General features: G+C 43.2%; 12 protein-coding genes, 1 long non-coding RNA gene and 6 other non-coding genes across 41 annotated transcripts in view; 6 read left to right on the top strand and 13 right to left on the bottom strand.

The window, feature by feature from the left end:
• Positions 1-2,461: 2,461 nt before the first annotated feature.
• miga2 (mitoguardin 2) lies at positions 2,462-14,012 on the bottom strand. 2 transcript variants are annotated; one of them, XM_029710061.1, is made up of 15 exons: positions 13,684-14,012; positions 12,824-13,171; positions 12,365-12,575; positions 11,964-12,082; positions 9,130-9,250; positions 8,073-8,239; positions 7,640-7,757; positions 7,370-7,470; positions 7,109-7,218; positions 6,754-6,826; positions 4,951-5,037; positions 4,625-4,723; positions 4,144-4,278; positions 3,775-3,945; positions 2,462-3,365 (listed from the first exon to the last, which is right to left on the bottom strand). In XM_029710061.1, the coding sequence occupies exons 2-15, from the start codon at positions 12,917-12,919 to the stop codon at positions 3,153-3,155; spliced, it is 1,821 nt and encodes a 606-aa protein (XP_029565921.1). In that variant the 5' UTR covers positions 12,920-13,171; positions 13,684-14,012; the 3' UTR covers positions 2,462-3,152. The 2 variants fall into 2 exon arrangements, with proteins under 2 accessions (XP_029565921.1, XP_029565922.1); XM_029710062.1 differs by having other exon boundaries at positions 8,103-8,239.
• Positions 14,013-15,394: 1,382 nt separating this feature from the next.
• st6galnac4 (ST6 (alpha-N-acetyl-neuraminyl-2,3-beta-galactosyl-1,3)-N-acetylgalactosaminide alpha-2,6-sialyltransferase 4) lies at positions 15,395-18,670 on the top strand. Of its 2 annotated transcripts, XM_029710059.1 has the most exons (6): positions 15,395-15,475; positions 15,788-15,873; positions 15,979-16,122; positions 16,381-16,790; positions 16,962-17,069; positions 17,315-18,670. In XM_029710059.1, the coding sequence occupies exons 2-6, from the start codon at positions 15,856-15,858 to the stop codon at positions 17,520-17,522; spliced, it is 888 nt and encodes a 295-aa protein (XP_029565919.1). In that variant the 5' UTR covers positions 15,395-15,475; positions 15,788-15,855; the 3' UTR covers positions 17,523-18,670. The 2 variants fall into 2 exon arrangements, with proteins under 2 accessions (XP_029565919.1, XP_029565920.1); XM_029710060.1 differs by lacking the exon at positions 15,395-15,475 and having other exon boundaries at positions 16,047-16,122.
• Positions 18,671-18,735: 65 nt separating this feature from the next.
• st6galnac6 (ST6 (alpha-N-acetyl-neuraminyl-2,3-beta-galactosyl-1,3)-N-acetylgalactosaminide alpha-2,6-sialyltransferase 6) lies at positions 18,736-25,434 on the top strand. Of its 6 annotated transcripts, none has more exons than XM_029710054.1 (6): positions 18,736-18,852; positions 21,872-21,951; positions 22,376-22,582; positions 23,621-24,039; positions 24,258-24,365; positions 24,733-25,434. In XM_029710054.1, exons 2-6 carry the CDS (start codon positions 21,898-21,900, stop codon positions 24,917-24,919), a joined length of 975 nt encoding a protein of 324 aa, XP_029565914.1. In that variant the 5' UTR covers positions 18,736-18,852; positions 21,872-21,897; the 3' UTR covers positions 24,920-25,434. The 6 variants fall into 6 exon arrangements, with proteins under 6 accessions (XP_029565914.1, XP_029565918.1, XP_029565917.1 ...); XM_029710057.1 differs by lacking the exon at positions 18,736-18,852 and adding an exon at positions 19,998-20,072; XM_029710056.1 differs by lacking the exon at positions 18,736-18,852 and adding an exon at positions 20,716-20,965.
• An 801-nt stretch (positions 25,435-26,235) lies between these two features.
• spout1 (SPOUT domain containing methyltransferase 1) lies at positions 26,236-30,667 on the bottom strand. The gene is made up of 12 exons (XM_029710051.1): positions 30,579-30,667; positions 30,366-30,405; positions 29,823-29,945; positions 29,548-29,707; positions 29,353-29,442; positions 29,207-29,256; positions 28,931-29,061; positions 28,712-28,784; positions 28,467-28,565; positions 28,246-28,348; positions 27,635-27,782; positions 26,236-26,784 (listed from the first exon to the last, which is right to left on the bottom strand). Exons 1-12 carry the CDS (start codon positions 30,624-30,626, stop codon positions 26,707-26,709), a joined length of 1,143 nt encoding a protein of 380 aa, XP_029565911.1. The 5' UTR covers positions 30,627-30,667; the 3' UTR covers positions 26,236-26,706.
• A 2,522-nt stretch (positions 30,668-33,189) lies between these two features.
• On the bottom strand, positions 33,190-43,433 carry kyat1 (kynurenine aminotransferase 1). Of its 6 annotated transcripts, none has more exons than XM_029710041.1 (13): positions 43,307-43,430; positions 43,013-43,102; positions 42,277-42,335; positions 42,047-42,194; positions 37,908-38,057; positions 37,715-37,801; positions 36,473-36,598; positions 36,161-36,281; positions 35,947-36,023; positions 35,730-35,819; positions 35,285-35,471; positions 34,973-35,049; positions 33,190-34,863 (listed from the first exon to the last, which is right to left on the bottom strand). In XM_029710041.1, exons 2-13 carry the CDS (start codon positions 43,082-43,084, stop codon positions 34,717-34,719), a joined length of 1,341 nt encoding a protein of 446 aa, XP_029565901.1. In that variant the 5' UTR covers positions 43,085-43,102; positions 43,307-43,430; the 3' UTR covers positions 33,190-34,716. The 6 variants fall into 6 exon arrangements, with proteins under 6 accessions (XP_029565901.1, XP_029565898.1, XP_029565899.1 ...); XM_029710038.1 differs by having other exon boundaries at positions 43,013-43,106; positions 43,312-43,430; XM_029710039.1 differs by having other exon boundaries at positions 43,312-43,430.
• Positions 43,434-43,751: 318 nt separating this feature from the next.
• surf6 (surfeit 6) lies at positions 43,752-46,048 on the bottom strand. The gene is made up of 4 exons (XM_029710045.1): positions 45,664-46,048; positions 45,245-45,475; positions 44,990-45,072; positions 43,752-44,854 (listed from the first exon to the last, which is right to left on the bottom strand). Exons 1-4 carry the CDS (start codon positions 45,752-45,754, stop codon positions 44,153-44,155), a joined length of 1,107 nt encoding a protein of 368 aa, XP_029565905.1. The 5' UTR covers positions 45,755-46,048; the 3' UTR covers positions 43,752-44,152.
• On the top strand, positions 46,048-48,343 carry surf1 (SURF1 cytochrome c oxidase assembly factor). The gene is made up of 9 exons (XM_029710046.1): positions 46,048-46,204; positions 46,375-46,441; positions 46,570-46,697; positions 46,787-46,869; positions 46,996-47,187; positions 47,298-47,370; positions 47,457-47,619; positions 47,838-47,919; positions 48,067-48,343. The coding sequence occupies exons 1-9, from the start codon at positions 46,142-46,144 to the stop codon at positions 48,128-48,130; spliced, it is 915 nt and encodes a 304-aa protein (XP_029565906.1). The 5' UTR covers positions 46,048-46,141; the 3' UTR covers positions 48,131-48,343.
• An 824-nt stretch (positions 48,344-49,167) lies between these two features.
• rpl7a (ribosomal protein L7a) lies at positions 49,168-51,653 on the bottom strand (the record flags this gene model as incomplete). The annotated part of the gene is made up of 7 exons (XM_029710050.1): positions 49,168-49,467; positions 49,831-49,900; positions 50,134-50,264; positions 50,514-50,593; positions 50,801-50,941; positions 51,166-51,315; positions 51,530-51,653. Coding segments are annotated over 7 exons (801 nt in total), but the record flags the coding sequence as incomplete, so codon positions are not given.
• Positions 49,653-49,718, bottom strand: LOC115160313 (small nucleolar RNA SNORD24). Its single transcript, XR_003869068.1, has one exon. It is a non-coding gene; the product is annotated as a small nucleolar RNA SNORD24 (small nucleolar RNA).
• Positions 49,975-50,044, bottom strand: LOC115160304 (small nucleolar RNA SNORD36). The gene has a single exon (XR_003869060.1). It is a non-coding gene; the product is annotated as a small nucleolar RNA SNORD36 (small nucleolar RNA).
• LOC115160302 (small nucleolar RNA SNORD36) lies at positions 50,353-50,429 on the bottom strand. The gene has a single exon (XR_003869058.1). It is a non-coding gene; the product is annotated as a small nucleolar RNA SNORD36 (small nucleolar RNA).
• On the bottom strand, positions 50,670-50,741 carry LOC115160303 (small nucleolar RNA SNORD36). The gene has a single exon (XR_003869059.1). It is a non-coding gene; the product is annotated as a small nucleolar RNA SNORD36 (small nucleolar RNA).
• On the bottom strand, positions 51,399-51,467 carry LOC115160312 (small nucleolar RNA SNORD24). The gene has a single exon (XR_003869067.1). It is a non-coding gene; the product is annotated as a small nucleolar RNA SNORD24 (small nucleolar RNA).
• Positions 51,654-51,718: 65 nt separating the features above from the next.
• Positions 51,719-51,793, bottom strand: LOC115160305 (small nucleolar RNA SNORD36). The gene has a single exon (XR_003869061.1). It is a non-coding gene; the product is annotated as a small nucleolar RNA SNORD36 (small nucleolar RNA).
• Positions 51,794-52,496: 703 nt separating this feature from the next.
• Positions 52,497-62,255, top strand: med22 (mediator complex subunit 22). Of its 2 annotated transcripts, XM_029710048.1 has the most exons (5): positions 52,497-52,603; positions 54,426-54,573; positions 54,808-54,888; positions 55,191-55,399; positions 61,231-62,255. In XM_029710048.1, the coding sequence occupies exons 2-5, from the start codon at positions 54,451-54,453 to the stop codon at positions 61,430-61,432; spliced, it is 615 nt and encodes a 204-aa protein (XP_029565908.1). In that variant the 5' UTR covers positions 52,497-52,603; positions 54,426-54,450; the 3' UTR covers positions 61,433-62,255. The 2 variants fall into 2 exon arrangements, with proteins under 2 accessions (XP_029565908.1, XP_029565909.1); XM_029710049.1 differs by lacking the exon at positions 61,231-62,255 and having other exon boundaries at positions 55,191-55,697.
• On the bottom strand, positions 62,188-66,607 carry c23h9orf78 (chromosome 23 C9orf78 homolog). Its single transcript, XM_029710047.1, has 9 exons — positions 66,383-66,607; positions 66,161-66,220; positions 65,657-65,708; positions 65,467-65,537; positions 65,296-65,376; positions 63,667-63,864; positions 63,292-63,428; positions 62,931-63,041; positions 62,188-62,716 (listed from the first exon to the last, which is right to left on the bottom strand). The coding sequence occupies exons 1-9, from the start codon at positions 66,460-66,462 to the stop codon at positions 62,619-62,621; spliced, it is 888 nt and encodes a 295-aa protein (XP_029565907.1). The 5' UTR covers positions 66,463-66,607; the 3' UTR covers positions 62,188-62,618.
• A 1,279-nt stretch (positions 66,608-67,886) lies between these two features.
• Positions 67,887-96,750, top strand: usp20 (ubiquitin specific peptidase 20). Of its 10 annotated transcripts, XM_029710035.1 has the most exons (26): positions 67,887-68,320; positions 68,427-68,537; positions 69,233-69,341; positions 69,802-69,855; positions 69,960-70,022; positions 70,356-70,526; positions 70,890-70,998; positions 73,224-73,293; positions 74,396-74,509; positions 74,844-74,943; positions 75,891-76,401; positions 77,706-77,858; positions 78,024-78,136; positions 78,347-78,519; positions 80,688-80,782; positions 81,358-81,391; positions 81,507-81,552; positions 81,731-81,911; positions 82,084-82,210; positions 82,320-82,489; positions 83,358-83,439; positions 85,150-85,258; positions 85,404-85,506; positions 85,858-85,926; positions 86,194-86,372; positions 89,704-90,256. In XM_029710035.1, the coding sequence occupies exons 3-25, from the start codon at positions 69,261-69,263 to the stop codon at positions 86,355-86,357; spliced, it is 2,892 nt and encodes a 963-aa protein (XP_029565895.1). In that variant the 5' UTR covers positions 67,887-68,320; positions 68,427-68,537; positions 69,233-69,260; the 3' UTR covers positions 86,358-86,372; positions 89,704-90,256. The 10 variants fall into 10 exon arrangements, 7 of the variants coding, with proteins under 7 accessions (XP_029565895.1, XP_029565892.1, XP_029565894.1 ...); XR_003868963.1 differs by lacking the exons at positions 67,887-68,320; positions 68,427-68,537; positions 89,704-90,256 and adding exons at positions 93,933-94,025; positions 95,218-96,750 and having other exon boundaries at positions 68,546-69,341; XR_003868964.1 differs by lacking the exons at positions 67,887-68,320; positions 68,427-68,537; positions 89,704-90,256 and adding exons at positions 93,933-94,025; positions 94,808-94,891 and having other exon boundaries at positions 68,546-69,341.
• LOC115159918 (uncharacterized) lies at positions 94,754-100,178 on the bottom strand. The gene is made up of 2 exons (XR_003868965.1): positions 99,547-100,178; positions 94,754-95,649 (listed from the first exon to the last, which is right to left on the bottom strand). It is a non-coding gene; the product is annotated as an uncharacterized LOC115159918 (long non-coding RNA).
• Positions 100,179-103,287: 3,109 nt separating this feature from the next.
• ptges (prostaglandin E synthase) overlaps positions 103,288-103,902 on the top strand; it is a 6,873-nt gene continuing 6,258 nt past the window's right edge. Inside the window, exons 1-2 of the mRNA XM_029710030.1 lie at positions 103,288-103,606; positions 103,751-103,833. Of these exons, the coding sequence (XP_029565890.1) occupies positions 103,499-103,606; positions 103,751-103,833 (191 nt within the window). The 5' untranslated portion in view covers positions 103,288-103,498. The remainder of the gene's footprint in view (positions 103,607-103,750; positions 103,834-103,902) is intronic.

Here is a 103,902-nt window from a genome sequence, read left to right as displayed (position 1 = left end):
CCGGAGCTCTTGGCCATTCTACTGCCAATTTTTGTCTATGGAGATTGCATGGCTGTGTGCTCGATTTTATACACCGGTTAGCAACAAGTGTGGTTAAAATAGCCAAATCCACTAATTTGAAGGTGTGTCCACATACTTTTGTATATGGATTTCACAGTTTGGATTCCAGGCTAACACGATAGCCCCAAAGCCGATTCTGAACACACAGCTACAATATACTGAACTCTTATATCAAGATCACAATAACCGCATACTATACCACCACATTTGAATGTACATAGATTATTGAATTTGACAATCCCCATTTCAACAAAATGTGTGACAGAGCTCAGTACAAGGTAGCTGTGAATTCAAACATGTAAGGTAGTATCGCTCCTGTCTTTTGTTGAGAGCAGAGGGCATGTGGGAATATTAGCAGTGGGAAGCACGCTATTCAGAAACAATGCTTTTCTCAAAAACAGCAGAAATGTACTTTAAAAAAAGTCTGGATAGACCACATCTCATCCTGCTCCGTTAGGTACATACCGTTAGGTACATACCGTTAGGTGTGGTACATACGGTATCACTGGTTCTTACAGACAAAGCGTGATTACAGACAATAAGAATATCATACACTCACACTCATGCAGACACACCCAACTCCACAACAATCATCAGAACTGACAAAGCAGTTCATGATATCCCACACCACCATTCAAAAGTTTGGGGTCACTTAGAAATTTCCTTATTTTTGAAAGAAAAGCAAAAAATGTTGTCCATTAACATTGATAAGAAATACAGTGTAGACATTGTTAATGTTGTAAATGACTATTGTAGCTGTAAAACATGATTTTTAATGGAATATCTACATAGGCGTACAGAGGCCCATTATTTACATTTTACATTTTAGTCATTTAGCAGATGCTCTTATCCAGAGCGACTTACAGTAGTGAATGCATACATTTCAATTCATTTCATACATTTTTTTTTTCTGCACAGGCCCCCCGTGGGAATCGAACCCACAACTCTGGCGTTGCAAACACCATGCTCTACCAACTGAGCCACAGGGAGACCTCTTTATCAGCAACCATCACTCCTGTGTTTCAATGGCAATCCAAGTTTATAATTTTAAAAGGCTAATTGATCATTAGAAAACCCTTTAGCAATTATGTTAGCACAGTTGAAAACTTGTCCTGATTAAAGAAGCAATAAAACTGGCCTTCTTTAGACTAGTTGAGTATCTGGAGCATCAGTATTTGTGGGTTCGATTACAGGCTCAAAATGGCCAGAAACAAAGAACTTTCTTCTGAAACTCGTCAGCCTATTCTTGTTCTGAGAAACAAAGGCTATTTCATGCGAGAAATTGCCAAGAAACTGAAGATCTCAGAGAACGCTGTGTACTACTCCCTTCACAGAACAGCGCAAACTGACACTAACCAGAATAGAAAGAGGAGTGGGAGGCCCCGGTGCACAACTGAGCAAGAGGACAAGTACATTAGTGTGTCAAGTTTGAGAAAGAGACAAGTCCTCAACTGGCAGCTTCATTAAATAGTACCCGCAAAACACCAGTCTCAAAGTCAACAGTGAAGAGGCAACGCCGGAATGCTGGCCTTCTAGGCAGAGTGGCAAAGAAAAAGCCATATTTCAGACTGGCCAATAAAAAGAAAAGATTAAGATGGGCAAAAGAACAGACACGGACAGAGGAACTCTGCCTAGAAGGCTAGCATCACGGAGTCGCCTCTTCCCTGTTGAGCCTGTATTCGAACCCACTGTGCTTCTTTCACATGCATTGCTTGCTGTTTGGGGTTTTAGGCTGGGTTTCTGTACAGCACTTTGAGATTTCAGCTGATGTACGAAGGGCTATATAAATACATTTGATTTGATGCTCCAGATATTCAACTAGTCTAAAGAAGGCCAGTTTAATTGCTTCTTTAATCAGAACAGTTTTCAGCTGTGCAAACATAATTGCAAAAGGGTTGCCATTGGAACACAGGAGTGATGGTTGCTGATAATGGGCCTCTGTACGCCTATGTAGATATTCCATTAAAAACCAGCCGTTTCCAGCTACAATAGTTATTTACAACATTAACGTCTACACTGTATTTCTGATCAATTTGATGTTATTTTAATGGAAACAAAAAAAAGTGCTTGTCTTTCAAAAACAAGGACATTACTAAGTGACCCCAAACTTTTGAACGGTAGTGTATTTCCTGTTCTCCAAGCGTAACCTAAATTCAGCCAGCATTGTCACATGTCAGTTTGTCACCGAGGTATATGCTACAGTATATTATTAGGATTTCTGGGGTGGTATCCCCCTGCTTGGCATCTTTTTTTACCCCCACAGTACCTCGATACTGACCATTTTAAGTATGAGGACAAGATAGGAATATCAGTGCACTTTTTCTGTACATACAAGTTAATGACTGTCCAATGCCCTGCCTGACCTTACGTACAGTATTAGACATTTGTATTACACATTCTCTAGAATGAATAGGTGCTTTTTTTAATCAATATGGCACCTAACACTATTGGAATAAATACGATAAATGAAATGGATGATCAATCAATGGATAGAGGAGACGGAAGCAACAAGTCCTGCAGCAGACTATGACATCACGTCTCAGGGCACGCCTTCAAATTGGCCAAGGGTGTCGGGATAATAAAGAGGGGATCGGTTCGGATCCACTGCCTCAGAACACACACTTACAGTACATCCATTACATAGACACAAACATTTTCTTGCCGGTTGGTTGTTGGTTCATCACACATTGGGAAAAAGGGATTACTAGTATTGACTGATATACAACTCCAGATTCAACTCAGATGATAAAATGTAAGGGGAGAGCTAGAACAAAAACATCCCTCTTTCACTAAGGTCCAATACAAGTCGGGTTCTGTTCGATTGGTGGCTGTTATGTTTAGGGTGTAGTACCACAGACTGACTGGGTGATGCTGCAGTTCAAGCATGTGAATAACAACCCTCCTAAATCTTGCCTGTTAAGTCCGGCTTTGGCCAACCCAGTCCATTCCAGCCCAGCTAAGTCAGATACAGGGCCATATTCATTATGCCACACAGTAGCAAACCACTTTAACTGAAAATCAATGTTCTTATTGGACAAATTCATGTAGTACCTCCCCATTTCATAACATCCCTAATGAACACTACCCATGTCTCAGTGGTGGTTGGAGGGGCTGGGGCCCGGTTCTGTCTCCCCTTGGGGTAGAGCTCCATTGGGCTCCAGCAGGCTGTCAATGCCCAGGTAGCCCAGCAGGATGTCACTGCGGCGGTGGGACAGGCTCACGATGTCCTCGGCTAACGACTGGGCCGAGGTGAAGCGCACCTTGTCATGATCAAACATGTCTTTCAGGTACTGCACTATTTGTTGCTGGGGAAGGAGAAGAGAAAAGGAGAAATAAGCCAATACAGAGTTCAGTACATTGGTGAGGAATGTCCTCATAAGAGATGTCATTTTGCAGATTTATTTCTAAGAAAAATCTAACTTCGTTTTCCACATTAATTTCCCTCCTGAAAATCTCTGTTGAATTTAGGTAGACTGGGTAGGTCACTCGGTAGACTGTCTACAGGGATTATGATACTTGAGAGATTAAGGCATCGTAGAGATCAGCGTGATTAAACTGGTGATGTAAGGTAAAAAGGACAGACAGATGGAAGGACGCAGACAGACACATGAAAAAAAGTAAATTAGTAGAAAATTAAAAAAAAGTGGTGACATGTGACCTCTAAATACTGCTAGTAGTAAATTGGAGACAAAAAGTTAGGATTAAATCTCTCACCTTGAAGATGGTACACACCTCACTGAGGTGCTGTCGCGGCCCCAGGAAGCCAAAGGCCAGGACGGGGCTGACCTGTTCTGATATGGCGTAGAAGTGGGAGATGAAGCCGTCTGGAACCATCAACAGACGCCGCTTGGCCTTCAGAACGGACCAGCACGCAGTAGCCAGGGCCTGAGAAACACAAAGTATGGTTTATTACATTTTAACCAATGGTATAGTTGCAGTGAATGCAATAGACCCTGTTTTCCATGTCTGCCTGTGTAGTTATATTTATGCTGTGTAATGCTTGTTGTGTTTGTATTGCAGTTGTAACAGCTAGTGTCACTAGATCATGTTGACTATAGAATTGTGGGTGTCCGTCTGTCTCACCGTCTCCTTGAAGCTGTCAGAGAGCCAACGGTTCCTGAGCACGGCCACAACGGACGAGGGCGGGCTCTCCAGGTCATCAAAGGCATCCATCAGGATGAAGTCCAGCACGATGTCAAAGAAGTTCATAACCACCACCTGGTAAAGGTCATGGATCATACGAGGTCAAGGGCTTTAAAACACAACTAGGTCATATATTCATTAAGGCACACCATAGAAAAACAAGTGTTATTCTTACTGGTAGAAGAAATAAATGGTAGTCTACCTGTATCAGTCTGTTTGGTTTGCAATGAATATGGCCCAGCTTCAAGCCACATGTAAAATGTGAGAGTTCATGAGTTGTCAGGCACTATAGTCAGTCTATCCAGAGTGATTTATAGACACTGATTCTTCCTACAATACCTTAAGAGTCACCAGAATCTCTACAAACACTTTCATTCATGTTTGAAAAGAAAAACAGGAAAACAGGAAAACAGTGCCTCACCCCTCGCCCCTCCAGTTCCATCCTGCTGACTGGCCAGGTCTCCTCTCTCTGGGTGTAGAGAAGCATGTCCTCATAGGTTTCCAGGAAGGCTTTGGGGCTCTACAGGTGAAACAGGAACACAACCAACTCAATAAAAAAGCCAATCAGAGTAGTTCATTACAAAGTAACATGTTCATAGAGAAGAGTGTTGGTGAGGAGCCGTCTGTCCAGTGTACAGTCTGTCCAGTGTATGGTGGGAATGAAAGAACTTACAGCAAAAAAAAAACTACATTTCCGTGTCAATGGACAATAAATGTACATTGTATTGTCTGGGTTAGTGTTGCCACCTTGTTTGCCTTGGTCATGAGTCCTGTGATCATCTGCTTGCCGGTCTCCATGAAGAACGTCCGGTGAGTTTCGTCCAGCAACAAAACCTGTCAAAACAACAACAACCACTGACCACTGTGGACTTCAGCAAAAATGAGCCATCTTAGTCACATCAAATCCATAGAGACATTATCCATATACAGTTGAAGTCAGAAGTTTACATACACTTAGGTTGGGGTCATTAAAACTCGTTTTTCAACCACTGCACAAATTTCTTATTAACAAACTATAGTTTTGGAAAGTTGGTTAGGACATCAACTTTGTGCATGACAAGTAATTTTTCCAACAATTGTTTACAGACATTATTTCACTGTATCACAATTCCAGTGGGTCAGAAGTTTACATACACTAAGTTGAGTGTGCATTTAAACAGCTTGGAAAATTCCAGAAAATGTCATGGCTTTAGAAGCTTCTCATAGGCTAATTGACATCATTTTAGTCAATTGGAGGTGCACCTGTGGATGCATTTCAAGGCCTACCTTCAAACTCAGTGACTCTTTGCTTGACATCATGGGAAAATCTAAAGAAATCAGCCAAGACCTCAGAAAAACAATTGTAGACCTCCACAAGTCTGGTTCATCCTTGGGAGCAATTTCCAAACACCTGAAGGTACCACGTTCATCTGTGCAAACAATAGTACGCAAGTATAAACACCATGGGACCACTCAGCATTCATACCGCTCAGGAAGGAGACACGTTCTGTCTCCTAGAGATGAACATACTTTGGTGCGAAAAGTGCAAATCAATCCCAGAACAACAGCAAAGGACCTTGTGAAGAAGCCGGAAGAAACAGGTACAAAAGTGTCTATATCCACAGTAAAACGAGTTCTATATCAACATAACCTGAAAGGCCGCTCAGCAAGGAAGAAGCCACTGCTCCAAAACCGCCATAAAAAAGCCAGACTACGGTTTGCAACTGCACATGGGGACAAAGATCGTACTTTTTGGAGAAATGTCCTCTGGTCTGATGAAACAAAAACAGAACTGTTTGGCCATAATGACCATCGTTATGTTTGGAGGAAAAAGGGGGAGACTTGCAAGCCGAAGAATACCATCCCAACCGTGAAGCACGGGGGTGGCAGCATCAGGTTGTGGGGGTGCTTTGCTGCAGGAGGGACTGGGGCACTTCACAAAACAGATGGCATCATGAGGAAGCAAAATTATGTGGATATATTGAAGCAACATCTCAAGACATCAGTCAGGAAGTTAAAGCTTGGTCACAAATGGGTCTTCCAAATGGACAATGACCCCAAGCATACTTCCAAAGTTGTGGCAAAATGGCTTAAGGACAACAAAGTCAAGGTATTGGAGTGGCCATCACAAAGCCCTGACCTCAATCCCATAGAACATTTGTGGGCAGAACTGAAAAAGCATGTGCGAGCTAGGAGGCCTACAAACCAGACTCAGTTACACCAGCTCTGTCAGGAGGAATGGGCCAAAATTCACCCAACTTATTGTGGGAAGCTTGTGGAAGGCTACCCAAAACAATTTAAAGGCAATGCTACCAAATAATATTTGTGTATGTAAACTTCTGACCCACTGGAAATGTGATGAAAGAAATAAATCATTCTCTCTACTATTATTCTGGCATTTCACATTCTTAAAATAAAGTGGTGATCCTAACTGACCTAAGACAGGGAATTGTTACTCGGATTAAATGTCAAGAATTGTGAAAAACTGAGTTGAAATGCATTTGGCTAAGGTGTATGTAAACTTCCGACTTCAACTGTACCAATAAGTCATCTTCAGTAAGGATTTCAGACCTGGAAGGCTTGTCTCACACAGTGGAGCTTGGCTAGGAAGTCTTGGTCACCGTAGCATTCTAGCAGCTCAGTTCTGAGGGACGGAAAGGGGGAAAAAGATGGAAATCAGAAATGTGAATAGTTATCAGTTCATTTTAACGGAAATATTGTCGTGAGTAACACTAAACAAATAGTAGTATTTGTTTCCTTCCAAATACTTAGAGCTACGATTGATTGATCTTCGCTGGCGCAATGGAATCTATGGAATAGTCCAAAAAGTACAAACCCCAAACCTCTCCGATCTGGCACTCAATCAAGCGCTCAAAAAAATACTACTACTATTTTAACCCAGGTCCAGTACTTAGCTAGTTCTTACCGGAGCTCTCGACAGGGCACGCTGCCGTCCTGGACCAGTGACACAGCCTCGTCGTAAAGAGCAGCAGGCCTCAGAGGTTGACACACCTCCAGAGATAGGTTGTCAAACAGCTGCAGAGTAAAGAGTGAGAGGCACAATCCTCAACACAAGTTCATAACATAGGATACATGATAGTCATATGAGAGAGACTGTGTGTGAGGGAGAGAGAATACATGCGTGATAGGGTGAGTCAATGAGAGAGAGAGAAAGAAAGAAACTAACTTCTGCCGCTGAGAAGAAGGAATCGTCAGAAGTGATAGTAGTGGCGTCGTCTTCACGCATTCTACTCTCCAAGTTTGGCAGGATGAGTGTTCCCTCACTCTCTGACAGGACGACAAAGCAAACAGTCTGAGCCACAACACAAGGACTATGTAAGCCAAATTACCCATTATGGATGAATGCTAAAGCTACTGTCAACATATTTGCACTAGCTGCATGCTAATAACAACAACAAAAATCAACAGATTTGCGCTATCGTAGCATGTTAATTACCAAAGTCTGCTAGCAGGCTATCTGGGGGAATGGTAGCGCCAAAGTCCTCCTGTAGGTGGTAGGCCCTGTGCAGGAGGGTCTCCAGCTTCTCGGCAAAGACCTTGTTACGCGACTCAGACTGAATCCATGAAAACAAACAAAAATCCCTACATTAGTTGATTAATTCAAAATCCCAGTGGCCCTCCAGGGCTGGAGTTGCCCATCCTTTCTCTGAATCTTTAAGGAAATAGAGGCTGGTGGAGGAAGAAATCCAATGGGCTCATTCAAATCCACTCTAGCAATTACAATGAGCCCGCCCTCCGATTTTTAATGTAATGTTAGGTGGATTTGTGAGAGTGCTGCTAGCTCTTGACCAGGGCTCAGTTGAGAATGAGTTGCATATCTCAATGGGACTCACCTGGTTAAATAAAGGAGAAATAAAAGTGTACCGTACCGTTGGGAGTGCGATAGTTCTGTGGCATACCGTGGGCAGGTTGGGGCAGGCCACTGCCCCCTCCAGGGCTAGGCTGGTACTGGCTTTGGAGGCATTGGAGTGGGTGCGGTGCCGGATGTTCAGGGCCTGCTCCCACTTCTGAAGGGCCTCCTCAAACAGCTCCATGCCTGGGGGAGGGGAGAGATGTGATCAGGACAACATAGAAAATCTGGGATTTTGGCTAAGGGATAGGTCAGTTTCAATAATATATGAATGATAAATGCCAGAAAAGCAGGAATTACGAATTAATCAGGAAGAACGGCATTCCTGCTAGGGGAGGGGGACCTTAGGGTCTGTTCCTATTCCTTACCCTTTCCACCAGAGTGTGCAATGCACTTGTAAAACCGATGCTTAAATCAATCCAGTGTTTCTTTACATGCATGAGCGGGAGAGAGCTTTTGCACATAAGGGGAAAATACAGTAGGGAGAATGGAACACAACCACAGCTTCATGTCAGTCCTTAGTATTATGATGCATCGTAAAATGACAGGATCTACGTGCTGGGAGGCCACCCAGGTGTTTGGTTGTCGAGGAAAGATAACTTAGTCTAGCTGAATTACAGAGATGTCTTTGTCCAGGTTTTAATGGAAAAACTAACAGTGCAGGAAATACAGCATAGTCAGATGTAACCCTCTATATCAATGTCCCACTTCTATTCTTCCTCTACCAAGGGTCCAAATAGCCCCTTTCATTGAGCCAAACAGTTATTTTGAATGTCAAATAATAAATTCCACTTTGGGAAATACTTTTCCCCATTGGTGGGCGGGTAGCCTACATTAGCGTTTAGAGTGTTGGGCCATTAACTGAAAAGTTTCTGGTTCGAATCCATGAGCCGACAAGGTGAACAATCTGCCCTTGAGCAAAGTACTTAACCCTATTTTCTCCTGTAAGTCGTTCTCGATAAGAGCTTCTGCTAAATGACAAAAAAATGTAAAAGCGCACAAAACACTGTCTCAGTTTGCTATGGACAGTCCCCTTCGCTGAATCTTTGAGGGAATCCATGAAGGGGTATTATTACCAATGATGTACAGGTTCTCTGCGTTTGCGTCCCCCATGGCTCCCGACTCCTCCTCCACAGGCTCTACCTCCCAGGGAGTCGACGGATTGGCCGACTGGTTCGGAGAAGTCGGGACTCGCATCTGTGACAACAAAAAGACAACAACAAATTTAAATCTTGAGGGGCCATGGACCACAAGGGTCTAAAAAGAGTTAAGTGAGGTAAAGGATCCACTGAAGAAGAAGAGTCAAATCAGAATGAACTATGTTAAAATGCTCTTCAAAGACAATAGCTCAGCGTTCAACACCGTAGTTCCTTCCAAGTTCCTCACCAAGCTAGGGACCCTGGGACTGAACACCTTCCTCTGCAACTTCCTGAGAGGCCGGCCCCAGGGTGTGAGTGTAGGCAACAAGACATCCGCCACGTGAACCTTCAACACAGGGGCCCCTTAGGGGTGTGTACATAGTCCCCTCCTGTACTCCCTGTTCACCCACGGCTGCGTGGCCACGAACGACTCCAACACCATCATTAAGTTTGCAGACGACACAACGGTGGTAGACCTGACCACTGAGAAGACAGCTTACAGGGAGGTGGTCAGAGACTTAGCAGTGTGGTGCCAGGACAACAACCTCTCCCTCAACCTCAGTAACAACAAGAAGCTGATCGTGGACTATAGGAGAAAGGGGAGAGTACGCCCCCATCCACATCACTGGGGCTGAGCTCCCTGCCATCCAGGACCTCTATATCAGGCGGAGAAAGACCCGAAAAATTGCCAAAGACAACAGCCACCCAAGCCATAGACTGTTCACTCTATCATCTGGCACCAGATCATCGACTCTCGGACCAACAGGCTCCGAGACAGCTTCTACCCTCAATGCATAAATCTTCTTAGACATAAGATTGCTAAATAGTCCATTAACAATGGTTACCCGGGCTATCTACACTGACCCCACACACACACTTCATTGACACTCTCACACATACTTATACACACACACTTTTACACAATTTGCCGAGTCTGTTCTTTATTTTACTCAAATTATGTTCTATCCAGATGCCTAGTCACGTTACCATGCCTTCATGTACATATCTACCTAAAATACCTCATACCTCTGCACACTGATCTGGTACTCCTTTGGAAAGTATTCAGACGCCTTGACTTTTTCCACATTTTGTTATGTTACATCCTTATTCTAAAATTAATTAAAAATCTCAGCAATCTACACACAATACCCCATAACGACAAAGCGAAAACAGGTTTAGAAAAAAAAAATATATATATATATATATATATAAAAATATTTGGACCTTTTGCTATGAAACTTGAAATTGAAAGCAGGTGCATCCTGTTTCCATTGATCATCCTTGAGATGTTTCTACAACTTGATTGGAGTCCACCTGTGGTAGATTCAATTGATTGGACATGATTTGGAAAGGCACACACCTGTCTATATAAGGTCCCACAGTTGACAGTGCATGTCAGAGCAAAAACCAAGCCATGAGGTCGAAGGAATTGTCCGTAGAGCGCCGAGACAGGATTATGTCAAGGCACAGATCTGGGGAAGGGTACCAAAAAAATGTCTGCAGCATTGAAGGTCCCCAAGAACACAGTGGCCTCCATCATTCTTAAATGGAAGAAGTTTGGAACCACCAAGACTCTTCCTAGAGCTGGCTGCCAGGCCAAACTGAGCAATCGGGGGAGAAGGGCCTTGGTCAGGGAGGTGACCAAGAACTCGAGGGTCAATCTGACAGAGCTCAGGAGTTCCTCTGTGGAGATGGAGAACCTTCCAGAAGGACAACATCTATGCAGCACTCCACCAATCAGGCCTTCATGGTAGAGTGGCCAAACGGAAGCCACTCCTCAGTAAAAGGCACATGACAAAAAAGGCACCTAAAGACTCCCAAGACCATGAGAAACAAGTTAGTCTGGTCTGATGAAACCAAAATTAAACTATTTGGCCTGAATGCCAAGCATCACATCTGGAGGTAACCTGGCCCCATCTCTATGGTGAAGCATGGTGGTGGCAGCATCATGCTGTGGGGGTGTTTTGCCACCAGCAGGGACTGGGAGACTAGTCAGGATCGAGGCAAAGATTAATGGAGCAAAGATCCATGATGAAAACTTGCTTCGGAACGCTCAGGACCTCAGACTGGAGGCAAAGGTTCACCTTCCAACAGGACAACGACCCTAAGCACACTGGCAAGACAACGCAGGAGTGGCTTCGGGATCAGTCTCTGAATGCCCAGCCAGAGCCCGGACTTGAACCCGATCCAACATCAGGAGAGACCTGAAAATAGCTGTGGAGCGACATTCCCCATCAAACCTGACAGAGCTTGAGAGGATCTGCAGAGAAGAGTGGAAGAACCCCCCAAATACAGGTGTGCAAAGCTTGTAGCGTCATACCCAATACCTCTCGATGCTGTCATCACTGCCAAAGGTGCTTCAACAAAGTCCTGAGTAAAGGGTCTGAATACTTATGTAAAATGTGTTCAGTTTTTTCAACCAGTTTTTGCTTTGTCATTATGGGGTATTGTGTGTAGATTGAGGGGAAAAAACCATTTAATAATTTTAGAGTAAGGCTGTAACATAACAAAATGTGGAAAAGGGGTCTGAATGCTTTCCCGAATGTACTGTGTAAGGCACCACATTGATCTGGTACTTACTGTATATAGCTCCACTCGTGCATTTTATTTTATTCCTTGTGTTACTATTTTTTAATTTGTATTTTTAAACTGTGCATCGTTGGGAAGGGCTCGTAAGAAAGCATTTCACTAAAGTCTACACCAGTTATAGTCGGCGCATATGAAAAATGTGTTTTATTTGAGTGATAGAAAGTAAGGAGAGTCAAACGTACAGAAGCTATGCTGTGGGAGGAGCTTGAGTGTTTGCTGGGAGCCAGTGAAGAGATGCCGCTCATGGTTTCGTTGCTCCGTGTGCTGGGGCTCATCATCTGTCGCCCGGGAAACGGACCACCTGGGACGGAAACGAGGCTGTTAGCTAACACTTCTATCAAAAAGGCATTTTGATCACATTAATAACTGGTATTCTAACCGTGATCATGCTGAAACAGCTTTCACATACAGTATCCACACAGCCTTACGGAAACACCAGCGTGTCAATGAGACAACTTACTTGACTTAATCCATTTAACTTCCTTGAGGTCAATCAGCCAACCAACAAACACATCAACAAAAGTATGAGCAAATTCCACAGCCTGATTGAAACCACCAGTAATCACATTGAAGTGAAACTCACCTCTCCTCAGAGATGACGGTCTCCCTGACCGGATCAACGCCTCTGGTATTCCCACCTGCTTCTGCTCATCTTTCGCAGCTGTTGCCTGTTTCCGTTTCCTACCGCGTCTCTTCATGTGGTGGGCGGTGAGGGCCAGGGCTACGCTCCCCAGAGCTGTGGCGAACAGCACCTTCTTCAGACTGGGAGAAAGCTTCAGCTGAGAGAATATGGACTGACGGGAAAAGAGATGGGGTGAGTGGTCACAACAAGCTAAAACAACTTGACGCAGACATGCTTATGTATCAAACATGTATCTTCTGTGTGTCAAATATGGGGGGATTGCAAATAAGTTACTTGCTAATAAAGAACAAACTTATGCTTTTTTGGGGGGCAACATTCTTTGCAGTGTTTTAGGAGCAGATTCTTACAAACATATTCAATAGTGTACTAGAAAGTCTCTTCTTGGGGAACGTTGTTTACCTGACCAAAGGTGGAGTAGAGAAACACGGGGATCTCGGCCACAGTCATGGCCAAGGCCTGGGCGATGGACATCCCTTCTGCTCTTCTGATTGACATTTCAGTAGAATGCCCACAGAGCCTCCAACAACCCCCTTTACATCAACCTCCTAAGGGGCTTCCTTCTCTGTTCTGAGACCAGCCAGCCAGCCAGCCAGCCAGCACAGTGCCTGGTCCTGGTTGTAATTGGGCTGAGGTCAGCCACTTCTGAGTCTGGGTGGGTCCCTCTGGTCCAGCTTCAGACTGTAGCCGCAACCAGTGTACCGGAGTCCTGCCCACACTGGTTTTGGTGACCCGTCTCTCCGTTCAAACCTAAGGGGAATGTGAATTGTAGTCATCATTGCTACAATGAAGTGATATCGATCAGTGATAGCTAAATCTGACTACTTCACAAATATGTAATGAACTGAAATTAACTGTGACATAACATCGTCTCAGGCTATATAATGTAACACCCCAACAGCATCGAGAACAGAGTGAAGTAGACACACAGGCATTGTACAGGCCACCACGACAGTTGCAGTTACACTCTTAGCTAGCTAACTGTAGTTACTAGCCAGCATAGCGTCAAAGAAGCACGACCAACTAAATAGGAGTAGACTTACTCTAGAAGTTAAACATGTTTAACGTTATTTTTTACTTTGACCAAATATTAACTCAAAGAGAGACCCTCACAGCCTAGCGCCAAAGTAGCATTAGCATCATGCTAGCTGAAAAGCCGTCCCTGCAGGTTCACAACTTTCAAGGGTTATCATATTTGACAATAACCTTTGTAACATCAATAAGGTCTCTTCGGTTTGGGCTGCGAATGGAATATTACAAACCTGTCCTGATTGCTGACCAACCCCACTAGCCGGACATGCTAGTTAGCCAGCTAGGAACTTTGATTCGTGCACTGACAGCTACTGCTGGCTTCAATCCGGCCTGGCTGTCAGATCACTCAGTCAACGGTCTCCGATGGACTACTAAAAGCTGTCTAACCGTCTATTCAAGAGATTGCTAACCCTTTTATGGATAAAAAAAGATACCTAACACAATAATTCATAGAATAACTACATCCAAAAGCTACTAATGTACATTGCGCATCCAAAGAACTGTAGAAGGACAATCAGCGCCGCATTTCACACACTACTGTGATATTTGCTTCAGGGCGGACACATTTGTAATTGATACCATGGAAGACCAATGTCTGTTGAGTATATGCGGGCGCGTTCCTATTGTGGTCAATCACAATTGAGAAAGGAGGAGGGTGTACATTGGATATCCAATCGTATCAAAGATTGGGGCCTGACTCTTGCTTGTTCCATGGCAAAAGTTAGGTGCAAAGTCAAAACGTTTCATCCAAAAATGGATCAATAGCATTAAAGTAATCACATGTTTAACATAGGTAACGGATTTTTTATTTATTTTTGTGCACACCATTGTGTTGTCAGAATTGGATCTTTGCATAAAAAGCTATTTTTGTTTTAGGTCTTGTGAGATAAGTATCTACTCCTGTCTTAAGTGTAGTGTATGGACGGACATAAACTGTTCCCAGTGCTGGTGTTCGTATTGGTGGTGGGTTTTGACTAGATGGGATAACGGCAATTTATGTCAGAATTAACCAGAATAGAGAGCAATAGTAATGACATATTCATCAGCTAACGTTGCTTTTTGTGAAGCATGTATGTAGTTTTGTTTAAAGCACATGAAAGGCTTCATAATTCATAAAGATCATGCTAACTGACTGATATTATCTCAAAACCAAAGCGTATGAGATATCCTAAGCCTGCGTTAACCTTATTTTCGGCGTTTATCCCCAACCCCTATTCTTTTCGCATTCATTTTCCCCATAGGAATGGCTGAACGAACCAGAAGTAACTAATTTCCGTTTTTTTAGGAAGTTGCATGCTGGCGAGTGCTATTGACATTTCGGAGCAGGATAGGAAAACTTACTCCGCAGGTTAGGAGAATTAACCTAATTATCCTAACCTGCTACGTTAAGGTTAGCGTTGGTTAAAATGCTAAAAATGTTAGTGATGCTTATGCTGCAACCAAGAAAGATAATGTGGCTGCTGCTCATTTATTTAATTAGGAAAGTCAGTTAAGAACAAATTCATATTTACAATGCAGCTGGGCGCCGCTGTATGGGCCTCCCAATCACGGCCGGATGTAATACAGCCTGGATTCGAACCAGGGACTGTAGTGTCGCCTCTTGCACTGAGATGCAGTGCTTTATACCGCTGCGTCACTCGGGAGTATGATGAAAGGGATGTCTTGAAGAGTATGCCCCTAACACTGTAATGCCTCTTAATTATAACTCGTTCAAGTCAATGATTGTACCACGTCTGTGCTTATAAATTTTGCCTTTTTATATATAATTCTGCAAGTCAACTCTAATAAAGGATAGAAATAATTAGGTTTTCCATAATATTAACTTTTAGAGGGGGATATATGCTTTTAAATCATTATATTATTGCATTGTATTCGTTACATCTTTCATTCACTGAAATATCTTTCCAGTAATAAAATGTGTCCAATATGACGTACACCATCAAGAACTAAGCTATCCAGGTTCTGTTCACTGACGGAACATAATATGAGTAACACCATCACTCACAATAAGGAAAATACTAGGTTAGTTAGCTTAACATGTATCTTCTTATTCCATGTTAACGTATTATAATCATTACAGACAGTCGGTTATTCGTTTGGTCAACGTTTCTGTTAATTGATGTCCTTTTTGGCACTGAATTAGCTGCCACCATGTTATGGCAAAATATTGGTCATGATAGTTAACGTTAACTAGCTAGCTAACGCGGTTCGATTAGTTATCATGTCAGTCATTTCGACCGATGCGCACTGAAGTTAACCCCCTACACTGGTTTTAAATGTGCTATTGATTAAACATCAGTTGTCAAATTAACAGTAGACGTTTTTATTCAACAGGTGAGATACCCAACTTATCTCCCACCAATTGTGATGAAATCCGTTAGGGGCGGGGCCAGAGGTCTCTAATGGATATGAAGTCTCAGGTAAACATGACATCTTGTTTCCTACTCCTCATCATTATTACAGTAACATTTACTTCCTATGCACACTGACTACAGTTTTTTAGACTGTTCATCTGATGTCCACAGAGGTTCCACTGGATTTGTCTAGTTATTGTAACACTGTCAGTGTTGTTATGGTACGTCCATATGACCAGATCAGATGGGTCCAAAAGCATGATCGACATTGGTCTCCAAGGATACCTCAGGATCACCCCTGGCAGGAGGGATCAGGTGAGCTGTTGATTTTGAGAGGTCTGCTTTGTGTTTTTCAACAGAGAATTAAAATTGGCATTTCTATTGGTCAAGCCCAGGTAGTCCCTCGCTGTTTCATTCTATTTTCTTTTTTTTTTGGTACCTAATGAACACAACCCATGCCTTGTTCCACTTGCCAACACCTTCAGCCAGAAAGAAACACAAACTATATGTTGATGTAAACACATTAATACATTTTCACCTCATGTGATTTTATGCCCTATTCTCTCCCTCCAGTTTCTGAAGATGCACTGCCGCCAGTGTGCCTTGGTCTCCAGCTCGGGCCAGATGCAGGGGGCAGGTCTCAGAGAGGAGATTGACCAAATGGGGTGTGTGATCCGCATGAACAACGCCCCCACGCTGGGCTATGAGAGGGACGTAGGGAGCAGAACCAGTCTGAGGGTCGTATCGCACACCAGTGTTCCCCTGCTGATTAAAAACGAGAGCTATTACTTCAGGCACTCTGCGGACACCACCTACGTGTTCTGGGGTCCTGAGCGGAACATGAGGCAGGATGGGAAAGGGCGTGTTTTTAATGCCTTGATGAAGATGGCCACGAAGTACCCGCAGGTCAAAATGTACATGGTGACTCGGGAGAAGATCCAGTTCTGTGACAGTGTTTTTCAGAACGAGACAGGGAAAAACAGGTAAATAATGGCCTCGCCAAGCACTCAGGGGTCATGTTAATTAGGGTACAAGGGTCAAGTCCAGGTAGACTATTACTTTTTCAGTCCGTTTTCTTCTGTTTGGTGCCGAAATGAACACGACCAAGATTGCTATGCTGCTATTCTTATTATTGTAAGTTTTCTCTGTTTCAGAATGAATTCAGGTGCTTTTCTCAGCACTGGTTTCTTCACCATGATCCTGGCCATGGACATGTGTGACAGTATTCACGTCTATGGGATGATCGACGATAACTTCTGCAGGTGAGTTATTTGAAAAAGATGTGGAAGCAACTACCTGTCTAATAGCACATATATTCTGGTGTAATAGCACATTTATTCTGTTTTGAGATTAATTACATTTGAATAAAATAAACAGGAACCCTGAACTAGCTGTCAACTTGCCTTATATTACACTGTTTTGTGTTACACCACATTGTACTGAAAGCTATTGGGATTGATTGGCTGTATATGACAATTAACCACACCTATTTCATGCTTCTCTGAAGCCGTGCCGATCACAGTGTTGCTCCCTACCACTACTACGAGGGAAGCCGGATGGACGAGTGCCGCATGTACCGGATGCACGAGCACGCAAGTCGTGGCGGCCATCGCTTCATCACCGAGAAGGCCATCTATGCCCGGTGGGCCTTGCACCACAGGGTGGAGTTCAAACACCCTTCCTGGAACCTGCAGGAGAGGAAACATGACCCCTGAGTGTTGTGCCTGGTGACTTTTTTTAATCTTTGTTGACCTCTGACCCCCGTATGACCCCGTCGAGGGGGAATTCTGTGCAGTTTGAGAGTCAAATGATCTTACTCCTTCATGGGGCTGCAGTATTAATTATAATTTTTCTGACAGCCTAAATGGTATTCAAAACATTGTATTCAATAGTCAAGCATCAAACTGCCAACTTTTTTACATTGGTCAAAGTGCTCATATTTCTAATCTTAGACCTTTAGCCTATGGCTAAAGTACAGTATTCTAACCACTATTAAATTAAAACTGCTATTGGTAGGTCTAGTGATGCCAAATCAAATAAGATTTTTAGTGTTTGAACAAACTTGATGCCTTCGTTGTTTGTTTGTCATAATTATGCCTTTTCATTTCTGCACTCTTAAGATCCAATGTTTTGTCATTTAATGTAGCTTTTATGATGCACTGACTGAATGTTCAGCAACATATTATGTTTTTTCCTGTTCACTGCTATACGCCCATGTATTTCAATGTAATTAAACATTGTTGGGCTTTCCTATCAGAGTTTAGTCTTAACATTTCAAACTTTTACATATATTTATTATTTCATGGTCCAAATGTAACAAGAATCATGAATTTAGTGTCACTGAAACGTAATAATGTGCTGGTCATTTACTATCAGAGAAAGTGACTGATAGCAAAGAGAAACTTTTTTGCTGATTTGATTGGTTTTTGCAGAGGCCAATGGAACAATTTGACATGTTATGAGTAGAGACTCATCCCCAAAAAGTGTGCCTTTTTCTTTAACTTCCTATTTTTGTCTGACAATTTACACATGTTGACTTTAAACAAAACATGTTGTTGCTTGACAATGTAAATGGTTTAATGTTACTTTTATATAAGGTCTGATATGCCTTATATTCTGATGGTCTTGATGATATTTACAAAGCTTGACAATGCTACAATCATGTTCAATGGAAAATCCCTATAGTCCTCTCATTTGGAAATATGAAATGCTCTTTACCTGCCTTTTTAAATTACTAAATGATGTTGTCTGATTCCAAAGAAATGTATTATAAATGTTTACAGTATTGTGGTGTTTATCTTGTTTATTCTGAAGTTGTCTGGTTTTCCCAACACTGAAATAAACTATGTACATTTTCAAACACTAGCCTTTGTGTCTTCTCTAAATTATTTATTAAGTTCCTAATAATAATTTTCACTGCGGCGCTGAAATTTGGATGACGCAAGCGAGTCCCCTCCTACAATGGTTTAGGAGGATGGGGGACGCGCCGACAGATCAAACGTCAACGATGCACAGATCTCATATGGATAAAAAAAAAACGAATTGGTAAGCAAACCTCGTATTCATTTCATTTAGTCATTATTCTACAGAAATTGTTGAATTACAGCCATTTCCCGCTATTATGCCTTATTTATGGTGTCAACACGACTCATGTCCGATAGCCTACGTTAGCAGTGAGACAACGGGTTTAGGTCTGCGCCAGAATATTGTCCTGTCCCCCAATAGCTTATTCTATAGAATTTTTATATTTAGGTTTTGATAGGCTTATAATTACAGTTGTGTCAGTGCGCTCAAATTAAATATGTGCAATAGATATTCGTTTTTATTTAAGCCGGAGGTGTTGATTTTCATGAACTACTGTCAAACGGATAGGGCCAAGATGTATGACATCAGTTGAATGAAAATAGGCAAACTATTAGAATGTTTGCAGCCATAGTTCCACTTTAAATAAAAGTTTGGCATCCTAGCTACGCGAACAACATCATTTAGCTTGCTTCATCAGTGATTAACGGAGGTAAAAAAAAGTTTCAGGTTGGATATTCAACGGATATTCGCGCTTTCAAACCACTTGAAAGCTATTGTCATGATGTTGGAAAAATTGCGCACAACATTGCACAGGTCTTATTTTCAAGTTTTGGACATTAATTCGCTTTGCAAAGCTAATAAACATGTGGAAATGTGACCAGAATTTTGTATTCCTAGTTGAATTAGTTAGGGAGCGTAAACAAAGGAAAAACGTTTTTTTTTTTACATTCAAACGTCAATAGCTCCTTGGTCATGTGACCTACTGACTTCAAACAAGGTTCAGAATGTACACTCAGTGGGCTTACACACTGCACACCCTTTAGTTTGTCCATTTGTATCTCACACGTTTTTACATTCATTTTAGAGCCAATCCTTATCCTGAAGTTACGGATCTTTTTTGCCAACTTCCCTTACCTACATTGTAATAACATGCCAGAGGCTGTTCACCTTGGAGACCTGCTGCGGATATGGGTACGGCCCGGCGTGAGATTTACACCCTCTCCCCCGGTTTTTCAAGGGCCCGGGAGAGCTCACCAGACGCCGCCGAAACCGCGGTGCTTTCCAGGGCTTGGGGCCCTCTCTCGGGGCGAAACCATTTCAGGGTGCCCTGCCCTTCACAAAGATAAGAGAACTCTCCCCGGGGCACCCGCCAGCTTCTCCGGGATCGGTCGCATTACCGGACTGGATGCCTCGCGGAGCCCGTCTCCGCCAGTCCATAGACATTCTGAAAGTAGTTTGAGGTCAGTAGGTCACATTACCAAGGAGCTATTGAAATTATAAAGTTTGAAAAATCTATGTAAAATCGTGTGTGATGAAAATGGACAGACTAAAGGGTGTGCAATATACAAGGGTAGTCTCTGGACATTTGGAACCTTGTTAGAGTCCAGTAGGTCACATTACCAAGGATCTATTGAGATTAGAAACACTGAAAATTAAGGTAAAATTGAGTGAGATGAAAATGGACAAACTAAAGGTTGTGGAATGTGTAGGCCCACTGAGTATACATTCTGAACCTTGTTTGAGGTCAGTAGGTCACATGACCAAGGAGCTATTGAAATTCTAAGGTTTAGAAAATTAATGTAAAATCATGTGAGATGAAAATGGACAAACTAAAGGGTGTGCAATATACAAGGGTAGTCAGTGGACATGCTGAACCTTGTTTGAGGTCAGTAGGGCACATGACAAAGGAGCTATTGAAATTAGAAACACTGAAAAACATTGAAAATTCATGTAAAACTGTGTGAGATGAAAATGGACAAACTAAAGGGTGTGCAATGTGTAGGCCAACTGAGTGTACATTCTCTGAACATTGTTTGAAGTCAGTAGGTCACATAACCAAGGAGCTATTGAAATTAAAAAATGTAAATAAATCATTTAAAATAGTGCGAGATGTAAATCTACAAAAAAAGTGTGTGCAATGTGTATCTATGCCATCAGGTTAGCTAGAACCAGTTTTGAACGTTTTAGGAGTAATGGTTAAAGAGCTATTGAAATTTGAAAACTATAATTTGTCACTATGTTGACGGTCCCTAACTGCTGTTGGTGGATGAAAGGAAGACTACAGGCGAATATCCAAACTGAATCTGTATTTTCCTCGGTCAGAGATTAGGTTTTGAGAAAGAACTTGATATCGGTAACTCATCATCCTCCTGGTAAAGTTGTCAGTCATCATATAGATGGCAAGCAAATCAAACAATATTTGGATATACTCATCTAGTTTCACCCCAAAAGTTCGCTTGTTAACTAGCTAGCTAGCCAGCCATATTGACCTGATCTGTTTTTAGCTAACCAATGTGGCATGGTCCATCAATAAATATAGCCTATATCGGTATATCATGTCTGTCAGCAGCAATCACAATCTAACACTTTTAAAAACCGTTGAAAAGGGGAATATGTTAGCGATTTTCGCTTGGTAGGCCTACAATGGTTGGGGGGAAAAGTACATTAGGTCTACCTACCACACTAGCTACATGTTTAGCCAACTACAAAGTTTCTACCTGCGGTAGCTTGCAAAGTAAACATCAGCTAACCGTCCCATGGCAAATGCTCCCTTCTACTGCTTGACAGGCAGAGCCCAAAAAAATATTTAAAATAAACCTAAACCATGTCAGGTATAGTTCACTTTTATTTTATATCACTCAAATATCAAAATAATGGTGGAAAATATTGAGAGATCGTGAAGCTACCCTCACGTATCTGAAATTACATAATCAATTGATGTTTACTAATCATGAAAAGTATGCAGTAACTTGCTGTATAACTCTGGTAGAGCTAAATGTGCGCATTTGTTTTGCATGAAATAATTGGAAACGTGTAGGTCTGACAATGCTCTTCAAGAGGGGATGATATTACAACCAAATAGTTAACATTTATTTAACAACGGCAAGCAGTTGTCAATGGTTTTAGCGGAGCAAGCAAATCGAACGAAAAACAACTTATTGTGACGTTTTGTTAAACTACCTATTGACTATAAGTATACCAGATAGCAGCCTGAAAGATCTGAGCGTGTATTCACTATGGAACATCTGCCTCTTGACAGGGGTGGTGACCAGAAAAGCACAGAACATGCAATGTAGCTCAGCCTCACTTGGAAGCATGGGGCTGAGGCTTGTTGAAAAGGTAAAATCATTCTGAGCATTGATATACTCTCACTTAAAAATTTATTTATTTTTGGTCAAATTAGCCATCAAATATCATTACTGATGCATTGTGCATAATAGGCCTATCTGTATGTTTTGTAAAAGCATTTGGTCACATTATGTGGAAAGATGGTAAATAAACCTGAACTTGAAACAAGCGAGTTCCTCTCAGAATGGCAACTGTTATTTGAACTGCCATTTAGAGGTTGTTTTTCATTATATAAGCCAGATAGACAACAAAGCACTAACATTGATCTCGGCAACCAGAACCAAATACAGTGTATATGCTGGTCAGCTACTCAATACATGTATGTAACAGTCTGTCACAAGAGACTAACTTTGACAGACAACACACCATGAACATTGATGTATATTATATCACTGGTTCCCCCTATCTTTGGCAGCAAGGGCCTCAGAGCCAGAAGATGGTGATCTTCGGAGCCATCTTCCTCCTGATGACCCTCCTCATCCTCTTTAGCTCCAACAGCGGCAACGACATCAGTCCCTTCTACAGTCCCTTCCGGGCGTCCTCGCCTCATCACCCCATCAAGGTCACTGACCTCAAGAAATGGGCAGGGAAGGAAGGCTATGTGGCTGTCTATGGAAACAAGGTAATTTACACTCAGGGTTTGAATTACAGAGAAAATCTATGGAACCTCTATTTAATGCAGGAGACGTGGTCAAGAAGGCTACATCTTGTATAAAAGCAGAACATTAAAGTCATGGGTTAATTTGAACCCTGTTCTTCTCATACTTGCGAGGTTAAGTTGAAGTGGTGCCAAAAATGCTTAGCACTGGCTAAATGTAGTGGGTGGATTATAGTCTCTACCACATGATCCATAGAAACAATAATGCATAGCCCAAAAACAGACACAAATGCATTTTAGGAACAACTCAAGTCCAAATTGAGTAAAAAACTGTTGCACAGTTCATACAGCTGTGTTCATATAGCTGTTTTCTGTATGACTGTGGTGAGCTTTAGTTTTGGACTACTATTTAACTTCCACTGAAATGTCAGAGAGAAAGAGAACACAGGGAGACGAACACCTACCTAGAGGTGACAGCATCCCCTCCCCAATATGCCCCCATAGACACAACTATGACAAAACAACCAACAAAAGCGGGTCACAACTCCTGCAGCTCTGTCGCAAGCTGGGTCAGTGGCAGGCTTCGAGGGGACTCCTGTGGTGCACCTACAGCTGAAGTCGGAAGTTTACATACACTTAGATTGGAGTCATTAAAACTTGTTTTTCAACCACTCCACAAATTTCTTGTTAACAAACTATAGTTTTGGCAAGTCGGTTAGGACATCTACTTTGTGCATTTTTTCCAACAAATGTTTACAGACAGATTATTTAACTTATAATTCACTGTAACACAATTCCAGTGGGTCAGAAGTTTACATACACTAAGTTGACTGCCGTTAAACAGCTTGGAAAATTCCTGAAAATGATGTCATGGCTTTAGAAGCTTCTGATAGGCTAATTGAAATCATTTGAGTCAATTGGAGGTGTACCTGTGGATGTATTTCAAGGCTTGAGTACAAAGCCAAAACAAAAAAACATGTCACTGTCCCAATACTTTGAGCTCACTGTATGTTATATACTGTATGTATTTTCTCAGTTGTTGTTTCTGCATTCCCTCTCCAGAGTCTGACCCTGCACTGCCACCACTGTGCCCTGGTGACCAGCTCCAGCCACGTGCTGGGCAGCGGGGCCGGACCGGACATCGACCGCGCCCAGTGTGTGATCCGCATGAATGACGCCCCCCTGTCGGGGTTCGAACGTGACGTGGGGAGCCGGACCACCCTCAGGGTGGTGGCTCACTCGAGCGTGTTCAGGGTGGTTCGACGGCCAGCTGAGTTTCTCAATCTAACAGACCACCAGGCAAATTCTGCAGTCATATTCTGGGGACCACCCACCAAGATTGGTAGAGAGGCTAAAGGAACACTGTACCGTCTGATCCAGAGAGTCAGCATGACCTACAGTAACCTGTCCAGCTTTACCATCACGCCTAGCAAGATGCACAAGTTTGATACACTGTTTCAGAAGGAGACCGGGCGAGACAGGTGGGTAGAATGAAGGAAAGCTGTTATGGTGAAAGAACAATGGGGATAATGCAAAAATCTGTACAAATTCAATATATAATTACCAATCTATTTTGGCACTATCAATTGATAATGATGAGCACAATGTGGGGATTTTCCTGGCATCTAATGATAGACATTTCTATCAACCGCTAAATGCTATTTTTGTTAACGTTTTATTCTACGGTTTCCTTCCACAGAGCAAAGTCTCAGTCCTGGTTGAGCACCGGCTGGTTCACAATGGTGATTGCGATAGAGAAGTGTGACAATATTAAAGTGTACGGGATGGTTCCGCCCAGTCACTGTGGGTGAGTATGAACTAATGAACAATGTTACACATAAGAGGATGAGTCAATGATAGTGATCTATCAAGCACTTAAATCTACCAGGCTATTACATTGTGTGTGTAATCATAAATTAGTAGTGAGCAATTAGTTAATCATCTATACTGATTATTATGGAACCATTGTGTCCAACTGACAGGATTGCTTTCCTATAAACAGAACATTGTATATTATGGTTGTCTTTGAAAGAAGCCGGGCGAAGACCTTTGGGTCGGAATGTTGCACTTTAAAACAGCAGGGGGAGAATGTGTCTATGAAGGAGCCGTAGGGTTATTGCTACCCAACGTTTTCTGGTTGTCAATGTAATCATTTGTAATGCCTCTTCTTCCAGAAAAAAGCCCCAGCCCAAGAAGATGCCCTACCACTACTATAAACCCAGAGGCACAGATGAGTGCGTGACCTACCTGCAAAATGAGAGGGGTCGGAAGGGTCCCCACCATCGCTTCATCACAGAGAAACAGGTGTTTGCACGCTGGGCCAAGCAGTATAACATCACCTTCACTCACCCCACATGGTGAGATGACTGGTTCCTTCAACAAGGTTAGCCCAAGGTATGAGAGAGGTGATGCACACATCTGGACCAGGGTCCTGGACAGTGCACGAATACCCTTTTCACACTACTGGACCGAGCTGAGATCGGCCTGGTTGGCCATCTACCATACAGTAGTTGCTGGAACTGTGATGTAAAGGACAATGTGAAAAGAAAATAGAGCCAGCACGTGTATGGTTCAGGTCGGCCCTATTATGTCAATCGGGCAATATTAAGTTGAATATACTTTATTATTCTTATAGAACTACACGTTTCTGTGTCCCCTTCTCTAAATGACAGCCATTTCTGTAGCTCTGTGATGAACCTGAGCTTGGTTTGTAATTATTAATACATTCTGAATTTCTTTTTGTTTTTTTTGACAGTGCAAAATCCAAATTTTATGGGATTTTGTAAATAAGGTATTTCCTGTGTTTGGCAAGGAAGTTTGAAGAGGGCAACTGCCAAAATATTTATTGTAAATAAACAAATGAATTGATATTTAAAGATGTATTTTTACATGTTTATAATGCTTTTGTTAAATGTCCTCAAAAGCACTCACATAACAAGATAATGTCAACTTTCCAAATTGAGGGAAGATTGCTTTAAAACTTCTTGAATAATACAATCTGCAGTAGTTACATCAATTTTTGAACTTGAAGAATATAACTTAAATGGCTCATGAGCTTAGTTCAACTTTCTTACCACATCAGAACTGAAAATATAAACTGGTTTTACTCCAATGTTTGTAAACAACCTAAATGTAAACAAACACTGTATACCCTCAAAGCACAAACTATCATTTTTATATCGTGTTCAGTCCTTGCATCCATAGCTCTATGAATGAGTGGTTACATTTCTCCATCCCTTAGCGAAACAGTGGAAGGGAGAACACTTGTTTCAACGCTTTAAAGGAATTCATTTGAGACCTTTATATGCTTACAGACAGTATGGCTAAAGTTAAGTGACATGTTTGTAGCATTACCGTATCCAATCAAACCTTTTATGGCTCAGTGTTAATATACCAACATCAGAACACAAGCTTACATTTATAGCGCTGTAGGTTGGCTCGTGCCAAGCCAATGGATTCACACCATGCCTGTTGAATGGAGGGGTGTGTGAGCTTCTGTAAGGCATTCACACAAATGTGCTGTATTAGATACCTAGTAGTTTTATCCTGTCTAACCACGACACGGACGAACGTTGCCTCGTCGTCATGTTTGACCCTTTACCTCTGACTTCCTGAGGCATGCAGCTGTTTGAGTTTGAATAATGTATTGCAGTATTCATTAGCATTACTGAACAGAATGTATTGCATTATTTATTGTTAGCATTGTGTTCAGCAACTTATTCTTCATGTATGTTCTGTAATGTGTCTTGAGAACAAATTACATAAACTGATGCATATAAATGACTTAATTCACCAGGAATCCTATACAGAGGGGATAGTAGAAACAAAGCAAAGCTAGCATTAGCATTAACTAGCAAAAAGCTACCAAAGAGAGAGGATGTAGATAAGGAAACACCAAGAATGAGGTCTCATGGCTAAGACACTGGGTTCTTCTTCACTTATGCTGTGATCTCTTACCCTTGAATAAATAAAAAAAACAGCACAGAATAATCCCAGCCATGTCCATTCATTCGATCCCAGAAGTATTTAAATATTAAACCATCGACTCCTGGGTCAGTTAGCTTCACCCAGTTCCCCAAAAAAGTGAATTATTTTTTTAGATCCTTTAGACTTCCTCTCAGTGATGGTTTGTCAGTAGCCACTTCCTGTTATGAACCGTTGGACTTGTCTGGAAATGCGGCTGTGATTTTCTGCCTCAGGCTGGACATGGAGATCAGGATGGCCTCCTGTGGAAAACATGATCACAGCAACAGAATATAGACTGGTCAGATTGAACTCCCAGCCAATATGACAGATTAAGGGCCCCAAGTTTTTCCTTTACCAAGCAGGGCACCTGTCAAACTCATTAAACGGAGGGCCGAGTGTCTGGGGGTTTTCGCTGCACCCTTTTACTTTATTGATGAATTAAGGTCACTAATTAGTAAGGAACTCGGCTCACCTGATTGTCTAAGGCTTAATTTAAATGAAAAAACAACAACCCTCTGTGGAATGGGTTTGACACCCCTGATGTAGGGAAACCATGTTCCATTGTCAGTGTCTTTCCTGGTCAGGGAATAACTCTGTGACCTACAGCAGACATGTGAACGACAGTTTGCTATACTCTGTCTTCCCCTGTTCCACACTCGCCCTCTGTTCCACACTCGCCCTCTGTTCCACACTCGCCCTCTGTTCCACACTCGCCCTCTGTTCCACACTCGCCCTCCGTTCCACACTCGCCCTCCGTTCCACACTCGCCCTCCGTTCCACACTCGCCCTCCGTTCCACACTCGCCCTCCGTTCCACACTCGCCCTCCGTTCCACACTCGCCCTCCGTTCCACACTCGCCCTCCGTTCCACACTCGCCCTCCGTTCCACACTCGCCCTCCGTTCCACACTCGCCCTCCGTTCCACACTCGCCCTCTGTTCCACACTCGCCCTCTGTTCCACACTCGCCCTCCGTTCCACACTCGCCCTCCGTTCCACACTCGCCCTCTGTTCCACACTCGCCCTCTGTTCCACACTCGCCCTCCGTTCCACACTCGCCCTCCGTTCCACACTCGCCCTCCGTTCCACACTCGCCCTCCGTTCCACACTCACCTCTGTGCGGATGGTCCTGCTGCCCTGGTTGGGGCAGGTGTTGAGGTACAGGTCAAACAGGACACCGGGGTCTGTCACCTCCAGGTTCTGATCAGCGTCCACACTGGCCTCCAAGCCCTGCAGACCACCAAACACAACCAACATGTGCCTGGAGAGTGAACACAGAACAAAGTTTTAGGCCATATATAATCTCGGCTAACCCAGAATTAAAGTCTTGCAATATTGGTCAGTTGCTCGATTAAGTTCTGGGTCCTTACATGTTAAGAGAAGGGATTAAGAGATGCTATAACAAGGAGCTCCACCCTCTGTCTTTGTAAGTTACGTACAAGTCTATGTCCCCTCCTCTTCTGAAATTCTAAAGATGCTAACACCTGTGACATTGTGATATGTCCAAATAACCAGTGATGAAAAACCCAAACACCAGAACTTCTGCTGCTCATTATCCCGCGCATTCCATTCATTCCCCACAGATTCTACGGTACCAGTTGTTGACGTAGATCTGTCCACGAGAGATTCAGTCATATACAACAAAGTTATGTAATATATGTAAACAGGTCATCCACCAGACCTTCTTGCATTTTGTAGTTCTTGCCCTCATACTCTGAACTTACTTGAATGGAGAAAGAGAAGTTGTGTCAACATCTACGCCTTTCTCAGATGTTCCAATGGTCAGATCATAGCCCTCTTTATGTGGACACTCAGTGAACACATTACCTGCAATCCAAATCAACACTTGGTAAAGTGAGATTCGTCAAATTGAATGAAACTCTCAACCTCACGAAATTGAAAAGAATGGCTCCAGTTGTGGAAGATATGTAAATCATACACCTACTTAGACTTGAGGCCAGGCGAACACTGTAGCCCCAGTACAGACCTCCCTCTGTTCGCGGCTTGTGAGGCGCCACCACCACCCCTTTGTGTAGTCTACCATCTGTGTAAACACACACACACACAAAATACTGAGCAACTATGAGTGCAGCATCATATTTGCATGTGAATAACTGAAATGTACTTCTCAGAAGCTCCTATTCATGGAATCAAAGATCAGCCGAGTTGGATGTACAGATGTGGACCTACCTTTATTCTGGATCTTGTTCATGTGGACAGTGACTCTGAGACCAGACTGTAGCTGCTTATCTATCTGCACCTCCTAAAAGTAGCAGAAAGACATCAGTCCTCTACTACATCCTGCTCCTGTTGGGTTTCAATATCAGCACACAGCTTTCTCGGTCCGTTGACCTATGGTTCTTCTTATGGCATATTACCGTACTTTATCATATCGAGACATCTACTCACCTTCCACATTCCACAGTTGACCAAGGAGCCTTTTCCTGGTTTGCTAGGCCGATCGAGGACCACTCCCTCCCGGTACTCACACTCATCATCCTTCCTCATGTGGTGAGGGCTGTCCAGAGGGTTGAGCAAGCCTGAGGGGAAAGGACCCACACATGGTTAGGGCAACTATGGCTGTACTACAACATTCATTATAATGTTTATTACACCATGACATATGTTCATTATATGGTTGGGAAAACCAGGAATGGAGGTGGAGTTATACAGCTACTCACTCACCGGCATACTGTAAATCTTTATGCATTGGGAAGAATGATTTGCGCAGGTACCTTGGAAAATAATACAAAAAGGAAGAGGATTCAAACCTTAGTCAAAGACAGCAACTGTGTTTGACTTAGTCTGTTATAAGTCAATGCAGTACTTACTGTGGGCATTCCAAGAACTGGAGGATTCTAGCCAGTTGAATGCAGGCTTGACCCTTCTTGCCGACACCATTGAATTCTCCCTCAACAGTCCTGTGAAATAAAATATTGTGGATCAGTCAAGACCTAATATCTAAAACAGCATCAAACTACTAAAGACATGAGCCTAAAATAAGATGCACAGAAACAGAGTCTTACTTGACGTCCTCATCTTGTTCGTCAAATACGATGATCTCGTCGACACAGAACACGACGCAGGCTCTGGCTATCTGTCCAGCCAGGTACGTGCGGAGTTCTGTTGACTGGGCATTGTCCAGGACAGAACCAGGCAAGGCCACGCTCACTGTGTACGACCGTCCTAGGGTTACAGATACTGGAGTCAAAATCATACATTATTTTATTCTAATGCATTTTTTTAAAGATAGAGGGATCATAGTGGAATAACCAGTGGGGTGAAACCTAGTCAATATGACCTGATCGGCTTTCCCTCCGACTCTGCTGCAGTGCTGCCTCAGTCTTCTCCTCCACCTCTTGCTTCTGCTTGTCAAGTTGTTGAATCAGCTTGGATTCTTTGATTTGCTTCTTGATCTCTTTTCCTATTATTCAGAAAAAACATGAGCTGTATTCCTCATTTAACCCAACCTCTGGATCTGAGAGGTGCGGGAGCTGCCTTAATCGACATTCACGTCATCGGCGCCCCAACGGCAGATTTTTCCACCTTGCTAGCTCGGGGATTCGAACCAGCGACCTTTCGGTTACCGTTAGGCTAAGATACTAAGCAGTGTAAACTTAGTATCTACATAGGCACATGGCAATAATTCCCATTTCATGTCTTGAGAGTCTGCTTATATACACGGTTGTGATTTCTGATTTAGTACAATACTGAACTCAATCCCAACTGGGGTCAGATAACACGTTGTCTGTAAAAACGCGCATGCCCCGATAATCATCAACCATAGCGATTAGTTTGGCAAGTTTTCCACAAGAAAAGAAAAAGTAGGATGAAGGATACTTACGTTCCGCTTTCCATTTCTTCCAATCTACTCTCTCCTCGCCCTGTAAAACAATAACATATACACACCATGTTAGTTAGCATTATGCTAGCTGGCGAACCGATGTAAAATTATGGTTGTTTATCGTAAAAATCCCTAAAATGTCAAGATGTGTCTGACACGAATTGCCTTTTTTTCACATCAGAAGACAACGTATGACGTCCCAGTTTAAAATACCTGAGAAAAGGATAATTTAGGCTTTTTCGATGCAACGCTGTCCGTCATCTTTCCCTATAACCAACACGTGAAAACAGAAACTGACACACTTCCGGTTCGCGTAATACATTTTCAAAATAAAAGTAATCTTTCATTTTTTATTTTATTTCACCTTTATTTAACCAGGTGGGCAAGTTGAGAACAAGTTCTCATTTACAATTGCGACCTGGCCAAGATAAAGCAAAGCAGTTCGACAACATACAACAACACAGAGTTACACATGGAGTAAAACAAACATACAGTCAATAATATAGAAGAAAAATAAGTCTATATACAAAGTGAGAAAATTAGGTGAGATAAGGGAGGTAAAGGCAAAAAAATCCATGGTGGCAAAGTAAATACAATATAGCAAGTAAAACACTGGAATGGTAGATTTGTAGTAGAAGAAAGTGTAGAGTAGAAATATAAATAATGGGGTGCAAAGGAGCAAAATACATAAATAAATACAGTAGGGGAAGAGGTAGTTCTTTGGGCTAAATTATAGATGGGCTATGTACAGGTGCAGTAATCTGTGAGCTGCTCTGACAGCTGGTGCTTAAAGCTAGGGAGATAAGTGTTTCCAGTTTTAGAGATTTTTGTAGTTTGTTCCAGTCATTGGCAGCAGAGAACTGGAAGAAGAGACTGCATCCAATTTATTGAGTAGGGTATTGGAGGCTATTTTGTAAATGACATCGCAGAAGTCGAGGATCGGTAGGATGGTCAGTTTTAGGAGGGTATGTTTGGCAGCATGAGTGAAAGATGCTTTGTTGCGAAATAGGAAGCCAATTCTAGATTTAACTTTGGATTGGAGATGGTTGATGTGAGTCTGGAAGGAGTTTACAGTCTAACCAGACACCTAGGTATTTGTAGTTGTCCACATATTCTAAGTCAGAACCGTCCAGAGTAGTGATGCTGGATGGGCGGGCAGGTGCAGGCAGCGATCGGTTGAAGAGCATGCATTTAGTTTTACTTGTATTTAAGAGCAGTTGGAGGCCACGGAAGGAGAGTTGTATGGCATTGAAGCTCGTCTGGAGGGTAGTTAACACAGTGTCCAAAGAAGGGCCAGAAGTATACAGAATGGTGTCGTCTGCGTAGAGGTGGATTAGAGACTCACCAGCAGCAAGAGCGACATCATTGATGTATACAGAGAAAAGAGTCGGCCCAAGAATTGAACCCTGTGGCACCCCCATAGAGACTGCCAGAGGTCTGGACAACAGGCCCTCCGATTTGACACACTGAACTCTATCAGAGAAGTCGTTGGTGAACCAGGCGAGGCAATCATTTGAGAAACCAAGGCTGTTGAGTCTGCCGATGAGGATGTGGTGATTGACAGAGTCGAAAGCCTTGGCCAGGTCAATGAATACGGCTGCACAGTATTGTTTCTTATCGATGGCTGTTAAGATATTGTTTAGGACCTTGAGCGTGGCTGAGGTGCACCCATGACCAGCTCTGAAACCAGATTGCATAGTGGAGAAGGTGCGGTGGGATTCGAAATGGTCGGCAATCTGTTTGTTGACTTGGCTTTCGAAGACTTTAGAGAGGCAGGGTAGGATAGATATAGGTCTGTAGCAGTTCGGATCAAGAGTGTCCCCCCCTTTGAAGAGGAGGATGACCGCAGCTGCTTTCCAATCTTTGGGAATCTCAGACGACACGAAAGAGAGGTTGAACAGGCTAGTGATAGGGGTTGCAACAATTTCGGCAGATAATTTTAGAAAGGGTCCAGATTGTCTAACCCGGCTGATTTGTAGGGGTCCAGATTTTGCAGCTCTTTCAGAACATCAACTGACTGGATTTGGGAGAAGGAGAAATGGGGAAGGCTTGGGCGAGTTGCTGTGGGGGGTGCAGTGCTGTTGACCGGGGTAGGGGTAGACAGGTGGAAAGCATGGCCAGCCGTAGTAAAATGCTTATTGAAATTCTCAATTATAGTGGATTTATCGGTGGTGACAGAGTTTCCTATCCTCAGTGCAGTGGGCAGCTGGGAGGAGGTGCTCTTATTCTCCAAGGACTTTAGTGTCCCAGAACTTTTTTGAGTTTGTGTTGCAGGAAGCAAATTTCTGCTTGAAAAAGCTAGCCTTGGCTTTTGTAACTGCCTGTGTATATTGGTTTCTATCTTCCCTGAAAGTTGCATATCACGGGGGCTGTTCGATGCTAATGCAGAACGCCACAGGGCAGTCAGGTCCGGAGAGAACCAAGGGCTATATCTGTTCCTAAATTTCTTGAATGGGGCTTGCTTATTTAAGATGGTGAGAAAGGCATTTAAAAAAAATAACCAGGCATCCTCCACTGAAGGGATGAGGTCAATATCCTTCCAGGATACCCGGGCCAGGTCGATTAGAAAGGCCTGCTCGCTGAACTGTTTCAGAGAGCCGTTTGACAGTGATGAGTGGAGGTCGTTTGACCGCTGACCCATTACAGATGTTGGCAATGATCGCTGAGATCTTGGTTAAAAACAGCAGAGGTGTATTTAGAGGGCAAGTTGGTTAGGACGATATCTAATCTACCAGCCTTTATCTAACATGATTGCTCTAAACATGTCATTTACACAAACCTGGTAAATGTAGATGATTTCATAAAAAGCAGGACTCATTCAAAGTTAGCCGCTTCAAAGTTCTTTATTTTTACAAGAAAAATCAGCATACAGCATTATGCAAATAAGCACACTTTGGGACAATTTCTCTTTGAGGAGTAGACCACCAGTTGATAATACAAAAATCACTAAAAGATTTAAGGACATTGTTGGGTTCTCAGAATTTGAAATATACTTATTCATATTACTGAGAGTGCTGAGGTTTAGAGGGTCTACACCAGAAGTTAATGGTTATAGGAGGAAGGTATATAGTGTGTGCAACTAAGCTTGAAATGTGTTGAGTGCAGGGAAGCGATTACATGTGGCAGGCATTGATAAGGGGAGAGTCATGGATTAGTGATGGGGGGGGGGGGGGTTTGAGGTCATGGCCCGTATCACTAGTGTCCTGCCTAGCAGTAAAGAACGATGTTTGTACAGATGGGTAGGAGGAGACTCAGCTTATGAGGAACGGTTAAATATCAGTGCGTGTGAAAATGTTTTTTGGGCAGAATAAACTTGGTTAAGGTTTCATAAGTGTACGTTGAGATTTTTTACTCTGAGAATTAGAACCTTACAGCATCAAATACAGTGATGTCTACCAAAGACAGCAAATTCAACACGCAGCTTTCCCTTGGTCTCATTTTTAAATGTGCATTAATGTCATTCAGAGCAGTTAAACAAAACATTCAAATCAACAGTAATGTGAACATTATAGTGCACTCTGGATGGTGATCACATCCATGCAGGACGGATTTGATTACTGTAAGTGGTTGATTACTACCGTATCAGGACAGATTAAGAAAAAATACAAGTAAAACAGCCAACTAGAACTGGGAGTGTGACTGACTACGCTGACATATGCCTTCACGACATTGTAGATATACACAGTGTCCAAAACATTAAGGAACATGTGCTCTTTCCATGACAGACTGACCAGATGAATCCAGGTGAAAGCAATGGCCATCCACTTCAAAAATCAGTGTAGATGAAGTGGAGGAGACAAGGCTTAAAAATCCTTCTTTAACCTGAGACATGGATTGTGTATGTGTGCCATTCAGAGGGTTAATGGGCAAGACAAAATATTTAAGTGCCTCTGAATGGGTTATGGAAGTAGGTGCCAGGCGAACCGATTTGTGTCAAGAACTGTGACGCTCCTAGGTTTTTCATGCTCAACCGTTTCCCGTATGTATCAAGAATGGTCCACCACCCAACGGCCATCCAGCCAAATTGACAAATGTGGGAAGCATTGGAGTCAACATGGACCAGCATCCCTGTGGAATGCTTTGGCTAAGAGTCCATGCCACAACAAATTGAGGCTGTTCTGAGGGCAAAAAAGGTGTGCGACTCAATATTAGGAAGATGCTCAGTACACTCAGTGTACGTTGACAAAGGAAAACATCCCTTATAACTTGCTCCTATGGAGGCCTATTCCTACAGTACTACATAGTGTAAACAAGTCCAGAGGTGTTGAATATGGCTTGGTTCAACTGAGCAGACCTAAGTTGAGCTAGGGTGGATAAAGGCAAAACAGGAAGGGTTGTCTGTGTGCTTTCTTCATTTTCTGTCACTCCACTTTCTGAGGATATCCTCGGCAGCGTTCAATGTCGAGTCCTCCTTGACGAAGCAGAACCGAATGTAGTTTTGGAAGTCCTTGCGGTGCTCAGGGCTGTAGAAAGCCGAGACAGGGATAGTGGCCAAACCCTGCATTATGAAGAACATATAGAAGGTCAGGATTACATTATGCATCATCCATACCATGTCAACATTTCTTCAAAATTTAGTTCAAACTAAATCTCTCCCCTCTTATTACCTTCTCTTTAATGAGCCACTTGACAAATCTGTAGTCATGAGGTTCACCCTGAGTGCTTGGATCATTCAAGTCAACCTCTTTGGAAAAAAACATAACATCCAGACAAAAACAGTTATGAAATATTAAGCGACATTGAACCATTACTTCATATGCCCATATTAACCAAGTCAAATTTGATGAAGCTGAAACATTGTTACACTCACACAAGCGGATCCATGAAAAACACACATTGCAACACTCGCAAACAGATAAACGACATTGTAACACAACCAGATAAAAGCAAACACACTGTACTGGTACATTAATACTCACTGAGAGAGGAGATGTCTGCTATCATGAAGTAGCCTCCCTCGGGCAGAATGGGCTGCAGGCCAACACTCTCCAGACAGGTGGCCAGTTTCTTCCTCTTGTGATTCAGCATCTCAGGCAGCTGCAGGAAGTAACTCTCTGGCGTCCCAAAGAGCTCGTACTCTCTCTGGAAACCTTGGGCCACCGCCTCCTGAGAGGGTGCAAGAGTGTGAACGACCCACCCAAAGCATGAGCTGGAGGATGTCTTACCTTCGAAAGTTAACGATTCAATTTCAGATAAGATGCAGACTGAATTTAAAGACAACCTCAGTCAATTTAAAAGTTGTGGGCAAGACATACAGTATGCTCACCTTCCTCATTCAATAGGCAAGTAAGTTAAAGTCAAGAAGTTAGCGTAAGGTCATATGTCTTTATACACCAACAGTAGTGGTTTAGAAATCAGTCAAACCTGAGCGGCAGTGGCACAGTGGTACACAGAGTTCTGATGGACGGTCTTCAGGTGCTTTACAATGGGCCCTGCTCCAATAGCCCAGCCAACCTCAAACAAGCATCATTGCAATACACACAATATTGATCAGATGTCTTAGTCAATTCAATACACACCATATAGATTGCATATGACACTGTGCCTCAACTTGATCATACTATTTCAGTGGGTTACCTACCTTCCACCCTGTAGCACTGAAGCTCTTTCCTCCGCTTCCTATCGTGACAGTCCGCTCCCACATCCCAGGAAGACTGGCTTGAATGAAAACAGTCGAAATAAGATTTAGCTGCATCAGGGCATTATTACCATACTGATATAACCGTTGACCATGGCTATTACATCATGCTATAGAAACTGTGCTGCTTGTCTCTATTGAATCCACTGTCTCTCACCTATCTTCACGTGCTTGGCACCGTCATAAGTCAGCCACTCGTACACCTCGTCACTGATACACACCACATCGTGCTTTATACACAGGTCTGCAATCACTTGGAGCTCCTCCCTCTTATACACCTATGTGACAAAGATGAGATGTGGTAGGTGAGAAAAGTCAGTGATTAAGGTGTTTCTAATTCAATTGCACTGCCAGATTACGTGGTTTACTGTGTTTTTGCACTACAAGAATGTCACCCGTAATATGAAATGGATATATAGTGCAAGGATAACATTGAAACAAGTCTCACCATACAGGGGGGGGGTCTCACCTTGCCTAATGGATTGTTGGGAGTGTTGATGACGATGGCTTTGGTGCGTGGGTTGAATTTACTGGCCAACTCCTCAGAAGATAGGACCCAGTCTGCACTAGTCAGGGCCTTGCCCCCCTCCACTCTCTAGAACAACAACCTCAGCTTTATGTTTTCTGGACTTTTCTCTAAATCAGTGACTACAGTTACATGCACACAATAATAAAATTACCTCGACTAATCTGTATCCCCGCACATCGACTAGGTACCGGTACCCCCTGTATATAGCCTAGTTATTATATTCCTTTAAAATTACATGTTATACTTTAGTTAAAATACTTACTAAATTAAGTCTTTCTTGAAAAGCATTGTTGGTTAAGGGCTTGTAAGTAAGCATTTCACAGTAACGTCTACACCGTTTGTATTTGGCGCATGTGACAAATATTTTATTTGATGCAATTATTGTGTATTGTTCAGATTAATATAAAAGTCTGATTAAAACATTTACATGCTTTGCAAGGAGAACGATTTCCCTAATAATTATGTTTACATGGACCCCATCTGAAATCAGGTTACCTGATAGAACTTTGATAAATGCAGAATATCGGCAATCAAAATAAACGTTCTACCACAGCGACCATGTTATTTGAGAAGCATAGTTGATTATGAGTTTGGACATACAAAAGTATGGACAGCCCTTCAAATTAGTGGGTTAGGCTATTTCAGCCACACCCGTTGCTGACAGGCGTATACATAAAAAAAAAGAAAGTTAAATCGAGCACACAGCCATGCAATCTCCATAGACAAACACTGACAGTAGAATGGCCTTACTTTAAAAAGTTTGGTGGTGGAGGAATAATGGTCTGGGGCTGTTTTTCATGGTTCAGGCTAGGCCCCTTTGTTCCAGTGTATAAAGTTTGTATGCGAAAGGCTCGCTCGGCTGGTGCTAGATCAAATACACTGCTGGAATGCCGATTATGGTGTTTACATGTCTTAATAATTTGAAAGATTGCTCAGAAAACCAGGTGTTTTAATGGGCATATGCTTACTTCAATTTTGACAGTACGCCGATTAACATAAGCAGAGTCAGGTGTTTACAGGACTATTATATAATCTGCCTACCGCCATAATCAGTTTAATATTGAATTATTACTGTGCATGTAAACATTCTCAATGAGCTTTAGGCTAGCACTTACGGTCACACCATAGGAAAATGAGCCATGAAAGGTATGTTAAAAAAAAATCTAAAAACACACTACTCACTGGCCTCAGTGGCACATAGACACCTTTTCCTCCTGCCATCTTCACCATTGGCTGATAGCAGTCGAAAAAAGGCTCAATAATGATGACCTAGAAGACAGAAGTGACTGATATGAGATGCACAGTAAAAACTGTGCATCTCAGTATTGAGTTGCACCCTTTGTCTAGGTGTTGTTGTTGACATAGTTACTGTTACCTCATCGTCTTCATCGACCAGGGCTTGAAAGGTGCAGAAGAGAGCCTGGTAGGCTCCGACAGTGACCAGGATGTCCTCGAAAGCGTCAATCTCATGTCCCACGACTCTACCAAAGAACTTAGCCAGGATCGACACAAGAGGGGGATGGCCCTAGGGAAGAACAAAATAAACCACACACACTTTAGAAGAATTAACACACACATAACCAAGCTTCTCATTTGTGGTGCTGGGAGTTACTGCCCCAAAGATCAACAATGTGTGTGACACACACACACACACACACACACACGTTTGTGGTCACTTAGAAATCTCCTTGTTTTTGTCCATTAAAATAACACAAAATTGATCAGAAATAGTGTAGACAATGTTGTAAATGACTATTGTAGCTGGAAATGGCAGATTGTTTTATGGAATATCTTCATAGGCGTACAGAGGCCCATGATCAGCAACCATCACTCTTCTGTTCCAACAGCACGTTGTGTTAGCTAATCCTGGAGCATCAGCATTTGATTACAGGCTCAAAATGGACAGAAACAAATAACTTTCTTCTGACACTCATCAGTCTATTCTTGTTATGAGAAATGAAGGCTATTCCATCGGCAATACTGTGTACTACTCCCTTCACAGAACAGCGCAAACTGGCTCTAAACAGAATAGAAAGAGTGAGAGGCCCCGGGGAACAACTGAGAGAGGACAAGTACATTAGTGTCTCTAGTTTGGGAAACAAACGCCTCAAAAGTCCTCAACTGGCAGCTTCATCAACGTCAACAGTGAAGAGGCGACTCCGGGATGCTGGCCTTCTAGGCAGTTGCAAAGAAAAATCCATATCTCAGACTGGCCAATAAAAAGAAGATTAAGATGGGCAAAAGAACACAAACACTGCACAGAGGAACTCTGCCGGGAAGGCCAACATCCCGGAGTCGCCTCTTCACTATTGACGTGGAGACTGGTGTTTTGCGGGTACTTTTTAATGAAGATGCCAGTTGAGGCGTCAGTTTCTCAAACTAGACACTAATGTACTTATCCTCTTGCTCAGTTGTGCACCGGGGCCTCCCGCTCTTTCTATTCTAGTTAGAGACAGTTCTGCTGTTCTGTGAAGGGAGTAGTACACAGCATTGTACGAGATCGTGGCAATTTCTCGCATGGAATAGCCTTTGTTTCTCAGAACAAGAATAGACTGACGAGTTTCAGAAGAAAGTTCTTTGTTTCTGGCCATTTTGAGCCTGTAATCGAACCCACAAATGCTGATGCTCCAGACACTCAACTAGTCTAAAGAAGGCCAGTTTTATTGCTTCTTTAATCAGGACAAGTTTTCAGCTGTGCTAACATAATTGCAAAAGGGTTTTCTAATGATCAATTAGCCATTTAAAATTATCAACTTGGATTAGGTCCCGTGTGGCTCAGTTGGTAGAGCATGGTGTTTGCAACGCCAGGGTTGTGGGTTCGATTCCCACGGGGGACCAGTATGGGGAAAATAAATGTATGCATTCACTACTGTAAGTCGCTCTGGATAAGAGCGTCTGCTAAATCTAAAATGTAAATGATTAGCTAACACAACGTGCTGTTGGAACAGAAAAGTGATGGTTGCTGATAATTGGCCTATGTACATATTCCATTAAAAAAAGAAGCAATTTCAAGCTACAATAGTCATTTACAACATTGTCAATACTGTATTTCTGATCAATTTTATGTTATTTTAAATGAGAATATTTTTGCTTTTCTTTCAAAACAAGGATATAGCCCTTGGTTCACTCCAGACCTGACTGCCCTTCACCAGCACAAAAACTTCCTGTGGCGGACTGCAATAGCATCGAATAGTCCCCGCGGAACGCAACTGTCAAAGGAAGTCAGGAACCAATACACAGTCAGGAAAGCAAAGGCTAGTTTTTTCAAACAGAAATTTGCATCCTGTAGTTCTAACTCCAAAAAGTTTTGGGACACTGTAAAGTCCATGGAGAACAAGAGCACCTCCTCCCAGCTGCCAACTGCACTGAGGCTAGGTAACACGGTCACCACCGATAAATCTGGCCATGCTTTCCTCCTGGCTACCCCAACCCCGGCCAACAGCTCCGCACCCCCCGCAGCTACTTTTCCGAGCCTCCCCAGCTTCTCCTTCACCCAAATCCCGATAGCAGATGTTCTGAAAGAGCTGCAAAACCTGGAGCCGTACAAATGAGCCGGGCTAGACAATCTGGAACTTCTTCCTAAAATTATCCGCCGCCATTGTTGCAACCCCTATTACCAGTCTGTTCAACCATTCTTTCGTATCGTCCGAGATCCCTAAAGATTGGAAAGCTGCCGCGGTCATCCCCCTCTTCTAAGGGGGTGACACTAAACCCAAACTGTTATAGACCTATATCCATCCTGCACTGCCTTTCTAAAGTCTTCGAAAGCAAAGTTAAACAGATCACTGACCATTTCGAATCCCACTGTACCTTCTCCGCTGTGCAATCCGGTTTCCGAGCTGGTCATGGGTGCACCTCAGACACGCTCAAGGTACTAAACGATATCATAACCGCCATCGATAAAAGACAGTACTGTGCAGCCGTCGTCATCGACCTGGCCAAAGCTTTCGACTCTGTCAATCACCGTATTCTTATCGGCAGACTTAACAGTCTTGGTCTCTCAAATGACTGCCTCGCCTGGTTCACTTAACTACTTCGCAGATAGAGTTCACTGTGTCAAATCTGAGGGCCTGTTGTCCGGACCTCTGGCAGTCTCTATGGGGGTACCACAGGGTTCAATTCTCGGCCCGACTCTTTTCTCTGTATATATCAACGATGTCGCTCTTGCTGCGGGCGATTCCCTGATCCACCTCTACGCAGACGACACCATTCTGTATACATCTGGCCCTTCTTTGGACACTGTGTTATCTAACCCCCAAACGAGCTTCAATGCCATACAACACTCCTTCCGTGGCCTCCAACTGCTCTTAAACACTAGTAAAACCAAATGCATGCTTTTCAACCGATCGCTGCCCGCCCGCCCGACTACCATCACTACTCTGGACGGTTCTGACCTAGAATACGTGGACAACTATACATACTTAGGTGTCTGGCTAGAGTAAACTCTCCTTCCAGACTCATGTCAAACATCTCCAATCCAAAATCAAATGTAGAATCAGCTTCTTATTTCACAAGAAAGCCTCCTTCACTAACGCTGCCAAACTTACCCTAATAAAACTGACTATCCTACCGATCCTCGACTTTGGCGATGTCATCTACAAAATAGCTTCCAATACTCTACTCAGCAAATTGGATGTAGTCTATCACAGTGCCATCTGTTTTGTCACCAAAGCCCCATATACCACCCACCACTGCAACCTGTATGCCTAGTCAGCTGGCCCTTGCTACATATTAGTCGCCAGACCCACTGGCTCCAGGTCATCTATAAGTCTATGCTAGGTAAAGCTCCGCCTTATCTCGGCTCACTGGTCACGATAACACCCACCCATAGCACGCGCTCCAGCAGGTATATCTCACTGGTCATCCCAAAGCCAACACCTCCTTTGGCTGCCTTTCCTTCCAGTTCTCTGCTGCCAATGACTGGAACGAATTGCAAAAAAAAAAAAAATCACTGAAGCTGGAGACTTACATTTCCCTCACTAACTTCAAACATCAGCTATCTGAGCAGCTAACCGATCGCTGCAGCTGTACATAGTCCATCTGTAACCCCATATTGTTTTTATTTACTTTGCTGCTCTCTTCCACACCAGTATCACTACTTACACACCATCATCTGCTCATCATCATCTGCTCATCTATCACGCCAGTGTTAATCTGCTAAATTGTAATTACTTTGCTACTATGGCCCATTTATTGCCTTACCTCCTCATGCCATTTGCACACACACTGTATATAGACTTTATTTTTTTTCTATTGTGTTATTGACTGTACGTTTGTTTATTCCATGTGTAACTCTGTGTTGTTGTTTCTGTCGCACTGCTTTCCTTTAACTTGACCAGGTCGCAGTTGTAAATGAGAACTTGTTCTCAACTAGCTTACCTGGTTAAATAAAGGTGAAATAAAAAATAAATTAAAGTGTCTTGAAAAAAGGTATTATACCGAAACAACCACAATAAATGTGCTGAGGTAAAATCAAGTGTGTGGCACACACAGACACCATTGTGTTTTTCTCACGAAAGCGTGTGTGTACTGATGCATTGAACATCCTCCGTTGACTGCTTTGCAGAAGGCCTCTTGGATGTAGCTTGGTGGGGAGAAGTCAGGAAAGCCCTGGCCTAGATTCACCACCTTGTAGTCAGCAGCCAGCTGCGTAAACTCAACCCTGTCAATACAGAACAATTGATAAACAACAATGTATGATATAAAATGTTGTACGCACATATGAGCTATTTCTGTAAAATTACCATATATTTTTGTCAATTCCCTCGATTCTGCGAGCATGTAGCTGGCGTGCCATGATTAACTGAAATGAAATAAATGTTAATTTACATTGTTAAACAGTCAATTGAAATATGAAGATGATTTCACGTCACTCTTTAGAGCATACAACTCCTTATTATAAAATATTATTTAACTGCCACAAGCTGCCATTTCAATAGCCTGACCCTGGACACTTTGTTCAGTCATCTGAAGCATGGGGCTTGGGGAAACCCCTCAAATTCATTCACATATCTATAGCTGCAATGATTGACAGTCTGACATGCCAACATTTTGAAGCTATATTGCTTGCTGCTTTCAAGACAACTGGGAACTCTGGAGGGGAAAAAATGCTGACTGGGGAAAATCATTTGAATGGTCAGTCATCCAGCTCTGAATTCCAAGTTGGGAACTCAGGCCTCTTTCCAGAAGTTCCCAACCCTTTTCATTTACTGTACCACCAACTGAATTTTGCTCTGCCCGGAGTACACCGTCATGTGCATTTTACCAGGTGGCCTATGTTCTCATCTCAAATAACCCCTGTGGATAGGATCCAAGTAACCCTGGTTGGGAACCACTGTTTTAGAGCGTCAATCTTTAGATCACTGACGTCATGATTTGACGTTGTTTTTTCCCCCAGAGTTCCCTGTTGTCTTGGTGTCTTGAAAGCACAAAGAGAACATGTAAAAATGGTTACTTGTTCATATTGGTAGATTCCCATACCTTATGATCAAGTTCAAAAATGTTTCCTTTCCAACTATTCACAGCCACATTTGCCGCTACTCTTCTTAGCATGTCAGTGAGGGGTGCAGACTACCTTGAATCAGTTACCAACCATTAGTGTAATGAACGACCCACACAACTCAGGCTACGCATTCAATTAATGATTAGCCATAAAAAACTGGTTTACACAAAATCACTTTTGACAAGTTCAGTTTGACATTTTCAGCTGGAGACTATGCGTTAGCAATTTATCTTATAAAGGTTATCTAAATTCTTGTAAAACAAAAACATTACCTGACCTTGTAACTGAGTCAACGTTTGCAAATTCAAGCTAGACGTTGTGCTAGTGTGCCGACTGCGCTCCGTCAACTGGGATGAAAAATAAATAACTCCTTCAGTTTGGGGAAGACGTCACGTTACTGCCCCCGAACCTTGACCCCCCCCCTCCCCTTTTGATTATAACTTCCCGTATAGGCGGGGCTTAATATATAAATTGTCGCTTGCGCCTGCCGTTTTAGGTTGGTTTATTTCACCGGTTCTACACTGGTCGATGGATATTGCACGCGCTAATGAAATAATTGAATAAATAATTCACCATCAGTTGCTACCTTAGTGTTTCATTTGCTTATTTAAATAGGCCTATGAATCAATCTATAAGAGTCAGTGTGCACCACATATGGCAATAACGTGTTTCCAATGCTATTTGTGTGGCGCTTTCAAACAAATGAATACAGGGTAGTTAATATGGGCATATTTCTTAAGTTCAATTACATTTAGCAAAACATTGACATTCAATATAGAGAAATCACATGAAGTTGGGTATTTTAAACTGAAGTTTACACTTTCAATACAGTACATCCATGGCATGTGTCAACCATTGCGACGAACAGAATAAAAAGTAATAAAGCAAGCATTGATTTAACAGAGCGCCCCAGTTATTCAAACCTTGAGGAACCCTGTATTGGGTCTTTGCCCTGTCCAGTGGCTTTTAACATAAGTCCAAAGCATTATGAATATTATGTGGACACTGGACAAAGCACCATGCCACAAAAAAGCAGTAGAGCTCAATCAAAAAGACATGTTCATCAATTAATCAGTCCATTTCCCACAACCCTCAGCCTGACCCTCCTCCCCATCCCTCTACACCTGAGCCTTCTTCAGGTCTTCAGGCAGTACGCGGCCCCTCTTCCTGGCCCGGTCCTTTTTCTTCTCCACTTTGCCCTTGTTGTTCTTCTGGATGTTCCTGCGTCTCTTGTCCTGTCGCCTTTGCATCTTCTCCACCACCGTCTCGCTGCGCTCCGTCCACTTCTTCTTCCGCTGAGAGCGCATCTTCTCTTTCCTCTTGAGCGAGGCCCTCAGCAGGTCCTCATCATCCTTGATTTTCAGACCCTCTGCCTTGTACAGCACATTGGTCCACTTCATCTTCTCCTCCTGCAACTTGGCCTTGCCCTCATCCTTCTCCCGCAGCTCCTCCAGCTTAGCCTTGCGAACCTCCACGCGCCCCAGCAACTGCTTGTAGTTCTTGCCTACCAGCGGTGTCAGACCGCCTTTTATCCGGTTCTTCTTCTCCTTCTTCTTCTGCTCTTTGTCCAAGAACCCACCATCGCCCAGCTCCACCTTGTTGAAGACGATGGCGGTCTCATCCCGCTTGCCCGCAGCTGGTGCGGTGGGAGGAGGAGGGGCCTCTTCCCTTTTGATTTCAGGCTCATACTCTAAGCCAGCTTTCTCAGCGAGCTTCTTAATGAGGAACTCTTTACGCTTCCTCTTCTTGCGCTCCCTCTCCTGCTTTCTCTTCTCTCGCTTCTTCTGCACCTCCTCAGAGGATGGGTCCTTAGGGGTTCCCTACAGGAAGAAAAGGGGATGTAAGGTTAGTTGTAGGCTATATCAACAGACATGTGCAAGTCAACTGTGGATCGGTAATGAGACATTTTACCGCATGTAGCCACTGAACAACCCCTTAGATAACCTAACACATACCTGCCCACGAGACTCCTCAATCTTCTCATGAAGTCTCTGCCGTAGAATATCTACCGTGGAGAAATTAGTACCTGGCTTTCCACCTTCAGGGTGAGAACAAAAGTCAGTGAAGAGTACAATAATGTCTCTGACATGGCTATTACATCATTTATATATTGCACCTAGTCAAAAAACAAAGAGGAAAGGCAAGTATCACCAGAAGATGTTGGGAAGTTGAGCATCATCTGAGGACTGGACATCAATATATAACTTTACCTTTGGGCTTCTGTTTAGTCTCAACCACCACACCATTTGGAACTGTCGCTTTTGAGACCTTCTGTTCTGCTACACCAGGTGCTCTCTGTGCTGGGGTGATGACAAGCTTCTTGTTAGGCTTCAAAGGTAACTTCTGGTGTTTCCCTACGTTGCTGTTTGCACTTATCTGTTTGTGATTGGTTTTGTTCCTCTTCTTTGGAGGGCCAGGCACACGTCCACCTTGAAAAGGGACTTCATTCATGAAGAGAGATAGCATGTTAGGTTGTACAAGTACTGATGAAAATGCCTATACATTGGAGGGGTGTTTATTGCTAAGTCAGTTGATTAACATCAGCAACCATCTAAAATGTATTAAAAAACAATTATCATACAAATTAAAACGTGCACCTAGATAATAGATAGAACCTGAAAAAATTTACCAAATGGCCTATTCCTTGGTTCTTGCTGTTGAGCACATACTTTACTCGCCAATTTCTGAAGGTATGAGTCCTTTGAAGCAAGACTTGCCATTTCTCGAACAAACAAAAAATTCGAAAACCACGAATCTGCTAACAATAAATAGCCCCTAGCTAATGTAAACTCCCTCTTCAAACAGAAAGTACGAGCGAGATGTTGCAGGTCATCTTTCTGATACTTTAACCAATGGTGAATAAATAACTTTACTTATGATGATCAAAATAAAATTGCAACATTTGCTGTTAAAATGACAACATAAAAAGTACTAGCTAGCTACAAATGCACGTGTACAGACTGAAATGGGCGTCACATTGAAGTCAGGTTGGACCGGATGTAGTTACATCCAACACAATCCCTCCTGCACACAGGACATGTAAGTTATGTAGCCAGTTGCCTTGTCAAATTGACTATCTCTGTGTGTTTACCATATTTTCAGTAACTATGGGCAGTTTAACATTTATGTTCGCGTGCTCTGCTAAGACCTTGAAGATGATAAAAAAGAACGTAAGTTGATATAGTTACAGTACATGGCTATTGTATTACAACTATTAATATCTTAAGAACTAACGTTAACTAGCGTTAGCTAGCTTGCTGTTGCATAAATTCCAGTGACCTACAGTTAGACTGCTGATGTAATGATGTAGTTGAATGCATTTATGCATTTCTCTTTTCAGTCACATGCAATTTATTTCAAGAGGACTCTCTTATTGCCACGACAGCCTCTCTTCAAACAATCAGAAGGTAATGTTTCAGACATATATTCATAGCAACAAACTAGCCATGTGATTCAATGACAGACGCTTACCATTTCATAACGTTAACGTTAATTCGTAACGGTTATAGCTCTGACACCTTTCCAATCACTCCAGGCAAGTGTATCAACTTTGGTCGACTGTCAAGCTCCACAGCTGCCAGGGCAGCGAAGGGAGAGGACTCCTTCCTCAAATGGCTCTTGCTTCTGATTCCTGTCACCACATTTGGTCTTGGGACATGGCAGGTATGGCTCCATTAAACAGTAGTTCAAATGGCAGTACCTCTAAAATGGATATGACAAATTATACTGACCTAAGCCACTCTCCTACTCAGGTGAGACGTCGGGAATGGAAAATGAAGTTGATTGCAGAACTGAGAAGTCTTACCTCCGTGGAACCCATCCCTCTTCCCATTGAGTGAGGAACACATGCACACAGAAGTTATCAGACAGATAATTACACATAATTATGTTGTCTTGATTTTTTTTAGTTCAGACTGGAAGTGTTTGTGATGTTCTTGTTATGTATGTCTTTGCTTCCTAGTCCTCTGGAGTTGAACAATCTGGAGTACAGGAGAGTAAAGGTGCGTGGGCACTATGACCACTCCCAGGAGATGTACATCTTACCACGCTCGCCTGTCGACCCAGAGAAGGAGGCAAGGGAGGCAGGCCAGCTGTCATCCAGTGGAGATACTGGAGCCAATGTCGTCACCCCGTTCAACTGCAGTGACCTAGGGTAAGAGACACACACACATCGCAATTGCTGCTACCAGTATGTGAGAGCTCCAAAATGTTAAGACATTATTGTCTCCTTACACTGTTGACATTCTTGTATATATTTCACAGGATCACGATCCTTGTAAACAGAGGATATGTTCCTAGGAAGAAGATCAAACCAGAAACCAGGATGAAGGGACAGGTAACCCTCCCCCCCCCATATTCATTGTCTAATTCAAGACTCAAAGTTGTCATGGGTGATGATTTTGTCATGGTGCTGCTCTGTAGGTGGATGATGAGGTTGACCTGGTAGGTGTGGTGAGGCTGACAGAGATCCGTAAACCCTTTGTGCCACAAAACGACGTGGAGCACAACCGCTGGCACTACCGCGACCTGGAGACAATGGCTAGAGTCACAGGGGCCGAGCAGATCTTCATCGATGCTGACCTGGGTACAGCTCTCAGTATTACCCTATTTAGACAATACACTTTGATTTAATTGCATGGTATATCAGAAAATAAGGTATGTGAAAGACTGAATGGTGATTAACATTCCCTGTAGCTGAGGTTTGGAATAACGGTAAATCTGTTCTTTATCCGAAGTGAGTTGGTAGTGTGTGTTTCATTGAGAATGAATGGAAATCTAAGGTTTGTTTGTTAATATTCTCAGCCAGCACAATTCCGGGTGGACCTATAGGAGGACAGACCCGAGTCACCCTCAGGAATGAACATATGCAGTACATTATGACGTGGTAAGTTGTAATTTTTCATATCAATTACTGTCCTTTATTTTTTTCTTCACAGTGAGCCTCTATGGCTTGGATTGCATAATTAAAAGTAGAACTAGGATCACTTGAGCTGTATGCATATCCAATGAGTGCTTCTCTTCCTCTCTGTAGGTATGGCCTCTGTGCAGCAACCTCTTACATGTGGTATGCCAAGTTCATCAAAAGGATTGTGTAAAACACCCCGCAATGGCTTGAGTAGTGTAAATTAATACGTTTACATCATGAATATTCCACATAGCCAGATCATGGCAGTATAGAAGTTGTTGTAGGTACTTAGATGTCTTGGTTTTATTTGACAAATGTACACTTAAACATAAATGCAACATGTAAAGTTGTTGGTTTCATGAGCTGAAATAAAAGATCCCAGAAATTTTCAAAATACAAACTATTTCTCTCAAATGTGCAAAACTTTGTTTACATCCCTGTTAATGAGCATTTCTCCTTTGCCAAGATAACCCATCCACATGACAGGTGTGGCAGATCAAGAAGCTGATTAAACAGCATGATCATTACACAGGTGCACCTTGTGCTGGGGACAAAAAGGCCATTCTAAAATGTAGTCACAATGCCTTGGAGGCCTCAAGTTGTGTGTAATTGGCATGGTGACTGCAGGAATGTCCACCAGAAATTGAGTTTCTCTACCATAAACCATAGTTTGAGAATTTGGGATTATGTCCAACCTGCCTCAACTGGAGCCCACTTGTAGGCGAGCGGTTTACAGATGTGAACAGTACCCCACAATGGCCATGGTATGGACATGTATAAGCTGGACAATGAAGTACATTAATGGCAATTTGAATGCACAAAAATACCATGAGGCCCATTTTTTACAAAATTTGTGTAAGACTATCTGCATTTCTAGTCATGTGAAATCCATAATGGGCCTAATGAATTTGACTGATTTCCTCTAACTCAAATTGCATGTCTTTTGTAAGTAGGATTGTTGTGCATATGAAGTATTGTAATTAAATAGCCAAATGTATCCAGTTGTCATGATTGGGCGGTTTAAATAAGTTCAGGCCTGAGCTGTGCCATTTCAGGTAAAGCACACTACAATGTTTCTGCTGGGTAATGCCACATGTTGCACCTCCCAACAGTGGCCTTAGGTCAGCAAGTGTAATACTGAGGAGCACCAGTAGTCAGTTTCACTTTTTGTCCTGTAATTCTCCGTGTCAGAAATCATACCAATATGTTAAACACGATTGGCACCAATGGTGTATGAAATCTTTTATTTTATAGATTCAATACAAAATGTGCCACTACCTTTGACTGGCATTGATATTTGAAACTGATATGATCAGCACAATATCCATTTAAGGTTAACATGCATAACATTCAAGGGTTCTCTCATTGGACAAAAGACAAGAGCATATTTCTTGACAGACATTTATTTTGATATCAAACAGTTTATCCGAGCTTGGTGGCCAGTTCCTTGGCCTTAGCCTTCTCCAGCTTGGCAATACGGGCTGTGGACTTTGGACCCATGATACCACCTCCCCAGTGACGACGGATCTAGAAGAGGAAGCATATTGTCATGAGTTAATTCAGTTGGGTGGGGGTGGGCTAGGTTTAATTAAGTCAGTTCATGGAGACAAAGTGAAAGACAAAGCACATGAGTCACCACATTGCCTCTAAGCTAGATCCCCCTCAAGTTAAATACATGGTAAGTGTAGGGGTAAAGGGTATTTTAAGCAAATTGCATCAGTATTCTTGGTGGGTGTCAGCATTGCTGTTAAGACAGCAAATATTCATTCCCATCTGCAAAAGCCAAAAATGAACCCACAAGATAATCCAGCCATCTTCAGGACCCAGAAACTTTGGCTTGACTACTAGTCAATATTGACAAAACAGTAGCTGATCAGACTGGCCACTCACCTCCTCATATCGGTCATTGTAGTTAGTCTTGATGGCTTCCACCAGCTTGGCAAGGGAACCTTTGTCTTCACTGAAAAAGTAGGAACATGTCATCAGTGCATTGCCAAAGTACAATTGACATCCAGGTGAACTGCACGTAAACCTTTGGCTCAGGGTTAAAAAGCTCATAAAGCCACACGGTTGTTCAGTTGAAGAAATTCATACATCATCGCCAAAAGGACTTCAGATTTAAAAAGAGCACAAGCTCAACTTACTAGAGGTAGGCCTCAGTGCATGTGTTTGGCTTTGCCACTTGTTACTCACGGGTTTGTCTGTGTGAAGGCAACTGAGGTACAGGTCTTTCTGTGCACCAGTCTTCCCAGCCTGGCCTTGCCCTTGACAATGCAGTAAGGGACGCCCATCTTGCGACACAGAGCAGGCAGGAAGACCACCAGCTACAGAGACAAGAAAAATGTATCTCTATATATGGACAACACATTTATGGCTGTGCCTTCTCTTCAACTACAATACAGGGCAGCGGTCTTAGCTCAGAATTAAAAAGCTCGTATGTTTTGATCCACATAGAGGATTCAGGTGAAGAAATTCAAGCATCATTGCAAATGACCACATATGCCGAGTATTAACAGCCTGCGAAAGCTAACCCATACAGCAAGAAACAAGCCCACAAAGTTGAGTTGTCTTACCTCAATAGGGTCCACATCGTGGGCAATGACCACCAGCTGGGCCTTTTTGCTTTCCACCAGAGTGGTGACGGTGTTCACACCTATGGGAGAATTCAACATTGATATCTAACCCACATTCAACCTTGAGTTGTTGAAATAGTCAAACAATTCATGGCCTATGCTCAGGGTTAAAAAGCTCAATAAAACTACATGATTGTTTCAGGTTAAGAAATTCAAACATCATTGCATCAACGCCAAAGTATGTATAATTTATTTTCTTCAAAAAAAGACCTCAATGTCTGCCTCACCTGCACGGAGAACAGGTGGCCTCTTTGTTGGGGTGTCTCCCTTTCCAGCGGCCTTCTGTTCAGCACGAGCCAGCAGCCTCTGCTTCTTCTCCTGCTTGGTCTCCGGCCTGTACTTGTGGGCCAGCTTGAACAGCTGTGTGGCTGTGAGGGAAATAGAAAACCAGTACATTAACTGGCTCTGGGACATAGCACAAAACATGACCTGCAACTCAAAATGTCTAAAGTTAGATTGCTGTTCAGATAGCAAATATTATTCACATCTGCAAAATACCCTACAAAATAATTCATATTCAAGACCCAGAAAAAATTACCCACACAAACAATACACGAATCAACACAACATAAACGCATGCACTGAGAATTACCAGTCTGGCGGTCTAGTGCCTGGGTGAACTGGTTGATCGCTGGGGGGACCTTCAGACGCTTGTACAGGATGGAGCGCTGCCTCTGCAGGCGGATGTAGCGGGGCCATTTCACAAAGCGTGTCAAATCACGCTTTGGCTGGATGTCCTGACCTATGAACAAACATGGGCATTAGTGCATCCAATCAGTACTGCGTAATCAGAAAAGTCAAAAGCCACTATAGTCATGGAACAAGTGCATCAGCGATCTTGGTGGGTTGTCTGCATTGTTGTTAAGATAGCAAATATTCTTTACATCATCTGCACAGGCAAGACAGGACAGTTACTAGAAATCAAATCCAAATCCCAGAAGGTTCACTTTACTCACCAATGCCATAGTTCTTTGGCCTCTTCTCAAACAGGGGGTTGACCACTTTCTTGGCCTCATGCTTTTTGGCCACAGAAGGGGCTGGTGCCACCTTCTTCCCCTTAGACTTCTTGCCTTTAGGCTGTTAGAAAAAGTAGACTGATCAGCATACATGAGTTTGTTCAAAGACATTTAAACAATAATGTGGCTTTAGCTCAGGGTTACAAGGTTTGTTTTTAATCCACATAGATTATTCAGTTTTAGAAATTCAAAGTATCACAGCAAAAGCCAGAAATAAAGACTTCCGTGGTTATAACGAAAAGTTAAATAGAAGCTACACATCGTGACATGTAAATTGGTTAACCAACACAAATTTTACTGCGAGGTAAGGTTAGTTATGGCTACCTAGCCAGCCAAGTTAGCCAACTAACTACATCACTCGTTAACTATCTAAAAAGGCATTTGACAATTTTATGTAACGTTACACATCTACAGACAAGGCCAGTATCCCCTTGTCTATGCGAATTGACTGCGCAGGCAGAGGGCACCGTAGTTAGTAAAACGGGCTGAAGCGAGGTTAGGCCTACTTGGTTGTCCATCTAGTCTTTTACCATGTACACTACCCGCCACAAGTGTGAAGGGATTTATACGTGCATACACTACATTTCAGCCGCACACAGTCGGACTCTAAATACATTAAAATGCTGTACTAGGAGGTCCCGTGTGGATAACTTCACCGGCAATATCACTGCCAATTCATGAGTTATCCGATAAAACAGCTAAAAATTACCACCATACAAACATAAAATTGGTGCTTGTGTTATGTATACCATATTACTAGAACTTTTAGCAGATATCACAGCTTTAGAAAGAAGATGATGAGGGATGAAAACATCTAGATTTTTCCCCGAAATAAAATACCAGTACACTCACCATGTTGGATCAGACAGAAAGGAAGAGCCATGGATTGTGGGTAATTTAAGTACCGCGAGACTTTCATGTGACGTCAGAAACAATCGACGGCAGTGGTGATTTTGAACGGGATGTGCACCTTTCTATTTTCATAAATAATACTTTTCAACAATGTATTAGGAGGTACGTGATGTTTTATAATTGATATAGAACTGTATATACCATGCACAAATATAAGACCTCAGTATTAACGCTCCAGAAAAAAAAACCTTATTACCACCTAAGCGTTGTGATAATTGCGTTGTTTGCTCTAAAAATCCTGTTAGTTAATATGCCTTGCACCCGTGATATACAGGCCTAAAGGCCGAGACAATAAGAACACACAGTGGCAGAATAAATTCAACTACACCTTTATCACAAAACCGGAGCGCAACCTCTGTCCGGTGAAGTCCACAAAGCACATTGCATGTTACAAACCCATTCGTGCAAGTAGAAAAAACATGTTGACTCACGCTACTTGTAGAGAAAGCTTATGTCATCCTCCGCTCTTTCATGTTGACGAAACTGTCTATCACGCTGTCATACAGTACAGGCATTTATTTTTGGTTGTCTTAGGTTACCAGGCTAAAATGCTAGTTCGCTTGCCTGACTTACGTTCATGTGAAACGTTAACATTCGCCTTCTATCCTCTCAGGCTAGGGGCACAACAATGTATGAATTAATGGTTGGATCAGAATCAAATCCCTATCTCCGTCCATGCCTAATATAGGAAAGGGACCATTTTAGCTAGCTAGCCACTGGAAGACAAAAACACTACTGGTAGACGCGAATTGATAGCAGTGACGTGAAATCCAAATGGGCTTCCCTTGACCCTTTATTTTGGGTGCACCAGGACTATACTCAGTTTAGGTCAATGCTGATTGGCTATTATTTTGTCTTTTTTTAATTAAGGGAGGCCAAATGCTCGCTGGCTTCTCTTGCATTGAATGCTACTGGCCAGACAGGGGCACTGTTTTGTTTTCTCTGGTGAGATACAGTACATTCAGCCTCTTGCGAATTGAAGGGAAATTATGAAACACAGAGACAAAAGACAAATAATTGTATTTTTTTTCTTTGTATTTTTTTGGGGGAAGCCTGGCTTCTCTTGGCATCCATGAATGCCACTCCACTGTCAAGCGGAAAAAGACATTGGCCTATGGCGCTGGAGATTGGAGGTGTCCTGTGAGAGAAAGGCATGTTGAGGTTGCCAGGGTTAGAGCAGTACAGAAAGTGTTGTATGCTGAAGCAATGAAGAGAGTGGTAGAGGAAGATGGGTACAGGGTGAGGGGTCCTGAGAGGATTCCTGTGAGTAGGCAGAGACAAATAGAGAGGTTAATAGAGAGGTATGGGAATAATATGTGCTTCAGTAAGGTGGGTTTTTTAGTAGTCATAGCCATGGTTGTCAACTGTACTGCAGAAATGGAACTTAAGCCACAAAAAACAGCTGCAGAGAAGTACTTGGGACTGTTGGATCTAGGAACACAGGCATTTCACTACACCCGCAATAACTTCTGCTAAATATGTGTATGTGACCAATACAATTTGATTTGATTGCAAGGTTTTACTGCAGAAGAGTTGCAGGGGATATTGAGTGGTAGTGTTCTGTCCTCCCAGACCATTGGTCTGGAGAAGGGTTAGATGGGGTTAAATAGTGGAATTAGGTAGTGTTTTTTTTGTGGGGGCTAATAGTCGGCAGGTTCATTTTAATTCCCCCCAATTTTGTATTGCCGTAATTTAACGTAGGCAGGTTGTGACTATCCTCACACTCCGGTACAATAGGTAGCAGTGTATGCACCTAAAAGTTGGAATGTGATCCGCCAACCCAATCCCAAAGAAGATGAAGAAGTCAAGACATTGCATTTGATGATGCGCTCTAGCAATGCAATGCCGTTTTATTTTGCTGGCTAACTACAGTATAACGTGGGCGTATTTTGAATGTTGTGTATCTCCTTTTATTTGCTTTTAGGGGTTGGTTTACAATCCTGAATACGATGGCCAATCAAAGAGCGCTCCCTCAAAGCAAGGAGAGTCTTCTTCAGAACTACAACAAAAGACTGAAGGATGATATCAGGTCCATTCTAGATAACCTCACGGAAATCATAAAAACCGCAAAGGTAGCTGTAACATTACGGTATTGTGTGTGTGTGTGTGTGTGTGTGTGTGTGTGTGTGTGCGCGCGCGATCACATTCGAGTGTTTGACAGTGTGTGTTTGTCTGTGTGTGAGAGAGAGAAACAGACAAAGGAGTTTTTTCCTAATGTTTTTTTTACTGAAAGAATGACGATTTAACCCATAAAGTCATTCTATCTCTACTGTTCAACCAAAATGTGTTGTGTTGTTTTGCTCCAGGTAGAGGACGAGACGCAAGTCTCTCGGGCTACACAGGCTGAGCAGGACCACTATGAGATGCACGTCAGAGCAGCCAACATTGTAAGTACATGCCAGCCAGACTCCCTCGAGACTAGTAGAGCTTTCCTTCAACTTTAAACCCCTTGCTTAGGGAAGTAAATGGTTGAGGATGGAATTCAACCTGGGTCATGTTCATTTGGGCCTGCAATGGAAAACATTTTGGAACAGAAAACAGTTTCTTATTGAACAGTTTCAGGCAGTCCCACCCTGTTTCAATCTGTGTCTTCCCCATTTGGTGCATAATGAACATGACCCTGAATTGAGTGCATGTTACAAGGCAAAGCACCAATGATAATCCCAGTGGTTTGTTGTTGTGTCTGAAGGTGCGTGCGGGCGAGTCCCTGATGAAGCTCGTGTCGGACCTGAAACAGTTCCTGATCCTCAACGACTTCCCATCAGTAAACGAGGCCATCAGCCTGCAGAACCAGCAGCTGCGCTCGCTGCAGGAGGAATGTGACAAGAAGCTCACCTCACTCCGTGACGAGATCGCCATCGACCTGTACGAGCTAGAGGAAGAATATTACTCCTCCAGGTACAAGTAGGCTCATACTGCACAGTCAAGATTCGGTTGGTCCACTCTATCATGACTTATAGCCCCTATTCCCCCTCACCGTCGTGCCTTATGAAGGGTTGATCTTACCCCACCACCTCAGTCATCGCCAGTAGTCCTTTAGTGTCTCTGTATATTGCGTCAACTTCAATAGAATATCCAAATGCTGGTTTTAACAGCAAAATAGATGGTTGATCTATGGGCAAAGTTATTTTGCAGTACATTCACCATGAGAAATCTGATCTCATTTGGTTTAAAATTAAATGAAGTGCCTTGTTTGTAATGCCTCTGGAAGTTTTTTTTTATATCCTCATGTATGGTAGATTGTAGGTCTCAACATGGTAAATGTTATACCCAATCATAAGTGTGGTTCTAGTGTACACTATATATACAAAAGTATGTGGACACCCCTTCAAATTTGTGGATTCTGCTATTTCAGACTCACCTGTTGCTGACAGGTTTATAACATCGAGCACACCGCCAAGCAATCTCCATAGACAAACATTGACAGTAGAATGGCTTTACTCGAGCTCAGTGACTTTCAACGTGGCACCGCCATAGGATTCCAACTTTCCAACATGTTAGTTTGTTAAATTTCTGCCCTGCTAGAGCTGCACCAGTCAACTGTAAGTGCTGTTATAGGATAGGATAAAGTAACCATTCTAACCCCCCCCCCTAAAAGATTTAGATGCACTATTGTAAAGTGGTTGTTCCACTGGATATCATAAGGTGAATGCACCAATTTGTAAGTCGCTCTGGATAAGAGCGTCTGCTAAATGACTTAAATGTAATGTAAATGTTATTGTGAAGTGGAAACGTCTAGGATCAACAACGGCTCAGCCGCGAAGTGGTAGCCACACATGCTCACAGAACGGGACCGCAGAATGATGAAGTGCGTAGCGCGTCTGTCCTCGTTTGCAACACTCACTACCGAGTTCCAAACTGCCTCTGGAAGCAACATCAGCACAATAACTCTTTGTCGGGAGCTTCATGAAATAGGTTTCCATGGCCGAGCAGCCGCAAACAAACATTAGATCAACATGCGCAATGCCAAGCGTCGGCAGGAGTGCTGTAAAGTTTGCCGCCATTGGAGTCTGGAGCATTGGAAATGCGTTCTCTGGAGTGATGAATCATGCTTCACCATTTGGCAGTCCGACGAATGAATCTGGGTTTGGTGGATGACAGGAGAACGCTACATGCCCGAATGCATAGTGCCAACTGTAAAGTTTGGTTGAGGAGGAATAATGGTCTGGGGCTGTTTTTCATGGTTCGGGCTAGGCCCCTAAGTTCCAGTGAAGGGAAATCTTAATGCTACAGCATATAATGACATTCTAGACAATTCTATGATTCCAATTTTGTGGCAACAGTTTGGGGAAGGCCCTTTCCTGTTTCAGCATCTCAAAGCACCTGTGCACAAAGCGAGGTCCTTACAGAAATGGTTTGTTGAGATTGGTGTGGAAGAACTTGACTGGCCTGCACAAATCCCTGACCTCAACCCAATCAAACCCCTTTGGGATGAATTGGAATGCTGACTGCGAGCCAAGCCTAATCACCCAACATCAGTGCACGAGTTCAGTAATGCTCTTGTGGCTGAGTGGAAGCAAGTCCCCGCAGCAATGTTCCAACATCTAGTGGAAAGCCTCCCAGCAGAGTGGAAGCTGTTATAGCAGCAAAGGGGGACCAACTCAATATTAATGCCCATGATTTTGGAATGAGATGTTCAACGAGCAGGTGTCCACATGCTGTTGGTCATGTAGTGTATCTAGTTGCTATAGTCTTCCTCAGTTGTTTGTAATGGGCTGATGACTGGGAGAACATACAGTTGAAGTCGGAAGTTAGGTTGGAGTCATTAAAACTCATTTTTCAACCACTCCACAACTTTCTTGTTAACAAACTATAGTTTTGACAAGTGGGTTAGGACACCTACTGTGTGCATGACACAAGTAATTTTTCCAACAATTGTTTACAGACAGATTATTTCACTTATAATTCACTGTATCACAATTCCAGTGGGTCAGAAGTGTAAGTACACTAAGTTGACTGTGCCTTGAAACAGCTTGGAAAATTCCAGAAAATGGTCATGGCTTTAGAAGCTTCTGATAGGCCAATTGACATCATTTGAGTGAATTGGAGGTGTACCTGTGGATGTATTTCAAGGCCTACCTTCAAACTCCGTGACTCTTTGCTTGACATCATGGGAAAATCCAAAGAAATCAGCCAAGACCTCAGAAAAACAATGGTAGACCTCCACAAGTCTGGTTCATCCTTGGGAGCAATTTCAAAACGCCTGAAGGTACCACGTTCCTCTGTAAAAACAATAGCACGCAAGTATAAACACCATGGGACCACGCAGCCGTCACACCGCTCAGGACGCGTTCTGTCTCCTAGAGATGAACGTACTTTGGTGCGAAATGTGCAAATCAATCCCAGAACAACAGCAAAGGACCTTGTGAAGATGCTAGAGGAAACAGGTACAAAAGTATCTATATCCACAGTAAAACGAGTCCTATATTGACATAACCTGAAAGGCCGCTCAGCAAGGAAGAAGCCACTGCTCCAAAATCGCCATAAAAAAGCCAGACTACGGTTTGCAACTGCACATGGGGACAAAGATCGTACTTTTTGGAGAAATGTCCTCTGGTCTGATGAAACAAAAATAGAACTGTTTGGCCATAATGACCATTGTTATGTTTGGAGGAAAAAGGGGGATGCTTGCAAGCCGAAGAACACCATCCCAACCGTGAAGCACGAGGGTGGCAGCATCATGTTGTGGGGGTGCTTTGCTGCAGGAGGGACTGGTGCACTTCACAAAATAGATGGCATCATGAGGTAGGAAAATTATGTGGCTATGTTGAAGCAACATCTCAAGACATCAGTCAGGAAGTTAAAGCTTGGTTGCAAATGGGTCTTCCAAATGGACAATGACCCCAAGCATACTTCCGAAGTTGTGGAAAAATGGCTTAAGGACAACAAAGTCAAGGTATTGGAGTGGCCATCACAAAGCCCTGACCTCAATCCTATAGAAAATTTGTGGGCAGAACTGAAAAAGCAAGGCGGCCTTACAAACCTGACTCAGTTACATTTACATTTTAGTCATTTAGCAGACGCTTTTATCCAGAGCGACTTACAGTAGTGAATGCATACATTTCATGCATTTTTTTTGTACTGGCCCCCCCCGTGGGAATCGAACCCACAACCCTGGCGTTGCACACACCATGCTGGCGTTGCAAACACCATGCTCTACCAACTGAGCCACAGGGAAGACCACCAGCTCTGTCAGGAGGAATGGCCCAAAATTCACCCAACTTATTGTGGGAAGCTTGTGGAAGGCTACCTGAAACGTTCACCCAAGTTAAGCAATTTAAAGGCAATGCAACCAAATACTAATTGAGTGTTTGTAAATTTCTGACCCACTGGGAATGTAATGAAAGAAATAAAAGCTGAAATAAATCATTCTCTCTACTATTATTCTGACATTTCACATTCTTAAAATAAAGTGGTGATCCTAACTGACCTACGACAGGGAATTTTTACTAGGATTAAATGTCAGGAATTGTGAAAAACTGAGTTGAAATGTATTTGGCTAAGCTGTATGTAAACTTCCTACTTCAACTGTATACCGTTTATAGGTATCTAGGTAACACATTGTAAAGCTTTACAGTCAGTATTTGTGGACTGGTGAGTGGATGTAGTTGTGTGCTGAAATGTGGATGAGATCCTTTAGTAAACTATTCAGTCATGTAATTGAAAGATTTGTTTTAACTCAGAGCAACCTGCTCAGGAAGGGAAATGTAAGAAAAAACATGTTAAAAATGCTTTCATTGCAAAATACTTGGAATCTAATTAAGAACAAAAACTATGCTACAATCACAAAATCACTGGAAGATCATTTCTACAAGCAAAAGTATTATGTCTTTATAACCCTAATTATAAATGGTGGATGTATAGGTCCATTAACCAACACACCAGGCATTTGTGTTGTTTATTTTCTATAGAATGGTTTTAGACTGGAAAGTGCTAGACAAATCTAATCTCTATGAGGGTTCCAGAAACTTCGCATTGAACAGAATCCAGTGTTGTATCTGTATGATTCCGTTCCCAGACAATTGACCAAGCCAGTAACCGTGCAAACTGTGTTCACAAAGATTGCACTGTTGCACACATATCAACTATGGCAATATGTATTTAGTCTGTGTCAGTCACCTGCATAGACCAATGATGTATAGAAACCCTGGATTACTGATGCAATCTATTGACCATTGAGAGGCTTTGAAGCCACTGGTCGGCCATGTTGGCACTCCCCAATAGGAGCAGTGCTCCATAGGAATGAATGGAATTCTAAAGTATTTAAATGAAATGTTTCAAGGACAAAATTACATGTATTTACGTGTTTTTGTTGTTGTAGTGGCAACAGTAACATTAGTAATCTCCCAAAATTATACTTTGTAAGGAAAAAATAGCTCACATAATATAATGTAAAAGTATGCATTAAGGTATCTGTAATAGAATAAATGTGGCAAAAACGAATGTAGACATTAATAAATGCATTTCTATTCAATTTTTAACACTGGTGGGGGCGTATCAAGATGGAGGCACGGTGGCTTCAACACAACGCCCTCTATTGGTCATATAGTGTGTGTGTGTGTGTGTGTGTATGTATGTGTGTGTGTATATATATATATATATATATATATATATATATATGTATATATATATATATATATATATATATATATATATATATATATATATATATATATATATATATATATCATTGGCATAGACCCAGTCTTTTATCTTTATAAACACTGAAAAATAAACTAGAGACAAAACAATGTAAATCTCTGTCTAATTTATTTAACTGTGAGAAATCTAGCTGTCTCTAGATGCTGCTTTTCGGCATGCAAGGTGTTGTATCCCCTCTTTTCTCTGCCTGTGCATTTCCTGTTCTTTGCCCTGCATCAGGACCTAATGCACTTCTGGGAGTAAGATTACACAGCTAGGTGATACAAACTAGGGTTGTCACAAGTACTACGATACTTGATTTTCCTTGGCAAAAAGAAAAACACAAAGCAGACTAAACTCCTTGGTCTTTTAAAAACCTACTGTATGTAACATATGGTGTGCTATAGCTTGGAAAAGAAACATTCTGGGTGACAACATCAGGCTGCTGGTTTCTGACATTAGGACTGTTTTCCTCAGGAAATTCAGTACGCCTCATGTTTCGTTTTGATTCCTTCCCACAATACCTCAGAGTATCATATTACTTGTATCGCAACAACCCTAATAACAACAACTAGTGTATCTAACAGTCAGTTACAGATGACCCAACTCTACGTTTACATTTGAGGCATTTAGCAGACGCAATTAGGGTTACATGCCTTGCTCAAGGGCACATCGACAGATTTTTCACCTACTCATTGACCCTTTGCTCCAGGTCATGTTTCATTGATTGTGATGCATTTGGAAATGGAAACAAAACAAGCAATGAATGTGTCCAGTTTACCGTCTTTAAGACTGCATTGCAGCTGTTAATAGCGAAGACGGAGAGGAATGAAAGACTACAGACACATTTATTTAGGGAAATGATCACAGCACCAGACACTAGACCTAGCTAACATTCCTCTGGAATCCTTTTAGAGCTTAAGCTTGTACTTCATACTGCTGTTTCCTGCATTTCATGTGCATCATTCCTGTGTCTGTCTCTTTAATGCAGGTGTGTGTCTGTACTCTACCAGATGTGTCAGACACACACCTCTCTTCTCTGTGCTTTGCTGATTCTATGCCCCTCTATGGTTTTTGTTCTGGTAAAGCTACGGTCAGTGGGACAGTACCGACCTGCCCCTGTGTGAGGCCTACTGGCGTTGGGACAGTTGGGCGTCCCCGGACGGGGGCGCCACCTCCGGGTCAGCCCAGGGGGTCGAGGAGGACACAGACGGACCTGCTTCCCAGGAGACCACCCCCAAACACCACCTCAACGGACACGGGACCACCGCCGCTGCAGACAAGCCCTAAAGCACTGGAGCAGACCACATATGGATGTAGAATGGACCTCTCCCTCCAACACTGTGTCACTCAGATTATTACAGTGGTACGTAGATTAGTGTTAATGTATCATAGTCTATCCATGTACAGTATGACAAGTCTTCCACTGTCAGTGTGTCTGGTGGAAATGGGGGGCAAGCAAAACTGAACCGAACTGAAGACCTTTAATGTTTCTCAATGGTATTCCTCTGTATACTTTAAGATTACAAGGGAACAGTATGAAGCATTGATAGTATGAACACTAAGCTAACGTTACACTCCAACTGCACCAATATCACACATACTTTATTCAATCAATAATGGTAATCCATCTCAGGTTGCTTCTCCAATAGTTTATAAATGCTGTAAGCCCTGTAGCAAGGTATCCGACCAAATGGATAGAGTATGTTTTTTTGTTTTGACAAGATTAGAAAGAATGCTTAATGCAACTAGTGTAAAGACTGTTAGCTGGCCCAAACAACTTTAAAACTGTGTCTCCCGAAAATGTAACCAAGATTTGTTTTTGCCCTGTCTGTCTAATATCCCCATTACATACACTGTTGAGATTTAGTTTGAAAGACATTTGAGTTACCCCAGTGGCAGAAACATGGCGCATTACTGATGCCAAGTTCGTTCTTTTGGTTGAAAATGTTCTAAATGTATGACCATAAGACTGCATGTCATGCAAGTATATGGATGTTATGTTCTTAGATTTCTTTTGTAGCATTGTTTTTGTAATATTGCAATTTCAGTTAGTAAGCTTTTAATTGCATGAAGAATTAGACAAGTGAATAAAACACCATTATAGACTCAAGCCTGTCTCTAATCTTAACAACAACAAAAAAAGATTTCTGGAACAATCCAAAAATAGTCAGCTATTACTACTGGTTTTGTTCTGACAGAAAATGTCAGAGAACATGGAACATTTATTGTAGAAACCAGGGATGGAATGACATCAAATAATTCAGATTTATGGCATTTCACATGCTATTGATAGAATACACTACACCAATCGAGTCCCAGACAAAACAAAGCTGGAAACAAAAAGCAGAAGGGGCTATTTATACAAATGGGCATAGATTTTTTTTTTTCTAAAGAAAAAACTAAGCCTAGCCCTAGACTAAAAAGCATGTTCAATGGAGATTATCCAAATTCCAGTCAAAGGGCAAATCTATCCTCAGTATCTACGGTTCATCTTCTTGAACTTCTCGTAGTGGTAGTCATCCGTGGCCTTCTCGTTGTTAGGCCTCTTGCGATGGTTGGCTGGTTCCACAGCTGGAAGAGACATGAGAGCAGATCGACCGTTAACGTCTCTAATAGGTGTATTCTCTAATATTTCAGCAAAATATATACAAATGTTTTCGTCTCAGAGATACTGTGTTATGCTATCAGTATTAGCTGTAGCTTCTCTCTAGCAATATGTTTGTATATGTACTCTGGTCTAAATGCGATGTAGTGGTTGATGCAGTTGTGTGGATTCTTCTCTTACCCTCTGGTCCTGGTTTCTCTGTGTCACCCACACGGAGAGGCCTGGCCTCTGGCTCCTTTGGTTTGTGTCTGTTGTGGTGTCTCTGTGGGGCGTTCACGTCTTCACGGTAGACTGGAACAAAAGACATTCACACAGTTAAAGGCTGACAGATAAGCATGTGTAAAACAGGTGGACGTGATTTGATGTCATGCTACTGAGTCAAGCCTATCTGTACTGGTCTGGCCTGGTTACGCATCCATCACTGTTCTTTCCAGAAACGATGGGAGATAAAAAAAATAAAATAAAGCCAGCAAAGTGCGGGTTGGGTCTGCCCTGTAGTGTGAAGCAGGTATCAGTCATAGATGACATGAACATAACTCACAGCGGTTGTGCTGGACATAGTTGACAGCGATGTTGGTGGGGACGAAGGAGGTGCCGTTGTCCTTCTTCTTGTTCCTCTGATCCTGCAGCAGCTTGGCCTTGGCCTCCTCCGTGAAGATGATGTTCTTTATCTTAGCACTGAAAAACAAAAACCTGAAATAATGATCTTCATCTAAGCTTCAAGATGTGCTAAACAAACACACCTGTTGTGCAAGGTTTTCAGTCACTGAACTTGTTGGGGTAAGATTACAAGACATTGCTATAGTTGCTACAGAGATGAATACAGATTTAACAAGAGCAAAAAAACAAAGTACACCAAGAGTGTTTCCCTAGGAGTTTTTTCAGCTGCAGAAACATTGATACCCTGGCCACTCACTCAATGCCAAGGTCAACCTCGGGGATCCCACTCAGCATCTGATTGGACAACATCTCTTCAGTCTTCTTGGCCGAGTTGACTCGGATGTTCTCTGGCAGCTCGTACAGGAGGTCCTCAGCATTCTTCACTTTTACCTTCTGCTCCTCCGCTTCCACCAAGCCCTTCTTCTTCTTCAGCTCTGTCTCAATGTACTTCATCCTAGCCGGGGGGAGAACATTTAAAAATATACAGCAAAATATAGAACTTCAAAATTTTGAACTGAGACATCAGTGAGATCTCAGACAATAGTTGTGCTCTCTAAGATAATGTGAACTCAGCAAAAAAAAGAAATGTCCCTTTTTCAGAACCCTGTCTTCCAAATATAAATTAGTAAAAATCCACAGATCTTCATTGTAAAGCCCGTGTGGCTCAGTTGGTAGAGCATGGTGTTTGCAATGCCAGGGTTGTGGGTTCGTTTCCCACGGGGGACCAGTACGAAAAAAAAAAGAGGGAAAAAAAGTATACAATGTATGCATTCACTACTGTAAGTCGCTCTGGAAAAGAGCATCTGCTAAATGACTAAAATGTTAAACACTGTTTCCCCATGCGTGTTCAATGAACCATAAACAATTAATGAACATGCAACTGTGGAACGGTCGTTAAGACACTAACAGCTTACAGACGGTAGACAATTAAGGTCACAGTTATGAAAACTTAGGACACTAAAGACACCTTTCTACTGACTCTGAAAAGCACCAAAAGAAAGATGCCCAGGGTCCCTGCTCATCTGCGTTAATGTGCCTTAGGCATGCTGCAAGGAGGCATGAGGACTGCAGATGTGGCCAGGGCAATAAATTGCAAGTAACTCGGGCAACAACAACTGCCCGAGTTACACCAGGAATGTACAATCCCTCCATCAGTGCTCAGACTGGCTGAGAGAGGCTGGACTGAGGGCTTGTAGGCCTGTTATAAGGCAGGTCCTCACCAGACATCACCGGCAACAACGTCGCCTATGGGCACAAACCCACCGTCGCTGGACCAGACAGGACTGGCAAAAAGTGCTCTTCACTGACGAGTTGCGGTTTTGTCTCACCAGGGGTGATGGTCGGATTCAAATTTATCGTTGAAGGAATGAGATTTACACCGAGGCCTGTACTCTGGAGCGGGATAGATTTGGAGGGTCCGTCATGGTCTGGGGCGGTGCGTCACAGCATCATCGGACTGAGCTTGTGGTCATTGCAGGCAATCTCAACGCTGTGCGTTACAGGGAAGACATCCTCCTCCCTCATGTGGTACCCTTCCTGCAAGCAAGGAGATACACTGCAGTACTTAATGCAGCTAGTGGCCACACCAGATACTGACTGTTACTTTGGATTTTGACCCCCCCTTTGTTCAGAGACACATTATTCCATTTATGTTAGTCACATGTCTGCGGAACTTGTTCAGTTTGTGTCTCAGTTGTTGAATCTTATGTTCATACAAATATTTACACAAGTTTGCTGAAAATAAACGCAGTTGACAGTGAGAGGACGTTTCTTTTTTTGCTGAGTTTCTTTTTGTTTAATGTATTTTTCGTATGGCGTCAGCTAATGGGGATCCTAATAAATTGGAATTAAATGTTTGGTTTGCAGAGGTTTGTTGATAACATACATGTCGGCATCCTCATCTCGTCTGTTGGTCTCGGCAGAGAAAGAGGTGCCCAGATTAAGGTCCCCTGTGTCGTCATCGGTCCTGAAGGTGGAGAAGAGACATCATAAATACTGACAAAAAAACAGTCTTACACACTTTAAAAGCCTCAAACTGGTAGCAATAAAAGCTTACATGTCTCTGGCCCGGTCTTTTACTTTTTTCATGTCAACAACACCCCCGGTCTTCAATTTAAAAGGGTCATTCTGTTGAGCAATGAAAGTTGAGAAGAATGTAGTTAGTATAAGATGTTTGAAGCAGAAACACATTCATTGTATCAACTACTGAACAATAACACTATGTAAACAAGGGGAAAAAAACTTACATCACCCCCTTCATCCAAGCGAAGTTTTTCCCCCTCCAACAATGCGGCCACGCTAAATAGTACAACATAACAGAACGTTAATCATAACTTTTCAGTTTCGTTAAGGTACAATTTCTCAACTATTAAAGTCATTTTATAATATGCCTGTTTACTTTTTTAGAATATATGCTAAATTTTACATGCCTCAGTAGGCGCAAGTAACTGTCTTACTCCATCTTAACACAATAAGCTTGCTCATTTGAGTCTGTAAACAAACTATGATTAAAGCTATTATGTCTCATGGACTGAGATAATGATTCAATTTATCCAGCCGCATCCCTCGGCTTTATAGCAGCAAACCAAGTTATGAGCCTGTAATTTGGCTGAAAACCCAATTCAGTCTTTAAAAAAATAAATGTTGATAAAATATTATTGCATAGCTAGCTGTGATCTACACGTCTAGCTAAGTGCAATTAGCTAAGGTACACAACAGAAACATGCTGTTTAACTGTAAACTTTACCTACCTAACTCCAGTCTGTCTTTTCCGTAAACTCTGAAGTTCTTTAGCTTCGTCCAGTTTCGATCTGAGTAGAAAAAAAAGATTTGACTAATGTCAATATCAAGAACAGGAAGAACTGCTATCTGGCAATCGAATAGTCATTAGCCAGTTAGAAGCTAGCCATCATACACGTCGTGGCTGGCTTGCTAACTAATGTAAGGTATATTGAACACGTCTCAAACGTTACCTAACTTCAGCTGTTATCTCGTCTTCCTCTTCATCCGAAGAGCTTTCTCTTCTCCTTCTAAAGTTTTTTCCCGACGGCATTATTGTAGAGTTTTCGAAAGGATGGTAGCAAACTTTGGGGACACGACTTTACAGTGTACGCAGCTGCTCTTTTGGCAACAATAATAACACAGGGGACACATTTCGCCGACGGACCTATGTTCCACTTCCCCGAAAACCGGACGTGACGTTATACTTTACATGTATTGTGACGATTGCAAAAAAAACATGAATATATATTTTTTATTTCTTAACCCTCCTGTTGTGTTCGTTAAATGTTAATTAATTGTGTGTTCCCGGTCCAAAATGACCGCCCCATTATAGCTGATTATACATATTTTATAATACATATATTATCGCCTAATGTTGCGTTAGATCTTTTTATCAACTTAAGTTATTGTGAACATTACACGTTTTGAACTTCTATTTGCTATTTATTGCCTGTAGGCCTCATTGACCTGAGCTCATACAACTCGTTTTTGAGTAAAAAAAAGTATAATGTATGGATTATTTTGACTGTAACAAATACTCAGATGAAACATTGTGCTATTTATCACAGACTACTTTGAGTCAAAGTTTAACAAGGACTCTCTCCTCCTCACCAATGTCATGATCAAAGATATGATCAAGAGCCTCACATACAGTATATCATTTGGTCATTGTGCTGCCACAGAATGAATTGTGAGCAAGGCCTCAAAAAAGCTTTATATACTGTACAAGAGCTGCAAGAAAAGTTCTATATATTATTGAAACAGTGTTGCGATTGTTTGTGAGAATGCCAACAGGTGTGGTTCCCGTGGGGGAAAGATTCTATTGGGATTGCCATGGAAGCCAAGAAGGGGAGGTGTGTGGTGTGTGCACAAACACACATGCATGTGGAGTCTTGGAGAGAAAGTGTGTCCAGCTGATGAATGGGCATGTGCCCGAACTCAATTTTATACACTAATTGTAGTCTCACCCATCCATTTCTAATAACAGGTCATTTTTGACCGGGAACACCACAGGTGTACAAAAGTTAAATAATACACCCAAAATGTAATGAAAATCAAAATGTATTTTGTGTGTTCAGATGCCCTGTGTGAACAAAGTCATGGAACCTTATGACAATCAGATTAAATTAACTACATTTTTCAGAGAGAAAACTTGTACATCGGTCCAGATCGTTCGGAACACAGCAGGAGGGTTAAACCTGTGTGCTTGGTTATGCACTTTGCTTAATATGCATTTTGAATGTATAATTCCACTTCCGTATATGTTTGTACAATTTTAAAACTTTTGTCTCCAGAGTGGCGCAGCAGTCTAAGGCACTGCATCTCAGTGCTTGAAACTTCACTACAGACACCCTGGTTCGGATCCAGCCTCTATCACAACCGGCCGTGATTGGGAGTCCCATAGGGCGGCGCACAGTTGGCAGAGCGTCTTCCAAGTTTGGCCGGTGTAGGCCGTCATTCTAAATAAGAATTGCTCAAACTCTTAATAGAAAACAAGGAAGAGTGTTTTTCTGTTAGTGAATTTACATTTATGAATATTACATTTTGCCATTAGCACAATTACATTTGAGGTTAAAATATATATATCTTTATCCGTTTATATAGTTACGGAAATTGGCATCACATTTTTATCATTCTACGGTGTTTTCTTAGCTGAGTTGGTAGGGCATGGCGCTTGCAAAGACAGGGTAGTGGGTTTGATTCACACGGGGGACCAGTACGTTAAATGTTTGCACTCGCTACTGTAAATTGCTCTGGATAAGACTAAAATGTAAACAGGTCTTCAAGAATATAAAACTACAAATGTCTTGCCATAATCTCTTTACGTGTAGACAGTGCCAAAAGAAATGCAAAGCTGTTTCTGGACGCTCAACACAAAAAGGACAGTTAATGTCTTTGAGTTTCTTCAGGTAATGATTCGCAGGGTAATACTTATGGATCATTCTGAAACAGACCTATTTGACCTTGTTAACAAGCAGGTATTTGTGTGGTAATAACGATACCTTTTTCCAACAGATATTATTGACAAATGTATTCCAGTAAACTGTCATAAGGAGTGGAAATAAAGCAACAAGCTGCTAGTTCTTGCTGACGTGGAGCATAACAACACTGACGTTAAACCAGTGTGTGAGTTGGGCGGGGGAGCAAGTGGGATGTGGTATTTATTCCGTACGACAGACACAGTAGCTAGCCAGGATACCATCGCTAGCTAGGTGTTTACCTATTTTTAACGCACGTTTCCCCTTAAATGAACTTATCTGAATATTGTTGCGACATCGCCTGGTGTTGGTAAATAGCATTCGTTGAGATTCATGTATTTGTTGTCGATGTCATCATCGATTTCTGATGCTAGTTAGGCGTGGAAAAACAGGGCCTTCAGTTTGCAGCAGAGCTGTCAGATTTCGGTGTCTCTCTAGCTAAACCATAGTGCAGGAATTTATTTAATAAAATAAAAAAAGTGTACCTGTGTTGGCTGATGTGCGATAGTTAGATCTTGAATTAATTGATTATCCATTTCTAGAATGTCGATGGGTTGTCAGGCAGTTAGTTACTAGTAAATGCAGTAATTTCAAAGCTTTGAGTGAGTAGAGTAACGTTAGCTTGCTAGCTAAACCAACGAGCATTATTGTCGGCTACATTCCCTGCTACAGTACGACTAATTCGACATACGTTTTGTAATAGTCTACTCTTGCAGTCAGACACACCCCTTGATTGAAGTGTGTCTACTTGTTGTTGCCACTGACTATTGTCAGCTTGCTTCAATGTATTGTTTTATCTGCCCAAACAAAATGTCATAGATTCATATTTTTTTGTATTATTAGCTAGATCTTTATAAGAAGTTGAATAAACATGAGTGACCTGGGGGACATTTGTCCCCACCTGGAATCCATAGGAGAGGTCACAAAGGAGGACCTTCTGCAGAAATCCAAGGTGAGAGAAAATGAGGATTTCTAAAGTGATTTGCCCAGTCGAGCTTGGGAATATAAGGTTCTATTTTCATTTTGGTCGAAATTGTACTGTAAATACCCAAATTCATATTGTTAAAGTTCAAAAGAATACAATATGAAAAATGCTGACACCATTAAAACCAATGAGGGGTCGGAACTTTAAAGACAATTATCTCAGAATCATCTTTTTGCAGATATAGCCTTATATCCACAAGCTCTCGCAGTGTCAAGCATCTATAATATGTATGGAATGGGTAGAATGTGACCAAAGTCATGTCTTTTACTCTTGACTCATCTTCTAGATTTGCCTTAACATATTTTTCTGGTCTAAAAAGGCCCTAAGTCCCACAAAATGTCAAACAAAATGTACAATACATTCTGGTGGTCTGACAAAATTACATAGGAGATGGTGCTGTATAATTGTTTTGTGTTTTGTTCTGAAGGGAACCTGCCAATTATGTGTAGCAGGAGGTCCCAACCTCTGGGCCTGTCTTCAGGTAAACAACAGAGTCTGCTTTTCTTCACTGTTTCAGATATTCTGTGGACCATGATATATTTTTTTACCAGTAGACTAATGTAATAGTTGTTTTATTTTGTTCAGAGCGAGTGCCCATATGTTGGCTGTGGAGAATCCTTTTCAGATCACAGCACCCTACACGCTCAGGTGAATTCTGCTCAGAGCTTTTCTTCTTTGGGTTGCGAGAGATGCCATTTCAAGATCACTTTATTGGCTCAACCGAAATTTGACTTCCACCTCCTCAGAGAGACACATATGCAACAGCATTTAGGATTTAATACCACCAACCATGCGGTTGCCAGCTCACTTCCTGCCAGATTTTTCCCATCGGACCCGGGATTTGAACTTGCAGCCCTTCGGTTGCTGGCTCGCCTCCCTAACTGCTAGGCTACCTGCCACCCTAGCATTTCATGCATCAAAAAAAAATTCAAAGCTTATTTTGTGTGTGGGTGTGTCTCTGTGTATCCCCCCCCCCTCTAGACTAAGAAACACAACCTGACAGTAAACCTGACAACATTCAGGATCTGGTGCTATGTGTGTGAGAGGGAGGTGTTTCTAGAGCAGAGGCCTGCAGTGGTATCTGCTATGTCTGCCACACACACTCCCCACCACTGTAAAGCTATGGACAACCAGGTACGCCATCGCACAAAGGTCAGCTCAGCTATATTCAACTATACTATGTTTACGTACCATTTGGGCACTGGTCTAAATTAGTGCACTATATAGGGAATAGGGAGCCATTTGGGATTGGCCCTATATCAACTATGGCTAACATCATAATATATTTTAATTTAGAAAGCGTTCATAAACTATTCAGAAGGACTACATTATGTACTGTGTATAAAGAATTTATTTATTATAAAGTTTTACTCAACTATGTTTAATTTTGATCAATTGACACTTGTGAGCTGAAATGCAGCCGATTCTGTGTTTATATATTTTAATTGGCTTCCCACAGGCACACAGACTTATGTTCTTATTCGTTTTTTTAATGACGACAAATAATTTTCCCAGGATGCAGTTCATCAGCCAGTGAGTCACCACCGCCCGTTGAAGGCGGTGCCCATCGCGGTGGCAGAAGAAGAGGGGTCAGAGTCGGAGGAGGATGACCTCAAACCCAGAGGTAACCTCTGACCCCCCCCTCTTGTCATCATGGCAACCATTCAATAAGTCAAGAATACAGTGCATTTGGAAAGTATTCAGACCCCTTCACTTTTTCCAGCTCAGGTGCATCCTGTTTCCATTGATCATGCTTGAGATGTTTCTACAACTTGATTGTTTTTACAACCACCTGTGGTAAATTCAATTGATTGGACATGATTTGGAAAGGCACACACTTGTCTATATAAGGTCCCACAGTTGACAGTGCAAGCCATGAGGTCGAAGGAATTGTCCGTAGAGCCCTGAGACAGGATTGTGTCGAGGCACAGATCTGGGGAAGGGTACCAAAAAAACCTCTGCAGCATGGAAGGTCCCCAAGAACACAGTGGCCTCCATCATTCTTAAATGGAAGAAGTTTGGAACCACCAAGACTCTCCCTAAAGCTGGCCGCCCAGACAAACTGAGCGGTCAGGGAGGTGACCAAGAACCCGATGGTCACTCTGACAGATTTCCTCTGTTGAGATGGGAGAACCTTTCAGAAGGACAACCATCTCTGTAGCACTCCATCAATAAGGCCTTTATGGTAGAATGGCCAGACTGAAGCCACTCCTCAGTAAAAGGCACATGACAGCCTACCTGGAATTTGCCTAAAGGACTCTGACCATGAGAAACAAGATTCTCTGGTCTGATGAAACCAAGATTGAAGTATTTGGCCAGAATGCCAAGCGTCTGGAGGAAACCAGGCACCGCTCATCACCTGGCCAATATCATCCCTATGGTGAAGTATGGTGGTAGCAGCAGCATCATGCTGTAGGGATGTTTTTCAGGGACTGGGAGACTAGTCAGAATCGAGGGAAAGATGAACGAAGCAACGTGCAGAGAGATCCTTGATGAAAACCTGTTCCAGAGTGCTCAGGACCTTAGACTGGGGCGAAGGTTCACTTTCCAACAGGACAAAAACCCTAAGCACACAGCCAAGACAATGCAGGAGTGGCTTCGGGACAAGTCTCTGAATGTCCTTGAGTGGCCTGGACTTGAACCCAATCAAACATCTCTGGAGAGAACTGAAAATAGCTGTGCAGTGACGCTCCCCATCCAACCTGACAGAGCTTGAGAGGATCTGCAGAAAAGAATGGGAGAAACTCCCCAAATACAGGTGTGCCAAGCTTGTAACGTCATACGCAAGAAGACTTGAGGCTGTAATCGCTGCCAAAGGTGCTTCAATAAAGTACTGAGCAAAGGGTCTGAATACTTATGTAAATGTAATATTTCAGTTTTTATTTGTAATAAATGTGTAAACATTTCTAAAACTGTTTTTGCTTTGTCATGATTGATTGAGGAAAAATAAAATATTTTAATCAATTTTAGAATAAGTCTATAACAAAATGTGGGAAAAGTGAAGGAGTCTGAATACTTTCCGAATGCACTGTATATTGTCCAACATATACACAGTTCAACTGATACCCTTAGCCTGTACAGGGGGATACCTAGTCAGTTGCACAGCTGAATGCATTCAACTGAAAGGTTTCTCTTTATGGGTGACAACCATAGCCATCAGATATGGTCTGCATTTTAAATGTAACATAATGTTACAACTGTAAAATACGATGAGATATAGAGCTCTGTACAATCGTTTTGTTCATCCTTTTCTCTAGATGACATGCTTAGCAGCTCTATTCCTTAGTGAATTATGCCAAGCTGATTTTGTCAGGGACCTCCCACATTATCTGAGAGCCTGATGAGACAAGCTCTGGGTTAGGAGAAATATAATTGCTTTGGGGCCTAAGAGTACGTACCAGAGAATGGTAATAGACTGATGGTCAATATTAACTGACAGGGTCCGTCATGCATTTTCACTAAAAGATGTATCTTAATTTGATCACTCAGTTGTTGTAGATCATTTTTCATGTGCTGCAAGAAATTAAAATGAGCCTTGTGGTTTACATAAATTCACTGAAAGCCTGCAGTTCTTTCTAACGAGATCACACACCTAAACTATAGCCTACTGTAGCCTAGCAAAACTAATTTCCCATAATAAATCATCACTTAGAGTAATCGAATCATCCAGGAATATTTTACTCCTGTGAGAAACTGGTCAAATGAAGATCCCACATACTGTATGTAGGCCTGTTCTCCAAATGTTAGGTGTAAACAGTGGAGTGGCTTGTCATTGCCCTACCGTATAATATTATAAATATACCTGTATGACGTTATTAGCTTCTTTTTTTACCTACATCTTTCTCAAAGGTCTGACAGGGATGAAGAATATCGGTAACTCCTGCTACATGAACGCAGCTCTTCAAGCCCTGTCCAACTGGTGAGGTCACTTCCTGTCGAGTTTCGTCATTTAAAGCTAAAAGTGTGTGAGCATATGTGTATTCGTCTTCCAGTTCTTCCACGATTCTGCAATAGCAGAATTTTTTGCAAAATCAACAATTCCCTGCATATTATAGGGTGTTCACCCACTCTGCACAGAGTGGGTGAAAACGTGCTTTGATGATGACAAGTTCTGAATCGTTCAGTGGGGTCTTTCTCTAACATACTCTTGAGTGTACAAAACATTAGAAACACCTTCCTAATATTAAGTTACACCCCCTTCTGCCCTCAGAACAGCCTCAATTCGTTGGTACATGGACTCTACAAGGTGTCCAAAGCATTCCACAGGGAACACACTCAAACCAGTGTGCCTGGCACCTACTACTATACCCTTTTCAAAGACACTTAAATATTTTTGTCTTTCCCATTCACCCCCTGCATGGCACGCATACATAATCCATGTCTCAATTGTCACGCACCGGTTTGTGTCAAGAACTGCAACGCTGCTGGGGTTTTCACGCTGAACAGTTTCCCGTGTGTATAAAGAATGGTCCACCACCTGAAGGTCATCCAGCCAACTTGACACAACTGGGAAGCATTGGAATCAACAAGGGCCAGCATCCCTGTGGAACACTTTCCACACCTTATAGAGTCCATGCCCTAAAATCGAGGCTTTTCTGAGGGGGGGGTGCGCAACTCAAATTAGGAAAGTGTTACCAATGTTTGCTATACTCAGTGTATTATCCGAGGGCTTGCATATTTGACCAATCACCCGCATAAAACAATAAAATCATCGCAATGTTATCATGTAAGACTGACCCGTCACTGCAGTACAAAAAGAGGGCTCGCAATTTCAACCAATCACTGCACATTTATTGCAAAAAAATTGGACAACATCATTGCATATTGCAATGCAAAATGTCATCATTGCTGAGGCAAAATCAATCATTTTAGCCTGCAGAAAAATTTCAGTGGAATCCTGTAGGGACTGCTCTTCTCAGCAGAAGCCAGTGTGTTAGTTTTCATAGATTGGATCTCCAACTAACCAGTTCTTTTTTTCTTTCTTCTCCATCCCTCCCCTAACCCCTCTAATCCCTCTCCAGTCCTCCTCTCACTCAGTTCTTCCTGGACTGCAGTGGACTGGTGCGCACAGACAAGAAACCTGCATTGTGCAAGAGCTACCAGAAACTAATCTCTGAGCTCTGGCACAAGAAACGGTAGTGTACCAATGGACATGCTAATATGTTGAATGTTAGACTGTATGCACCATTCAACATGCACATTTTTGGACTAGATATTCACAAGAATGCAGCAAAATTCTGTTTTTAAATGATACTGTCTGACCTATGTAATAGAAGAAAATACATCTTACCCCAGGACACTTTCACAAGGAGGACTATCCCAGAAAACGTATGACTTAACGTATGTTTAATGAGTCTACTTGCTTAGTCATGGTCTGCTACACATTCTGCTTTCTCTTCTTCATCCCCTCGCTCTCACTTTCTTTCTCTCTCTGTATCTCTCTCCTCCACCACTCTCTCTTTCCTCCAGGCCCAGTTACGTGGTCCCCACCAGTTTGTCCCAGGGAATCAAGCTGGTCAACCCCATGTTCCGTGGCTACGCCCAGCAGGTAGGGGCAAGCTCCCAGCAGGTAGGAAACAAAATGATGACCTGACCCCTATCCCTACTCCCCTCTGACCCCTCTCTTTTACCCCTGACCTAACCCACCTCTCCCTGTGTCCCATACCCCCAAAATAACCACTGTTGCCACAAATCAAATGGACCTCCAGGGACAGTGAAGTTTCATAGGTTGATTGTTGTGTTGCTGATTGGCTAATCCTGTCAGTGATACCTGGAAGTAGGGTGCCAAGACAGTGAAATGGGGAAGATCTCAATTGCACACTCCTCGCGTCCTTTCTCCTCGTCTCCTTCTCAAAACCCATTGAAGGAGAAAGTCAGGAGACGAGGAGAGAGGACGTGAGGAGTATGCAATTGAGATCTTCCCAAATGGCACCCTATTCTCTGTGTAGTGCACTACTTTTCACCATAGCGCTATGGATCTGGTCAAAAGTAGTGCACTATATAGGGAATAGGGTGCAATTTGGGACGCTGACATGCTGTAACTAACACACAGTAACTAGAGGACATTTTGATGTTACTGCTTGGCTTAATGGGTGTTTGGTTGATTGGAATGGGATTGTGTGTATGTGACTTTTGGTTTTGATTGCTGTTGAAAAATACAATGACAACTGCTGTGAAAATAGTGTTGTGTTGAGCCTGTGTGATCAGCATGCTTTCTCTCTGTTTCTCTTAATGCTTCACCTTCTTTCACCATCACACACACACTCAATGGCTTTCTGTGCCTAAGCGCTGCAGGGAACAAACTTCCAAATAACTGTACACACACACACACACACACTTTCTCTGCTTCGTAGTCCTCCCACACCAATATCCCCTCTCTCTTTCTACTTGATAGAGCAGCATTCTCCCCTCTTCTACCTCTTTGTGTGTGTGTGTGTGTGTGTGTGTGTGTGTGTGATCTGAGTGTATAAGACAGTTCCACACACTCTCCTTCTCGCCCTGTATACTACTACATAGGACACCCAGGAGTTTCTGCGCTGTCTGATGGACCAGCTCCACGAGGAGCTCAAGGAGCCACTGGCAGAGTACGGCAGGGGAGGGGAGGGGGGTGAGGGGGACGAGCAGAGGGACGGAAGCGACCGCTCCCCCGCCGAGGACGAGTTCCTCTCCTGCGACTCAGGCACCAGCAGCGACCGGGGAGAAGGAGGAGGGCTGGGGGAGGCGGGGCTGCTCATCCAGGACGAGTGCGGGGTGTCGCCGAGGGTGGGAGGAGGGGGGACAGGCACAGGGGGGCGATCAGGGACAGGAGGGCCCATCTCGGAGAAAGAGAGGCTGAAGGAGAAGAGGGTGTTGGGCTCGCCCCTCCACGGAGGCTCCCAGGAGATGGACGAGGACGCAGATGTGGATACGGCGGCGGCTGAGAAGGGGGCTCTAGAGAGGGGGGCAGAGGAGGAGGGGACCCCCCCTAGACCACAGAGCCCCAGTCAGAGTCAAACACAGGGGCAGATGCAGAGCAGCAACACTCCAGGTATGGGCTTTGTTATTGTTGGAGCCAAAGCACAGAAAGAGAATCTGGACGCATATTTTAATTCACAGGCAATAAAGATTAAACAAGTGTCATTTTAGATTCTGAACCCAATTTCGAATCAAACCTTAGGAATGTGACCAAAATAGCTTTTTTTTCCCACCTAAGAAACATTGCCAAGGTGCGTCCGTTTCTCTCTCAGTCTGATACAGAGAGACTCATCCGTGCTTTTATTACAAGCAGGCTTGACTACTGTAATGCTCTCCTCTCTGGTCTACCCAAGAAAGCCATTGGTCAACTGCAAAACATACAGAATACTGCAGCACAGGTACTGACCAGGACCAGACGGAGAGCACACATTATGCACCGGTTTTAAGTTCTCTGCACAGGCTGCCTGAGTTTTAGAATACATTTTAAGATTATTTTATTGGTTTTTAAATCAATCCACAATTGTGCACCCCAAAACATGCCAGACATGCTTTTAAGTTATGTGCTCAGTAGGTCCCTCAGGTCCTCTGTCACTGGCCTTTTAACTATCCCAAAGCCTAGGACCAAGAGGCATGGAGAGACAGCCTTTAGTTACGATGCCCCCAGCCTCTGGAATAGCCTGCCAGAGAACCTGAGGGGGACCAAGAGGCATGGAGAGACAGCCTTTAGTTACTATGCCCACAGCCTCTGGAACAGCCTGCCAGAGAACCTGAGGGGGACCAAGAGGCATGGAGAGACAGCCTTTAGTTACGATGCCCCCAGCCTCTGGAATAGCCTGCCAGAGAACCTGAGGGGGACCAAGAGGCATGGAGAGACAGCCTTTAGTTACTATGCCCACAGCCTCTGGAACAGCCTGCCAGAGAACCTGAGGGGGACCAAGAGGCATGGAGAGACAGCCTTTAGTTACGATGCCCCCAGCCTCTGGAATAGCCTGCCAGAGAACCTGAGGGGGACCAAGAGGCATGGAGAGACAGCCTTTAGTTACGATGCCCCCAGCCTCTGGAACAGCCTGTCAGAGAACCTGAGGGGGGCCGAAACTGTGGACATATTTAAAAGAGATCTTAAAACACACCTTTTTAGCTTTGCTTTTCCTTAGGGTGCTTTTTAGTCGTTCATTTTTTGTTATTCTTTACTTTATCTTCTTGTTTGTTGTGTAGTAAATATTTCTGTTTTTATTTTCATTGTTTTTTTGTTTTTTTTCTGTGAATCGCATTTTGTTGCATCCATGTCTGAGATGTACTATATAAATAAAGCTTGATTTTGATTAGATTAGAGATTTTTAGAGCCTCCTCTTTCCTCTCCTACCCTCCTCTACCCAGAGCCAGACAACGAGGCATCAATGCAGCAGCGCCCCCAGTCTCGCCCTTGCAGCCCTGTCCATACGGTCCAGGAGCTGCAACCAAAACTCTCCTCCAGCCCCCCTCGCTCTAGCACCCTCCGCTCTGCAGGGCCCACATACTCCTTCAAGAAAGGTATGGGGGGTGTCCTCGTCCATACACACACACACACACCACTGACACACACACACACACTGTCACGTGTGCACACACTCTCCCACACAAACACAGAGACACACCTTACCCCCTCTCACACACACACAAACTATTTCACTCCATTTCCCATAATCTACCTCTTAGCCCAGCTGATCCTGGGTGCCAAGAAGAAGAAACAGTCTCTCTACCGCAGTGTCATCTCAGACATATTTGACGGCTCCATCCTCAGCCTGGTCCAGTGTCTGACCTGTGACAGGGTGAGCTGTGCTGTGTGTGTGGACCACCACCAGGGGGCGACACTCCCATAGGAACTCTACTTTACTACCTCTGTTGAAACCTCAGTCACATGAATATTGAATGTTGACCTCTTTTAATTTGTAGACCTTTTAACAGAAGTTTTGGTACATTTCCTCTCATCGCCCCCTCTCTCTCTTCTCTTCTCTTCTCCTCTCCCTTCCCCCCTTTAGGTTTCGACCACTGTGGAGACCTTCCAGGACCTGTCTCTGCCCATCCCAGGTAAGGAGGACCTTGCCAAGCTACACTCCTCCATCCACCAGAACCTCCCAGCCAAGACCGGGGTCTCTCTGGACGTCTACGGCTCCCAGGGCTGGATCACCTACATCATGGACTCCATACGCAGGTCAGGGGAAGGCAGCTGTAGGAGCTGGGGCTGGGGATGGGGGTAGAGGGCTGGGGATGGGGGTAGAGGGCTGGGGATGGGGGTAGAGGGCTGGGGGTAGAGGGCTGGTGTAGGGGAGAGAGGGCTGGTGTAGGGGAGAGAGGGCTGGGGATGGGGGTAGAGGGCTGGGGTAGAGGGCTGGGGATGGGGGTAGAGGGCTGGGGATGGGGGTAGAGGGCTGGGGGTAGAGGGCTGGGGGTAGAGGGCTGGGGTAGAGGGTTGGGGATGGGGGTAGAGGGCTGGGGTAGAGGGCTGGGGATGGGGGTAGAGGGCTGGGGTAGAGGGCTGGGGATGGGGGTAGAGGGCTGGGGTAGAGGGCTGGGGATGGGGTAGAGGGCTGGGGGTAGAGGGCTGGGGTAGAGGGCTGGGGATGGGGGTAGAGGGCTGGGGTAGAGGGCTGGGGATGGGGGTAGAGGGCTGGGGTAGAGGGCTGGGGATGGGGGTAGAGGGCTGGAGATGGGGGTAGAGGGCTGGGATGGGAGTAGAGGGATGTGGATGGGAGTAGAGGGATGGGGTAGAGGGCTGGGGATGGGGGTAGAGAGCTGGGGATGGGAGTAGAGGGCTGGGGATGGGAGTAGAGAGCTGGGGATGGGAGTAGAGAGCTGGGGATGGGGGTAGAGAGCTGGGGATGGGAGTAGAGGGCTGGGGATGGGGGTATAGGGATGGGGGTAGAGGGCTGGGGATGGGGGTAGAGAGCTGGGGATGGGGGTAGAGAGCTGGGGATGGGGGTAGAGAGCTGGGGATGGGAGTAGAGAGCTGGGGATGGGAGTAGAGAGCTGGGGATGGGGGTAGAGAGCTGGGGATGGGAGTAGAGGGCTGGGGATGGGAGTAGAGGGCTGGGGATGGGAGTAGAGAGCTGGGGATGGGAGTAGAGAGCTGGGGATGGGAGTAGAGAGCTGGGGATGGGGGTAGAGAGCTGGGGATGGGAGTAGAGAGCTGGGGATGGGAGTAGAGAGCTGGGGATGGGGGTAGAGAGCTGGGGATGGGGGTAGAGAGCTGGGGATGGGGGTATAGGGCTGGGGGTAGAGGGCTGGGGTAGAGAGCTGGGGATGGGGGTAGAGGGCTGGGGGGCTGGGGAGAGAGAGCTGGGGATGGGGGTAGAGAGCTGGGGATGAGAGTAGAGAGCTGGGGATGGGGTAGAGAGCTGGGGATGGGGGTAGAGGGCTGGGGATGGGGGTAGAGAGCTGGGGATGGGGGTAGAGAGCTGGGGATGGGGGTAGAGAGCTGAGGATGGGGGTAGAGAGCTGGGGCTGGGGGTAGAGGGCTGGGGGTAGAGGGCTGGGGTAGAAGGTTGGGGATGGGGAGAGAGGGCTGGGGTAGAGAGCTGGGGATGGGGGTAGAGTCCTGGGGATGGGGGTAGAGGGCTGGGGATGGGGGTAGAGGGCTGGGGATGGGAGTAGAGGGCTGGGGATGGGAGTAGAGAGCTGGGGATGGGGGTAGAGAGCTGGGGATGGGGGTAGAGAGCTGGGGATGGGGGTAGAGAGCTGGGGATGGGGGTAGAGAGCTGGGGATGGGGGTAGAGAGCTGGGGATGGGGGTAGAGAGCTGGGGATGGGGGTATAGGGCTGGGGGTAGAGGGCTGGGGTAGAAGGTTGGGGATGGGGAGAGAGGGCTGGGGTAGAGAGCTGGGGATGGGGGTAGAGTCCTGGGGATGGGGGTAGAGGGCTGGGGATGGGGGTAGAGAGCTGAGGGTAGAGAGCTGGGGATGGGGGTAGAGGGCTGGGGTAGAGAGCTGGGGATGGGGGTAGAGGGCTGGGGGTAGAGAGCTGGGGATGGGGGTAGAGGGCTGGGGGTAGAGAGCTGGGGATGGGGTAGGGGTCAATGGATGGGGCTAGCATTGGGGCCCGTTCAAGAGGGTGCAACATTACAGAACCTTCAGATAGAAATGTATTGTGCAGAACAGATGTGATTGACTGTCATCTAGAACAAGGAATGGTGTCAGCTCTATTCATTACATTTCTATCTGCAACAGCCAGTTGTGCAATGTAAGACTTACCATTGCCATGATTCATTCCAAGGGAATAACCTTACCTAGTATGTAACAACCTTGTAACAAGTATTAAACCACATGTAACAGCTACATACTGCTTGCTATTTATTCCTGTATACCCCCCACTCCCCCCTCTGCAGGTTTGTGGTGTCCTGTATCCCCAGCTGGTTTTGGGGCCCCATGGTAACACTGGAGGACTGTCTCGCTGCCTTCTTTGCTGCTGATGAGCTCAAAGGTAAACTCAAAAATATACAGTTGTCCAATAAAATGCCTCAACATCCCTGATCTACTGGCCGCTTTTAATGTCATACATAAAGCTCTTGTTAACTTTAAACTGGTACTGAATTAGGAAGAAGTGTATGTTATTTTCTAGAGCCCACAACATTGACTCCACAGATTGACATGTCTGCAAATTGAGCGTAATCCCTCTTATAAATACCAATGCATTTGGATGGGTGATAAGTCGTCTTTTAAAACGCATATAGATTAGTTAACTAAGCTGAGAATAAAACTGGGTTTCTTCATTAGAAATAGATGGTGCCTCTCGCTTAATAGTAGAAAACAGATCATTAAATCAAACGTTCCTGTCGGCCCTGGATTACGGTGACATTATCTATATGAATGCAGCTGCCACTGCGTTAAAACCGTTAGATACTGTTTATCACAGTGCACTCTTTGTGATGCAGGGCTCCCTTGCCAAAAAGACATTGGTCTCAATAGGATTTTCCTGCTTAAATGAAAAAAAATAAAAATATGAAACCAAATCCCGGCGTGAAATAATTTGTCATTTCTTAATTAATTGTTTTGCAGGGGACAACATGTACAGCTGTGAAAAGTGTAGAAAGTAAGTATTTTGGAGAATTTGAAGTTACAGTTAGCATTAGAAGATTAATCTGCCTAGTTGGTAATACAGATCACATTACAGCACACATTTTAATACTCTTTCACTTATCTTGCAGATTGAGAAATGGTGTTAAATATTGCAAAGTACTCCAGCTACCTGAGGTAACACTCTTATCTTTGTCACCTTCTGTTATCTCATACTTTGGCATTCTGCATAGAAGATAAAACAAGCTTTATCAAAGCGACTAAAGATACCGAAGTTGTGTTATGTTGTTGATTTTCATCGTGAAGATAATGCATTTGTTTCAGGAAATCTACATGAAACATTTTGTGTGTACAGATTCTGTGCATTCACCTGAAGCGTTTTCGTCATGAGGTGATGTACTCCTTCAAGATCAACAGTCACGTGGCCTTCCCATTGGAGGGACTCGACCTCCGACCTTTCCTGGCAAAGGACAGCCTCTCCCAGATCACCACTTACGACCTGCTGTCCGTCATCTGTCACCATGGCACCGCAGGCAGTGAGTAACAAGTGACAGTTGACTGACTACAGAAATAGATAGCCGCATACTGTTGATTTCACAGCATACCTTTATCTACATCCTCTTTATCTACATACTCGCTCTCGCTCTCTCGCTCTCTCGCTCTCTCTCTCGCGCTCTCTCCTTTTATTTTTTTCTTTCTCCCCCCCAGGTGGTCACTACATAGCGTACTGTCAGAACGTGATCAACGGTCAGTGGTATGAGTTTGATGACCAGTATGTAACAGAGGTCCATGAGACGGTGGTGCAGAATGCTGAGGCCTATGTGCTCTTCTACAGGCAAGACTCATACCACATTACAATGATAATAACAATGTATTTCTGTTTTGCTGAACTAGTTATGTATGTGTGTGTATATGTGTGCCAGCATGTGTGTGTGTGTCCACAGGAAGAGCAGTGAGGAGTCAGTGAGGGAGAGGCAGAAGGTTGTGGCTCTAGCCAACATGAAGGAGCCCAGCCTGCTGCAGTTCTACATCTCCAGAGAGTGGCTCAACAAGTTCAACACCTTCACTGAGCCAGGGCCCATCAGCAACCACACCTTTCTCTGCCAGCACGGAGGTCAGTACTGTACTGGACCTACCACCAGAACCCATCCTGAACATCAACCAGACTCAAATCTATAGAAGACCCGGCCTCACTTCAAGTAGTACTTGTTTTCTTTAAGATGTGCTTGATTGAGCTTCCTGGCACATTGGAACCAATAGAGTAGTCCCAAAAGTACAAACTCTACCCATCTGGTCCAGTGGAGGCTGCTGCTGAGGGAAGTATGGCTCATAATAATGGCTGGAATGGAGTGAATAGAATGGTATCAAACGCATAAAAAACATTTTTGATGCCGTTCCATTTACTCCATTCCAGCTATTATTATGAGCCGTTCTCCCCTTAGCAGCAGCCTTCACTGATTTGGTCTGAGGATTTAAGGATTCTATTTCTATGCCCTCACCAACCCCACCATCAGATGCCAAGCACAACCACTCTCAGCCCCCAGCACAACCACTCTCAGCCCCCAGCACAACCACTCTCAGCCCCCAGCACAACCACTCTCAGCCCCCAGCACAGCCACTCTCAGCCCCCAGCACAGCCACTCTCAGCCCCCAGCACAGCCACTCTCAGCCCCCAGCACAGCCACTCTCAGCCCCCAGCACAGCCACTCTCAGCCCCCAGCACAGCCACTCTCAGCCCCCAGCACAGCCACTCTCAGCCCCCAGCACAGCCACTCTCAGCCCCCAGCACAGCCACTCTCAGCCCCCAGCACAACCACTCTCAGCCCCCAGCACAACCACTCTCAGCCCCCAGCACAACCACTCTCAGCCCCCAGCACAACCACTCTCAGCCCCCAGCACAACCACTCTCAGCCCCCAGCACAACCACTCTCAGCCCCCAGCACAACCTCATTGAAATAATCTTCTTCACATGTTTTGTCCAGGGATCCCACCCAACAAGTACCACTATATAGACGACCTGGTGGTGATCCTGCCGCAGAATGTATGGGAGTACCTGTACAACAGGTAAGATGAGACTGTCTGTCCGACTGTCTGACTGTCCACCTGTCTAACTGACTGTCCACCTGTCTAACTGACTGTCCACCTGTGTCTCTGTCTGACTGTCCACCTGTCTAACTGACTGTCCATCTGTCTCTGTCTGACTGTCCACCTGTCTAACTGACTGTCCATCTGTGTCTCCGTCTGTCTCTCTGTCTGACTGTCCGTCTGTCTCTCTGTCCGTCTGTCTCTCTGTCCGACTGTCTCTCTGTCCGACTGTCTCTCTGTCCGACTGTCCCTCTGTCTGACTGTCCGACTGTCTCTCTGTCTGACTGTCCACCTGTCTGTCTAACTGACTGTCCATCTGTCTGACTGTCCACCTGTCTGACTGTCCATCTGTGTCTCTGTCTGACTGTGTTCGAATACCCATACCAACCGCACTAACCATACTATTTGTGACATGAATTGAGTAAATAGTGTGCTTATTGGTCATAGTATGGATATAGTTAGTATTCCAAAAGTTCCCGGATGTCATACTAAATTCGCCAAAATATGAAGTATACACGCAGAGGACACCATTTCTGTACTTTAGGGCCCATAATGCAATTCTTCAGAATGGGCGTGGCTTCAGATCGTTTTCAGATTTGAAGAAAATGGCGGAAAATATGCTGCTGAAGTACGAGAGCGGATACAAATTCATTGCTTTAACTAATTATGACAAATGTTAAAATGTTGTGCAATGTAATAAAGTAATAACTTTTCAATTAAGTCATGTTGGCTGATAATTTGTTAGCTACGCTGTCCTTACGAACCACATAGCATATCATTACAGCAGTATGTACCGGTATGTTGTTAGCTAGCTACCCAACGTTCGTTGGCTACTTATACATCAAATTTGCAAATATATTAACTATAGGCTATCTAACTAACTACCCGACGATTATTGACTTGATTATTCCCGTCATGCTTAGCTAAATGGTATAGTAGGTGTGCGTTCTCAATGGATTAACGGGTGCTTTCGTAAATTCGCTCTGGCCATCTATTCCGATTTCATAGCACTCTAGTCAGTGTACCAGAGCGCAGAATAATGATTTTACGAGAGCTCAACACCCGTTGAATATGGCCGGTGTTAATAAACGTCGTAAATTGTTGCCAGCAGCACAGTTACAGTCACTAGCGCTCTGGAAAACATGAAAACTGCCTAACCGGCTCTGCTAGGGCGAGTAAAATGGTCAGGGCGGTCTCATTTGTGTCTGGAAATAGCTAGCAAGCTAGCCAATGTTAGCTTGGGTGCTTGACTGCCGTTGTAATGGCAGAACGCTCAAATCAACCCTACTCCTCTGAATTTACAAACAGACAATCTGACAACGCTCTGAATTTACGAGCGCGCACTGGCTCTCCAGATTTGAATTTAAGAACACACCCGAAGTCGTAAAATGTCTAGCTCGTCATTTGTTATGCTAACTAGCTAGCGAGAGGTTGCATAGCAATAGCATCAACTTCTGATAGACAGGCGAAGAGCTAGTACGCTCAACTGAAAGGATACTGTTTGTTTACAGTATACTAAAATGAACTAATCGTATGTAGTATATACTCATGATGTAGTATACAGTATGTTAGTATGGGCATTCGAACACAGCTTCTGTCTGTCAATCTATTTCTCTGTCCATCGAACTGTGTCTCTCTCTGTCCATCAGACTCTCTAACTGTCTGTCTGTCTGTCTGTCTGTCTCCTAGTTTTGGAGGAGGCCCAGCGGTGAACCACCTGTACGTGTGTGCTATCTGCCAGGTGGAGATAGAGGCTCTGGTCAAACGCAGAAAGGTGGAAATAGACACCTTTATCAGGGTAAGAGGGATGGGTCACTGTGTGTGCACGCTTGCCTGTAAGTGTGTGTGTGTGTGTGTGTGTGTGTGTGTGTGTGTCCTTGCCTGTGTGTGTGTGTGTGTGTCCTGTATCAAAGGCCTCACCTGTTCTCCCGGTCTGTCTCCAGTTGAATAAAGAGTTCCAGGCGGAGGAGGCTCCTACAGTCATCCTGTGTATCAGCATGCAGTGGTTCAGGGAGTGGGAGAACTTCGTCAAGGGCAAAGACAACGGTACGATTCTATGAGAATGGTTGATTTATAATCAGAGGCATTACAGTACCAATGGAAGTTAAAGATCAGGATTACTTAATACACTATAGTTATCACATTGTATCCTCTGTGCAGACCAGGGCCCATATACACACAGTGTTTTAGAGTAGGAGTGCTGATCTATTATCAGGACCCCACCTGTGCCTATAATCTTATCAATTATGATCTAATAGACTAAACTGATCCTAGATCAGCACTCCAACTCGGTTTATGAATACTGGCCCCGGATATGTAGAGGGAATAAATACAGTGTGAAATGTTCTTTAGTAACGACACTAAAGCTCTTGGGGGTGCTTGTCATTGTCTTCTCAGAACCCCCTGGTCCTATTGACAACAGTAAGATTGGTGTGATGAAAGGGGGACACATACAACTAAAGCAAAGTAAGCAGTATATGCTGTTACATGTGTCGATTGGTCGGTCTGTCTGGGTGCTTGATCCTGTGTATATTGGTCTGGGCGCGTGTGTGTTCATTTGTACGTGTTAATGTGCGCACGTGTTTGTGTTCATTTGTACATGTTAATGTGCGCACGTGTGTGTTCATTTGTACGTGTTAATGCGCGCACGTGTTTGTGTTCATTTGTACATGTTAATGCGCGCACGTGTGTGTTCATTTGTACGTGTTAATGCGCACATGTGTGTGTTCCTAGGGGCTGACTATGGTCAGATCTCAGAGGAGACGTGGCAGTATCTTCTCAGTATCTACGGTGGAGGGCCAGAGACTGCAGTGAGACAGACAGTGTCGGCCCTGGCCCTCGACACAGACAGCCTGCACAGAGAGAGGAAGATAGAGGCAGAGACCAGGGCACTTTGAGAAACACACACAATGGTGAGACACACACACTCAAACACGTTGTGTTTACACACACCCAAACACACGCACCCATCTCTGCTCACTGACGGTTTCCCACATCCATACACAAGAACCCAAACATCAGCATAGGTTCCCACTGGCAAACACACACACAACCACCCACCCACCTCAGGTCTAAGGACGATGAAACATAAACATTCTTGTCTCTACTAAACACTTCAGTACTAGACCTTTTGGCTCCTGTAACTGTCTGGTACCGCTACAGTCCACTCACTCTGTTCTCTCACGTAGCTCAGGTCATTCTCCTGTAACTGTCTGGTACCGCTACAGTCCACTCACTCTGTTCTCTCACGTAGCTCAGGTCATTCTCCTGTAACTGTCTGGTACCGCTACAGTCCACTCACTCTGTTCTCTCACGTAGCTCAGGTCATTCTCCTGTAACTGTCTGGTACCGCTACAGTCCACTCACTCTGTTCTCTCACGTAGCTCAGGTCATTCTCCTGTAACTGTCTGGTACCGCTACAGTCCACTCACTCTGTTCTCTCACGTAGCTCAGGTCATTCTCCTGTAACTGTCTGGTACCGCTTCAGTCCACTCACTCTGTTCTCTCACGTAGCTCAGGTCATTTTCATGACGTCATATGGGTAACTGACAAAATTAAGGAAACACTTGAGTAAATGAGGCATACAAAGTATATTGAAAGCAGGTGCTTCCACACAAGTGATTCCTGAGTTAATGAAGCAATTAACATCCCATAACGCTTAGGGTCTTGAATATAAATGCTGGGCAGGCCATTATCTTGACTAGCATGGCTATACCCTCATAGGATGACAATGCCCCCATCCACAGGGCACAAGTGGTCACTAAATGGCTTGATGAGCACCAGATCTCAACCCAATTGAACACTTATGGGAGATTCTGGAGTGGCGCCTGAGACGGCGGTTTTCACCACCAACAAAACACCAAATTATTAAGCTTTATGTCGGTGTTTCCTTTTTGTAAGTTACCTGTACATTCTTTGTGGGTCTCTGTGTAGGTAAGGTACTTCATGTAATATATAAACAGTTTGTGAATCAGGTCAACTGTGTTTGAGATCCCAGATACTGTAACTAGGTAGAGAGTGGTAGATATCATTGCCCTGAAGGGGAATTTGTCTTGCACAATAAAACATCAAAAGCTAGGCAATTCTACTATAGGTGTGAACGTTGAAACATTTCAACGAAATTCAATCGGTAACGCTATGAAAAAATCCCTGACGGAAAATGTTCGCCCCTACCACTAACAGGTCCTAATCATCATCAAAATGAACTTTGTTTTTTACAGATATGCCTACAGAACACAACAATGCTGTAACGTTAATAGGAGGGGATATGCATCTTTCAAATAATTTGCCACGGATATAAAGTGCTCCTCACGTCCTCGTCGTTAACCGTTGGGGGGGGAAAGCGCTGATTACAGAAATGATTGCAGTTGATATGCAGCCATTTTCAATGGCCTAGTTGAGTTGCGAGGTAATTTGCTAAATGAAGAACTGCAAGTGTGTCTTTCTCATCAATATCACTGGGAGTTCAGACATACAGTTAATTACATTAGAAAGCAAAAATGTGTCCCTTTTTAACCAGTAGATAGCTGCATTTGGCGCGTTTTCTTTTGCCCTGTGTTTGACTTCACCCCTACCTGTTTTTGTTTCATATCTCAGTCTGGAACCTGGCTATGTTTAGGGGGGGTTGTAACCCAGTGGCGGTCGGTGCCTATTTCAATGAGCGTGGCCTTATTTCTATTACAGCATATATGCTCTCTCTCCTCCTCTCACCTTTTCCCTTCGCTTGTGGACATCAGTGCACAACACATCAACTTTCCAAGCCAAACATTATCATACCATATCATACCGCTACACACTGCCTACATCTTTGTCACCATATTAGCTAACGTCGTAGTCAACATAGCTACTATAACTAACGTGTTAGTAAACCCGCTGCAGTCATGCGGTAGTCAGCAAGAGTGTGTGTAGAGGGAGCGGTCGGATCGAAATTGAGAGACACGTACCGAAGGGAAAAGAGAATGTAGGGAGAAGAACTGGGATTTCTTGGCTATGTTTATTTTTTGTTGTGAGTTGCTAATGCACATTAAAAAATGGAAGGAACACTGAGTGAATGTGAATTCTCGGTTGTGTTCGGGACAATTTAATCTGTCGTTTTTGTTAGTTTTGGAATTGGGTAAAGGTTTTTTTTCAGTTCGGGCAAACAAATGTTTTTCTTGAAGCAAGCCGAAGTCTATTCATCTGTGATTTGTCAACAGTAGGGATTCTTCAGAAAAGTCTTTGTCATTCAATGACAGATTACTTGTTTTCATGCACATTTTTGCATTGAGAAATACTGTACCAAACATCTTAGTTAGATGTAAAATTGCGAGACTAAGATATCCTCAGGAAAAGCGTTCTGGGTTACTAATTATATTTTGAGGAAGTGTATACTGGCTACGACGTCTCAAGATGGACAAACTATGACGCGTTTCTTTCCGATTTACAAGCATGCGAGCACACTCGTTCGGTTAGCCTAGCCGAGCTCAGCTAGGCGCCAGCCAAACAGAAGCACGCGGAAGCCTTAAGCCTACTGTAAAGTCGCGTCAATTCAAATCTGGTATTAGAACAAATTATTTGGCAAAATGTAACTAAAGTTTTCTTTGTTCTTTAATTATTGCAAACACGTGTATGGTAAATAAGTTGTTCATATATATATATATATATATATATACGGTCTCGCTGTGACACCACGCAGGGCAGACAGAAGAGAACGTCACATCCTATTGTTCTCTCTTATATACTCTGACAGAGATAGTTCCCGCTCAATGCTGGCCTGTCAGAGGGAGGATGAGCGTGGTTTAAACTTGCTCCTCCTATCGTCGGTGTGCAGGCTGGTCCCAGCCTCGTGACGCACTTCCTGTCGCCGGTTGTAGTTCTTGTCTTCAGCAGTTGACTTATCCGTAGTTTATATACTTAATATTGTAGCATAGCTTCCCCGGTATATTATATAGGTTATGCAAACAAATAGCCAGTTCAACCCTAACACTACTGTATGACTGCGGTAGAACTTCATTGCCCCCTAACAGTCATACCATGCAATAGGATTTCTCATGGAATTTTATGACATTTTCTTATAGTTTTAAAGGAAACTCCCCACCCCAAAAAGGGCATTTTAAACGTTGACATTTTTTAATTTGTCACATCCCTAAATTCTACAAAAAATACTTTACATACCAGAATACACAGAATTCCTGCAAGTCAATTTCCATATGCCCTTGGTGTATTTTCCTTTTTTATCAGCAATTTTTTTCCCTTCCCTCCTAGGTCGTCTGTCTGACTTCTACACCTGGGTGAAGAGAAGCACCTGGGTGAAGAGAAGCCTTGTCAGGAGCACTTTGTAAAACGTAGCAACGCGCCTCATTCTATTACCTGTGCAGAAAGACATAGTTGTCAATTATCATCCTATCGTAGTGAAAAGGTCTTATTTATTGAAGAAATCTTAATAAGATTTTTAAGTGAAAAATATAACATTGCGTGACACCATGTCTCTGAAGCTGTTAGCAGCTATGGTTGGTTGGCTGGTTAAGTCTAAATCAAAAGAGCTGCTGCACTAGTGTAGTAGGTGTGTCATCGTTAAAGGTGTTCAGACGAGAAGTGGAGGGAGGTAATGGTGTTTGGGACCATGATGCCGAGGAGTGTGACATCGTCAGTGTTAATTGCTGCTTGACGACTCGGGTCAACATGTACATTCTTCTCCACACAAGACATTCAGTGACGACACGTCGGCCACTCATTTTTCTTTACTTTTCACGAGACAACAGAAGGACTGATGTAAAAAAACAAAATGTAAAGCATTAAAAGGATGTTCAGAGTTGAATGTTCTGCTTCTTTCCGAGGAGGACTACAGTGTTTTCTGATTGGCGTGACTCGTGCCATCGCATAGTCAATTGACGTTATAATTGATTTATTTAAGTCATGCAGATTAACGCTCATCCCAACAAGACCCCATAATAGTGTATGTTTACAGACAGTATGAACAAGCAGATGAGGGGATTCTCTCTCTCTGTTCCTTAGTGAGTGATTTCACAAGGTTTTGAGGTGTAGGAGATGAGCCTTGTCCCAGATCTGTTTGTGCAGTCTTACTAACGCTCTATGGTTTAGTTGGCAAGATGGCACAAACTGTTCTGGGACCAGGCTAATGGGAAACTGCAGAAGATCTACAGGGGAGGAGGGGGCCCTCAAGAGAGTAGCCCCAGGTCAGGATATTAGGCTAGTAGGGAGGAAAGAGAGGGGGGTCCAACCCCCAGTCCCCCTGCAGGGATAGAGGTAGAGGTGACCAGTGTGGAAGAGTGAGAAGGGCTATATTTGTCAAATCTCTATCACGTCTCGTACTTCTCCCCAGCTCCATATCCCAGAATTCAACACTCCCCCAGGTCACTAGCCTGCACCTGCCTGCACTTGTCTCTCTGCTTGGGGAAATATCATATTCACCCTTATCCCTCTTACCATAAAGGTTCATTAACCTGCAGTGTGCATGTTAGTACTGCACGCTAACACAGATGTTCAAACTTGTTTTCCTTTCCTTTGGTATTGGTTGGCAGGAGGATGTTGTTGTGTACCCTCTTAGTAAAACGGTTCCAAAAGGGTTCTGAGGCTGTCCCCATAGGAGAACCCTTTTTGGTTCCAGGTAGAACTCTTTTGGGTTCCATGTAGAAACCAGATGGAACCCAAAAGGGTTCTTCCTGGTACCAAAAAGGGTTATCCTATGGGGACAGCTGAGGAACCCTTTTGGGTTCTAGATAGCACCTTTTTTTCTAACAATGTATAAGAGGGAGATGATGTAATCCAAGCGGGCATGTCATTATGAGCTTCATCTGAGTTCTGATTCCTTCAGTATGCCAACTAGCCATTTAAAGGTTAACTGACATACGTTCAAGCGTGTCTGTCTACTGTAGCAATGCTATGTAATGGATGCTGAATGACAGTGTTGGAACCTAAATGTGAAAGTTTGAGTGATTCTGTGATGGTAATTGGTATGTTGGTGTCCGAAGAGAAGTAAATGTATCCCCCCTTTTTAAAAATATTTATGTTTTGGTATTCCGTATTCCTTTGTTTTTGCCAATTCTGTAAAGAAGTGAAACCTCCGAAGGGGGTTTGTTTTTGTGGAGAAGTGCAATGAAAACCTTTCTATCTGTGCTCAGACACCTTAGAGTTTCTTCTTATTATTATAGGCTGCCAATGGGTTGCTGAAGTGTTGTAACTTAGTTATGACAGTTGACTATACAGTGAGGGTCCCTGTGGTACATTCCAGCGGTCTGTGATTATTTTCTTCATTCACCTCTGAATTCCTGGTTTGTGTGTCTACGTTGGGTTGTGTACACACACTTGCATGTAAGAGTTTCATTTTCACTGGTAAATGGTTGAACATAGAGGTTGCTGTGGTGGGATTGATTGCATAGATAATAACTCGCCTCATCTTTTCCCCAAAACAATAATAGGAGTTAATCAACTGCTGTTTTTCAATGACGAGAGAGAGAGTGTGTCATAGTGATGGTGATCTTTTGATGCTATTTGACTTCTGTGGTTGATCCACACTCAGATGATTGTCTGGGATTGTCTGGAAAACAGATGTAATTATAAATGGTTATATGATTAAAAGCCTGCTCTATCTTGTGCTTGGTGTGTAATCATATTTGAACACTGGTTTTCACTCAAAGGCACAGCACACAGTGTTGAATTAGAACCAGGAGTTTGGTTTACACTGGCAGGGGCGTGGCCAAAAAACAACACAATTATTGCTTGCTGACATCCTTTTAACAAATATTCTCATTCTGAACCATGACACAACAATATGATCAATATGTCTCACTTTGATGTATTGATGACTACTTACCTATCCCACTGCCACACCCCATAGGATACACTGATTAGTGGTTTAGTATCTGGTTATAACGATTCTGCTCACAGACTGTGCCATCTTTCCAAACACTTATAAGGGAAGAGTTGTGATTTTTAATCTCAGTATTAAAATATAATTTTTAATGTTGGAATGGTGGCCAGATCAATAGGTAATCTAGAAGACCAGACGATTCCTATTGATTAAGCTTTTAGGGATGTTTAGGGGCCACTGACCCCCTACTGCATGCTGGGTAAATTAATGTAATTGGACACACCCTCTTCTTGCTTTGGTGACCCCATGTATTGTGTGCGTGCCCATGTCCACAGTCAGTGTGTGAGAGTGGAGAGAGAACAGTGTCGTCTCACTGTGAGAGACTGTGATGTCATAGTCTTTGTCCCCTACGCCTGGCTCTGCTCTGACTGTATCAAGCTAACCCAGACAGAGTGAGGACTAAGGGGAGAGAGAAAGGAACAGAAGGAGGAGAGGATAGAGCACACTGATCATCCTTTGCAGACAGGAGCAGTTAAACAACATACAAGGTGAGTGAGACAAGTAATGTGTACCTCTGTCTCTCTCTCCCCCTCCTTCTCTCTTGCAATCCCTCTGTTTTTAAAGGCGTTGTGTTATCAATCCCCCCCTCTCTCTTTGACCCACCCAAACAAGACTGCTGCTGCTGGATCGCTCCACTGTTTCAAAACATTGTCATGTGTGCCTCTGACTAAAGCATGTGTGACTGTTCAGCAGCAGCTGTCTGATTTGAGAATTAAAGACTATGTTCCTGTACAGACAGTGTTTTTCCACCACAATCTGGGTGTGCTGTGTATCTGACTGTAGACAGGCAGATTTCGTACAGTGTGTTTATAATAGATGTTACTTCATTTTCTTACACTCAGTAAAAGGCAGTCTCAGCTTTCCAGATATTGACTTCATCTTTCCGGAGAAACCAAGCCTCGTTAAATAACTGATTGATGATGGGTAAATAGCTATATTACGTGCATAACTTTAAGCCTTTGCCAGTGCTATAACTGAATAATAACATGGAGCTAATGACAGGGATGTTGTGCTGGGACAGGGTGGGGCTGTCCCGTCCTCGCCCCAGCGACTGACGTCATTGGCTAATTTGGATATCTTTGGTCTTTACACGATGCACAAAGGCTGCTCATGATGTCATCTAGACAAGTTCATGTCTACTGCCAGTACAGCACAATGCTCTTATCTGGTCAAATTGACTGGTTTAATTATTAGTTCTAGTAGATGACATGGAAATATAAATCATGTATTTTCAAATTCTTATGTAAGAAAATGTATAGGATGTCCTGCAACTCATGGCTTCAGGGTAATGTTCATAATGGATATATCTACCATGACAACTATATCTATAGCAAAATAATGTATGGTGGAAATAAGGGTAGGCTTCTCTGTCTGGCATGGATCAGTTTGACCTCAGGGGTGGGTATGTCTGTCTGAGACTGTATAAATGAGGAAATAGGGAAGATTTATTAGACGGATAACAGAGAGAATAAAAAAAAAGACTTGGTTTGCGTCTCCTGTGTGTCTACCGCAGCACAGTCTGTATTAGCCTTGTAGCATCAGTGAGTAACTTAAGGAAAGACTGAGAGATGACTCATTAACCCCTCGTTCTCTTTCTTCTCAGGCTCAAATACATCCCCAGCTTCAGCTTTCACTGACCTGAGGATCCCACATCGACAGCAACTCTTCCATGACCAGACTGACCAGCACCACATTTGTAAATAAAACACTTGTCAGAGCCATAGTAAACCATACTGCCGATAATCCATGTACTGACTTGATGAAGGAGAGAGGGACAAATATCAAATCAAACTTTATTTGTCACATGCGCCGAATACAACAAGTGTAGACCTTACCGTGAAATGCTTACTTACACGCCCTTAATCAACAGTGCAGTTCAAGAAGAGTTAAAATATTTACCGAGTAAGCTAAAGTAAAAAGTAACACAAAATAACAATAACAAGGCTATATACAGGGGGTACCGGCACTGAGTCAGTGTGCAGGGGTACAGGTTAGTTGAAGTAATTTGTACATGTAGGTAGGGGTGAAGTGACTGCATAGATAATAAACAATGAGTAGCAGCAGTGTCCAACACTTCCCCTCCTTACTGGCACTAGAGAAGGACTTTCTAGAACAGACTAATATCTGATATCTCTAGTGCAGAATTAAGGGTCACTGAAGCATAAGCTACCTTATATATTGTCCTCTGTCTAGGGGCTGAGCTAGGCTTCTCATCACTGTCCATCGTGGAGCTGATGGAAATATTGACAATGTGTGGCTGCCTGTCCTCATCTGATCTGTACTAAAAGAGAGAGAAGAGAAAGTTCTGGGAGCTCATCCATAACCCTTTGACTCAACTGGCGGTGACCTCAGAGCTGCCCTAGGGGCAGAGTTGGATGTAAGGCAGCTGTCCGCTGCAGTCGACATATAACCAACTTTCTCTTCTTTGATGCCCTCTGTTCTCTTGTTGTAGCTACACGTCTTTCTCTCTCGTCAAAGGGTTCAGATAGGAGGAGTGCTGGCATAAACACATTCCGAGGGAAGACACGCTCGCTCTCTCACTCACTGGAGGCCTGAGTCCACGCTCGCTCTCTCACTCACTGGAGGCCTGAGTCCACGCTCGCTCTCTCACTCACTGGAGGCCTGAGTCCACGCTCGCTCTCTCACTCACTGGAGGCCTGAGTCAGACTATGCCACTGTGCAAGTAGTGTGCGTGTCAGTGACTCTGTCATGTCTGTCCGTCTGTCTGATTAAGTGTGAGTGAAATCACGTATCTAATGGTTACCTGTGTGTGTCTGTGAATGAGTGACATCACTTGACATAACGTGTGTGTGTGTGTGTATATATCAGCATCTAACCTCCACTGTGTCAAGTCCACCGTGTGTGTGTGTTTGTCTCTCTCCATAAAGCCACCATGGGCTGTGCCATGTGTTCCCAGTTGATTGACATGTGGAGCGTGTCGGTAAGGAGAACCAGCCGCAGGGCCATGGAACAGACTGCCCTACCCAAGGCGCTCCAGGGGGGCTACCACAGAGTCACCAGCCTCCACTACATGTCCTCCTTCTCCGATGCAGAGGACTGCTGCGATGACAACAGTCACAACAGCACCACCGGCAGCTCCTTCACCATGGACTGGCAAGAGACGGATGACTGACACTTGGGCAGCAGGTAGCCTAGAGAGGCGGGCCAGAAACCGGACGGTTGCCAGTTCAAATGTGCCCTTGAGCAAAGCACTTAACCCCCAAATCTGCTCCATGGTTACTGCACCGTGACTGACCCTGGCTTCCAACCCCTCAGGCATGTATGTGGGGGGGTTGGGTTAAAAGCAAAAGACGTGTAATCTGCAAAGAAAATGGACAATACATAAATACGTTGGCTAATCCTCTGTGTACAATTTACATTTTAGTCATTTAGCAGACGCTCTTATCCAGGGCGACTTACAGTAGTGAATGCAGACATTTCATACATTTTTCTCCGTACTGTATGTGAGTGATTTCAAATGTCCATTATTAATCAACATTGTATTCATTCTACAGTATTAATGATTTCTCATCTGTATTATTTTATTTTTATTTATTTTTCTATAGGGGGGATTAGAAAGCCTTTCTCAGAACATCCCACAATGATGTGGCCTTATTGTCAAGTCACACTCACCGTGTCAATACAGCCAGGAGTTTTTTCTGACTATGGACCTGACCAGGAAAATATAGCCTATAACCAGGGTTGTTGAGAAACATGTAATCAGTTACATCTAATCTGATTACAAAGAACTGTAACTGTAATCAGTTACGTTACCAACAGAACATTTGGACAGGTAACTGGTGGATTACATTTACAAAGTAACCTTCCCAACCCTGCCTATAACTAGCACCTGGAGTTTTTCCAGGTCAGTTCAAGTGAAACACTCTGGGCCCTAATCAGTCTACAATAAATCTAACATTGAAATGCTGTCAGTGTCTTATTACAGCTTACTTACTACCATAGCTTGTTTATAGTCTTGTCTAAGATTTTCTTTTAAGGCTCTTCCAGTGTGTCAGTCTGAACACACTGCTTAGGAATGCCTTGACGTTGGTCTGTTAAAATGTGGGTGAGGGGAAAAGCTGTTGTATATTATACAACACCAGCCCCTATTTTGGCAAAGATGTGTACAGACGCTGTGCAGCTACGCACATAACTGTCCTGTAGCCTGGTTAAACTACTAATAACAAGGCTATAAATTCAGAGCCAGAGAAAAAAGAAAACCAACTGCTTTCATGGATAGGAACATTTTGTTCTCATAAAGAAATGATGAAGCCAACAGTAACACCATGAACATAATCCAGTAGTTGTTTCTTGACCACTGTCTGTATGGTCCTGTGTGGCTCAGTTGGTAAGAGCTTGGTGATAGCAAGGCCAAGGTAATGGGTTCAATTCCTGCAGGGATCAAAAACACTTACAAAAAATGCATGCACTCCCTAACTGAACTGTAAGTCACTTAAAACCATACCAGTGGTTTGACTTGGCCAACAAGAACCATAGGAACTGACACCAAATCAGTGTTCTCAGTCAGGTTGTGGAAAAGATTAAAATTGTGAATACTGATCTTAGAACAGTTCATAAAATACTTTAAATGAAGTGCTTTGTAACAAAACTAGTGGCAACTGAGCTGCCTAAAGCAGAGGAAACCTTAATGTAGCAAGAGTATTGAAACATGGTTGTGAGGGTATTGAGACAGAGTTAAGATGTACTAAAAACATTCATCCCGAGGTGTTCTGAAACACGACATGGTGTGTTGTAACACCACAGAGTCAGGAGTTGTGCAGCACCTTGCCAGAGACTGGGAGCACTAACCTGGAAAAGATTGAAAACACTTATGGTGTTTTGAGTCCAATGTAGTGCAGAATGTGTGTTGTTTCCTCTCTCTAACGCTACTTAACACTGATGGTGTTTTGAATCCTGTCTTGTGCAGAATTAGTTCCCTACTTTTGGAGTTTCCAAATACTGTAAATGAAAGGCCCCCCCCCCCCCTTATTGTATATTCCATGTTCTTGTATGATGTTTATAAACTCCTCATTGGTCATTCCAAAAGGTCAAATGTACAGTATTCTCAAACAAAGGACACAAGAAAATATAGTTGTGTGAAAACACAAATTAATCATTTCGTCCAAGATAATGAGTACAAAATTACTTTTAAAAGACAGGATTTAGAAGCTTAATTTCAAATTATCAAATGACAAAATATTAACAGGTTTTTCACGTGTATACTGAGTTCAAAGAACTAAGTTATTTATTATTCATATTCTTCAAAAATCAACATATTTCACATTCATGAAAAATAAATGCAGGCAATGACTGCTAATGTTAGCAGTAGAACTTCTACAAACTTCAGCCCAGGGCTCAATATGATCTACCAGTCATCCATTATGCTAATACATTTAAACTGTGTCTTTATATTCAGATGATGCCATGAAAGGTTGCTCAGATGGATTGAATCACAGTGTTGTTGAGTTAGATGATATGATTGACAGTTCAGGTGGCATTAGTCTGTGATTCTTGTCTTGATTGGATTTGGTTAGGATTGGCCAGCCGGTGGGTAACGTAGTATGTATGCATGTTTTTTTGCAGGGAGACAGACATATAGTGTAAGTCGCTCTGGATAAGAGCGTCTGCTAAATGACTAAAATGTAAATGTAAATATAGCAAGCAATAATGATAGTACATGAGTGCATAATTTGGTTATCATCAAATGCTATAATATTAAGGGAAACCCAGCCAAGAGCTGCCCAGTGACGCAAACCTACCAGACGAGCTAAATGCCTTCTATGCTCGCTTAAAGGCAAGCAACACTGAACCATGCATGACAGCATCAGCTGTTCCGGACAATTGTGTGATCACACTCTCCGTAGCCGATGTAAGACCTTTAAACAGGTCAATATTAACAAGGCCGTAGGACCAGACGGATTACCAGGACGCACACTCAGAGCATGCGCTGACCAACTGGAAAGTGTCTTCACTGACATTTTCAACCTCTCCCTGACTCAGTCTGTAATACCTTCATGTTCCAAGCAGACCACCATAGTCCCTGTGCTCAAGAACGCCAAGGTAACCTGTCTAAATGACTACCGCCTCGTACCCCTGCACATAGACTCGGTACTGGTACTCCTTGTATATACAGTCATAGCTGTGGGAAGTAGGGGTACTGAGGGTGCTGCATCACCCCCTGAAAAATACCATAATAGAAATCTTTAAAAAATACCACAAAAGTAGTGCACTGAGCCTTTACAAGTCCTGTATTAGCGGATTGATATAGCCATCTGTAGGGTGGCAACCCGTCTGTAGCGCTGCAAAAAAATCAGCACCACCCGTGTTTGAAATTAACTGCTGGACTGAGGGACTTTACAGATAATTACATGTATGGGGTACAGAGATGAGGTATTCACTCAAAAATCATGTTAAACTTATTGGACACAGAGTGAATCCTTAACAACTTATGTGACGTGTTAAGCACATTTTTACTCCTGAACTTATTTAGGCTTGCCATAACAAAGGGGTGAATACTTAGACTAAAGACATTTCAGGTTACATTTTTTATTAATTTAATTTGCTAAATTTTAAAAACAAACATTCCATTTTGACATTATGGGTTATAATTTGTAGGCCAGTGACATATCTAAATTGTAACAATTTTAAATTCAGGATATAACACAACCCAATTTGGAAGAAAAAAACAAGTCAAGTGTTCTGAAGGCACCGTAGCCTCGTTATTGTTATTTTATATTTGTTACCATTTCCTTTATTAAAAAACATTTGACGTTTTTTTACTTTAACTCTGCATTGTTGGGAATGTAAGTAAGCATTTCAAAGTAGTCTGCACTTGTATTCGACGCATAAAATGTTATTTTATTAGCTAACTAATCAATTAATCAAAATGGCTGTTTGATTTATTCTATTAGCATTGTTCTTATTGAGTGAATTCCTTTTCTGTTTCCTTCAGTGTCAAAGGGAAAGGGGGAATACCTTGTCAGTTGTACAACTGAATGCATTCAACTGAAATGTGTCATCCGCATTTAACCCAACCCCTCTGAATCAGAGGTGCTGGGGGCTGCCATAATCAACATCCACGTCGTCGACGCCCGGTGAACAGTGGGTTAATTGCCTCGCTCAGGGGCAGAACGACAGATTTGTACCTTGTCAGTTCGGGGATTCGATCCAGCAACCGTCCAACGCTTTTACCCTCCAGCGTAACATTTTGTACTCACGTTTTCCTTGACAGATACTTTCATGGTCAGTGCTATCCGAGATCCTTTTCTACGTCCCTACCCTATACCCTAACCTTAACTATTTTCAATTTTAACTTCAATGGGGTAGGGCCATCCCAATGATACCAGATAGCGCGGATCCATAGTTTCTTTGATTATTTTGGATAGTTTTGTCTGTACGTTTGGTGTGCTCTCACCTGTCTGAATTTGTGAAGGACCCGAATACAGGGGAGGTGCCAGCAAACTTGCCTCTTTTTATACTTGACCATAGAGTTTGCTAGAAGGCGTACCTGCCACGAATGCCTTCTCTCCACCTCCAGGCTGCAGACCAGGTGAATTCTGAACAGTACGGCAGCACATTGTTCAAAGTACAGATTTTGCTTCTGATATTGGGGCCCAAGTTCCTCACATGGTTCCTGGCTGTGTGGTTGAGTGGGTCAAATTCCAAAGAAACGACTCCCATCTTACTGCCCCAGCAGTTCATGGTTTATTTCCCACTTCCACCTTTCCAACTTTCACTCCTTCTCTGTCTCCTCCTGTTTTTAATAAGCAAAGCACAGAAAAAAATTAAGTATTATCTAGTGGGCCTATTCAGACTTAAGATAACCCACTGGGCACAGATGTCTATTAAACACTGGTTTAATGTAATTTCATTGAAATTTCGTGAAAACAACATTGATTAAAACAGTGTGTACCAAGTGGGAAGTTGATCTAAGATGGACTTAAGTCCATGTTTTGAGTCCATGTTAAGTCTACTTATCTCAACTTTGAATCGGGCCCCATGTGCTCAGCATAACCATTTAGTCCTGAAGACTGGCAGAGTGCACTAAGGCAGTCTTTTGACAAGCAGGAGACCCTTGTTCACATCCACCCTCTGTCCTTCTCACATGAATACCAGTGATGAAGGCCCACTTTACACATGTTAACTCTTGTTACATCTGCTATCTTACATAGCCCCAAACATTTGGATTGAACAGTTGTACATTATTTATGATGTCACAATGGGCCTGGCAACTGTAGCCTGTAATAAGTGCCAAAGTCTACCCTAGGGGAAAAAAACATCCAGTGTTTTCTTTAAAATGTTAATAAAAATATCTACTGAAAATCAGCATCAATCAATATTTATGCTATAAAGCATTTTATTGAATTAGAGAGACAGGCCATTATACATTGTTTTTGTATTTTGATGCTGTCTTTTACATGCACTGAAACATTGAAATGTGTTTTCATAAACCTCTCTTAAAAACATAATGATTCAGAATGAAGAACCACTTTGGGTGTTTCAGAGTACTTCCATTCTGTTTTGAAATCCATTCGGTGTATCAGAACACTTCCATTGGGTTTAGATTCAAACACCCACCAAACACCAGATTTCAGCTTTAGGTACACTACTTCTCATGGTTTCACTACACAATGATGGTGTTTTGAGTCTTTCTATTTTAATAGTGAAGGACCTTAGGGCCCTTTATGGCAGGAGAAACAGTCACCATTAAATGCAACAAGTTATTCTGCCAAAGTCAATTAGAGAGCTATAGTGTTGACAAGTTTGACATTTCTGGTAAACACCAGTCTATTAACACTGACATCATTTGGATGTCTGCATTGTGATGATTGTACACACGGCTGTGTTAGTGTTATGATGTGTATTTTGTATATTTCTGTCAGGGTCTCTGAGAAGGATATAGAGACCTCTCTCTCATTGTCAACCCAGGGTTTTCGGGGGCCACTTTGGCTCATGCTGAACAGATTTTCTGGCACAGCGCTCCATAGCACCATGAAGTTGCTGGTTCAAGTCCCACTCCTGCTGTTTTTCCACCCTCATTTGCTACTAACAAAGGTTATGTCCAGCAGAGATAAGCCCAGTGGTGGACTGGGAAGGCACAGCCACACCAGCCCAGTACTGCTGTACCATACCAGCACCCCATCATGAGCTTACTTCAACTGTTGTACCCTAGATTATTTTACTCCAGTGTTTGTAAACAATGTCAGTGTAAACAAACACTGTATATAGCCTCAAAACATAGCTAGAGTCCTTAATTGAAACAATAACAAAGTGGTCAACCCACCTGCGTTTTGGTAAACAGTTGAGGGATGGGCCTGGAAAAATGTAACCACTTTCAAACACATAGACAGAGCTATGGATGCAAAGACTGACCCTCCATGATATCAAAATTGTTTAACTATGTTTTGAAGCTATACAGTCTTTGTTAACATTTTCATTGTTTACAAACATGGGAGTAAAACAAGCTTATATTTTGGGCTCTGATGGGGTAGGACAGTTGAACTAAGCTCATGAGGCATTTCTAAGTTATATTCTTCAAAGAATCAATATGTATATCAATAAGTCCAAAACTGGATGTAACAATTGCAGATTGCCCTTTTAAACTCTCTGCCACCTTCTCTGGTCCTCATCATCCTGATTTTACTGGGCTCATTTAGCCTATCAAAGACTAGTTTGTTCTTGATTAGTCTTTCACATTTATTGAATTCATTATAGATCAGGCAGCCCCCACGTTTCGCTGCTTCCTTTTTAAAGGGCTGCCGAAACATCCCTTAGTGCTTATCCCAGGTGCCTATCCCGGTGACAGTAGGCCTAGTATTTAGTATTACTTAGTATTACTTTGCTTGAATTTTCGAGCTCTACCCTTAGAGTTGGCGGTGATGTAGTGTCCCCATTAGTGACAGAAGACTGAGCCAATCAAGGCATAACGAGAGAACATTACCAACCCCTACGTCCCTCTTTTCCGCTGACTGCCCCACCACCACAGAAAGCACTGAGCCAGGCAGAAACACCAGCATTTTGGAGCTGCTTTACTAAAGAAAGCAAAAAGAGACCAAGTTTGTATGAGGCTTTAATAACTCAATGATATTTCTATTGTTTGCAAACTGATATGTGACACATATTAATGTCAAAATAACATGCAAAAAAGGCAACTACAAAGGTGGGGCTCAAAACACTGAATGACGGGTAGCCACTGGACGGAAATAATGAAAATCAGCAGCAGTGATGTGGTCATGTTTTAAACTCTGATATCTGAGTAACGACTTAATTGACTGTAATGATAGAGCTAAAATAAATCGATGGAGAAGTTTTTCTACAGGAGAGAGGAGCGCAGCTCTCATTCCTCAGACTCTCTTTGAAGCTCGGCGCGCACACCTCCTTTTGCACACGCTCCACACAACCTGCAGCATTTCAAACATCCCGAACGCAAGCATTCTGAAAATTCCATGCGAAAAGCCCTGTTCAAACATCCTGCCGACTTCGCAAACCAAAGCGTGTGTGTTTTGTTCCTGATGTAACGCACGGTTAAGAGCAGTGGTGTAAAGTACTTGAGTAAAAATATGTATAGCTGGTACTGACATGCGTCCTTTCTCCTGATCTTGATGCCCACATTTTTAGACCGGTGTCGACAATTAAAAGACGCATGATCCGCTTGACCACCTCCGGAGGTAGTTAGGGACCCATTAATATCTGGATATCAATCACGTGTAAACAGATCTGGATGGTCAAACCATTTAAAAAATTATAATGCAGGCCTAAATAATCACTGACAGGTAGTAGCATTGACTTATGGCATCAGTAATTGTATTAAAATAAATGAATTCATATCATTGTTTTATAATATCAGTCAAACATATTGCAATGTGGAGACGGTGGGCAGGTACGATACACATTTGAATAGAATGTGTAGATGTTACAAACCTTGATCATATAGTGATTGGACCACATTGATCAGATCACAAAACCCACAAGGTGTATAAACGTGGCTAGAGGGAGAGACAGAGAACGAGAGAGAGAGAGGCACCAGACCAGCCCCTCCAAAATGTTCGTCAGTGAAAGTGTTGAGTCCTTGGGCTCCATACTTTCCAGTTAGACTCCGTGTGAGCACGAGCAACTCTCCAACCGCAGAAGACGATACCACAGCAGTACTTCACCTCATACCAAACAATCATGTTGGAGAACGAGGCTTTTTCCTGTTTTGTTTTCTATAGCGTTCTCCTGGTCATCAAAATGTACATCATAGCAATCATCACTGGACAAGTCAGGCTTCGTAAAAAGGTAAGCTACTTCGCAGTTAACAGTTTATTAGGCTACTTCGGTATTTGATCTATGGTTTGAATACATCTTAGTTACAAAAGTAAAGTACGGCGCTGTATAAACGTTGTTCAGGGTATTTGTGAATGATCTCTCTCTCCTGGGAAGGCTTTCGCTAACCCAGAGGATGCGCAGAGACACGGCGGCGTCCAGTACTACAGAGAGGATCCGGACGTAGAACGGTGCCGAAGGTGAGGAGCGATTACTGTTCTCAGATTTGATTGTAGCCTAGCCCATTGGTGGTAGCAATATAATGTTCA

The sequence above is a fragment of the Salmo trutta genome, chromosome 23, assembly GCF_901001165.1.
Source record: "Salmo trutta chromosome 23, fSalTru1.1, whole genome shotgun sequence".
Lineage (NCBI taxonomy): Eukaryota > Metazoa > Chordata > Actinopteri > Salmoniformes > Salmonidae > Salmo > Salmo trutta.
The sequence above is the reverse complement of the archived record's forward strand: the minus strand, read 5'-3'. Positions and strand labels throughout refer to the sequence as shown.

Coding starts and splice junctions, on each gene's coding strand:
- miga2 (XM_029710061.1), bottom strand. CDS start 12,919: ATGTCAATCAGAAGAGCAGAAGGGATGTCCATCGCCCAGGCCTTGGCC. Junction 6,827..7,108: donor GTGCCCTGTCGAGAGCTCCG/GTAAGAACTAGC, acceptor TCCGTCCCTCAG/AACTGAGCTGCTAGAATGCT. Junction 5,038..6,753: donor GTGTGAGACAAGCCTTCCAG/GTCTGAAATCCT, acceptor TTGTTTTGACAG/GTTTTGTTGCTGGACGAAAC.
- st6galnac4 (XM_029710059.1), top strand. Junction 16,123..16,380: donor CCCCTGGCAGGAGGGATCAG/GTGAGCTGTTGA, acceptor CTCTCCCTCCAG/TTTCTGAAGATGCACTGCCG. Junction 16,791..16,961: donor AACGAGACAGGGAAAAACAG/GTAAATAATGGC, acceptor TCTCTGTTTCAG/AATGAATTCAGGTGCTTTTC.
- st6galnac6 (XM_029710053.1), top strand. Junction 21,952..22,375: donor GGCTGAGGCTTGTTGAAAAG/GTAAAATCATTC, acceptor TATCTTTGGCAG/CAAGGGCCTCAGAGCCAGAA. Junction 22,583..23,620: donor TGGCTGTCTATGGAAACAAG/GTAATTTACACT, acceptor TTCCCTCTCCAG/AGTCTGACCCTGCACTGCCA.
- spout1 (XM_029710051.1), bottom strand. CDS start 30,626: ATGACGGACAGCGTTGCATCGAAAAAGCCTAAATTATCCTTTTCTCAG. Junction 29,257..29,352: donor CAGTTCTTGGAATGCCCACA/GTAAGTACTGCA, acceptor TTATTTTCCAAG/GTACCTGCGCAAATCATTCT. Junction 26,785..27,634: donor GCAGGACCATCCGCACAGAG/GTGAGTGTGGAA, acceptor TGTTTTCCACAG/GAGGCCATCCTGATCTCCAT.
- kyat1 (XM_029710041.1), bottom strand. CDS start 43,084: ATGCTAAGAAGAGTAGCGGCAAATGTGGCTGTGAATAGTTGGAAAGGA. Junction 42,195..42,276: donor GGAATTGACAAAAATATATG/GTAATTTTACAG, acceptor CTGTATTGACAG/GGTTGAGTTTACGCAGCTGG. Junction 36,282..36,472: donor CCAACAATCCATTAGGCAAG/GTGAGACCCCCC, acceptor TTTGTCACATAG/GTGTATAAGAGGGAGGAGCT.
- surf6 (XM_029710045.1), bottom strand. CDS start 45,754: ATGGCAAGTCTTGCTTCAAAGGACTCATACCTTCAGAAATTGGCGAGT. Junction 45,476..45,663: donor ACCAAGGAATAGGCCATTTG/GTAAATTTTTTC, acceptor TCATGAATGAAG/TCCCTTTTCAAGGTGGACGT. Junction 44,855..44,989: donor TTGAGGAGTCTCGTGGGCAG/GTATGTGTTAGG, acceptor TTCTTCCTGTAG/GGAACCCCTAAGGACCCATC.
- surf1 (XM_029710046.1), top strand. CDS start 46,142: ATGGGCAGTTTAACATTTATGTTCGCGTGCTCTGCTAAGACCTTGAAG. Junction 46,698..46,786: donor TTGGTCTTGGGACATGGCAG/GTATGGCTCCAT, acceptor TCTCCTACTCAG/GTGAGACGTCGGGAATGGAA. Junction 46,870..46,995: donor CCCATCCCTCTTCCCATTGA/GTGAGGAACACA, acceptor TTTGCTTCCTAG/TCCTCTGGAGTTGAACAATC.
- med22 (XM_029710048.1), top strand. CDS start 54,451: ATGGCCAATCAAAGAGCGCTCCCTCAAAGCAAGGAGAGTCTTCTTCAG. Junction 54,574..54,807: donor AAATCATAAAAACCGCAAAG/GTAGCTGTAACA, acceptor GTTTTGCTCCAG/GTAGAGGACGAGACGCAAGT. Junction 55,400..61,230: donor GAAGAATATTACTCCTCCAG/GTACAAGTAGGC, acceptor GTTCTGGTAAAG/CTACGGTCAGTGGGACAGTA.
- c23h9orf78 (XM_029710047.1), bottom strand. CDS start 66,462: ATGCCGTCGGGAAAAAACTTTAGAAGGAGAAGAGAAAGCTCTTCGGAT. Junction 65,538..65,656: donor GCTTGGATGAAGGGGGTGAT/GTAAGTTTTTTT, acceptor ATTGCTCAACAG/AATGACCCTTTTAAATTGAA. Junction 63,429..63,666: donor GAGGTTGACCTTGGCATTGA/GTGAGTGGCCAG, acceptor TTTGTTTTTCAG/TGCTAAGATAAAGAACATCA.
- usp20 (XM_029710034.1), top strand. CDS start 69,261: ATGAGTGACCTGGGGGACATTTGTCCCCACCTGGAATCCATAGGAGAG. Junction 69,856..69,959: donor ACCTCTGGGCCTGTCTTCAG/GTAAACAACAGA, acceptor TATTTTGTTCAG/AGCGAGTGCCCATATGTTGG. Junction 78,520..80,687: donor ATCATGGACTCCATACGCAG/GTCAGGGGAAGG, acceptor CCCCCTCTGCAG/GTTTGTGGTGTCCTGTATCC.